The sequence below is a fragment of the Enhydra lutris genome, unplaced genomic scaffold (genome assembly GCF_002288905.1).
Source record: "Enhydra lutris kenyoni isolate GAN:26980312 unplaced genomic scaffold, ASM228890v2 scaffoldscaffold3, whole genome shotgun sequence".
NCBI lineage: Eukaryota > Metazoa > Chordata > Mammalia > Carnivora > Mustelidae > Enhydra > Enhydra lutris.
In genome coordinates, this window is record NW_019154087.1 from 61,676,073 (window position 1) to 61,820,251 (window position 144,179).

At 37.7% G+C, this 144,179-nt stretch overlaps 2 protein-coding genes across 6 annotated transcripts; one reads left to right on the top strand and one right to left on the bottom strand.

Moving 5' to 3' along the window:
• Positions 1 to 5,484: 5,484 nt before the first annotated feature.
• Positions 5,485 to 111,642, bottom strand: LOC111154349 (ADP ribosylation factor interacting protein 1). Of its 3 annotated transcripts, XM_022513908.1 has the most exons (9): positions 111,434 to 111,642; positions 80,548 to 80,648; positions 60,732 to 60,840; positions 55,803 to 55,898; positions 54,114 to 54,226; positions 49,564 to 49,785; positions 40,523 to 40,680; positions 33,795 to 33,969; positions 5,485 to 7,395 (listed from the first exon to the last, which is right to left on the bottom strand). In XM_022513908.1, exons 2-9 carry the CDS (start codon positions 80,638 to 80,640, stop codon positions 7,240 to 7,242), a joined length of 1,122 nt encoding a protein of 373 aa, XP_022369616.1. In that variant the 5' UTR covers positions 80,641 to 80,648; positions 111,434 to 111,642; the 3' UTR covers positions 5,485 to 7,239. The 3 variants fall into 3 exon arrangements, with proteins under 3 accessions (XP_022369616.1, XP_022369622.1, XP_022369620.1); XM_022513914.1 differs by lacking the exon at positions 80,548 to 80,648; XM_022513912.1 differs by lacking the exon at positions 55,803 to 55,898.
• A 278-nt stretch (positions 111,643 to 111,920) lies between these two features.
• LOC111157503 (tigger transposable element derived 4) lies at positions 111,921 to 121,220 on the top strand. Of its 3 annotated transcripts, none has more exons than XM_022518977.1 (2): positions 111,921 to 112,083; positions 118,823 to 121,220. In XM_022518977.1, the coding sequence occupies exon 2, from the start codon at positions 119,282 to 119,284 to the stop codon at positions 120,815 to 120,817; it is 1,536 nt and encodes a 511-aa protein (XP_022374685.1). In that variant the 5' UTR covers positions 111,921 to 112,083; positions 118,823 to 119,281; the 3' UTR covers positions 120,818 to 121,220. The 3 variants fall into 3 exon arrangements, with proteins under 3 accessions (XP_022374685.1, XP_022374666.1, XP_022374676.1); XM_022518958.1 differs by lacking the exon at positions 111,921 to 112,083 and adding an exon at positions 116,764 to 118,498 and having other exon boundaries at positions 118,825 to 121,220; XM_022518968.1 differs by lacking the exon at positions 111,921 to 112,083 and adding an exon at positions 116,764 to 118,498 and having other exon boundaries at positions 118,829 to 121,220.
• The last annotated feature ends 22,959 nt before the right edge of the window (positions 121,221 to 144,179 follow it).

The window sequence follows — 144,179 nt, forward strand, 5'->3', positions numbered from 1 at the left end:
TCCCAGGACCCTGGGATCGTGACCTGAGCTGAAGGCAGATGCTTAACGACTGAGCCACCCAAGCACCCTGCCACCTCACCTTTAAATACTTAAGGCATGCAACTCCTATAAGGTCATTTGCTTATGTTCCCACAATAGAATAACATACCTAAGAAAACTAACAAACACACATTCGAATTGTTCAGTGGTTCCTTGAATGTTTTCTACAGTTATTTTTTGAACCCGTGATCTAAAGTCTCATATTTTATAACAGTATTTCTAAAATTTCATCAGTCACAAAATATGTATATATACATATACATATACATACATATATATATATATATATATATTTTTTTTTTTGTGGCTGATGTTTTGGAGAAACCAAGCTAATTATCTTGTAGACTGTCTCAGATTCTGGATTTGTCCAGTTGATTTCTCATAGTGTCATTTAAACTTGTATTTAACCCCTGTATTTTCTATATGCTGGAAATAAAGGCAAAAGTCTTGAGTAGATTCAGGATAAACAGGAGTATTCCAGCAGGAGTATCTCTGGAGTGATGTTGTGTAATTTATATTGCCTTGTATCTGGAGGCACACGATTGTCAGGTTATTAGTGACCCTAACTTTGATCACTTGAGTTGGATGGTAAGCACAAATCTTGGATATTTTTTTTTAAAGATTTTATTTATTTATTTGACAGACAGAGATCACAAGTAGGCAGAGAGGCAGGCAGAGAGAGGAGGAAGCAGGCTCCCTGCTGAGCAGAGAGCCCGATGCAGGGCTCAATCCCAGGACCCTGGGATCATGACCTGAGCAGAAGGCAGAGGCTTTAACCCACTGAGCCACCCAGGCGCCCCACATCTTGGATATTTTTTAAAAAGATTTCATTTTTAAGTAATCTCTACACCTGACGTGGGGCTTGAGCTTATGACCCCAAGAGCAAGAGTTGTATGCTCTACAGACTGAGCCAGCCAGGTGGCCCAGCACAAATCTTTTATTAATGGTACATTTTCCCTTTTCAAATTGAGTAATATGTGTATTATGACATAATCTGTTTTTTCTTCAATCTCTAATGATTTTAGCTTTCATTGGTGATCCCTGTGTGCATCAATATTTCAGTGGGGGCTGCAAAATGATAATTTTTCTAATTTTGCCAATCTTTTTACATTTTTTTAACTCACTATTGTTCTATAAATATCCTAGTATCTGAAGTAACACCTTGACATTGATTTAGAAAAAGTTATAAGTGTACGGCCTTTGTTACTCATTCACATGAAATGACTGTGCAACCACCAAATGTTTTTCTGCATTTGAATTTTGTATAAAAAAAAAAAAACTGAACACATTTTTATCACATGGCTCCTCTCAAGAATTATGCATGGAGGGGCACCTGGGTGGCTCTGTCAGTTAAGCATCTGCCTTCAGCTCAGGTCATGATCTCAGAGTCCTGGGATCAAGCCCCACATAGGGCTCCCTACTCAGCACGGAGCCTGCTTCTCCCTCTGCCTGCTGTTCCCCCTGTTTGTGCGCTCACTCTCTCTGTGTGAAGTAAATAAAATCTTTTTAAAAGAAGAATTATGCATGGAGTTGGGGATACAGGGTGAATAAGAAAGCAAGCACTGTGTCTTCCTTAAGAGCTTAGAGTCTAGCCATAGTAAGTATACACTTCTCAAAGGAAAGAATTGTAATTATCTTCCTAAAACTTTAGGTAGTTTTTCATAAAGAGCTTCCTAATACAGAATCAGAAATCGTTTAGGGGAAAGACAAAAGTAAAGTCACATTCTATAAATAATCTGAGCATGTTGTTATACTGAAATTTTCATGTTTTAAAACCAAGGCCAGCAGGGTTAAAGTTACCTATCCTCTCCTTAACACATAAAAGCTTCTGCTCATTGAAAAATATTTTTTTTTTCTTTTTACGGTGAAAGCTTGCATTTCCCTTAGAACTTCTGTAATTAAAGCTCCACAATAAAGACCAATACGGTTTACATTTTTCTTCCATATGTGTCCCCGTGCCAGCACTGTACACATTCCATCCCTACAGTAAAAACACATACACCTTTGCTTTGCAGAAGCAAAGTGATATGAAAGTCCAAGTAACACAAAGTTACTTTTGTCTAAGATCAACAGAATGGTATCTTGTCCCTTTCACCGTCCTTATGAATCATCAATTCATGATAAACCGCAGTTGCAGAAACCTCACATTCTTTGACAGAGAATGCTTGTGGCAAAGCCTACATTGGGCCCAGACAAAAATAAAAAAAAATTTTTATGGAAGTTTCATTGGTAAAAATGTCACTGAGATTCCTAGCTCTGATAAGATATTAACCCAATTAACTGCAATGATACAGAGTCCCAGTTCTCAGACTCGGTTTAATTTCCTGTCCTCATATCAATAGTCTCCTCTTCCCATATCAGAGTTACCACCAGAATAACGAATGGTTCTCACTTAATTTACATAAACTTCCAAGAGTTAACTTTTATTATTTCACAACACAAAGCCAAGCTTCATAGTTCTCTGTACATTGGGACAACCACTTGGCAATTTATTATAAAGGCCCATTTATACCAGGAAACCTGTTAAGCAGGAAACCTTCAAGTGGGAACACAGAATTTAATGCAAGTCCTCAGAAGAGTTGTTTGCACCACCCTTCTATTTTCATAGGTCTTGCTATTTTCTAACTATAGTAAAGGACTTGGGGCTCTTGGAAAAGCTTTTCTTCTTTTTTTTTTTAAGTTTTTATTTATTTATTTGAAAGACCAGAGTGAGTGAGGGAGAGAGCATAGGAGCAGGGGCAGAGGTAAAGGGGGAGGGAAAAGCAGGCCTCCCTGCTGGGCAGGGAGCCCAACAATGCAGGGCTCCATCTCAGGACCTTGGGATCATGACCTGAGCAGAAGGCATATGCTTAACCGACTGAGCTACGCAGGCACCCCTATTTTCTTTCTCCCTTTCTTTCTTCCTTCCTTTTCTCTTTCTCTTCTTTCTTCTTCCGTCCTTTCTTTCCTTCCTTCCTTCCTCCCTCCCTTCCTAGATTTTATTCATTTGAAAGAGAAAGAGCACGTGCTCCTAGTGTGGATGGATGCAGGAGGGAGGCTTGATGATCATGACCTGAGTGGAAACCAAGAGTTGGATGCTTAACCAACCAAATCCTCCAGGTGGCTCCCCCGCCCCCTTTTTTAAATTTAAATTTTAGTTAACATATACTGCAATATTGGTTTCTGAAGTAGAATTCAATGTCTTGGAAAAGCTTGGAAAATGCAAAATATAACTGGCCTTTTGATCGGAAAAGTTATTTACAGCTGGATCATTGTCTGAGCCTATATAAAAGTTTGCAACATTAGACGGGGAGTCAGATTTCTTAAATGCCTACATTTGATTAGAGTTGAGTGGTGAAGGATCTTACAGGGTCTCAAGTCTTTCCGGCAACCGAAAGTTTCAAAAAAGAGCTACCCAGCAAAAGATAATTTTGAAATATTATTACAAAGTATAGGCATTCTTGGTGTTTCACAAAAATTAGTACAAATTATATACAAATGTTACACTGAACTATTAATTTAGATAATTTGCTTTTATTTTTCACATCCAGTGAAGGAAGGAGGAGACTGGGGCACATTTTGAGGTAGATACATTTTTCTTCACATTAACAGTTGCATGATTAAAAGACACTTATCTTTAGCCTTTCCCATATGCTAATTTTACTTTATATAGCACTTTCCAGGTTCACATTTCTTTTTCAGAATATTTTAAGATCAGTGGATTGAAATGTATCATATATATTTGAAATATACCTACTATGAATCCATTTAGGGGTGGATGGATTATTTTTTCAACTGAAGAGACATTTAATACACATTGTACTTTAGAAGAAATGACACTTTTGACACATTGATTTAATTGTACAGTTGAAACAGCAGGATTTAAAGGGGGAACCATATATTTAGTTGCAAATAACTTACCTGGCATTACATTTGGTAAGAGAGGTTGGCTAAGCCAGTTTAATAAATTTTTGGGCCTTCATGTCTTTACCTGTAAAAAAGGACCTTGAACAGATCATCTCTAAGGAAGCTTCTACTTTCACACTCTTTTGGGATAAGCTTTGGTTACACCATCAGTGCACTGTACTTTGAATAGGGAAAACATGATTCTTGAAGTCTAGTAGATTTCAGCTAAATTGCTTCTGCAAGCCCAGGTCCTTCCTGGGCCCTAAGATTTGGAAGCTTTGGGGGTTATTAATTAAACAAGGGGACCATTAGATTGAGGTGGCTTTAAAGACTCAGTAGCCTACACAAACAAACCAAAATATAAGCCTGAAATACCTCAAGGTTAAATTAAAACCCAAGGACGACCAATCACAAACAGCCAGTAAGTCCTTCCCAAAATAAGTCAATGGTTTAAGCTATAGGTAATCAAGTAATTTCCTCACTTAGCTTCTATGTCTATAAATATCTCTCCCCAGCTCCTGTTGGTGGAGGGAATCTTAATCATTTTTAACTTGGCGTTGCATGATTTGAGTCCATTTTTTTTTTTTTTTTAAATAAACTTATTTTTCTTTTTAGTAGGCTCTGTGCCTGATGTGGGGCCTGAACTCAAGACCCTGAGATCAGATATCACCCACTCTGAGCCAGCCTCACCCCTGGAAAATCTTTCTTGAAAGCCACCAAGCTCTACTTCACAAAGTCTTAAAAGTATATATCTACTTTGAAGGCTCATTTTCATTTCTAAGAATCTAATCTAAGGAAATAACTAGGTAAGAGTACAAAGATGAATGTGTGCATGTTAAAGGATATTCAAACTAGACCTTATGATATAAATAATTGGTAACTAAAATCTTTAAATTCAGGAGTTAGGCGGTTCCATGCAGTACTTACTGATGTGGGAAATTTTATCTTCAACTTTTTGCAATTATCTTCTAATTTTTTTCTACAATGAATATAAATTACTTTAACAAAATAACTATACTACTGGCTAATATGTTCTTTCTTTTGCACATGTACCCACTACTCAGAATCAGGTACTTTTAGTTTCTCCTAAAAAATCATCAGTCCCTGAAACTGTTTAATTCCTTAGCTGCTAAAACTGTTACTGATAGGTGATAAGAGTGGACATGTTCTCTTCTCAAAGGAGACTCCTAAAGAGAAAAAAGAAAAACTTACTGAGAAAAAGGAGTCATAAATCACAGAAGTACCATTTTTTTTGTTACTGTTCTTTTTTTTTTTTTTAAAGATTTTATTTTTTATTTGACAGAGAGAATGAGAGCAGGAACACAAGCAGGGCAGGGGGAGCGGGACAGGGAGAAGCAGGCTTCCCGCCAGGCAGGGAGCCCGATGCGTGGCTCAATCTCAGGACCCCAGGATCATGACCTGAGTTGAAGGCCGATGCTTAACCGACTGAGCCACACAGGCGCCCCTGTTTTATTCTTAAAGTCAGGAAAAGACAAATCATATGTCTTCAGAATTTCCAGATAGTTGCTTCTTAAATTATGAAGAGCCAGAGAAAGAAGGTAGTGCAGCAAATACTTTTAATAAGAATACAAAATTCACACCAGAGGCACATTCTGGGGAATGTACAGGAACTATCACAAGTAGTAATTCTGCTGGAAGAATAAAATAAGGCTCTGTCAGAGTACAAATATACAGGAAGGAATGATTTAAAATAGGTTTATGATTTACAATCACATTACATTGTACATATTAAGCACTGAAAACAGGCATATTAATTAAAAAGCCAGCTAAAAGGCATTTGAACATATATAACAAATCTTACAGTCCACAAAATTAATGTATAACAGTAATTTTTTTTTAGTACTTCATTTCAACACAAAAGAAATGAAGACATATTAATTTATGTCTATGACAAAAATCGAGAGAACTTATACATAAAAAAGGCTTACATGACTGATAGAACCACACAACGGACAGATCAGAGACGTAACACAAACCCAACAGTGCTGAGCAACTGAAACAGTACTGGCCTTTCCAATCCCCTTTCTTCTTATTACCACCGCACTGTCCCAGGTTACCTTTCCGTTACTTAAATGAAAAAAAAATTCCTCCGTCTTCTCATTCCATGCAAGGAATGAAGCAAAACCAAATAGCAAATTCAAAAGTTGCTTTTACCATAAACCTGAAATGCGGTTTAAGGAATACAAAGAAACCCAACACTGATACACAGTGTTCCTTTCCAAGGAAGGAACAGACACGCCGAACATTATCCAAAAGGGGTTTCTTTATGGATTATGTACATTGGTTGAATGAGAATTACTGTCTCTGAGAAGGCACATATCTGTGATTTAAGGCTTAACCGGTATTGTTACGTATGGAAGTCAATAAAAGCTGTCTAGGAACTCACTTCTGTCAAAATGGAATTTACCCGAAATCTTGCTTTCCAAACACAGATTTCGACTCTAGAAACCATCAAGAGTTTCTATTCCCAAGTCCACCTGCCCCAAATAATTCTCTTAAGCAGGTTTCATTACGAATCCAAATTGCTAACATAACCGCCCAGTGACTTTGGGTGATGCAAACTCTTAAGCTCAAAGGCCTCACAGAAATGACAGTGTGATTCCTGCGTCTTAAAAAAAAAAAAAAGAAAGAAAGAAAGGAAGGAAGAAAGAAAAAGTTTAAACAAAATTACAATAGTACAGAATCATTTTTAAAAAGGTATTTGCCACAACTCCACAAGCCAATCAGTCATCCATTAGAGCTGCCGCCTGTGTGTGGACGCTGCAGGAACACCATATAATTTTACTCTGCAAAATAGTTTCTTTTTTCTTTAAGATGATACATGAAGATGAATCTCTTAAAGATGTTTAATATATTCATATATAAAATATCTGATGTTGATACAAATCATGTAAACCTCCCTTTGGAAAAGTTACAACTGGCCCCCATTTCCAGGACCAAAAACCTTGAATTTTTATCTGGTCAGTGCAAATCTATATTAGATGTTTTCAAACTATAGAAATAGCCATCAACCCTCACGATACGAAAAGATTTCTCAGAAAGGAAAATTGTGTTCAGATTATAGAAATTATGTTTACATTAAAATCACCCACCTTCCCATCAAATTTAACAGTTCAGTTGTTAAAGTATGAAAAAGGGAAAAAATTAAAGCTGTTTGTGCAAGAATCACTACAATGGTTGTGGTCACCACTTCCCTAATCTTAACCCAACTCTGCTTAATTCTTATTAGGTTTGTTTAGAAATATAATGACGTGACTTTTCTTTTTCTTTCTTTCTTTTTTCCGGGTGTGATTTTTACTGTTCTTCAAGCCAAGATGGGGCGTCCACTCCAGGGGTTTTCAATTTGATATGGAACTGTTTAAGCGTCTGTTCAAGCTGCTTCTGATTCCCGGCAAAGTAAGCAGCAATGGCGTTGTGGAAAAGGACCAGCTGATTGTGCAGCACCTTCACCTGTGAACGAAGAATCACAAGACCAAGCATTAACACCAACGGCAATGAAATAGAAGGTGACTTATCACATGTCCTCATTCAATGGCATAGGTCTCATCAGGAAAAGCTGTTTTAACCTTGACCAAGTATTACACACACACACACACACACACACACACACACACACCCCACCCCGTACATCACTTTGCAGGGTCACTGAGCCCTTTGATGACTTCTTAATTTCCCTAAAGGGAATAGGTCAGTTTAAGAAGCTGTGTATTCTGTTAACCATATTCGAACGCTACTGAGGGCATTAATTAAAAATATTACTAAATCCTGTCTGTCAAATAAATAAATACAATCCTAAAAGAAAAAAATTACTAAATCCCACCTCAAACTAAGTATATTCAAAATCAAATACTGAAGAAGGAAATTTATATAGAAATATATATATATTTATATATATACAATATATGCTATATAAATTTATATATAAATATATCTATTTATATATATATATAATATATGCTATATACCAGAAATGGACATCATTAAGGCTAAGCTTTATGTAAAACAGAGTATGCCAGATATTTTGAAATACTGAGGTTCTCAAGGAATCAAGCCAAAGGGCAGCAAGTGCCGCCCAGAAAGCCAATGTACTTAAAGTTCACAAGACTCTCTGTTAGTTTCAAGTGTTCAAGTACTTCTAAGGATAAGAACAGTATGTTTTAACCAAGTTAAACCAAGCTACTTCTGTAAATCTTTATTAAAGAAACCAGCAAAGCATTACAAAGATTTATGAATAAAATTGTTTCCTAAGCCCTCATTTATAACTGTGAAAGTTCAATGATAAAGTATAAAATATACTGACTTATCCATCCAGTGCAATATTTATTAAAATTGAGCTTTACGCCCCTAAAGCCTGGGTGGTTCAGTCAGTGAAGTGTCTGCCTCCAGCTCTGGTCACGATCTCAGGGTCCTGGGATGGGCCCTGCATCGGGCTCCCTGCTGGACGGGGAGTCTGTTTCTCCTTCTGCCCCTCCCCACCCGCTTGTGTTCTCTCACTCGAAAACAAGTAAAATCTTTAAAAAAAAATGAGCTTTAATAACTTTTAGTGATGTAAAAACATCTGATATACAATGCTAAGGGAAAAACAGGACATGGCATTTTACACAGGTATGAGCTTTACATTCATTTTATTATAGCACACGAACACACACTAATAGTCTCTCTAGACTTTTCTCTATCCATCTACCTCTACAAAGGAAATAACACAAACCTTCATATTGGATATTTTTTATTTGTAAAGTCTTTATTTTAAAATATAAAGTATTCTGAAAATAACACACACTCCAGATTATAAAATAAAACTTCCCAATCCATACTTTTTGCACCTATCTACTTCCCGCCACCCGAAAAATCACTATTAATGTTTTATCGTGTTTCCTTTGAGAATTTTTCTAGGCACATAGATAGTATTTAAAAATACAAAGGGCTTGCACCATGCACACTTTTAGTAATGCTGTTTCCTCAAAATATCTCAGATATTTTTTATTCCATTCACTTATTCATTCAACCAGTATTAATTAAATATCTTCCATGTGCTGTACACTGTTCCTAGGATAACAGAAAAAAAAACCCCTTCCCTCATGAGCTTCTATCCTTAGTGGGTGGGGAAAGAGTGAAGGGAGGCCAGAAACAATAAGTACTGGCATCCCAGAAATGAGTATCTCAAGCCTTGAGGTCAGACCAACTCTCAGAACTTTGGGGAACTGGGCATCGCTGATTTACTTGAAAGCTGTCTAAAACAAAAAAAGTTTTTTCTCTTCTGATAAAGAGAAAAAAATTCTAGCACGGATAGCTTAAGAGGACCACATAGCAATAAATAATGAAAACTAAAAAATGTCTGTATGAAATAAAAGGGGCATATCTTGAATTTACCTGGTCAGACATTTAAGGCCTGCAACCTTTATCATGAGAACCTTTGGGAACACATACAAGGCCAACCATGAGACACTGAACACCAAGTATCAGGCACTATACTAGGGATTTAAGAATACAAGGCACATACAGCAGCAGAAAATTAGTATGATAAATGGGTAGTAAAAGTACATTGGGTTAACTTTAAAAAAGTGGGGGGGGGCACTTGTGGGCAAAATAAGGTTTTTCAAGAAGGGTTGGAGGGGAACACTGGGACAGCAGAACTCTAAGTCCCCTGTCCTCTGCTTCTGAGAAATGGGGGATATTTCAAAGGATAATGAGCCACAACCCAAGGGCAATTATTAAGGAAACAGGATGATCATAGGGAAAGCAGGTTTCTAAATGGCAATTTAGGAAGTGAGCAAAGTATTTGATTATACTGGACTGCCTCGATAATGGCCCCAAAGAATCACTCTTCTCAGTATTGTCTAACACCCTTGGAAAGTCTTCTGCAATGAGCTTGGCCATGTAATACTAGAAAATGAGCCCTGATAAGCAAGCGCTTGCCCTCTTGGACTACTGCCGCCAACCTTGCGAGGACACGCAGTCTAGCCTTCCTCTGAGAAGCCTACAGGGAGGGAGAGCCTCGGTCCCAGCTATGCCCAGGGCTCAGGAAGCCTTCCAGTTGAGAGTGAAACCAGAACCCATCTACCCAACCCACACAATTGAGCTAAATAATACATCATTACTATTCTAGGCCACCAAGTTTAGGGTACTTCGTTATGCAACAAAACATAAGTGGTATGTCTATGAAAAAGGTTAAGAATGCAGTTTCCTAGCAATGAATAAGGGTTTTGGAAAGCACAGCGAAATGGAGGAAAATCGAAAGGGAGAAGATAGGCTTGGAAAGAGGAAAGGCTAAGCTGGGTGGTAAGTAAAGGAACTGAAGAAAGTACCTGGGGAGGTCAGGAGTCAGGGGTGGTTTTGAGATGAGAGAACGGAGAGAGAGAGCAGCTAGGAAACAGAGATTCCTACAAGAGAGGTTCAAACAAGAGAGGCATATATGCTACTAACCCATCCCAAGATCTAACTGCATTTTTGGAGTAAATGTAATATAGTATCCTTGAAGACTTCTACTTCCAATGTTCTAGGAAGGCCTGACAACTGCATTAGGCATAGTTCGATACTGCTCGTAGCCTCCCCAAATTTGTATGTGTCATTCATTTAGGTCATCAGGAAAGTATCCCTGTTACTAGTATTGTATCGTTCCTTTACAGCAAGAGTGAGCTCTGGAATCAGGAGGCATGCTATACCGCTTCCCAGTTTTCTTTGTGAAATCTGGTACAGGTTGCTTCTAACTTCACTGGCCAAGGTCTTTATCCATTTATCACAGATCCCATTACCAAACTGCATATGTAGTGTCATTGCAAGGGTTAAGTGAAATGAGGTACCACCTAGCACACTGTCTGACACAGACAGAGTAAGCCCTCATTCAGTTTCAGTGGAACCTACATTTACCTACTAGATAGTCAAACCACATTGACTTTTCTTGGTAAAATAAAAATTCATTTATTTAGAAACTGATTTGGAACTTGTAAGAAAACTGTGATAATGTGATTCAGAATAACAAATACATACTTGGGTCTTTGTCCTCATTTCTGGCACAAAGCACCTAAAACCCTTGTTATTTCCTAAGTGATTAAGAGGGAAGGGAGCATCTTTTGTTATATTATTTAGTGTCTTGTCCTGTTCCTGAAATAGCCCCAGTGCTATAAAGGTGAAAGGAATGACTTTTATTCATAAACAACCACACCTGACTTTATGTTAATGAGAAAAAAAATTTTTCTGGAAAACTCTAGAAAACCAGGATAATAGCTGGTTGTCAGGGGAACTAAATTGTGATTAGAGGATGGGAATTTCGGCTCCACCTGCCTACTTCTGTGGAGGAGACAGTGGCTACTGGTTGAATAATCCACCAAGGGTCAATGATTTTATCAATGATGCCTGTGTAATGAAGCCACTATAAAAACCCCTGAAGTATGAGATCTGGAGAGTTTCTGGGTGGTGAATGCATCCACAGGCTAGGAAAGTGGTACACCCCCAGATCCATGGGGACAGAGGATCTTGTGCTTAGGACCTTTACAGACTTTGACCTCTGTGCACTTCATCTGGTTATTCATCTGTATCCTTCAATCGTCCTTGTAGTAAACTGGTAACCTAGTAAGTAAACGGTTTTCTTGGGTTCTGTGAGACAGTCTAGCATACAATCCTAGTTGAGGAGGAGGTTGTAGAAACCTTCCATGTATGGTTAGAAGCACAGGCGACAACCTGACTTGCGACTGGTGTCAGAAGGTGGAGGGGTGAGGGCGGCGTCAGAACAGAACTGACCTGTACAATACCCAGCCGGTGAACTGGATGGAGAATTAGATGGTGTGGGAAAAACCCCACACACCTGGTGTCAGGAGTGTTTGAAAAGTGCTAGGAGTGTAAAGAAGAAAGAGTTTTCTCCTTTCCAAAGGCAGAAATTGATGTGAAGTTTACGTTAGCACAATGGAAATAAAAAAAAAAAAAAAAGAGGTGTGCGCTAAGCAAATAAATGTTGTTGAGAAGATGCAGGGGCACAGGTGGCTACCAACACTGACTGCCTTGACCCAGCCTTCTGTCCAAGGGCAGAAAACAGCCTGGGATGCTGCAGAAGGAATTCCTCTGCCCGACAGATCACCTTAGAAGAATTTTTTTTTTCTTTTCAAGATTTAATTTTTAAGTCATCTCTATACCGGCCATGAGGCTTGAACTTACAACCCTGAGCTCAAGAGTCACCTGCTCCAACTCAGCCAGTCAGGTGCCCCAACTAAGAAAAAAAAAAAATTTTTTTTAAGATTTTATTTATTTATTTGACAGAGATCACAAGTAGGCAGAGAGGCAGGCAGAGAGAGAGAGGGGGAAGCAGGCTCCCTGCTGAGCAGAGAGCCCGATGCAGGGCTCGATCCCAGGACCTGGGATCAGGACCTGAGCCGAAGGCAGAGGCTTTAGCCTTAGCCCACTGAGCCACCCAGGCGCCCCCCAACTAAGAAATTTTAAGGGTCAATTTATAAGTCCACAATTCTCTGCTTCTAAAATAAACACATTTTTTGGGCACCACAGAGGCACTTTTTCCAAATTAATAGTATTACACACTCAAATTAATAGTATTACATAAAAAATTAGTTTAAAACATTCTTAATACAGACTTCTACTAATTCTACTAATTCATATTGACCTTTCTCTATGTACAGGCAGAAAAATTTCACATTGCAATCACTTTTAAAACAGCTTTAAAATGGTACATTGGCACTCTGCGTAAGACTAGGAAAAGGTCAGATTATTCTAATTAAGGTTATAACCAGGGTTTACCTTACATGAGTGGAGTCTGATTTCAGGACCAAATCTATTTATCTATCTACCCTCCTTCCTTCCTTCCTCCTTTCCTTTCTTTCTTCTTCTTTTTTTAAGTTTTATTTATTTCAGTAATCTCTACACCCATGTGGGGCTCAAACTCACAACCCTGAGATCAAGAGTCCTATGCTATTATGACTGACCCAGCCAGGTGCCCCCCAAAATCTCTTTCTTGTAAGGCACTGGTCAACCAAAATTATAACTAGTGAAAAATAAGTAAAATGAAACATTGCAGGCTAGCTCTTATTTGATTCCTATTTACATAAAAATGTTTTCTGAAACTGAGCTCTTCTCAGTCACCTGTGCCTGTGTGGCTGAGTTTCAGAGCTTCTGGAGAATAGGCTGTCAGGGACTGGTCAAAGGAGGGGTCCAGGAGCAGTACGTTTTGACAGAGGATGGAAAAGTTCCCAGATGACCTTAGAAATGATGAGGGAGCAGAAGGCTAGCTGAAGACAGAGCATAAGCTGAGACCCTACAAGCTTCCCCCACTCTACCCCTCCTCGATGGGACCTGTGTGACATCCTTCCAGGAATCCCCCAACTATCTTAAAGTTAATGCCTTGCTAGAGGGGAACACAACCTTAACTTGACAAGGGCAAGGCCTGTGGTATCTTGTGGGTCAGTCCTCTTTAGCATATGAAAGTTCTTTTGAAAGCTCCCTTTTCCTAACTTTCCCCCAAACCCGAGTATATAATCACCACTCCTCAAGACCCCTATGCAGCAGCTCTTTCTACCCACCAGTCCTGTCCCTGTGCTTTAATAAAACCAACCTTTTGCCCCAAAGGTGTCTCAAGAATTCTTTCTTGGTCATGGGCTCTGGACTCCACCCACCGAACCTCACCTATATTCCCAAACCACATCAGATTGGAAACAACTTTTCAAAGATAAAAACCCATAAGGGAAAAGACTGAGAAATTAAATTCATTAAAATTTAGAGCTTCTGGGACGCCTGGGTGGCTCAGTTGTTTAAGCAGCTGCCTTCGGCTCAGGTCATGATCCCAGCATCCTGGGATCGAGTCTCACATCGGGCTCCTTGTTCTGTGGGGAGCCTGCTTCTCCCTCTGCCTGCCACTCTGTCTGCCTGTGCTCGCTTGCTCGCTCTCTCTCTCTGACAAATAAATAAATAAAATCTTTAAAAAAAAATTTAGAGCTTCTACTCATCCAAAGATAGTAAAAAGACAAGTTACAAACTGAGGGAATGTATCTCCACATTACACTGACAAAGGATATGTATTCAGAAAATGTGAAGAACTCTGACAAAAGCCATCCAACTAAAGAGCAAATAACACAGATGGGTATTTCACAGAGGAGAAAACAGGATTGGCCAATTAAGGCTGAAAAGATATGCTGCTTCATTAGAAAACAGGAAAGTACAAATTAAAACTAAGTTGATGAAAGGGGCTTCAACTGCCTCCATGGTGACCTCAAAATTTCTAATTAATTAAGTTCTTCCTAGCTTATCTCTTAAGTCAGGCAAGATACCTTGCAGGCAAAACATCCCGTGATAGGAACCGAAACTACCCCTCAAGCAAGAAGGACTGCTGTAAGCCAGCAGGACCACACGTGACTGACCCCATTGCGACTACTGACTTGACCTTTACTGCCCATCTGCACGTATCCATCCACCTCCGTCCCACATTCTCCTTATATAAAACCAGAAGCAGTTTCAGCACTTCGGAGAGTCTTTGAGATGTTGTCTCCTGCTGTTGGCCACACTGAAATAAATTCTTCTCTCCTTTCACCACCACTTGTCTCTTAGTGTCAGTGGGGGTGGCTGAACCTGGTCTGTTTGGGACCCCTGGAGCCAGTTGCTCTCGCATCCCTGTGCCCCGGCTACACTGGGGTGCCACCTTATATCCTCTATAAGGACACTGAGAAAACTTAAAACAATTAATACTCTGGTGCACTGTTGATTGTTGTATAAATTTGTACAACTATTTTTTTTAAAGATTTTATTTATTTGACAGAGATCACAAGTAGGCAGAGAGACAGGCAGAGAAAGAGGGGGAAGCAGGCTCCCCGTTGAGCAGAGAGCAAGATGCGGGGCTCGATCCCAGGACCCCGGGATCATGACCTGAGCTAAAGGCTGAGGCTTTAACACACTGAGCCACCCAGGTGCCCCTGTACAACTATGTTTGAAAACAGTTTGGCATTAATCCATGAAATGAAGGATGCATATACTCCACTGAGCAGCAACTGGACTCCTAAGAATACACCGTAACTCACACGTGTGTCTTATGAGACAGGCACGATTATGATCATAGCTGCACTGTGTTTGCTATTAAAAAACAAGGAAACACTCCCAAACTTGTATTTACAGGAGAATGCATAAATAAGGGGCATTCTCTTCGTGCAATGGGGATACTATATAGGAGCAAGAATAAAGGAACAGCAGCCGAATGCATCAATATGGATGAACGTCAGAACATCAGAGCGAAATGTCAAGCTGTAGAAAGACACGCTTGGTAGGATTCCATTTATCTAAAACTCAAAAATATGCCCAACTGAACAATACGTTCACATGTGGCAAAACTATAAAGAAAATCAATAGGAACAATACACAAATTCAGATCAGGGGTTCTGCAGGGAGAAGAGGGACAATGAGGTAAGGAGAGCCCAGAGTAGGCTTCAAAAATACTGAGGGTTTTGTTTCTTAACCCGGGTGGTGGGAACATGGCTGCTATATTTTGTTGTCATTACTCTTTATATTTTGCCTCTATGTCAAATATTCTTTGAATATACTTAATAGTTTTATGTTATTAGAAAAGGGCAAGGTTATGAAAGTTAAAGTCCATCTATATCATAACTTTGTTGAGGATCTGCACTGTTCAGTGTTCTAATGAACTATAGTCATTCCCACTTTACATTCAGAGAAAGAAAAACACACCTAAAATGTTACTTACATTCATTCAATAAATATTACCAAGGGTCTGCTCATATCAGGCACTAGTCTAGGGGCTGCAATGCAAGCAATCAACAAAAAGACAACTCTGCTCTCAAGAAGCTTATATTCTAGTGAGAGAAGAAAGAGAAACAAGGTAAGTAAAATATACAGTATGTTAGATGATGGCATATGTTATGCAGAAAAATTAAGCAGCTATGGGGAATATGAGATCTGTTTTTTGGAGAGGGTGTGGCAACATAAATAGGAAAGTTAGACTTGGTCTGAGGTGACACGTGAATAAAGACCCAAAGGAAGGGAGGCAATGAGCTTTAAAATACTTGCAGTTTTCCAATGAGGCTGGAAGAACATTCCAGTCAGAGGAAATAGCAAGTACAAGGATCCTGAGGCGGGTGCTGGGCTTGGTGTGTTTGAGAAACAGCAAGGAGGCCCGTGTGGCTGGGGCAGAGTCATAGGGTCTGGCAGGAGATGTGATCAGACAGGTAATGAGGGGCTAAGAGGATGTAGGACCTCAGAGGTCATCGTAGAGACTGTGGCTACATTTCTGTGTGAGATGAGAAGACACGGGAAGATCCTGAGCAGAAAAATGACAATATCTGACTTACTTTACTAAACATGCAAGGGAAGAAGTAGGGATACCTATGAGAATACCACAGCAATGACCCAGTGAGATAATGGTGGCCTGGACAAGGGTGGTAAGAGAAGCAGCAGCATTCTCAACAGACTGTGAAGGTGGAACCTACAGATGGAGCTGTGGGGTGTGAGAGGTCAAGTACAAAGACGCCAAGACTTTGGCCCTAAGCAACTGAAAGCATAAATGTACCACAGGCTGATATAGCAAAGGCTGTGAGAGGGCTGAGTGCAGAGGAGGCGAGCTGGCTCTCCAGAGCTCAGTCTGGGGCAGGTGTGGCATGGCTTTCAGGCAGACACATGGAAATGCTGAGCAAGTGACTACGTTTGAGATGGGCAGAGTTCAGGGTAGCAGTATAGTGAAGAACGACGGTAAGATAATTTTTATAGTTCCTCCCTATTAAAATTTTTTGAAAACATGCTTTCTAAACAGAGGCGTGTGTGTGTATGTGTGTGTGTGTATTCCAAATATATACATTTGGAAACTCAAATGGCTCTCAAAAAGCCTTTCAGTTGAAAGGCTCTTTTAATAGAAAGACATTATTTCTATTTTTTATTTATTTTTTAAAATTTTTATTTCATTTAGTTATTTGACAGAGATCACAAGTAGGCAGAGAGGCAGGCAGAGAGAGAGGAGGAAGCAGGCTCCCTGCCGAGCAGAGAGCCCGATGAGGGGCTCCATCCCAGGACCCCAGGATCATGACCCGAGCAGAAGGCAGAGGCTTCAACCCACTGAGCCACCCAGGCACCCCTCTATTTATTTATTTATTTATTTATTTATTTATTATTTAAAGATTTTATTTATTTATTTGACAGACACAGATCACAGGTAGACAGAGAGGCAGCCAGAGAGAGAGGAAGGGAAGCAGGCTCCCCACTGAGCAGAGAGCCCGACGTGGGGCTTGAACACAGGACCCTGGGATCATGACCTGAACTGAAGGCAGAGGCTTTAACCCACTGAGCCACCCAGGCGCCGGCCCCCCCAATTTATTTTTAAGGACAAAAACTAGATTCTCTTTTTAGAGATTTATGAAATTCAACTGAAAGTTTACTTACAAGTTTATGAACCAGCCCATTAATTAAATACTCTTCCCTATTTAGAGGTATTTTTTTTAAAGGCTTATGTACTAGTAACCTACCTGGGTCACAAAGTAATTTTCCACTTTGCCCTACTAAGCATGATTGAGCCTTTCTGTTTTGTTGTTGTTTTGTTTTTAGTTTTGGATGATCCTTGGTTCCTGGAGCTACAGAGCAACTACGGGGTTTCTGTACTTTTAGTGTGAAATTCTAATTTTCAAAAATAGGTTCCAGCCAATTACTTTATTGCTCTTTGGGTCACAAGAATTTTTGACTTGAATCTTAATCCTCACTGTTTTACAGTTACAGGAGACAATGAGAGTGGAGCACAGGGTCTGGTTCACGTATCACACCTGGAGAAAGCTGTTACAACAGTCTGAAAGTTACAGTCTGAAAGAAAGTAGAAAGAGCAACACACAGTTTTTATCTGACCCTACAAATGTCAACACGAAAGTCACATATGGCAACTGAAGAGTCAGTTTCCATACCACCTTGAGGTAGCTGAAACACACAACACAGAGACCACATCTTCTTGTAGCTAAGGAAGGCTGGCAGCCCACTGAACAAAGCCTCAAACTCAGTGCATTACCTGTATGCAAAATGTTCCCGCTGAAATTTAATCCATGGGAAATCAAGGGAAGAGGGTGCTTTTTAAGACTGAATTCTAGTTTTCACAACAAATGATACAATACCCATTTCCACAAAAACATTCTCCCAGTAATTGTGAGAAGGTTGATGTGTAAGCCTTTAAAAATATATACACACTTCAGAGCAGTTCCCTGGTATAGAGAGCGCCTTTGGGCATTCACAGCTTTTCAATTATAATTATGGAAACAGAGTATACAATTTCATTGTTACTTTAATCTCAGAAGCCTTTTTTATGCCAAAACAGATAACTTACCTCATTTTTCTATTAGCACTGATCATGTAAGGGGTGTCCGAGTACAAGTTTTAGTTTTGGTAGTATGTCTTACAAATCAGATGCAAATTTATTTTATTTATTTATTTTTTTTTAAAGATTTTATTTATTTGTTAGAGAGAGAGAGTACACACAAGCAGGCAGAGAGGCAGGCAGAGAGAGAGGAGGAAGCAGGCTCCCCGCCGAGCAAGGAGCCCGATGCGGGACTCGATCCCAGGACCCCAGGATCATGACCTGAGCCGAAGGCAGAGGCTCAACCCACTGAGCCACCCAGGCGTCCCTCAGATGCAAATTTAAATAGGAATGGTAAACTGATACTCTTTTACCAATCAAACCATTACTAAACCAAAAGTAAATGGAAATAAAAATAAATCAATTATCAATATGAATATGTTTTCTACACTAAATGAATTAAAAACGTTTGCTTTTCTACCATTTTTGCTTAATTTTCTTTAAATTTTTCCTGAACTAATTTGCACTAAAATATGTATTCATATAACATCAATGTGGTTCTGACTGATGCCACAAAGAGTCCTCAGGATGTTTAAGAACAAATAATATTAGAAAAATAGTTGCAGGGGCGCCTGGGTGGCTCAGTGGGTTAAAGCCTCTGCCTTCGGCTCAGGTCATGATCCCAGAGTCCTGGGATCAAGCCCCGCATCAGGCTCTCTGCTCAGCAGGGAGCCTGCTTCCCCTTCTCTCTTTGCCTGCCTCTCTGCCTACTTGTGATCTCTGTCAGATAAATAAACAAAATCTTGAAAAAAAAAAAAAAAAAAAAAAAAAAAAGAAAAACAGTTGCAAATACAATTTGGTTTTCTATTTTTTACTCAAATAAAATTTTAAAGATGACTAGTTTTTGCAATCTTAGTAGTGACTGTGCTGTTGTCACTATACACAAGTAGTTTTAATGAGACTTAAAAGTGTTATTTTAAGTCACGTGGTTTATTTATCAGGTTTACTTTTCTAGGTTACTTGGACTTGGGAAGGTCAATCTAGGAGAGATTGTGGTTTCTCAAACGGAATTGGTTTAGGAAGAGAGATGAAGAAAGTAAGGTGGGGGAAAGGTCAGACTGTACTTTTACGAGAAGGTACAAAAAGCCAAAAGTGTCTGAGGTAATGTTTTAGGGTCATTACACTTTTTCAACTTCACATTTGTTTATATTTATGCTATCAGATCATGAGAAGCGATGAGCACACAGAATCAAAAAAAGAGCCAAGTATTTTTGGTAGATTATATTTTGATATGGTGGGTATCACTTTTATGAAGCACTTTTTTTTTTTTTTTAGATTTTTATTTATTTGAGAGAGAGAGTGAGAGAGACTGCAAGCAGGAGCAGAGGGAGAGGGACAAGCAGACTCTTTGCTGAGTAGGGAGCCTGACTCAGGACTCAATCCCAGGACCAGGGATCACGACCTGAGCCAAGGCAGAGGCTTAACTGACTGAGCCACTGAGGCGCCCTATGAAGCATGTGACAGAGGATATGTGACCCTCCCATCTACTCTGCACAGGCTTCTGTCCTCTCCATGTTACAGTTAATAAAACACTCAGAAAGTTAAGTAATTTGCCTAAGGTTAGACAGTTAGGAAGCAGATATGCTGGGATGTGGTGTGTCTTCTCCCAAGACAGGTCCATGTTCTTCCACCTATTCCAACCTGACTCTCTATTCATAAGGCAATACACAATTTGGAAAGCTTTTAAACAAAGTTTGAAACAGACCAAAAAGGGTATGGCAGAGCACTTAAAGGAAGGGTAGAAATGTATGGAAGATAAGCTTTAACCTCCTTCCAAATTTTGTTGTTGGCTCTAAAGTTACATTTAAATAACCTTGGGACAAGGATCTAACACAATGATTGGAGCAGAAGAAGGAAAGAAAAGTTAATTCATTCTAAAATTATGAATAATAATACAGTATTAAACTTTAATATACCCTTTCCATACTTACAGAGCAGGAAAAAAACACTATATTGAATTTACTTATGCATGTCCTAACTTAGAAATTATTTAAAGTGGTTATAAGGATAAATGAAATACAACAGAAAAGCAGAGATTTTTAAAAGGAGCAAAAAAGAGGTAACAATTCCAGGGAGAATCAGGATGATGACAAAATTGACAAATTTTCAAAACCCAACATCAGCAACAATTACAGTAATTTAGAAATGCACTAAATCTTTGTGAACTCAATCACAAAGAACTTTCATAAAGATCTGCCAAACAATGAGCAACCCAGCTCAGACACAAGCAAAACCACTACAGCAACATCTGGTGAATGACCTAAAATATGCCATACAATACTTTAATTGTTAAAGGGCAAAACAAACTTCAACACTGACTACTAAGGCAGAGACAAGCTGAGATTTTAAATAGAAACTGGGTAAGAGAAATTTAAGAGCAGGACTGAGAGTTGATGCCAAGTGGATTACACTGAAAACTTTTTCCTGCCTACACAGCATATACCAATAGAAGATAAATACCATTTACAAAGTTTACTGACTAAAAAATTAAAAGTCTTACTTCACAGGCATCAAAACCATAAAAAGGCACTGTATTTCTACCAAATGAATTTCTCTTTCAAATCAAATTTAGATTAATTACATACCTTCTTTTAAGGAAAAAAAAAAAGATTTATTTATTTTGGCAGGGGAGGGGCAAAGGGAGAGAATTTCAAGAAGACTCCCTGCTGAGTGTAGAGCCTGACTTAGGGTTCAATCCCAGAAACATGAGGGATGAGCATGACCTGAGCCAAAACAAGAGTCGGATGCTCAACCGACTGAGCTACCCAGGCACCCTAGATTAATTACACACGTTCTTATCAGAGACACTGAAATAATTAAAAAAAGAGGCAATTTCTAGTTCAAATAAAAGTTACTAGTTTTTTTTTTTTTAATTCTATTTTTATTTGAGAGAGAGAATGCACGCGTACAAGTTGGAGGGAGGGGCAGAGGGAGAGCTGAGCAGGGATCCTGACTTGGGGCTCAATCCCAGGAGCCCTGGATCATGACCTGGGTTGAAGGCAGATGCTTAACCAACTGAGCCATCCAGATGCCCTGAAGAGTTACTGGTTTATATATATATATATATATATATATATATATATATATATGTGTGTGTGTGTGTGTGTGTGTGTGTATTTAAAGATTTTATTTATTTATTTGATGGACAGAGATCACAAGTAGGCAGAGAGGCAGGCAGAGAGAGAGGAGGAAGCAGGCTCTCTACTGAGCAGAGAGCCCGATGCGGGGCTCAATCCCAGGACCCTGGGATCATGACCTGAACCGAAGGCAGAGGCTTAACCCACTGAGCCATCCAGGCACCCCTAGTTTTAATATATTTATAACTGTTAAGTTTCTTCAAAGCAATTATTGGCTCTCCCATAATTCTATAAAGTAAGGGTTTATATTAAATGAACAATATTGGGGTAGCATCTTGGCTTAAACATGTGAGGAAAAGCTGAAACAAAATCATTCTTTTTAAAAAAATTATTTTTAAGTAATCTTCACCCAACATGGGGTCTGAACTTATAACCTCAAGATCAACAGTCACATGCTCCACCAACTGAGCCAGCCAGGCACCCGTAAAATTGTTCTTTAGTAAGAAGTCTCCAACCACTAACATGTAAAGAATTAACTCTCTTCTTTACTGGCATTATTTAAAAATGTGTAATTATATGCTTTCTCTGCCCATCACTGATCTTTTTTTAGTAAGTAAGAAACCAGAAAAATAAACAGAAAAGGTTATATCTGTCTTGGCCTTTTATTAGGTTTGTGAAGTATAATTTTATTACTTTGCAATAGCTTTGGAAATGCTTCTCATGTCAAAGCAACTACCAGCTGAGAAAAAGGCACTATCAAAAACATGGGTGTGGGCATTAGGAAGGGAGTAAGAGAAGGAAAGACAAATATCAACGACAAGTGGAGATGGAAGAACAGATTTTATTTTTCTGACTCATTGGGATAGGTTTCAACAAATCACGGACAAGCAGGTTAAAAAAAAAGCACCTTAGGAGGGAAAAAAGGGCAGTCCTCTATTTTGAAAAGCAGGTAACTGATGAAACACAAGCTCCAGTAATGACAGGTCTCAGAACAGTGCTAAGGTCTTGTAATTCTTTATCTAATGGTACATTAAAATTCTCAATGCACAGATTTTTCTCTCCCTTTAGCAAAAACATCTATTGCCCTTTTGTTCTACATAGCATTAGCTCCCTCCCCTTCCTCCCTTCCTTCCAATAGCTCCAGGTTTCGATATGACCAATATGGCTTCTGTTTTCTGTCATCTACCATCTTCTCCCTCTGCTATTTTAAGAACCTTACTTGGAGCAGCATTATAGCATCATAGTCAATTAAAAGCAGGGCTGTAGAGTCAAAGAGATCTAGATTTGAATCCTGATCTGGTTTTGAGACTGGGTAAATTATTCAACTTCTCTGAACATCAGTGTCATCATCTGTACACTGGTATATGATCATCTAGACCACAGATCAGATAGATATACATACAGATAGACAAAATACTTATAGAGAACTCCTCCATGTGCAGATTACTCAAAGATCAGATTTCACCAATTCACTGGCTGCAGAAAGGAAATGCTCTGCAGGTGCACCAATGCAGCTTACATCTAGGGAAAGAAACACACTAACATTCACTCACAGCATAGTATGGTATGTGCTTTACTGGAGAAAGCCATGGTAGCACAGTAACCAAAAGGGGAAGAAAGAAACTTAAACTTTCAAGTTGCTAGAGGAAATACTAAGTACCACAAATCATTCAAAATAGCATTTGAGCACCTAGATAAAAATTAGTTAAGGTACAGGGGTGCCTGGGATGGCTCAGTGGGTTAAGTGTCTGACTCTTGGTTTTGGCTCAGGTCGGGATCTCAGCATCCTGAGATCAAGCCCCAAGACAGGCTCTGTGCTCAGCACAGAGTCTGTTTAAGACTCTTTATCCTTCTCGCGCCTCCTCTCCCACCATGCTTGTTCTCAAATAAATAAAATATTTAAAAAAAATTAACTTAGGTACAGAAGAATAGTTAAGGAACTGAATATTTCCTTTCATCTATTAGGTGACCTTGTTCTCATTGGCCTTTGGACACTAGGCAACAAAAACCTACAGTTAAACCAACGGCCTGTTCACACTCACCTTTACATTCATAAAATAGTTTGCGATCATAAGTATGGTTCTCTATCACTCGGAAAACTTCTTTTCTTAAGATTAAGAATTCAATCTCTTACACAATTTATAAAAATTCTGATCCTATGTACCTAAGAACAGTTTATAAACTTAACAGAAAAGCTTCATCAAAATTTGTTATGATAGAACAATTATTTTTCTTTAAAAAATCCATATGCAGGGGCGCCTGGGTGGCTCAGTGGGTTAAGCCTCTGCCTCTGGCTCAGGACATGATCTCAGGGTCCTGGGATTGAGCCCTGCATCGGGCTCTCTGCTCAGCAGGGAGCCTGCTTCCCCCTCTCTCTGCCTGCCTCCCTACCTACTTGTGATTTCTCTCTCTTTTTGGCCAACTCTTAATTTCTGCTCAGGTCATGATCTCAGGGTTGTGAGACTGAGCCCCAAGTCGGGCTCCTTCACTAGACATGGAGCCTGCTTAAGAACTTCTTCCTCTCCCTTCAACTCCATATTCTATTCCTTCCATTTAAAATCTGCTTCTTCCACACACCTTTAGTCAGCTCCTTTACATCCTTCTGGAGCTCAGCCCAATGTCACTTACTCTAGGCTTCCACAATACCCCATGCCAAGCCAAGTCCCCTTTGTATACTCACATGACTCCTCAATTTCTCCTTTACAACACTTGTCATGGTTCGTATTTATGCAATTATTTGGTTAATGCCTATTTCTCTTACTTGACCATAAGCTCTATAATGGCAAGACCATTATATTTCTACTATTTAACCCTGGCACCTAAAAAACAACCAATGAATATTTGATGAGTAAAGGAATAAAACGTTAAAGCTGCTAATTATATATCAATTTGCTCCTAGTATTTTATATATGTATTTTTGTTTTACCGTTTAAGTATCTCTCAACACCTTCAGTTCACTCCATTTCCATTATCACCACCCTAAACAAGCTCTCATCATCTCTTGTCTAAACTACTATATTTACTCTTAGGTTCTAAGATCTATGGGCCATACTTCAGACTTAACATTTACCAAGAATATTTTCAATGGGTTCCTATCGATACTAAAGTAACTTTTCCTTCAGGTAGTCTATAAGGCCTGCATGGTCTGGCCTTTGCTTGCCTCCCAGTCATCTCTCTATGCTCTAGTTGCACTGGTTCTAGTCATATTTGTTCTTTGAGCACACCACACCCTTTTCTGTCACAGGGCTGTTACACATGCTGTTTCTTTTGAATATTCTTTGCTTTTCACTTTGCCTAGTTAATGCTCAACATCACTCTCTCATGGAAGCCTGCCCTAGCCACTGTTAATGAACCATGTACCTCTCCTTGAGAGCACTGGTCACATCCTAGATTTTATATACAGGGTTTGGTGTGATTTGATCACAGTTGTTACTTTTGTTAGGCTACAAACTCTATGAGGGTAGAATTTGTTTTTACTTTTGTTCATTGGGTATCACCAATATCCAGAACTCTTCCTGGTACACATATAGATCTGACAAAAGTTTGTTACTTGAATGAAAAAAAGAATAACAACCTGAAATTATATGATGAAATATACTCAGGAATTAAGTCTGGAAGTAAAGGTGCATGAATAAGGGAATGTTTCACAAAATCCAAATGTAGGTAATCATATTTGGCATAGTGTTGAGGTTGCTTATTATACATACTTCCACATTTCAGTCCATAAATGTTAATTTTTTATTTAGAATCAGTAGGGTCCTTTTACCTGTGGAACGTAATTTCACTTGACCTATGAGCAAATACCAAGAGAACTGTTTGTACCTCCAGTTATAGAAATAAAGATGATAGTAAATGATTGGTATGAATATTTAAAAAGTATCAAGAGTAGGTCCTTTTCCTTTGACAATGGAGAAAAAGATTTTAAGAATGTATGGGCTTGTACGTATTAAGTAATGATTAACATGCTTCTTAAAATTTGGCAAGAAATATCCATTTTTAAAATTCAGAGGTTTACTTTTTTCCCTCTCAAAGAGAAGCTTTAGCAAACAAAGAATACCTTTGCCTTCCAAGTTTTTCCAAACATTTATAGCCTATTTTTAAAAGAATGTACTGGGTTTCAAGTATTTCCTATTACAGTATTTGTTTGCAGTCACTGAATCATCACAACTACATATATAGCTGGTTCATATTACATGAGAACGTTTACTTTGTTCTAGGTGTTTTAGTGTCTGTGTATTCTCTCTTTCTCCTGCTTCCCATTTTAGTTCATAGACTGCTCTCTGAAAAATTTAATTCTTTATAAGATACACATGAAATACTTTTTAATATATTAGAAAAAATACTGTATTAATAATATAGTAAAAAAGAAGTCCTAATATACAGGAATACTATTATATTATGATTATATATGAAACACAGTGTTAAGTGAAAACAAGTCTTTTCATCAACCTAATTAAGAATGACTGTGATTTTTTTAAAAGATATTTAAATTAAGTATACTAATCAAACATGTGTCCAGGAAAGAGTCCAACCATATTAATCAAGTATGTGTCCAGGATCATTCCCAAGTCTGGCTCATCTTTTCCTGTCCCCACTATCATCCTCAAGTCACTGAAATATAAGAGAGAAAAAAGAACCCTTCATTTATGGTTATAGCTGCTTAGCTGACATTACCTTAATTTTTTTTTTAAGATTTTATTTATTTATTTGAGACAGACAGAGAAAAAGAGAGCACAAGGAAGGGCAGAGGGACAAGTGGACTCCCTGCTGAGCAGGGAGCTGGATGTGGGGCTCAATCCCAGGATCCTGGAATCAAGACCTGAGACACTTAACTGACTGAGCCACCCAGTCGCCCCTGACATTACCTTAAAATAAGAGTATATTTCACCTTTCTTAAAATAAGAATATAATAAAGTTAGCAAGATTCTTGCTTTTTATTTATACCCTAAGCTGTTTTGTTGAATCTTTTTTTTTTTTTTTTTAAAGATTTTATTTATTTATTTTGACAGAGAGTGAGAGAGATCACAAATAGAGAGGCGGGGCGGGGAGCTGGGGAAGCAGCAGGGGAAGCCCCCTGCTTAGCAGAGAGACTGATGCGGGGCTCAATCCCAGGACCCTGAGATCATGATCTGAGCCGAAGGCAGAGCCACCCATGCTTTGTTGAATCTTTTGATACATTCAGGTTTTTCTCCTCTAATGCCATTTATAGCCCTGAAATGAGATTTATACTCCCAAGTTGAATTATAGTTATCTTACAGGAAATACTAATCTTAAATTATTTTTTCATATTTTATGTGATTCTAAGCCATATAAAAAGTTGTTTTTAAAAAATAAACATGAATTGTTCACACTGATGTGCATATTTTTTCTCTAATTTTTTGCTTCCTCTTTCCATGCAACAGTATACACTGCAGATAATAGCAGCATTTCTTTTCTTTTTTTTTTTTTAAGATTCTATTTATTTATTTGACAGAGAGAGAGAGAGAGATCACCAGTAGGCAGAGAGGCAGGCGGAGAGAAGAGGGAGAAGCAGGCTCCCCACTGAGCAGAGAGCCCTATGTGGGGCTTGATCCCAGGACCCTGAGATCATGACCTGAGCCAAAGGCAGAAGCTTAACCCACTGAGCCACCCAGGCACTGAAAAAGCAACATTTCTGAGAGAGTATATTTTGCCCTCACTAAAGCAAAGAATGCAGTAATCAGGATTTGCCCTTCTATCCTGTCATGGCTGACTCTCATTTTCTTGCATCTCTTTCTCTTCCCTGCAGTGTGCCTCTAATTCTGGGAAGAAATGCAAACACACATTTGTTAAAATAACTACTATATATTGAAAATCATTGCTAGGCATCACGAGGGCCATAAAAGGAGGCATGGTACCTTTCTCACAAAGTCTACAAAACACCAGAAATGTCTATTTTCTTCTCTTTACTAAAATAGTCTCTATTTTGTTTTGAACCATGAAAGGAACAATAAAAGGTAAATAAACTGCCTTAAGTCACAAAATAGCTCATGTTACATTACTCAAAGGTGTGGAAAAGGAGAAAGAATGACGAAAAGAGAAACATTAGAAGAGCCTAATTAACTTTGTTTTTACTGCCATGCAACTCAAATGTCGTTTAGTAAAACAAGGAAGAGAATAGCAGAGATTAATAAGAGTTGTTTAGGTTAAAGGTAAACATAATGTATCTTAGCAGTGGGTGGATAAAGTACGGATTTCACATAATAGAAGAATTCAAGTTTCTCCATTAAGAGTAAGTTACACATAAGAGATATGTGCACTATCAGCACAAACACAGGAATATATGTATTTTATACACCTATTTCCTCTGTTTTGCCAGAGATAAGGAAGTTTAGACTAAGGACATATAACAGCTCGATTTTCTAAAATATAGTTAAGATTTGACCTTTCAATTCCTCTCAAAAAAAAAAATCTTTTTTAAAGTTCTAAGAATGAAACAAACAAAACATTCTCACAATGTTTGGCTATGAAAATTTATTACAACAGTCACTGGAATAGTTCTTAGTCCTTTACTCAGTGATTATTTGCTTTTACTTTATGCACCATTTTAGCTGTTTGGTTCTCTGGCCTCTCATTTTAGAAAAGAAGTGTTGCTATGGGAAGACACTCCAAAAGCCATGAAATAAGAACCCAAAGAAAGTCTCCTCCCCCCAAAAGCTGTAAAAACAGCTTAAAAAAAAAAAAAAAAAAGCAGTATCCTTCAGGACATTATCAAATTACAAACTAGCACACTCAATGAAGTTTCAAATAACTGATGTTCTTAAAAATTCAATACACAATATTTAAGAAATAGGAAGAGTATATTATGTTAAAATCCAAATGCTAAGTAGGTTATCTGACAACTATGTATAAAGGAGATATTAAGGTACAAATTCAGTTATAGTTCAACAAAAGAAGAGAAAAACAAGATTTGAGGCATTTAACACTGCCAAGAAAGCAAACAGGGATGACAGACAGTTTCTAGGCCTAAAGGCTTGCTTTTTCCTCCCTTTGTTAGAGCTATTAAAAATAAAAGGGTAAAAAGGCTGCTTAACAATAAAAAAAAAAAGTTTTCTTATGAATCTAAGTCTTCATCCAAATTAGAGCTACTGATTGCTTAAAGTGACAGAGATCAATATTATCTCTACAGTTTTGAAGAGTTAAATAAGATAAAAAGAACAGGGTTTCTTTGATTGTATTTTAGACACTGCTGAATACAGGGTTCAAAGTGAAACTCAGGTTATTGACAACTGTGGAAAGCTGAAAACAAAGACTATCTCTAGACTCTCTAAGAACATAAATCCTTGAGAATAAAGGCAGATTTAAAACATTCTTATAGTAAAAAACGTCAAAAGAAGATATGACGGGGCACCTGGGTGGCTCAGTGGGTTAAAGCCTCTGCCTTCGGCTCAGGTCATGATCCCAGGGTCCTGGGATCGAGCCCCTCTTCGGGCTCTCTGCTCAGCGGGGAGCCTGCTTCCTCCTCTCTCTCTCTCTCTGCCTACTTGTGGTCTCTGTCTGTTAAATAAATAAATAAAATCTTAAAAAAAAAAAAAAAAGATATGACAACGTTATTCTCAAAAAGCAATGATTTCCAAACCTTTATCTCTGAGGCCTTGACCCTGCGCATCCAAACTCCACTCACATCATTAACTTCCTACCAACTATTTCCATGTGCATATTTTGTCATCGTCTCAAACTAAACACCAGGTTAAATGGAACAAATACCCGTTCATCCCTCACAACCTTCCAGCCAAACTAGCTTCCTCTGTTGATTTCCAACCCCTGCCACTTAGCCTCAAAATCACTGCATTCTTTCCTTTCTGCTGCTACTGCAATAACCATAGGTCAGACTCTTCAACATTTCATTTGGCTAAGAAATTCTTCCCTGGTTTGCTTCTACTATCTTTCTGCCTTTAAGCTATAGCGCCCGAAGAATGTTAAGTCCTATATTTTTTCTGTTACTCCTAACTTTACAAATTCTTTCTTTTTTTAAAGATTTTATTTATTTATTTGACAGAGAGAAAGCAAGCGAGCGCACAAGCAGAGGGAGCAGGAGAGGGACAGAGAGAAGCAGGCTCCCCGAGCAAAGAACCTGACGCGGGGGCTCAAGCCCAGGACCAGGGATCATGACCTGAACCGAAGGCAGATACTTAATCAACTGAGTCATCCAGACGCCCCCTAACTTTACAAATTCTCTAATGCCAACTAGATAGAGTTCATTATGAGAGGCATCTGACAGACACTACAACTTTATAAACCTGGCTGGTCCCTCATTGCTCAGTATGCATCCTTTTTGAGGCTATAATTCAATCTTTATGGGATCAAGGCTCAATATAATGTGGCTTTCAATTACCTTTCTGATTCTCTCTTCCTTTAAAGCATGTCAAGGTTATGTCCCATAATGGTAGTCTACTTCTCTGCTAAACACGAACGTTCCTCTATTTGCACATGGGGGCCACTGCCCTTGCCAAGCAAGTTTCCTCCCACTTCTCTTAGGCCTGTCCTCCTGATCTTTCAAGGCTAGGCTGAATCCTGTCTCTTAAAGATTTCCTTGAAGATTTGAACCTTTATGGTTAATTCATTACTTTTACTACTGAGAAACTATTGCTTAACTAATGCCAAATGATATATATTTAGCATTTTAAATTAATATGCTGAAATAAATACAGTTCATGTCTCCTGCCACATCTTTTCTTATGTTAATTTCTGCTCATATCAGCAAACATGACACAAAGTAGGCAGGATACAGGTTAAGTTTAAAAGCCACCAGGGGAAGGTGCGAAGGTGATAACTTCTAGAAAACAATCCCATCCTATGCTTTTGTAACTCCCTAGATCATGAATTTTATCTTCCTTCTTCTTTATCCCTTCACCTAGCAAAGAGCCTGGCACACAGTAGGAATCCTACAAATAATGGTGAATGGTACTTTACACTTTACAGAGGACAGTCTGTCTTTTCACTCACCTAACACAAGGCATGATTTACGTTCATTTTCCAGAGGAAAATACAGAGGCTTGGAGACTCGTCCAAGATCATGAAGTAAGCAGGAGGCAAGAGTGGGTCTGGAACTCAGGTTTTCACATTATTAATCTGGAATTTTTTACAAAGGACACAGTCCACCTTGCCTATTCATTAGCCTACGCTGCTCCACTCTAGGGCACAGCAGAGCCCAGCACAGCATAAAACAAGTGAGGCCAAGCAAGGGCAGAGAAGTACACAATTTCTTTTCTATCCGTCGCCTCTGTACCTCCTTTCTATTTCTCACATTAGCACGATAGCTGTTTTCCAGATACAACACACGGCTACTTTAGACAGTAATGCACTAGATGGAGATAGGCCCCAAATCATTTCTTCAGTCTATTTTCCACAGCTCAAATACTAACTTTGATGTTCCCAGAATCTAGAACTTCTCGTAGAGCCTAGGTATGTCAAGTCTTCCCAATAAATGAGAAATGACTCTAGAGTGGACAGATCAGGGAGACCAAGGTTCAAAAGATCAGAAGTGAAGGGCATATATGAACACAGAAGGTGATGTAAAACGAATTCACTCATCTGAGAGATATGGATGACAAGCACATCTGATTCATAAAAATGTAAACCTCAAAAGGACAGAGATTTTGTCTTTTTTGTTCACTGACATATTCCCAGTATACAAAGTATTCACTACTATTTACTGGAAGAATTAAAGTAGGAAGATTGTTAAAAGGATTAGGTGAAAGAATATATGTAAAATGCATAGTAACTGACAAATAAGAAGTGCCTTCCCTGATTCATGTCTACATCTGGGTGTCTGGGTGTCTCCTAAGTCTCAAAAGTAGTTATAGTAAGTAAGACAAGTAGCAATCACATGGCCATTGTTTATTTATCCTAGTGTAATTTTCCTATTTTTATTTATGCTGGCAAGGACTAATAAAGCATTGTTTGCTTTAGGATACTGATTCTTTCAACATTACTTTCTCTTTTTTTGGCGGGGAGCGGGCAGAGGGTGAGTGAGAAAGAATTTAAGCAGACTCCACACTCAGTGTGGAGCGTGACCTGGAGCTCAATCTCATGAGATCTCATGACCTGAACTGAAATCAAGAGCCGGACACTTAACCAACTAAGCTACCCAGGCACCCCAATTTCTTTCCCTTTTTATAAAGGCAACACAACCATCTAAAATGTAGAAATAAATACAAAAAACAAAAATTACCCATAATCTTATTATCCTCAGAATAGTACACAATACCATTAGATTCCAAAAGAACACAATTACCATTTTATAGATTTCCTAAAATCAATTTCTCTATTTTTTTTTTTTTAAGATTTTATTTATTTGTGAGAGAGAGAGAGTGAGAGAGCGAGCACAGGCAGGCAAAGGCAGAGGGAGGAGCAGGCTCCCTTGCTGAGCAAGGAGCCCGATGTGGGACTCGATCCCAGGACGCTGGAATCATGACCTGAGCCCAAGGCAGCTGCTTAACCAACTGAGCCACCCAGGCGTCCCTCAATTTCTCTATTTGAAGAGGTTCTGAATGCCCAAATTAGATGAATTCCTTTGTTTCCTTTCAAATTAGCTTTGGATAAAGCCTCTCAAATGCTAGTTAGCATACTTCACTTAGCCCTATCCTGTATAGTGCTGATTATAGGGGAATATATAAAAAATATTTTTATATTTAAAATATATATCTACATCTAAGTATTGATATATTCCTATCTATTAAAATGTTAAGCCATGTAACTGATCTCTTTTTCTCTACATATGTATCTATAGAGAGAAACATCTACACAGATATATATGAATGGACTAAAAAGAATGTTACATTATATGCTCAGCTACTGCATGCTGGAAGACTGCATTCTTATAGGAATAATGCCGGGCAATTTGTCTGATCTGCTAAGGTTTCTTTTACTGCCATGGTAATGGTTTTTGGGAAATACTTTTTACCCATTGTAGCGAAAAAAAGTAAGTGGTAGTGCAGGACTTGGTAGATCCTGAGGAAATGTAGTACTCTGCAGCTTTTATGGTAACCAGAAGAGTTTCTAAAAAAAAATGTTAAGGAAAACAAGAGGATATCAACAGACAATAACAAGTGAAGAATAATTTTAAGAGGGTACCTAAAGGAAGTAGATCTGAAGACCTACTGTGACTTCAGAGGATATGAAAAGCACGAAAATATCACCAATATGCAGTAGAAAGATCCCATCTCCACAGGACTAAACCACTCTACCTACTCTTGTGCTATGCCACTATTGGGTCTCCTGTTTCCAGAATTGTAACCCCCGTCACAGAACTCAGTATGTATGTTATGTTAAAAACATTAAACACAGGGGCATCTGGGTGGCTCAGTTGGTTTGGCGTCAGACTCTTGATTTCAAAGATCTCAGGGTTCTGAGATCGAGCCTTGGTTCAGGCTCCACACTCAGTGGGGAGTCTGCCTGAGATTCTCTCTCTTGTTCTCTCCTTCCCCACTGGGCTCCAGAGCATGCGTACTCTCTCTCTCAAAAAAATAAATCTTAAAAAAAATGTTAAACACAGGAAGCTGTCCTTTACTTAAACTAAAACTCAGGAGCCTGTTATTGTATGAATTTCTCCAGGTGAAGCCTACAGCAGGTCCATCTCAGTATTTACTGTTCTAGTTCTTAGATGGGTTCATGTCATACAAAAATAATGTGGAAAATTGATTTCTTGGCTTGTTTCTTCTAGGTTATGCTAACTATAGCTCATAGCTGGACCCTTTAGTCATTCCTCATTTACCAGTTACTAGGAAGAATGTTCTTTCCTTTCTGAAACCTCTACCTATAATTAATAAAAAGGTCTCAAAATATTCAAGCAGAATTTATCACTATGTAACTTTTTATTATTTATTTTTTAATTTTCAGATTTTACTTTTTTTTAAAGATTTTATTTATTTATTTGACAGAGAGAGAGAGCACACAAGTAGACAGAACAGCAGGCAGAGGGAGAGAGAAGTAAGCTCCTCGCCAAGCAAGGAGCCTGATGTGGGACTCAATCCCAGAACCCTGGGATCATGACCTGAGCTGAAGGCAGCCGCTTAGCCGACTGAGCCACCCAGGCGTCCCCAGATTTTACTTTTTTAAAGTAATCTCTACAACCAGCACAGGCTCAAACTCAACAGCCCTGAGATCAAGAGTCTGATACCACCAACTGAACCAACTGAACCATCCAGGTGCCCCAAAACAACTCCAATCTGAAGGTCAATTGTTGAACATCAAATTTTTGCCAACTGTTACATGTGAAAGACTGGAACAGTAGGGCTGATGATGATTTCTATGACAGAAAGGTAAATATATTTTTTGTTCTTCTAAAAACTCAAACACTGGAATTCCATTGTGCAACTGTAATGAAAGAGAGCTAACAGAAACAAAAAACTTTCTATTTATCTCTCTTTGGGGTGACATTATTTTAAAGTCCATAAAAATTTATCTCAGAAGGTAAAGACTGAATTTACCTTATTTTCTTCTAGAAATTTCAACTTGATAGAAACATCATTACGCATTTTATCATATTTTTCCTTATGTGCTTGGAACAGATGTTGTGACTGCTCAATCTTTGGCAGAGTGTTGGCATCACGTGGTCCAAGATTCAGTTCTTCCAAATCAGTGCGATATGCATCATATTCAATCCTGGAAAGAACAGAGTAAGTGAAGCATATTACAAAAATGGAGTGAAATAAGTTTAGGAGGTAAGCTGGATGTATATGACAGTCTCATATGCTAAATTAATAGATAATTCTTATACGTTACATCTTATACTTTTAAAATCATGTATTTCTTTAATACAAAGAGCTATTAATACAAGCATGGGGGAGCTCCTTACTAATCTCATTAACTATTCTTCCCAAAGTACAGTATTAATTGACAAATAGAATTTTCAAAATTTAAAAACCAGTTTAAAAAAACAGATGTCAAAACCTAATGCTAACAAGATCAAGTGACCTATCTCACATGGGAACTGGTTAATACCAATAAGGCAAAGCATATGAAGATAGCAGACTTTAGGATGACATACTTGAACTGGTAAAAAGGAAGTTACACTGAGGGTCAGCAGCCCTGACAGTAGAGTCTAGCCAGCAAGGCACAACAGAAATACAATGCAAGTCACATCTGTAACTTAAAATTTTCTAGCAGTCACATTAAAATAACAAAAACTATTTCACCTTTTATTTATTTATTTATTTGACAGAAGAGAGAAAGTACAAGCAGGGAGACTGACACAGGACTCCATCACAGGGCACTGAGATCATGACCTGAGCCGAAGTCGGACTCTTAATGGACTGAGCCTTTTAAAGAATATTTTATTTTATTCAGGGTATCTACAGTATTATCATTGCAACATGTAATCAATGTAAAAAGGTTGTTAATGAACTATTTTACTTTTGGGGGGAGTAGTAATGAAGTCTCTGACGTCCACCGCATATAATACACACATCTATCACATGTCAATTTAGGCTAACTGCATTTTAAGGGCTCAACACACATGTGGCTAGTGGCTACCATACAGGACAGAGCTACTCTGGATGGATTTCCATAACATTAGTATTTAGAACCTAACAATGACATCTATAACAGAGCACTTAACACCTTGTGCTCCTTTTTTTTTTTTTTTTTTTTAATATGGTATTTATTTATTTGACAGAGAGACACAGCGAGAGAGGGAACACAAGCAGGGGGAGTGAGAGAGGGAGAAGCAGGCTTCCCACCAAGCCGGGAGCCTGATGCGGGGCTCGATCCCAGAATCCTGGGATCATGACCTGAGCCGAAGGTAGACGCTTAACGACTGAGCCACCCAGGTGCCCCCCTTGTGCTCCTTTTGATGCTTACTCCCTAATATTCTCCTGCCACTAAAACAGGTACCTCCCACCACCACTCTGAGATCACACTGCACTTCATATTGTCTCTATCACAGCACCTATGTAAGCACACTACTACCTTGTTTATTAAACAGTGACTTATCTGGGAGTCTCTACTATTCAGTTCTCAATTAAGATCAATGTGACCTCTGATTTAGTAAAAATCAGCATCACAAAGCTTATGCCCTAGCACCAGAGCCCTTTATTCAATATCTAGAGTATAATCTATATCTCTTAATCTGGCAATTAAGAATATTTTAAAGATGTATTTATTTATTTTAGAGAGAGAGAGAACATGTGCACATGAGGTGGGGGGGAAAAGCAGAAGGAGAGAAATGCGAGTAAACTCTTGGCTGGGTATGGAGCCCAATGCAGGGCTAGATCTCACAAACCTGAGGAACATGGCCTAAGCTGAAAAAAGAGTCGGACACTCAACTGACTGAACCATCCAGGGGCCATTTAAGGATATTTTATTTTATTTTTTAAAGAGTATTTATTTATTTATTTGAGAGAAAGGGAGAGTAAGAGAGCACAAGCAGGGGGAAAAGCAGACTCCCTGCTGAGCAGGGAGCCCGATGCGGGGCTCGAACCCAGGACCTGGAGATCATGACCTGAGTGGAAGGCGGACCTTTAAACTGACCGAGCCATCCAGGTATCCCCTTTAAAAATATTTTAAACAACATAAACTATATTTCAATATGACTTGAGAATTTATTTTTACCTGTACTGGATTTAACAAACTTGATCTTTTAGGGCCAAAAGAGAATCATTCATTCACCAATACATTGATTCATTCAACAAGTATTAAGTGAGCCCCTTCTATGTTCCAGGCACTGTTAGAAACCAGAGCTATAAAGATGAACAGATAAAGTTTATCTCCAAGAAACTTGGAGTCTAGAGGGAGAGAAGCTCTTAAACAACTACAACAAAATGAGATAATGATAACTGCCATGAGTGAGGGAGAATAAGGTACAGTGAAAATCAAGAGGAAGAACTCCTTACTTAGGTATCTCAGAACAGAATTAAAACACTAAAATCAAATTTTAAAGGATGGTAAAAGCTTCTGAGGTAGACTGTAGCAGGGAAACAGAGCAATCCAGGAAGAGAAAAGCATGAAAAAAGCAAAGATTTGTAAGATACCATGATACATCTGGGAAGTAATCCTGTATGTCATAACCTGAAGTTGGAACATGATAGTGGAAGCATTAAAAGCAGACAAGTAGGCAAGACGGGATCGGATTTAATCTGGTAAGTCAAGTGATGTGATGGGAAGCCATTTAAGAACTCTGATCTAGAAAGTGACATGTTCTACTTGTTCAGAATGGAAAGCCGGCTCTACAGTAAGAAATGGAGGATGGACTGAAGTAGATTAAGAAGCAGAAACAAGGAAACCAATTAGAAGACCATGGGCAAAGAGAATGAGTCACAGAATCAAGACAATGACAGTGGGGCTAAGAAGGAGAGATAGATATTGAGGATTCAGGAGGCAAGACTGACTTGGTAATGATAACAAGTAAGTTAAACTCCATGAGTTCTCCAGCCAAACTGAATGACCACTCTGACCTTTGCTGGTTCTAATGTCTTGAGCTAGAAATAATTCTTTCTGCTTCAGTTTTTCATCTATAAATGAGAATAACAATCTCCACAAAAAATATAGAGCACTTAGGATTCCTGGTAATAACTAGGTTTTTTAGAGTGCTTATTGTAATGGCCAAATTAGAAGAGGGCTAGCCAGACGTAAATATACTAAAAACAATAAAAAATAAAAGAAAAAAAGTAGGCCAAATATAAATGGTGATATATGGTGATTTAATGTGAAGACAAATATCCTTCATCAGCCCTAGAGCACATTTCTAAATAATAAGATTAATATATACATAATCAAAGTTATAATACTGACCTGATATCCCTTAATTTTTACATCCAGAGTTTGTAGATGGTAGCAAAGAAAAACTTCCCATAAGAGCTTCTCTAACAGTGCTCACTGCCACCAGGAAGAGAAGCACACTAAATTTTCAAAATGCAACTCTTCAAGGTTGCCAGTCTGAATTGAATCCATATCAATAAAGTTATCAATAAAGTTAATGAGGGTTGGTTACTTTATGGCTTATGTAAAACTTCTAGAGAAACAGGTGTCCACATCTGAAAAGTCTTGACCACAATTGACTCACTTGTTGGTGCTGCTGTGGAGAAGTGTTGAATGGGCTGTTACAAGATTTTCTAAACATGGAGCACCAGAGGGCTAGAAACTACTTGTACACAATGCATAATAGGGAGCCTTAAAAGGCCACCTGGACATCTGCCTAAATTGCCACTTTCTATGCTGATCAAATAGCTGACCCATACCCTAAAGTCAGTAAATTCTGGTTCTGACAGAAAAGAAAATTCAGCTACTGAGAAACTTTTAATCTGGGGTTCTTTTTAAATGTTATCCCTCTGCAGGCAATATTTTAGTATTACAACTAGTGAATTCCTCAGTTACTTCAATAAACAGTACAGGAAAGTCAAACCCAAGCTAAGATTAATGAATAAAATCACAATGTAATTTCAATTAAAAAAAATGAATTATGGGGTGAAGTCATTATTGTTGTTAGTTTTTAAACTACACACAGAGGTTGTTAAAGATTTCCTGATAACCAGCTACCAAGGACATATAACCTGATTTATAGCTCTGTTCAAAAGTCTCACATAAACCTATATATTAGACAGATTAAAATTTTTAAAAAATATTTTGTTTATTTATTTGTGAGAGAGGAAGAGAATAAGAGAGGGAATCTTAAGCAGACTCGCCCTGAGAACGGAGCTTGATATGGGGCTCAATCTCACAACCCCCAGATCATGACGTGAGCCCAAATCAAGATCAGGCTCTGAGCCCCTAGATTGAGATCTTTTATCACACCGTACTTTAAGTCAGGTATCTCAATATAAGATGTGATAATTATTATTATTAAAGATTTTATTTTTAAGTAATGTCTATACCCAGTGTAGGGCTTGAACTCACAACCCTGAGAACCCGAGTCACATGACTGAGCCAGCCAGGTGTATCATAATTTTTTAAGTAGATACGAAAATTTGAGATAAATCCAGTTCAAGTTTGAGACTGAATGATCAAAAGTAAAAGGTAGAAAGCCAATGGGCTCTCATTTTGGCTTTGAAATTGGCTCCAAATGAGCAAACCTTTTAACCTCCAGAGGCTTATTTTTCTTCTCTACAAATGAAAAAATGACTCATACTGTTGACTTATCTAATGAATTTGTCTTTCTTTATTATGGGTTAATATTCGGAAAGCAATTTTTTTAAGGTAAACTATACGCCCGACACAGGGCTTGAACTCACAACCCCAAGATCAAGAGTCACATACTCTACCAACTAAGCCAGCCAGTCAGTTGCCCAGTAATATGGGTTAATATTTTTAAAAGCACCTTAGAAATGATGGCCAAAAAGAAAGATATTATATGCTAAAATAAAACGTTCTTTAAAACATACTAATCAAAAATATATTTTAGGTACTAGAAATATTTTCAGAATAGGTGGACAATTACAAAGTATAGAAACAGAAACTAAATTCAAGTAATTCTTGACTAGGAGGTGGTGGGGGTAGTTTGGGAACAAAAGAATTTTCATCTTCAAAACCCATAAATATGAAAACAATCTGAAAGACTGGAAAATAATAATGCTTAAAAGAAAGAGATAAAAGGAAAGGAGTACTTATTATTGTACAAATTAGGATGTCACGAATAAGGAACAGATTTGGAAAAGAACCAAATAAAATTTATAAAAATAAAAGATACACAGATTATTCTTTTGAAAAATACAGACAATGTCCATGAAGAGATTTTAAATAGAGATGAGAACCAATTACTAAGAGTGTTAGTAAAGGGATTCCTACTAAAGGGTATCTTCCTGAGAAATTCCTTCAGGGTTACTGAGGGAAAGCCTACTTTGATGGATTCCTTCTGTTTATTTTTTTCCACCTTCTGATTTTAGTACTGTGTTGGTAAATAATTCAAACAATACAGAAAAGTAAAAAACCAAGTCTAAAACCTAAACAGTGCACACAGCCCCATCTCCACACCATTCTCCTATCAAGTAGCCACAGCTATTTATCTTGATCTTCATTTCCAAGTCATTAAGAACTACATGTGAATGCTAAAATTACAAACACAGGATAACAGAGAACCATCCCTTCTTGTGAAAAGATTAAAAGTTAACTTTCCAAGGGTTTTTGGGCTTTTACTTATGTGAAGCTTAAGGTAATACATACTTAAGAAGAAGCACTCAAAAACTAGATGAGTTTAGAGTTTTCATAGCCATTTTCTCATATCATTACACTAGGTTAAGGGGCCAAAACATAAAGTTATACTTCTAAAAGGTATAGTCTGTACTTATCTTTAAACTATGCTATAAAAAATATAACAGAAATAAGGATTTCAAGTACTGAGAGGAAAAAAAAGTAAATCAGAATAGAATGAATGGGAGAAAAATTGGGCCTGGAATCAAAAGTTGGAAATGATATTGCTGATCTGCTGAAATGTACTAGCTTACCTAACAGGATGGTTATGAGATAGAGAAATTAATGATGAGTGTGTGTGTGTGTGTGTGTGTGTGTGTGTGTGTGTGTATAAAATGTATGAAAACACTGCATTATAAACAGTTATGAGTATATACAAAAGGTAAACTATGAAAGAGTTTGAAGCTGATTATAACCTAGATAAGTGGAAGGCTAGGATGTTGGCATCCACAACATAAACAAAACCATGGAAGCAGAAATGAGCTTGTGTACTGAAGAGAGTGAAACTGTAAGTCTGGCTATTGCAGTGCTTCTGCTGGGAAGCAGCAGTAATAAGACTGAAGAGAGGCTTAAGGCCAGATTATAGAGGGCATCTAGTAACTAGTAGAACACAAGGCCTTATCCTTTTCTAATGAAGCTGGAACTAGGAGATCCTCTACCTCCCTATTCTCTAACAGGCAGGGGTGGGCCCATGACCAGGGATCAGTGAGACACTCTCTAGGCAATAAAGCAAAATATTCAGGGGTCTTTTGGAAATGACTTATGGTAGCTGTGGCAACATCAAGTACCAGAGGTACCCAGCTTTGGGGTCCTAATTAGATTCTTCTGATGCATTATCTTGATTTTGATTCCTGCTTATTTCTAGAATCTGTTTGCCTGCCTTTCTCTTTAGTTCTATGGGCTATCCTACAACCTTCTACTGTATTCTTTTTCTGCCCATATTAGCCAGAGTTGATTCCTAGCATATGCGACTTAAAACCTTAACCGAATTATGTACCATCTGCAAAGAGACAATATAATGAAAATTTATACCTACCTGGCACTTTCATATTGTTTCACAGTCATTAATGTATCTTCAATTGTTTTATTCACCAAAGTGTTCACACTGGCAATGAAAAAATTAATGGCTCCAAGAAGAGTCTCTCCATTTTTAGCCAGTAGCTTCTGGGTATCTGCGTTATAGCCAAATTCTTCCTAAAACAAAAAAATCACCTTAACATATCCACTTATTAGTGAATGTGACAAAAAAAAAATCTCAAATATATCATTAATGGGAAAATATTTGATTTAGAAAATATTTAAAATATTAGAAGTTTTCTTCTAACTTCTAACTTCTATAGAAGTTTTCTTCTTTTAATGTTTAAATAAGCAAATCTAAATCACACTAGCTATATAATTACCAAAAAAGCTCAGTAAACCAAAATTGTCATCAGCTCAGATGTATAGCTAGAATTAAATAATTTTAAAAAGTTAAACTACTTTGTACTAGAAAGAATATTTTCATTTCCATGTTTTGTTTTTACTATACTGTAAGCACAGATGTTAAGAAGAAAAATATAGCAGATTATTAATCAGAGAAACTATAACTTGCACAACCAAATTAGGTTAACAATTGACTAAAACTTTCAGACATAAGACAGACTGCAATTTTGGTGTTTTGACATAATCTCCTTGGTGTATAAATATTAACAATGCACATTTCTTTGTGAACTCAGTGACTAGTTGACTCCCAAGCTCAGGTCTATGTAAGTGCACAGCTGGGGAAGGATCACTCAACACCAGTTCAAGTTCATTTGCTCTGAATAAACTGAGTCTTGGCCTAGAAAATGTTACATGTGACTCTTTCAGAAATGGTAAGTACTAACTCTAAACTTCCAGTAGTGAAAGACTGGAAAGCTTTAACATTATCAGGATGCATCTGAACAAATAAAAGATTTGATCATAGCTTATTGTAGAATGTATCATTCAATTTGACAATTCTGAAGTTTGTTATGAAATACTTCTTAATTTCAGATGGTAAAAATGTAACATGAAATGAAATCTTAGGAAATGCAAGTTTAATGCTAGTGCTATAGATATAATTTCTAGGTGATAAAATATCCAATATAAATAAATAGCAGGAAAGTAAAATTATCTTTATTGTGTTAAAAGCATTTTCCATTTAAGAGATGTCCACGTAACTCTCTCTTTTTTTAAAGATTTATGTATTTGAGGGGTGCCTGGGTGGCTCAGTCAGTTGAGTGTCTGCCTTCAGCTCGGGTCATGATTCCAAATCCTGGGATCAGGCTCCCTGCATCAGGCTCCCTGCTCAGCAGGAGTCTGCTTCTCCTTCTCCCTCTGCCCATCCTCCCTACTCACACTCTCTTTTGCTCGTTCTCTCTCAAATAAATATACAATCTTTAAAAAAAACAAAGGTTTATGTATTTGAGAGAGAGTGTGCACGCGTGCACAAGTCAGGTGAGGGGCAGAGGGAGAAGGGGAGAGAGAATTTCAAGTCGACTGCGTGCTGAGCACGGAGCCTGACCTGAGGCTTCATCCCAGGACCCTGATCATGAACTGAGCTAGTATCAAGAGCTGGTCGCTCAACCAACTGAGTAACCCAGGTGCCCCAACACTGTTCACTTCTAAAAATTTTAAATATCCACAATTTCACATTATTAACACTGAAAATGCCGCAAGTCCTAATTAGCCATAGGGAGAATGCAACCTAGAAGGCTAATCTTTTGATAAAAAACAACAACAAAAAAACCCCCTGTAACATAGTAAGATGAAATAGCAGCAGACTGAAAAGCTATGTAGCAGAATTTGGAATACTATATTTACAATGAAAAAAGCAAACAGGAAGATTAAACTGCCACTGTTCTGTTTCATGGATGTAAATCCCACTTGTACTTCTGTGAAAAAAATATAAAACTTAAGATTTTAATGTATTAATTTAAACTTAACTGGCTAGAATAAAAAAGCTTTTATTTTTTATAGTAAGGTACAAGAGATATATTAAGTAAGAGATATAAAACAACTGGGACACTAGAAAGAAATGAATATACATATGTAAATGCATTATAAGAAACAAATAAATATGCTTTTTTGGCACTGAAAATAAATAAAACATGATTCATAAACTTCATTTAGTTGATAAGTTGTTTCAGTATTTTCGGTTGGACAGGGACATTTTATACATTATAAACTGCCTTAGCAATTACAAATAAACTAAATACAAAGTAATTAAAGGGTTTATACATTAAGTGTAGGGCTTTGGTTCTAATCTGCCACTAAACAGGGAAGGCCAATACAATTCCTTAATCTTAATACTTGCTTGATTTATATATAGAGAGAAAAGTCTCAAAACATTTGAATTTTTTTTCTCTTTAGCTGCTCCTACCTCATTTACAACATTTACCAGATGTAAATGACCACTATTTCCCCTTAAATGTATACAGTAGGAGCAAATAACAGAAACATCTAACTAGATCTAAAACATCCAGTTTTAGTACTATAAATTATTACTTAATTAATAACAAGTGGGTTAATTTAAATACAGAGCAAAAACTGATAATTGACAATAATATGGGCTATGTGAACTTTTCTTATCTTGATGTAGATGTTACTTTCTAGATTGAGAAAAGACAATTTTTTTTTTTTAAATGGAGAGTTGGTTTTAGTTATTTATTTAAGTTAACTTAAAGTTAAGTTCTGTAGACAAAGAACCAACAGGATATGTAGATATACATATGTAGAGATTGGTTCATAGGATTTTAGAGTCTTGGTATATGTAAAACCTGTGGAATAGGTTGGCAGACTGGAGAGACTCAAGGAAGAGTTGCGGCTTAAGTGCAAAGGCAGTCAGTTAGCAGAATGCCTTGTTGCTCCAGGGAATTCAGTCTTTGTTCTGTTAAGGTCTTCAGTTGATTGGATGAAGCCCATTGCTATTGTGGAGGGCAGTCTGCTTTACTCACACTCCGATTTAAATATTAATCTCCTTCAAAAAAAAAAAAAAAACACACCGGCACTGAAATATCCAGAATAACGTTTGACCAAAATCTGGACATCATGGCCTAGTCAAGTTGGCATGTAAAATTAATCATCACAGGTATTTTTATCTAGTTAGTCATAGCTCATGTCTATCTAGTAGACATGAGCCCATCATGCAACATTTTTCTTTTTTTTTTTTTTTAAGATTCTGTGTAATCATTTATTAGAGAGCACACATGAGAGTACACACATGCACACATGAGTGGAGGGAGGGACGGAGGGAGAGAAACAAGCAGACTCCATATTCACTGCAGAGCCTGACTCGGGGTTTGATCCCATGACCCTGAGATCATGACCTGAGCCAAAATCAAGAGTCAGACACTTAACCAACTGAGCCACCCAGGTGCCCCCATGCAACATTTTCCACTAAGAATTTAAACTATCCTATTTTGCTAAAAAGACATACTATATTCTTTTATGATGACTTATGTACCAAAATACACTTCATGTAATTTGTTAGTGAATAAATGCTAAAGGCAAATGTGTATGCAGATGTGATTTGAAGGAAATAAATAATGTAAGAAATAGAAAATTTATTGGATTGGACATTCTCATCAGTGTTTATAAATATAAAAATAATAAGCTAGAACCTGTTGGAGACTGTTTGAAATTTGGAATCAGTATTTATAGGATGGATATTTTTTAATCAGGATATTCCAGAGAATCAAAACCAATATGAGATATGTACATAATACACACACACTTATTTTAAGGAATTGACTCCCACGGTTGTGGGACTTGGCAAACCTGAACTATGAATGGTAGGTCAGTATTCTAGAAACCGAGGCCAGATTTCTAATGTTCCAGTGTTAAGGAAGAATTCTTCTCTAAGAAACCTCAGCCTTTTTGCTCTGAAGGTCTTCAGCTGATTGAATGAAGTCCATCCACATTCTGGAGGATAATCTCTTTAAAGTCAACTTCAAATCATACATTCTGGAGGTTAATCTCTTTAAAGTCAACTTTAAGTCATATCTGTAATGTTTGTTATTGCAAATTTTAATCATATCTACAAAATCTGTATCTTTATAGCAACATCTAGATTGGTATTTGACCAAACAACTGGCCACGTTAGTCTAATCAAGTTGACATATAAAATTAACCATCACAGTCTACTCTTTTTAGCAGCACTTATACACATATCCTTTTTTTTTTTTTAAAGATTTTATTTATTTATTTGACAGAGAGAGATCACAAGCAGGCAGAGAGGGAGGTAGAGAGAGAGGAGGAAGCAGGCTCCCTGCTGAGCAGAGAGCCCGATGCGGGGCTCGATCCCAGGACCCTGAGATCATGACCTGAGCCGAAGGCAGCGGCTTAACCCACTGAGCCACCCAGGCGCCCCCTATACACATATCCTTAAACCATACTTAATCTCCATCCAAATAAAGGCAATAGTGAAGTCTTAGGTTCACCTAACATGACATGACTGTCCTGCATGCTACCAAAGACAGACTAGCCATTTCCCCAGAAACAGGTGCAGAGTCCTTGAGTGACATTTACTTTTTCCCTTTGTATCCTATACTTTTTCCCTTGGTCGCCTGTAAGTTAAGTACTATGATGTAAAGTTAATAGTATATCTTATGTTGTATGCTAAGGGGATAAGAGAGGGAAGAAAACAAAGTTATTTGCTTTATACATACACATATTGATAACAAAATAAATATTCGTAACAATTATAGTCTTCATTTCTACAGATGGTCACAGAATCTTAGCTTCTTCTACTACCCATTCCATATTGTATTGGCTCTCAGCTAACACCACAGCCTGTCAGTTCGTTGCCTCGTAGGGTGACACAAACCTTTATTCCTGAAGCATCCAGGCAATTAGTAGTCCTGGCTGAAATGGGTTGTTGTCATTTTTCACTGACATTAATCACAGGGCATGGTAAAGGTAGGAGTACTAGGAGATGCCCTAAGAGGTTGCCTACATTCTAGGTATATTCTTGTAGCAGTCCAGTTTCCTTTCTGTTGGTCATCAGGCTCAATCACACAAGCCAGCAAAGTAACTCTTCCTTGCCTATTGATTTCTTTTTGAGAAAAAGTTGATAGCGCAGTGATGAAGACCTGGTGTCCACTTTCTCCTACCTTATGACATACTAACAGGCTCACTGACAATACTTAGCACAGGTATGGCACATAGAGGCACTGAATAAAATATGGTTATGATAGCTCTTTTGGGATTGTGGCATTGGGAGTAAAAAAAAATTTAAACATTAGTTCAGTTCTTTCATTTTCTAGAGAAAAAAACAGTATCCAGCAGAAGAAAAAGCAAATCTCCTGAACCTTTCTTGAATGCCTATAATCTGTCAGAAACTTTAAGCAAGTTATCTCAATACACTTTCTGTCAAACTTGTAAGAGAATTATCTTCATATTATTACTAAGAAATTGACATACGAAGAATTTAACAAAACTGGTAAATCCAGTCAGTAGCAGAATCAAAATGTGAACTGCCAAACTCTTTGAATACTCAAATTTTTACCATTTTATCACATGCCTCTGACTCCCAGTTCTGTTAAAGCATGGCACTTTGCCTCATTAAATTGTCTTTTCTCGGGGCACCTGGGTGGCTCAGTGGGTTAAAACCTCTGCCTTCAGCTCAGGTCATGATCCCAGGGTCCTGGGATCGAGCCCAACATCAGGCTCTCTCCTCAGCGGGGAGCCTACTTCCCCCCACCCCTCTCTGCCTGCCTTTCTTAATATAGCACCATATTTCTTTTTTGTCCTTAAAAATTCACTGACTCTTGAATTTAAGAAAATTCATCTAGGATATTGTCATCAGAAGACTCAGACTGGGATTTCACTTGTATTATCTATTTTGCCATCATTGTTGAGTCAACGCTGCTGTCTCTCTGCAGTCATCTTCTGATTTTGTCTAATAACTATGAAATATCTTCCTCTGGTATTGTCTTCTCTTTGCCATTATATGGGCAAAAAAATGAAAACTTCTGAATTTTCAACTATGTTGCATAAACATTAAAAAAAAAGACGACAAAGATATTTATCCATTACATTACTTTTTAAGGCAATGCCATCATTCTTTTGTTTTCCTATCATCTTAGTAACTTTTAACATGGTTGGAAATAACAGATAAGTAATGATGAAATAATTCCCAAGATGATGAAATAGCAAACTGTTTTAAGATCATTAAGATCTCATACTGTGTCCTTGATTTCCAATGGACCCATATGACAGTTGCAAGATAAAAACTTGTATTCTGGGGCACCTGGGTGGCTCAGTCAGTTAAGTGTCTGCCATCGGCTCAGGTCATGATCTGGGGTCCTGGGATCAAACCCTGTGTCCGGCTCCTTGCTCAGAGGGGGAGCCTGCTTCTCCCTCTCCCTCTGCCCCTTCCCACTCATGTTCTCTCTCACTCACTCTGCTCTCTCTCTCAAATAAATAAAATGCCTTCTAAAAAAAGTTTTATTCTGTTAAAACAATAATTTTTTCATTGTAATAAAACTCATGAACTATCAATCCTTACAAAGGATTAGAGATGATCAAATAAGAAACTCAAAAATTAAAACTGGGTCTAACAGACTTGAATACTGAGGCTTAACCACCAGTTCTGTTAAAAAAAAAAAAAGGATTTGACATCTAGAAAAGCTAACAAAAGTACCTATTAGCTAATACTGAGCAATAAATGAGCTAATACATATACAAACCACTTAGAATAGTATCTGGCATATAGTAAATCCCCAATGTGTATTAACTATTATAATTAACAGGGTCGACTGAGTGCAGCATCACTGATAACACTGCTCTAACACTTCCCCAGACCCTATACTCTGGCTACCTCTTTCCATACTGTGGGGATATTTCTTTCTAAAGATTCCACTAAAAGGGGTGCCTGGGTGGCTCAGTGGGTTAAGCCTCTGCCTTCAGCTCAGGTCATGATCTCAGGGTCCTGGGATTGAGTCCCGCTTCTGGCTCTCTGCTCAGCAGGGAGCCTGCTTCCCTTCCTCTCTCTCTCTCTGCCTGCCTCTCTGCCAACTTGTGTTCTCTCTGTCAAATGAATAAATAAAATCTTAAAAAAAAAAAAAAAAGATTCCACTTAAAGAGATAAGAAGAGATCATGGAGAAATATAGACAGGCCTGCTGTAGCTCCACCCCGTGCACACACACAGGCAAGCCCCACCTGGAGCCGCCCTCTCCTGGCCTCGCTGTCTGTATATGTCCTCGGCTATGAAAACAAAACAAATATGTGTATGTTTATATATATAAAACATAAATTGTACATATATATGACTTTCAGCTCTACCTTTTTTTCTTCATTTTTTTTTCAAGATTTTATTATTTGTCAAAGAGACAGAGAGCCAGAGTAAGCACAAGCAGGGGGAGCAGCAGGCAGAAGGAGAAGCAGGCTCCCAGTTGAGCAAGGAGTCTGATGCAGGATTTGATCCCAGGACATGATCTGAGCTGGAAGGCATATGCTTAACCAACTGAGCCACCCAGGCATCTTGCTCTACCTTTTTAAAAAAAAAGATTTTATGTATTTATTTATTTGAGAGAGAGAGAGAATACATACAGGCACATGCATGAGCAGGGAGAGGACCAGTGCGGGAGGATGAGGGACAAGCAGTCTCCCAGCTGAGAGTGCGGAGGACACCAGCTCAATACCAGGACTCTGATCAGGATCATGACCTGAGCCGAAAGCAAGAGTCATAGGCTCAACCGACTGAGCTACCTAGGTGCTCCACAGCTCTACCTTTTATTTGTTTTGTGATCTTACGAATACTACCTAACCTTTCTTGGTTTCAGTTTCCTCATCTATAAAATAGTGTTAATATTTCTTGCAGTATTATTAGGTAAATTACATGATACAATGACTATAAAGCACCCAGCTCGTTACACTGAAATTGTGGACAGCTGTTAAACTAATCAGCTTCCCAAATATTAGATTAATTCTTTTTGTCTATTTAGTGACTCAGTTAGAATTGAATCTAAGTATTCCTCACTATTATGAGATAGATTGCCATCTCTAGCCAAACTTTCTTTTCCAAGATTGTAGATATTATCAAATAATTTAATGCTCTAAATTATCTAACTCTACAAGTTAGAAAGTCTGTAGGCAAGGGATTTAACCTTTTTGGCTCCAGGGTAGGGGGGAAAAAAAAGTGATCAAAGAAGTCACTTAAGGTAACATAAGAAATTCTTAGGAATGCTTTGCTGAATACTTTAGAGATATATGCAAAAAAAATTAATAATTATTCTATAATTCTTAATTTTTATTTTTTAATTTTTAAAAGATTTTATTTATTTATTTGACAGAAATCACAAGTAGGCAGAGAGGCAGGCAGAGAGAGGTGGGGGGAAGCAGGCTCCCTGTCGAGCAGAGAGCCCGATGTGGGGCTCAATCCCAGGACCCTGAGATCATGACCTGAGCCGAAGGCAGAGGCTTAACCCATTGAGCCACCCAGGTGCCCCTAAAATTCTTAATTTTTAAAAACTCACAATTTATATTAATGATTTCAGTAAAAGATCATGAATCCAGTCAAGCAAGTTACTATTTGCTCAAGACACTTTGAGGGGCGCCTGGGTGGCTCAGTGGGTTAAAGCCTCTGCCTTCAGCTCAAGTCATGGTCTCAAGGTCCTGGGATCGAGCCCTGCATCGGGCTCCCCGCTCAGCGGGGAGCCTGTTTCCCCCTCTCTCTCTGCCTGCCTCTCCGCCTACTTGTGATCTCTGTCAAATAAATAAATAAAATCTTAAAAAAAAAAAAAAAAAGACACTTTGAGAATAGATAAGAGATTTCCAATAGGTACCTAAATTTGCTTTTTACCCAAACTCACATACTCATAGCTATGATTTTTCCTAGACTAAGGCAGGCTGAGTATTTTCCTTTTCTTTCCTCTAAGTTCCCTTCCCCTGAAACCTCTAGCTGACATCTCTAGACATTTGGGCCTTCTTAAAAATTACATGAAATATTTTAAAAGAATACCAATTCCAAATTTATTAAGAGTTAAGCAAATCAGAAATGTAACAAATTATATCCTAGAATACTATTGCCATTCTCCTCCACACTTTCCAAAAGTTATTTAAAATAATCTTACATGGAGTTCTAGTGACTTCAAACTCAGGTCAGCAAACGCATCTCCAAGTTGCCTTTGGGTATGCACCATCTGGAAAAGCTGGGTTGACAATGTCTGCGCCAGTCTTAAAATATTTTCATATTTTTTCTTGTTATCTCTTAATATATCAATCTGGGCTTCAAGTTCAAGGTCCACAGTTCTTGATCCACGGCCTAGCTTCTCAGAAATAATTTGTCGAGTGCACTAAAAGTGGAAAGATGCACTTTGTTTAGGAAGAAAAAAAAAAGAACAAAAGAGAAAGGAATAATATAGCAATCCAAAGTACAAATGCTACAGCATTTGGCATATACCATTTTTGGCTTCAAACAAGTTACTCTTAAAAAACTGAAAACTGTCTGCCCACTAAGAAGTTCGCCAAGATTCAAAATAAACTTACCAGACATACCCAATAACTATTATTAATCAGAGGACGTTTTAAGACTTAGCTAATTTATATCTATTGGTTGAGCTCCCTCACATAATCATATTTCAGGTTTATACTTGCGTAGATTATTTACAACAACTGAAATACTTAGCATTGATTTAAGAACACAAGTGGGATGTTAATATAGGAATAATAAACATATCAAAATTCTACTCTCCTGTTGTTTTCAAATGCTTTTTTTCCTTCTATCTTCCTCTTAAATAGCTGTGTGTATGTGTGTGAGTAGGAGGAATGAAAGGAAGAAAGGAAGGAGAAAGAGGCAAGAGGAGGAGGTAGGAAGGGTGGGGAGAGAGAAAAGGGAAGAAAGGAAGAGATAGAGGGAGGGAAGGAGGAAAGAAGAGAAAGAGGTAGAGGTAAGAGACTCCTGAATTCTTTTACTTCTATCCAGAAAGAATAGTACTAAATTATGTTATTCTGTCTTGCCCCAGAAATGATACAGGAAATTTTTGTCAGCAATAAAAAATTATAAGCAACTTCACTACTCAACAATATATTTTTAGAGTAATCATATAGGGCATTAATATACTCATCACCATTTAAAGTTAACAAAAATATTCTAAAGAAGTGAAAAATATTGCAATTTTTTAAATTTGCAAATTTGCTCTTTTATCTTGTCTTTCATAGTTTTGGTTACAGAACTGATATCTATTCCAAAAATTAAAATAAGAATGAAATAAAAGGAGAATTTCCTCTTCCTTCCTTTAATCCCACTAAATAAAACAAAACTACTATTAACAGTTTGATGGATAGTCTACACTCTTCCTTAAACCTCTACACTCACATATATATTTTTCAAGTAAAAATGAGACTGTGGTATGCTATACATACATCCCATAGGTCATTTTCCTATGACCAAATACCTTGAGATTTTTTTTCTTGTCAATACATATAAATCTATTTTTTTTAAATTTTTTTATTATTTTTTTGAAGATTTTTATTTATTTATTTGACAGACAGAGATCACAAGTAGGCAGAGAGGCAGGCAGAGAGAGAGAGGAGGAAGCAGGCTCCCTGCCGAGCAGAGAGCCCGATATGGGGCTCGATCCCAGGACCCTGGGATCATGACCTGAGCTGAAGGCAGAGGCTTTAACCCACTGAGCCACCCAGGAGCCCCATATAAATCTATTTTTTAAATTAATCTCTATGCCCAACGTGGGGCTCAAACTTACAACCCAGAGATCAAGAGTTGCATGATCCACTGATGGAGCCAGCCAGATGCCCCTACTCTACTCTTCTCAAAAAAATTTTTAAGTGGCACCTGGGTGGCTCAGTTGGTTAAAACCTCTGCCTCCAGCTTGGGTCATGATCCCAGGATCCTGGGGGATTGAGCGCTGCATCAGGCTCTCTCCTGGCAGGAAGCCCGCTTCCCCCTCTCTCTGTCTCCGCCTGCCTCTCTGTCCACTTATGATCTCTGTCTGCCAAATAAATAAATAAAATCTTAAGAAAAAAATGATTCAACTCAGATTACTGTAGAAGTAGCCAAAAAACAGGGAGCAGATAATAAGTATATAGGAAAAAAGGAGGGAACAAGGGAAACATGAACTAAGGGACACAAGAGGAAGGCTCAAATGAACAAAATCTTAAATTCTGTAATTTGTAATAGTAAGACTTGGTTCAGAAATAAGACTGTATTTTTTTTAAGGTGGTAGTTATTTTTATTAATTAATTAATTATTTTTTAAAAAGATTTTATTTATATGAGAGAGAGAAAAAATGAGAGGGGGAAGAGGTAGAGAGAAAGGGAGAAGCAGACTCCCCACTGAGCAGGGAGTCTGACATGGGGCTCAATCCTTCAAGCCTGACCTGAGCTGAAGCAGACACTTAACTTGACTGAGCCACCCAGGAGTCCCTAATTAATTATTTATTTTTATTTATCTATTTTTAAGATTTTTATTTATTTATTTGACAGAGATAAAGAGACATCCAGAGAGGAGATCAGACAGGGGGAGTAGGAGGGAGAGAAGCAGGCCTCCTGCAGAGCAGGGAGCCGGATGCAGGACTCGATCCCAGGACCCTGAGATCATAACCTGAGCTGAAGGCAGACACTTAATGACTGAGCCACCCAGGCACCCCACTAATTAATTTTTTTAAAAAGTAGTATCTACAGCCAACGTGGGGCTCGAACTCACAATCCCAAGATTAAGAGTCATATGCTCTATCAACTGAGACAGCAAAGGACTGCATTCTTTAGATTTCAATGTGTGATCACAGAATGTTACTAGTTAGAAGCAAATTTCATGAGTAAATGAACAAAGGAATGGTTGAATAAATACATTTAATAAATAAATGAATGAAGCTCAGTTTGGTATGAAAGACAAATATGTGAAATGAAAGGGAGCAAAAAGAAATTCCAAATAGTAGGCAAATATAGTCACACGAACAAAGTTATAGATGTACGAGATACCATAGTTTGTTTAGGATATCTCTGGATAATTTGGTATGGATCACTGGTGGGAAAGAGGCGCAATAGGGGAAAATGTTGGGAAGGTAGATGGGTCAGATCCATGCCATTCTAAGACAACAGAGATCAAATGAACAATTTCAAGCAAGGGTGAACCATGTTAGGCAGTGCAGAATATGAAGTCTAAGAGATTTTGTCAGGAAGCTCTTTCAGTAATGTGAGAGTAACAAAGACATAGACAATGGCTGTGAAAGAGGATGGAGAAAAAGGGATAAAATAAAATATTAAGGAGCCAGAGTCCACTTAATGATAATAGATACGTGGCATCAATGAGAAGATGAAGTAGAAATCTGGATATATGGGTGAACTGCTGTGATATGAGGGAATACAAAGGGAGAGACAATACATGGAATGAAAGAATCCAGATCCTTGATAACAAAAGGAGCAATAATTAAATACAACATCCTGAATGAGAACAGTCTACACTGGCACCATTTTTTGACGACTACCATTGGCATTTCTCAGGCCTACAGTGGCATTAGAAAATAATTTTGGGTAAGATTCATGAGCATGTTTCAGGGCACTTTTATCATTTAAGAAAAACCTGTACTTTTGTTGATGATTTCAGATATTCTGAAAGTATTAACTGAAAGAATAAATTTACTTCTGTATTACTCTTGAGAAGACACAGACATGTGCTCTGTATAAAAATATAGACCATTGCTGCGTTATAAACCACTAATCCACAAACAGTTCACCAATGTAGACTGTTATGGCCAATGCCCTAACTTGAGTAGCTAGGGTTTTCACCCACTTCACTGTTCTTTAAACTATTTTTTTCAAAGATTATTTATTTATCTGAGAGAGAGAGAGGATGATTGTGACCGGGGGAGGGGCAGAGGGAGAAGGAGAGAGAGAATCTCAAGCAGACTGTGCATAGAGCTCAGAGCCTGACGTGAGACTCTATCTCACCACCCCAAGATCATGACCTGAGCTGAAATCAAGAGATGGACACTTAACTGACTGAGCCACCGAGGCGCCCCTAACTGTTATTTAAATTCTGTTTTGTCCCTGTTAGGATTCAAAGGTCCTAAGTGGCTCTGTGGCTTGAGCTATTTGTAATACATCAAAAATACTATGGCTTAAATAATTTGCTTATTTGTTTTACAGAGGCCATACAAAAGAATAGTTACCAGTTACTCTGAAGCAATGCAACTAACAACATCAATACATTGTTGAAGTTTCTCTTTGCAATGTGGTGCTGTCTGTACAGTTAATGCTTAATTATTACAATAAGATCAGAGAATTCCAACTCTGAAAAATGACTATAACTCTGACATTCAATTGCTATAAGGTATCAAGAAGAGGAGGTAGGGATAGACAAGTCTATAGCAGTTCTACAGGTAAACATATTCCAAGGTAATATATTACTTTTTCAATTATGTTCTATGAATTAATAAGCATTTCTGTAGCTTTTTTACACTTTTGTTACTGACTTTTGAAACTACATTTATTCAAAGATCAATAAAACAAAATACTTCACTTTGTAATTGTATTTTTATAGTTAGATGGCATTATTCTCTCCTATATTTTCATATAATTGCAAATAATTTGCATAACATACAATTTGCATAAGAATGAAAATTCTTAGAGCTAGTCAGGGCAGAAACATTAAAAAAATACAAACCTTATAGGTGTTTAGACTCCATTTTCTAACAAGCTCTAACTTTTCCATTGCAGGATTTTTTATTTCATCTGCTAGAATAACTGGTCCACTTTTGGTTTGTGTTCTCTGGCCACCTGCATGATCATAACAGAAGACAAAACACAAACTAGATAAAGAGGAGTAGGGAAAAAAACCCAAACCATTGATGCTATTCAAATTAAACTACTTATGCACTTAAAAAGGTTTCCACAAAGTGAAGGAGTAGAACTTTCTGGAATAATTGAGGACAATTTTCAAACACTTAAAAATATTTCTGCCAATTAAACACAAATGCTTTGTGGTTTGTCTATCATCTTAAAAAAAAAAATGCTACAACCAGCCTTCTCTTCTAGATAAGCTCTTTACTTCTAGAAAACAAAATTTCCACAATTAATCTTACAACCTAATGACCCTAAAAAAAACTGTGTCAGTAAAAATCTGGAAAGGTTATGTACTCTTCACAGTGATCTCCTTTCATCATATGATGCAGAACAGAGCAAAAAGAGGTTACTATAATTTTGGAGGATTTAAAAATATAATTCAAATTTCAAATAGTCATTAAAAATACCTTACCACCAGTATGAAAGGCTAGGCTAAAACAAGACCTACATTGTACCTCCTGTTTTTTTTTTTCCAAGACCACCCACCCTCCTGCAAAAAGCCATAATTAATAAAGGCAGTATAAAGCCCTGACAACGTATTGTTCCAATAATTAAGAAATTATGACATAAAAGCAACTTTATACCTATATTGTTTCTATAGGAAAATATTTTTCATAGAAGAAAATAGTTAAATGCTTATGATACTAACGACTTAGAGCAAAAACTTCATAATAATTTGAAAACAACAATGAAATAAGGAGAAGAGAAAAAGTCCTAAAAAATGGCTTTTAAAGTTAGAGCAAAAATTTTCTCTTCTCACTTACTCCTACAGTCAGACCAGCCTTTGCCACAACTTTACCACAAGCCTAAGATCAAGAATGGTATATTAAAATCAAATACATTTAAGATTTATAAAATTGTCATAGAAACAAAATACAGAATGTTAACATTTCATACGTGAAAAAGAAATCTGTTGTTCAAATTTTTCCTATTTTTATAGTTCGGCAATATTAAAGCATAGAGCAAATTCAATGCAAAGAAATACATTTTCCCCAGGTACTTTTCACTGGGCCTAATTGGTAAATTATATATAATTTTGTTGCAATCTGCAAGCTATCTGTAAACTGTAGTTGAAAATAGGAAGATACAACATTTTCCACTTGACCCATTCCAAATAATGAACAAGCCAACTGTTGAAGGCTCCTTTTTTGTTTAACTGAAAACAAGAGAACAGAGATGCAAAGCTGAGAGGATCAAATAAGTTACTCTACATTTTTCCAGAGTTGAGAAAGCGTGATGTAAAATGAATCCAATTTTACAATGTTTTTAAATCTCAAAGTGAATTAAACATCATGTTTAAGATACATAGCTAATAACACTGAAAAGCCAGAAAAAGAGGTATGCCTAGAAAGATTATTTCCGTTATTGTTAAAAAAAGAAAGCAGCAGCCACCAAGAAAAGGCAGAATTACACACACCTATGAATATAAAGCAAGGGATTACGAAACTGAGTGAATTAGTTTAGTTTCAGAAGTAGCAAGAGGGTTTTATCCAATGAGTGCAGTGAATACCTGCAGGAACAATTAAATCACTTCCTTGTTGAGCTGGCCGACTAGCTGCAACCCTGCTAGGAGACATAACAGATGGCAGTGGTGGTGCCGGGGAACCTGGAAAGGGTAGACATTTAACTGTGAAAATCCTCTTTCTTCTCTACATACCACACATTTTGAATCTCGGTTTACTGACACTGCCCTTAAAAATATTTAAAAAATTGGGTTAAAAACTGGAATTAATATATTTGCTTTCTTGCAGGAAGGAACTAAAAATAAATGGATGCGACCAGGCAGAATTCTTGCATAAACTTTTCACGGAACTGTTGAAACCAAACAATACATGTGTAACTATAAGAAGAAACTTGGCAAGGTCACGTCTAAACATGACTTTACCTGGACTCTGTTATTTCCAAATGGATTAACAGAATGTGATTAAAGTTCCATAGCTGAACGATTTAAAGTTTAAGTAAATATTTTATAACCTGCTACTCCTACATTCAAAGGAAAGCTCTTTAAGTAGATAAACAAAGGTATGTAATAATGCATCAAACTTAGAATTCACAAATTGTGAACTAGTCACAATGTTCACAGGAATTGAGGAGTCCAAAACTTCTCATCATAAAGGCAACAGCACAAAGTGTAGATCACTGCTACTCCTAATGTGGATGCAGGGGACCTATAACAGGAATTTCCTGAGAGCTCATTAAAAATGCAAAAACTCAGGTCTGGTCCTAGACCTATTGAATTAGAATCTGCATTTTCACAAGATGCTTAGGTGATTTGTATGTATTCTGAAGTTTGAGAATTGATGATGTAGAGTGCAACAGCATATTCTACTTAATCGTATGAATGAAGCTTTTAAAACATAGCTGGGACGCTGCATAAGATCTACTGATCATCCAGGGGTATCTGTAGGTTTTTGTTTATATTTTTTACAGTTTTACCTTTTTTATTCAACTGTTTTTATTTATTAAACAAAAAAATCTGTATACATTTCAGGTGCACAGTGGGATGTGTTCATGTATGTATACAAACTAATATATCCATCACTTCTTTTGGTTATTTTTCCGTGGATACTTGAGATCTATTCTATTAGCAAATTTCAAGTATACAATACAGTATTTATTAACTATAGACACCATGCAGTACATTAGGCATTTGTGGTTTTAAAAAGGCCACTTAAGATTATTCTAAAACTCAACTAAGTTTGAGAATCATAGGAAAAAACAATTTTTGAATGAAACACAATTGAATTTTAAATTCTTAACTCTGCATTTGAAATTCTGGCTCTATGTGCCACATAGTATCAGGAATATCCTAGCAAATTAATTAACATCCCCGAGGCTTAGTTATCTACAAAGTGAGAACACTGACTATCCAACATTGTTCTAATGTCTGGCATTAAACCAAAGAAAGCCATATAACTTCAACTGCTTTCTTTATTTTAAATTCTGAAGTCTGTACATCTTTAAGGGAGTGATAATTAAAAGTTGAAAAACTTAATATCCTTCCACATTTAGCTGAGAATATTTTCAAGTCTGTAAGATACTTTTATTTCAACTACACTCTCTCCCAGTTCCCTAGAAATCATATAATCAATCAAATTCATAATTTAAATGTTCTAGTAGTATAGAAATCAAGATCAAATATCTTTATTTAGAATTCGTAATAATTGGTTATATCCCAGATATACTCAGTTCTGATGGAGAAATAGTCATCAGTTTTAGTAATATGAAAACCTTAACTTGAACTAGACCTAACATTAAAATCCAAACATACAATAGACCTAAATAGACTGGCACTACCTTTCAAAGTAAGAGATATTTATCTCTTTAAATCTGTTGAATTTAAAACTAGAAGGGATGACAGAAATCAACTAAGTCTGACTTAAACTATAAGAGAAATAAAACCCAGAGGGGTTAAAATAGCTTATCAGAGACTCAGATGCTCTGAATTCACACCCTAAAATCTCCATTATTAAATTCAACACAGAAAATAGTTACTTATTGCGTTAGAAGGCATTTTAATAGGTTATCCAATCTAATCACCATTTTAAACAAAGATTATCACTACTATCCAAGGCACAAGGGTTTCTGTCACATAGGTAAATGTTAAAAAAAAAATACTATAATTCTACTTTTTGATGATCCCAGGAACAAAGTTCTGTTGTTCTAGTTATTACTGTTTATTAATCCTACATAAGGAGTAATCCCATGACACAGAAGGAGATGTGTACAATATATGTAACAAATGATACAGAATCTTCCAAACTAAAAACAGCAAAAGACATGGTGCCCTGGTAACTCGGTACTTCAGCATTTTCCTTTTCCTTTCATGGTAATTACCCTTTATCTGTGTCTTTATCCCTTTAAACCACTAATGTAGGCTTAATTAGTTACTAAAATCATTCACTAATATTCAATAAAAAATAATTCTTAAAAATCTAAAATCTTGCTTATTGACTAAATTTGAGGAATTAGCTCCATTTCACCTTAATAATTTAGGAATATGAATATACGCAGGTAATGATCAATATCCCACTAAAATAAAACTCAGATATCAAGTATACTTCACTCTAACGAGCTTTGATTTATTCATAATTTCCACTATATGGAAGTAGTAGATTCCAGTATATGGAATTAGTAGATTTCGATACTTGTTGCTGGCAGGCCAAACTTAAGTATAAGTTCTCCTAAATATGTTCTAGAGATGGAAAAGTAAATGGTTAGTATTTTTTGAAGCAACTGTTTAAGTAATAAAATCATTATTAAGTTATTATTCAGTCATTTTTCCAGAGACCTAAAACAGCCCCAACTCCTTTAACTTTTTTTTCATAAGACCAACTTCAAAATTTTAATCATATGCTTTTTCTCATGTTCATTCCAATTTATCTGCAAATGCTTTAAAACAAAGACACTTAAAACAAGTACAACTTTCTGAAAAACAAAAACAAAAACTATACCTTTCTAATAAATAATTAATCTGCATAAGGCAGAATGATTCTTTTTAATATACTGATCAACAGCTTATGTTAAAAAATTATATAAAGCCAATTCAAAGAGACATAAATTGCTCATGAAACATATTTTTTATTCCACTTTGAAGGACTAGGCTATATCAGTAAGCAAGTGAAACTGATCAGCATTTCCATGCTTATACAAAACAGTTTAAATGGTCAGTTGATTTCAATCATTGTATACTACTACTCTACTTAAGGGGAAAAAGATTAAACCAAATGTCAGTTAAATAATCATTGAGAATACTTAACATATCTTAATAGTAAAAGCATTTTTTACATTCTCTATTGACATTTAAATTTGGAAATTGGTGACTGATCCAAAAATGGTGTCATATTATGCATGCCTTTTATCCTTTAAGCACTCATAATTTAAGGCACTTTCAAAATCAAAGTTACCCCCAAGAGAAGATATGCTATCCAGACTGCTACAAAATGATTAGTGAGATATTGACATGTAAGCTACCTTTCTGTGGTTTTATTTTTCTGAACCTAAGAATGAAAAGGGGGAAAAAATGATGTCACTAGATAGCCCATTCATTTTACAGCCTAAAGCAGAGGTTGTTATCCTGGATTATCTTAAACGCTTACTTGTAGGGCCAATTTAGGAAAAAATATATTTCAAAATATAAGTTGTTCTGAATCAAGTATTGACTATTAGTACAATAAAAATAAAGACTACTATTATCTACAAGAGGGCTAAGGATTGCAAAGGCACAGAGATTTTTTTTTTATTTTATGAAATTATAATGAAGTGTTAATATACTTCATCGAACATCAAATATAACTACTATTTTAACTATAGCTAAAGAAAGAAAACAATTCATTTTTTATATCCAAATGTTTACATGGTTTTACTTCCACTCACATGAAAATGAAAAAACACTTGAAAAAGGTTATTATATGCAAGAGTATTAAAAAGGACACAACTTTTCCTTACATTAAAGATAGAACTATATATGAAATGTGTGCAGAAAAGAGTTAACTTAGCAGGTCTGTTTATTTTTAAAGAGACCGTCTTACACAATTGACCCTTGGTTGGCATCTGGAAACTTAAATTTTGGGAAGATTCCCTCCATTCCTATAGTGGTAAGACTGGTTCAATCCTCCTAAACTGTTTATACAAACAATGTGGTTTATGCTAAATGCCTGTTTTCCTTTGGGGAGTCTGGAATGTTGGTACATGCTAGGCAGAGGGTGCCTACACAAGCAATCTCCAATAACGACCCTGGGCACTGAGGCTCCAACAAGCTTCCCTGGTTCACAATAGTTCATGGCATGTTGTCACAGTCTGTTGGGGGAATTAAGCATAATCAATGACTGCTTTCTAATATACTATGGGAGAAGACCCTTGCAAGTTATGCCTAGTTTTGCCAGACGGCCTCAGGCATCCTTGGCCCTTGCTAATTGTGTTTGCTATACTTTCCCTGTAATAATCATCATCATAAATATGACTATATACTGAGTCCTGTGAGTACTCTCAGCAAATTACTGAATCTGAGGGTGGTTTTGGGAGGCCTCTTACATGGAATGTCTAACAGGAAAAATAAAAGTTATTTTTCTTTTGCTTTGAAATAGGAAATATGTATTTATATAAAATAATACTGACTTAACAGTTATAAATTTTGTAGTTAAAAGCTAAAATAATTTAAATCTGCATTTTTGATGTAATTTTTCAGTTTTTACTTTAGTATTTTAAAACCAATTCTTTAATAGTCAGTGAAATAATGCACATTGATCTATTTATATAAAGAAGACTCCTAAAACGATTCTTAAATTATTTAAATTGAAGAGAAAAAAATTATGCTTATAAAATCAGTGTTTTATCACAGAATCAAAGGACTTTATTATGTTTTATTAATAAAGGTAGCTTTTGATGTACTTCTCCCATCCACCACCCCAGCCATCTTTAAAAATGTGTGGGCTCTTACCTTGAAATGCTCCTGCTTCAATAACCCCCTCTTTGGTACTGTCAAAGCCATGAGATGTAATTTGGGTTTCTGAGAGACCAAGTCCAGCTGGTAATGAACGCTTCAAATCCTTGGCAACATTTGAATAAAAGAGAAAATCTTCATAAAAAATCTCACACCACAGGGCAGTCAGCATAAGGGTGTCCTTTAACTCACATCTTAAACTATTTTTTCTCTACTATGTAGAGAATGCTGTTGTGGCATTCTATAATGATGTATAACCAGCAGCAAACTCAGCAAGATTTGCTGTCAGATACAAAATACTTCCATTATTCTAGAACTAAGCAGCAGGCAGATACCAAAATTCAATTTTCAAATTCTTAAGCTACTGATACATCAGAAAAATAATTTTAAAGAACAGAATTAAGATGACTAAAAAGTCTGTCTATTATGTAAAAACTGATGTCTAATACAATCATGATGAGCCTGGCTAATGGTCAGTATAAATGAATCATTCACTTGCAGTATTAATTTTCCTTTCATTTCAAGGTTAGTTAGGTAAGCAAGGCTCTTGGATTTCAATCAGGGTGAGGTAAAGGAAATTTTCTGCTACTTAAATTTATGTTAAACACTGATATTAGTCGACCCAAATGCAAATTAGCTTCTAACTGGAACTTAGCTGTAATAGATATAAATATAAAAAATAAATAATAAAATAAATATCCACATTCTGTTTTAACAGTTAAAAAAATAGAATGCTAAGAAACACTTCCAAAAGTCCTTTTTTCCTCTGGCTTGGATATGAGGAATTACCTAATTTTCATAATCAGAGTCTGAATGGATTCCACTGGTTTCCCACAATACTGATAAATGATGCACTAAAACAAAAATATGTCTTTGAAATCCTTTCTTAATATGGTAATATTAAAGAATATTAAGAACTATACATAATGTACAGTTATAATATGAAAACTCAGGACTAACATTTTAAATTTTCTAATTGGCAGAGTCTAAATTTTTAAAAAGATTTTATTTATTATTTATTTATTTGAGAGAGAAAAAGAGAAAGGGAGGAGAGGGAGAGAGAGAGAGAGAATCTCAAGCAGACTCTGTGTGGAGCTGGACAGAGGATTCAATCTCACCACGGTGAGATCATGACCTGAGCTGAAAACAAGAGTTGGACACTTAACTGACTCAGCCACCCAGACTCCCTAGCAAAGTCTAAATTTAGCAGATACATAACTGGCAAGTGCTGGGAAGGGTTTTTCTTGAGAAACTCATTTTGCCTAGGCAATTATTTGATTGGTATGATAGGCCCTGATTTAGTAACTAATGAAGTCAATTCTCATCAAACAGCGTTTGACTTACCAAATTTATCACTTATCAAACAGTATTTGACATAGGTAATTAACTGTTCTCTCCATGTTGTACTTTCAACCCCCCAGCTAACTTCAGACATTCCTGACTTTCCTTTTACAGTATCTGTTATGTTCCACTGTCTCCTTTGCTGATTCCTCCTCATCTCCCCAACCTCCAAATTCTGAAGTGCCCCAGGGTTCAGTCAGAGGACTTTTTCTCCTATAGCCACTTCTTGGGTGATCGAATTGATTCTTCTGGCTTTAAAGACCATCTATACCTTGACAACTTCCAAATTTAGGTGTCTTACCTGGCCCTCTCTTTAACTCCAATATATCCGATTACATACTTGCTATTTCGACTTGGATATTAAATATGCATCTCAAACTTAATGTGTCCAAACTGACTGATTCCACAGTAAATCCCCAACCCCCAACAGACAAAACAAAATAATATCACCTACATTTTCACTCCTTTCAGTTAACAGCATCTCTACTACCAAAATCTTAGCCCAAATCTTTGATTCTCTCTTAAGTCCACATCTAAACCATTAGCAAATACTATCAGATCTACTCCCAAAATAAATCCAGGATCAAACAAATTCTTACCACTTCCACTGCTACCACTCTCGTCTAAGCAAGCATCATATTTCAACTGGATTACTTCAACGGCCTTTTAATTGGTCTCCCTGCTTCTATCCAAGACACACACCACTAAATCCATACATCAACCAAAATTACCCCACATGCAAAAACTCTCCAATAGCCTCGCGTCTCATTTGAAGAAAACCCAGACTGTTAAATGCTCTCTAGGCATTACATGATTTGACTTCATCTCCTACCAGAATCAGCCTTAGCTGCCGCACAGTTACATCAAAAACAATAAACCTATCTTTGTTTCAGAGCCTTGTACTTCCTCTTCCACACCCCCTCACCCTGAATGCTTTCTTACCAGACATCTACAGGGCTTGCTTCTCTAGTGAGAGAAGCTTTCCCCCAACAACATATAAAATAGCTCTCAGGGAACCTGGGTGGCTCAGTTGGTTAAGCGGCCAACTCTTGATTTCGGCTCAGGTCATGGTTGCAGGGTCATGGGCTTGGCCCTGTGTTGGGTTCCACGCTCAGCAGAGAGTCTGCTTGAAATTCTCTCCATCTGCTCTCCCCTCTAAAATAAATAAATCTTTAAAAAAAAAAAAAAGAATAGTAAATAAAATAAAATAAAATAGCAACTGTCACAACCTTACACTGGAACTCCCTATTCTGCTCACTATGGGAAGTTTTACACTCCCATAGTAGGCGTCACTCAGTAGTTGTATTTATTTTTATCTCTTCTCTCCATATACTGTAAGCTTCATGAAAGCAGGGATGTTGCTTATTTTGTTTACTGCTATATGTTTAGCACCTGAAATAGTGCCTGAGATACAGATATTCACTAAATATTTGTTGAATGAATAAATGAATTTGTTGAAAGGACTTGTGATTCAAAACCATATAGATTAAGAAGCTGCTACAGCAATAGGTTTATTTTTAAATTTAATGAGTATTTGCTGACTCCAGCTGTATGCTAGACCTTCTAGGCAAAGAAAAAGGTTAAGGTACAGTCCTTGCCTCATCAGAGAGACAAGATACACAAATATTAATATAAAAGTTAAACTTGTTGCCAAAGTAAAGACAAGAGGTATCAGAGGAATTCAGAAGAGGGACTAATCTATGAGGGCCAAATAGGAAAAGAAAAAGTACTGCTTGAGCTCTGGAACATAAAGGATTTATTTATTTATTTATTTTAAAAAATGTATTCATTGTCCCAACATTTAATGAACACCAATAACAGCCCCTGCTCTAGCTAGAGATAGAGCAGTGTAGAAACAGTCTCTGCCCAAATTAGACTCACATGGGGGAAGGAAGGGGAAGGAGCCTGATAAACAAATAAATGTATGTCAATAAGAAGTGCTTTAAGTAACAAGTAGTAAGTTAAGTTTGTTTTTTTTAAGGCAGGGTAAAAGAGATACAGAATGAAGGGCAACAAATGCTACTTTGGGTGAAGAGATTCCTGGAAGCAGTGTTTGGGAGTGAGCCATGTGAGCTTTAAGACACAATTCCCTTATCAAATGTATGATCTGCAAATATTTTTTTCCCATTCTGTTAGTTGCCTTTTAATTTTCTTCATGGTGTTCTTTGAAGCACAAAAGTTTTAAATTTTGATTAAGTCCAATTTATCTATTTTTTCTTTTGTTGCTTATGTTTTTGGTGTTGTATCTAAGAAACTCAAGTGCTTAATCCAAAGTCATAAAGATTTACATCTATTTTTATTCTAAGAATTTTATAGCTGTAGTTCTTATATTTAAATCTTTGATTCATCTTAAAATTTTTTAAGAGTTTATTTTTAAGTTATCTCTTCACCCAACTTCACCCAACGTGGGGTTCAAACTCACAATCCTAAGATTAAGAGTTGCATGATCCACTGACCAAGCCAGCGAGACGCCCGTTCAGTTAATTTTTGAGTATGGCGTGAGGTCTGCATTCAACTTCATTATTTGCATACGGATATCCAGTTGTCCCAGCACCATTTCTTAAAGACTATCCTTTCCTCATTGAAAACTTTTGCCACCCTTGGTGAAATTCAACTGAACACAAATGTAAGGGTCTATTTCTGAACTCTCAATTCTGCTCCACTGGCCTGTATCTTCCTTATGTGAGTACCATACTGTTTGATTAATGTAGCTTTGTACTAAGTTCTAAAATCAGTGGGCCCTAAGACTTTATCTTTTTCAAGACTTTTTCTGGATCTCTTGATTTTACATATGACCAGTTTGTCAATTTCTACAAAAAAATAGGATTTGATAGAAATTATGTTGAATACGATCAATTTGGTGAGCACTGGCACTTTAATGAGTTAAGTCTTCTGATCCATAAACATGAGATGTCTTTCCACTTAACTTAGATCTTTAGCTTTTTTCAACAGTGTTCTACAGCTTTCAGTATACAAGTCTTGCACATATTCCTGAGTACTGAAATTTTTTTCTTAATTTTGTTTTTGCATTATTTATTCCTTAAAAATAAATTGGGTTTTGCAATAATGCTCTTGTATCTCACAACTTTGCTGAACTTACTGGTTCTAATAATTTGTGTGTGAGTATATGTGTGTGTATTCCTTAGGAGTTTCTATATACAAGACCACATTGTTTGTAAACAGAAATAGTTTGATCTCTTCCTTCCCAATCTTGATGCCTTTCATTTCTATTGTTATTCTCTGTATCTTATACATTTTGTGTCAATACTCTTTTATATCTAATATTTAATAAAAACATTAAGAAATAGTGGTTAAAAATTATGCATACTCAGCATCCAGAGTTTTTCATTAGCAAAACCAAAAGAAACTGCTATAAACCAATGCAGGTGACAGGTATACCCCAAAATAGAAAACCAATTAACATTAACTTTACCAAGGACATCTCTTTGAATTGGCCTTAAAAAGGGTATCTATTCCAATATATTATCTAAGCAAAGCTATAACAATTTTTCTTTTTTTTTTAAAGATTTTATTTATTTATTTGACAGACAGAGATCACAAGTAGGCAGAGAAGCAGACAGATAGAGAGAGGTGGAAGCAGGCTCCCTGCAGAGCACAGAGCCCGATGTGGGGCTCGATCCCAGGACACTAGGACCATGACCTGAGCCGAAGGCGGAGGCTTTAACCCACTGAGCCACCCAGGTGCCCCAACAATTTTTTTCTTAATTTTAAAAGTCTTATCGCTAATCATTATGGGGACAAACAAAAAAACCCATAAAATAATAGCACAAAAACACAATAATAAATACAAGTCAGCTGCAAACATTTATTATTGCTTTCTTCATCCTAATTAGAATTCCCTATGCAATTATCTTTTGAATTTATTATGGCATATTTTAAAGATGTTTATCAATAGCAAAGACTCTTAAATCACTTTTTAAAGACTGTCATAGTCTCATCAAGAACCAACCATTGCTAGAAACATGAAAAATCTGGAAAGATAATTCAGACAGACTTTATTGGAATACCAGCTTTCCTAGTTAGTGGCTATGTGAATCCTAGACAAGTACTTAAAAACTTTCTTAGTCCCTGTTTGCTCAGCTGTAAAAAGAGTCTAAAAGTTACCTCAGAGTTCTATGAAACCTGTGAAAATCAGGTGAGATAATTAATATAGATAAAGCACCCCACAATTAATGTTAGGCATCCCTCTCCCTTACTACAATCATCATTACAACCAATTAATGTTATTGCTAATAATTACAGTGAAAAACATTTCTTGAACACTTACAATGTGCTAGGAATTGTTCTAAGTACTTTAATGTACAGGGAGTCCTCACTTTGCATTACAGTGTAGGACTGTAAAAATGATCCAGCAAGCTGAAACTGTGCAAAGTGATTTATGGAAAATACTGATTATTCCACAGCCTTCAAAAATTCGTCACAATGTTAAAGCTCCTTCCTTGTTTATGTTAATCAGTGAGTATTCACTAAGTTCTTCAGGATCAAATCTAGAGTCTCTCCAGCAATGGCAGTGTCAATCAACATCCCTACAGTCAGCTATTTCTTCCAAAACTCCATCTAGATTTGACTGATTTTCACTTTTTTCAGTGTTATCATTTTTCATTTCTTTGATGCACTTCCATCTTTATTCACCCATTCCCTTCTGATCATCCACATCTGGAAAATGTCACATGGATTTATGATGAGACAAGAAGGTAAGACTACCACATGGTTTGCTGTTTGTATGAACCGAGTAACAGATACGCAGCGACCAATCACCAAGACTTTGAAAGAAGTGACATGATTAGTCGATAATCATGATTCACCTCTGTTATTCACATAATGATTTATGGACTCTAGTGCTAGCAATGCAGAGTGTCCTTTATCTAATTATAGTTAATATACCAGGAGACTTAAATCTGAGCTGTGTTGTTGGGAGACTGGCATCATTTAATTAAAATGTGGTAAATGAAAATCTATATAAAAAAAGAACTGCTTATACAGTCTCTGTTTCATCTTGATAATAATGCTAAGTGGTACTATCACTACTGTTCTACAGATGAAAAAACTGGGACACAAAAATGTGTCATTTAGTCACTAACTAGTAATATAGTTAGGCTAGGCTTTAAGAAACAATATTAACTGTAATGTATAGTAAATGTAAATAACTACAAGCAGTTTACTGGAGACTTAGAATTTATTTTAGCTCCTATGTTTTCTAAAAGATTTAAAGAAATGCCTTTTAAAAATCATTATTTCAGAATCTGCTGAAGTTTAAACACTAAAGCATATATACTCTCAACTTATAATTTCCTAAGAGTACAAAAGAAATTAACTGTTTCATTCCTTTTTATTTCCTAATGTCACTTAAAACCTCTTGTCACAGGACAAAATCCTTTTCATCTAAATTTGGAATTGAAAAGAAAAATCATTACACTCAGATTTATTTAATTCCTATTTTTAAACCAAATCTCTGAGTCTGTTCATTTCATGGAATAAATGATCTTTACCTTTCCAGTTTATTTTTTAATATACTAAATCAGTAGTTTCTAGTTTTAAATATTAATGATCCTTTTATTCATATTTACATTAAAACCAGACAATCTTGGGGCACCTGGGTGGCTCAGTCGTTAAGCGTCTGCCTTCGGCTCAGGTCATGATCCCAGGATTCTGGGATCGAGCCCCGCATCAGGATCCCGGCTTAGTGGGAAGCCTGCTTCTCCCTCTCTCACTCCCCCTGCTTGTGTTCCCTCTCTCGCTGTGTCTGTCAAATAAATAAATACAATATTAAAAAAAAAAACAAAAACAAAAAAACCAGACAATCTTTTCTGTCTGAAAGACAAATATACCACTTACAAAATAAATACTATCAAACTACTAAGACATTTTTTATACTTTCCAAGTTTGGTCATTAAGGTCAACCTATTTTTGGAATGGTTTCCTTGAATGCTGCCTTGCTCACAGTCTTGATAACTTTTTGGCTCTAAGAAAATAAGTATCAAAAACACTCTTCAAAATCTGAAGAATAAAAAAGCACATGGTGGGGGTGGGGGTGGCTTGGTTGGCTCAGTTGGTTAAGCATCTGCCTTCGGGTCCTGGGATCAAGTCCCACATCAGGCTCCTATCTCAGCAGGAAGGCTGCTTCTCCCACTCCCTCTGCCTACTGCTCTCCCTACTTGTGCTCTGTCAAATAAATAAATAAATTCATTAAAAAAAAAAAAAAGCACATGAAAACAAAATAAAAATGGCATACAGGTTCAGGGCAGTTGTGTTTGCTATGTTCTTGGAACTTCTCTGGAAAGAACATTACTCATTTGAATCATCTGTCCAGTCACAAAGCATGGTGTAAATTCCCAGAAAAGAGATACAGCAGTAGTAGTTGATAAGAAGTTACACAGTAAACATGATATCTCTGATTATCTAAGTTTTCAAGAAGTTACAGGGATGCCTTCCGTCTTCTCATGCACGGCCTCTGGAAGACACAACTAGTTTTCCGAGGATATTACATCTCACTCAGACCCCTCCCAATTATCTCTTAGGCATCTTTTACTCAACAAACAAAAGTTCTTCCAGAAAAAAACCTTTATTGGAAACAGCTGTGAAATCTGACAAGCACTAAGGCCTTTCTGTGCCTAAACCATCACTAACAGAAGGAACCTAACCACAAGTGGTACAAATGGGTCCTTTCAGATTCTGAACAGAATTATCAATTTGATAGTTATCTAGCAGTTGAATGTAACACAAAGTGATATGGGGTTATGTGAGAGGAAGGTAGGACTTGTGAGGTTAACACTCTGTACTTTATGAGCTTATTGACTATTTTTTTGTAAAATACATACTAAGTAATATAATTTAGCCTCATAACTCACAAAAACCTAAAATGTGCTTTTACATGATCCTTAATTTCTTTTTTAAAGTGACTCAGTTATGAAGCTGTACCTTGCTTAGTAACTTTTAAAGTATCTGCTACTGCATTTACCCTTATGGTTTCCAGAGTGGATTTCAGCAACAATGAGCCCACTATACCCAACAACATAAAATCCCTAATTTGCATTTTTATGTCACTGACATTCAAGCCAAAGTTTAGGACTTAGCAAAATCATGGTTAATTATACAATAAAATGGAATAAATATAAAGTTAACTTTCTATTAAAGCATTAGGTTAATATGCAGCATTTAATATTTTAAAAACAAATTTTCAAACAATTAAGCTGAAACAATAAATATAATGCTTTTGGTAAAAACATTCTATTTGGTAAAAAAGTTTCATGTACATCTTTTGAGGATACAAAATAATATTTGTAGTGACAGATTCCATACAACGGGAAGGGGTGCTAATTTTCTTTTCTTTTTTTTTTTTTTTAAAGATTTTATTTATTTATTTGACAGACAGAGATCACAAGTAGGCAGAGAGGCAGGCAGAGAGAGAGGAGGAAGCAGGCTCCCTGCCGAGCAGAAAGCCATATGGGGGGCTTGATCCCAGGACCCTGAGATCATGACCTGAGCCGAAGGGAGAGGCTTAACCCGCTGAGCCACCCAGGCGCCCCAGGGATGCTAATTTTCAACCAAATGCCTTCATTTTGCAGATTTTCATGGAGGTAAGAACAGGAATGAAGCTAAAAAACATAACTTTAGAATTTATAATTTCGCAGAGTAATCTACTTTTGAACTAGTTAGTGTAAAACCAACAAATAAAGAACACAAACTGTTTAGCCAATTTGCTTTAAAATACACATCTTCAATAGATGCACACTATAATACTGATAAGCAGAACTAGAGATTTATTAATTAGTGCTCCTCTTTATACAGTATGAAAGGAGAAATTTAAATAAAGGAGTAATTCTCAAAGTGTGTCCTGTAACCAGCAATAATCTGTGAGGATTCTCTACGTACTCTATAAATTATAAGAATTATCTTGTCCCTTAGTTCCCTTACACTATGTTCTCGCTGTTTTCCTCTTATCTGCATCTTTTAAAATGGTCTGTTACTCTTTACTGGTTCTAGGTTCTCTACAAGAGAAAAAGCTTAAGTCTCACTTCCCCACTTCCTTTGGAAATCTAACTGATCCATCTCCCTCCCAGGTCTCTAGTCTTGTCACCCCTGAAATTCATTCTTCAAACTGTAGGCAAAGAAAACTTTGACTTTCTTTCTTTTTTAAAGATTTTATTTATTTGACACAGAAAGAGAGAGCACAGGCAGGTGGAACAGCAAAGGGAAAGGGAGAAGCAGATTCCCCGCTGAGCAGGGAGCCTGATGTGGGGCTCAGTGTGGGGTTTGGATCCCAGAATCCTGTGATCCAAATGCTTAACCAACTGAGCCACCTAGCCGCCCCAAAGAGAGAGCTTTCTAAAATGTGAATCTGACTGAGACGCTTCCATTTTTACATCATTTAGCGTCCCTCACTCCCTTTGACTTTTAGGTAAAAACCCCAACTCCTCAACATGATTTTAAAGTTTTGCTGGCTCTGGTCCCTACTTACTTCTCTAGCTTCATTTCTCACACATCTGCCCTCACATTTTCCACTCCAACAGTAGCAAATTTTCAATTCTATAGTCTTACACCTTTTCAGCTCTTTAGAGTTGCCTCTGATGGGAACATAGCTCACCCTTCTTCATTTGGCCAGCTCACCCTTGAGATTCAGCTTGCTTAGCAATGCCTCAGGTAATCTTTCCATATTCTTCCCACCAGTCCTCAGACCATGCTATACTTGGCCTAGCATATTACTTTTCAGATTATATTAAAATTAATTTGTAAATTAATTAATTTCTATATTCTCTCTTCCTGCATACTGTAAAAGCTACAACCAGGTTGCGTATCTTATTCCCCTTTAGTTTTTATTCCTAGTGTCTAGTAGATATAATATTAATACTTCATTTACTAGCAATTTTCTCAAATTAAACATTCCTCAAAATGGATAACACCTTCCAAAACATTTAAATAATTTTTAAAGAAACAAACTGAAAAGTTTCTGTTAAGTATTCCTTGAATTTTGGTAATTTAAAAATCTACTTTGTTGGGGCACCTGTGTGACTCAGTGGGTTAAGTGTTTGCCTTCCACACAGGTCAGGATCCCAGGGTCTGGGATCAAGACCCGCATTGGGCTCGTGCTCAGCAGGGAGTCTGCTTCCTCCCCTCACCCCTCCTGCCCCCCCCATGATCTCTTTCAAATAAATGAATACAATCTTTAAAAAAAATCCCCTTTGTTATTTAACAGTTAGCTGCCTATAAGGAATATCTGCCAGAAGCAAAGCTATTATTCAGATCTCCACATCCCCAATCCTATTGTAAACTATCACAATGCCCTAACCTTCTCATAGTGGCCTCTCTACCTCTCCACAATTACCTCAATTCAAAGATGATTATTCTCCAACAATCTACTTATCAAGCGAATAGAAGTCAAGGTCAGCATTTTCTTAGCTCTCCACTGATACTTCTAAACTACCAGTTCTCAAACTTTAGTTTGGGTAAGAACCACCTGAGAACGTATTAAAATTCAGCTTCTTCTCAGCTGTCCACTATGATCTCATTAAATTGGAGTATGAAGCCAAGGAGCCAGAATTTCAAATAAGCCAGGTGACGCTGACACAGCTAATCCTTTGTCTACATTTTAGGAGCTCTGCTGTAGAGAACTGTTTTTGCATATTTGTACATTACTGACGCCCATCCCACATTTCCTTGTGGGCCGCATTACCTCACGGCCCTCTTTCCCACCTTAACATGGCCATCTACTTTCTTTTTAGCCAACCCCAAATACTTATTATGGGCTTCGGCACATCCAGGTTTTCTGCTCTATCCCCAACTCTTCCATTATTCTGGATGTTCCCAATCTTTTGCATGCACTTGGGCACTTTCAGAGAATGCAATGATTCTATGTTTAGTTTGCAATTCTTTCCAAACTGATATATACGGTCCAAGTTGAGTTTTCATAGCTCATCAAAAACATAGCCTATAATGACACGGTATGTAGTCTGTTGCCCCCCTTTTTTTTTTTTTAAATACAAACTGTGAAATATTTAAAATGAAATAAAATCTATTGCATGAGCTTGCCTACCTCTGTTGATACTGAAAGATGGGTGGTATAATAACAGTCTGTTACTGTGTGTATGATTTTTTTTCTCCTTGGTATACTTGTAGGAAGCCCAAATTTGGTAGTTTGACATAGGTTTGGTAATTTGTAGTTGGACAATGGGTCAAAAAAAAGTGTGAGGGCAGATAAAAGATAGACTAGATTAATGAAGTACAATCCAACCTATACTTTCATCTCAGATTTCATTAACCTCTTCATCTTGAATTCCTTTCATCTTTCATCCCCCATTCTTCTTAAGCCACTGGAATTCCCATGGCCACTCTTTGGGACCTTGTCATTACTCAGGAAGCAATAATTCTGGAATTTTTAAGTCTAATAACTCACTTTTTGGTCACAAATTACTGTATCTGTTATTCTACTTGATCAAGTTAGCAAATCTCCCGACTCATCTATTTTCTCCATTTTATCAATACACACACACAAACACACAAAATCTGTCTCCTCTCTATCTCTCTCCTACTTCCCCTCTCACTCAGTCAACAAGCGTTTAACAAGAACTTACAGAATCACTGTTATTAATCACTATTAAAAACTATTTTAATAGTTTTCTGTCTACCCTCTTGGCCTCACCCACTCCCCCTTATACCCCCCTAAACTAGATTTTAAATAGTACTGAAATTTGATAAGAATGATATCACGTACCAACCTCCATCAAAGGAATGCTGAATTCAAAGACTTATCACTGTGGGAACATTTGTATGTATCTACATTCAAAACAACTGCTATTAGAAATAAAAACTTACTCAAGATAGAGTTTGCTTATAAATAAAGACAGAATCTACTATCTATTTTATAGGCACAATATCTTATAATTAGGATAGATAAGGCTTCCGCCCCTCATTAAAAATTATATTTATTCACACTTTTCTTTTTTTAAAAATTTTGTTTATTTATTTGACAGACAGAGATCACAAGTAGGCAGAGAGGCAGGCAGAGAGAGAGGAGGAAGCAGGCTCCCTGCTGAGCAGAGAACCCAATGTGGGGCTCGATCCCAGGACCCTGGGATTATGACCTGAGCTGAAGGCAGAGGCTTTAACTCACTGAGCCACCCAGGCGCCCCTTATTCACACTTTTCAATAGAAATTCCAATTGGGCGTTAACACATAAAAGATGTAGATATAATAAACACATATTTAAAAACTTAATTTGTGGTCATAGTACTAAGAATATATTCTCTATTTGAAAAGTAAGTATTTACATGGGTTAAACAATCCTTGAAAAAACATCTGCCATACCTCTGAAAGGGTCCATGGCACGCATTTGGTAAAAACTGGCCTTTGAAAAAGTCGCCATCAAATCAGTATTGCCACTGATGGAGCTACTAAATTTTTCAGATGTGCGTAATGCAGATATGTGATACTGAATAATATATAAAATATGGAGACAAACTGTCATCATATGCTATTCAAACTCTAGGATAGGATGGTTGAAGTAGAAAACATGATAAATTTTTAAAGTCCTCATACTGGAATTCATTCCTTTATTGAGCAACTACTACGAAATCATAAACTGTGCTGTGTGCACACTGCTTCCGCCCTAAAGTTAATTTCAATCTCTTGGGAAAAGCAGATCAGTAAATGGGCAGTTACACATGAGGGGAGGAAATGTGTCCAAAACAAGTGTTCTGACCATTTTTATTCTTATGTTCCTTCCCAAATCTTCTCCAGACTGCTAGAGTTTATTATTCAGACTGATAAGTACAGGAGAATGGAGAAACTACTTAGTTCAATAAAAACCTTAGAATAACAACAAAGACCACGTAAACAAAATTTCAAGAGCAATGATGATGATGCATGCTGGGAAATTAAGGACACAAGATGGATGTATCAAGTCTAACAGTATAGTACATCTTCCTGTTGCACAGAAGTCTAGAAACATGTTTCTAGTTCTGGCTTTAACATATGTTTTCATTCACTCATTTATTCACTGAACATTTAATGAAAGCCTTGCTTATCTCTTACGTGGCAGCACTGCAGATAAGGTAATGAATGAATGGAAACATTTTTGCCCTCACTTTACTTATAATTAAGTCACAAAAGCCTTTGTGGTACAGCCAGTTTAATGGTAATTTCATCACAACCTCAAGGGTCCTTTTCCTCAACTGTAAAGTAGTGGGATTCAAGGATCTGCAAAGAACTCCTACTAAACTAAAATCCTGTGATTTAATTCAAAACTTGTAGACTAGAAGTTTTTAAGACCCAGGAAACTAAGGATCCATAGGCAGGGTTCAGGGAGTCCTAAACTCTCTAAAACTGAATGCAAAATTTGGCAGTTTTGTGTATATGTATATTTTTTCCAGAGAAAAGGTCCACAGGTGGAAAAAACTAAATTATGGGTTTTAGTTTTGGGCCTACCACAGAAAAAGTTTTTGTTTTAACTCTATCTACTAGGATAATTTCTCTGAATTTGGCAAGTATAACTTAACAAGAAGTTTCAACTTTGTGGAGCTGATATTTGCTTCTTCTCTTTAATTCATGTCATGAATTGCTTGTTTTTAATCTAATATTTTGACCAGCACTTTAACAGAATAAATTTAAAATATATGGTTTACAAGTCAAAGAATAATTTATATTCTTCTAAGATTAAATTTGCCTGATCTTTAAAAAACAAGAATTTTTATTTAGAAAAAAAAAATTTTCCTGTAAAAAACTGTTATAAATAAGACTATTATTCTATCATCTCTCTATATAGTTGCTGCCCCTTATCTTGAAAAAGAGTAACACGCCTCAAAACATTAACATACGTTAAGCTGTTACTAGGGGATTTCTAGGACAAGCTCTTTCCTTACAATCTCTATTAGAATGTAAATGTTGAGTTAGCTTCCAAACAGGGCCTCTTGCAGGACGGACTAAGAGGGGAAACCAAATAAAGAATGAAACGTCTGCAATGAGACAAAAACCAGGACAGAAACATTCACTGCCTATGCCACAGTGACACCACCTGGCCAGTCAAGATAGGACAACTTAATAAACTAACATCTTAATTTTATAGGACTTTGTTTTTTGAAGGGTATTAGGTAGTATGCTATAAATAAATAAATCAACAAACTTTTAAATAAAAGTCATTATATGATTTTAAACAACAAACAGGTATAGAAGGAAGATGTATATAAGATAAATACCTCAAAACTCTGGTTTATGATCCAGTTTTACATGAGACATCTTTACTAGTCCTATAGTCTAATGATAAGTAATATATTTTCACACTTATTTTCCATATGAAACTTTATCAATATTAAAATATGAACATGGACCTGAAGTTAAAAGCAAATTTTCCTTTTATTGCTCAGAAAAATAAAGGACGGAAAGTATGACAAAATTGAGGTAAATAATATACCTATGAGGTCTTGAGGATAATTTATTCAAAATGGTTGAAAGATGCTTTTAAGATATTGTTTTCACTCATGGTAAAAGGGATCACACAGCCAATGTTATTTTAATTCAAGGATATTAAATATGTAAGAGACTCTCATGATGAATATCTTTTTAATAAGAGCAGGTACAACCAGAAACAAGTTTTATGATGTTCAGTTTCTTCAGGAAGGTGAAGTGTGGTGTACTACTTGAAGTAGATTACTGCTTCTTAAGGAACCTTGCCCACAGGTAAAGTTCACATCCAATAAAAGAGACCTCCAGGAGAATATCTTTTTTCCTTCTCTTACCACCCAAAAGTGAAGTAACACTGCAGGGGAATGACCAAAAAGAGAATGTGACATTAACAAGTAAGTAAACTTACAAAGCAGTAAGTTAGCTGGCTTTGACTGGATAAGCAAAGAGCTTAATACAGATATGTTACGGTTTAATTCACTTCACTGTAATAAGACTCGACTCTAAGGTTAAAATTTGAGAGGATAAAAACTTTCTTCAGTGCCACTCAAAGGCAAATAAAGGTTCCTTTTTTTTTTTTTCCCCCTTTTTTAGATTTTGAGAGAGACAGGGTGTAAGAGAGCAAGAGGGGGACAAATAGACTCCTTGCTCAGCCTAAAGCCTGAGGCAGGTCTCTATCCCATGAATCTGAGATCTTGACCTAAATTGAAATAGAGAGTTGGACACTTAACCAACTGTACCTCCCCAGTTATCCCCCCACTTTTAAAAGAATTTTATTTATTTGACAGGGAGAGAGGGGGAGAGAATCTCAAGTAGACTCTACTCAGTGCAGAACCCTTTGCAAGGTTGATCTCAGAACTCTGAGATCATCACCTGAGCTAAAACCAAGAACTGGACGCTTAATTGACTGAGCCACCCAAAAGCAAATAAAGGTTCTTAAGTGAAGAGTCATGAATAAGTTTAAGTATAAGGTAAACCAGAAAAGAAAGAGCTAGAGGAATTAACCACTAGTTGCTAGGGTTAAAGATAATATTTGTTCCAGACTTAATTACTGTAGTCATTAACTTACAGTGTGGTATTATTACAAGGATAATATAAGGATAAAAGACCAAGAAATAAAACAGTCCAGAAATAGAATAAAACATATATGATTACCTGATTAACAGCAAAAGCTTCAGTGCAGAAAGGACAGTGCAGAAAGGATGTTTTCAATGAACAGTGAATAGCAATTAGATATTCATATGAGGGGTAAAAAAAAAAAAATTAGATATTCATATGAGGGGTAAAAAAAAAAAAGAAAAAAGAACCTTGACCCCTACGTTACACAAAAACTAATTCAAGATGAATCACAGAGCAAAGGGTGAGAAGCAAAACAACAAACATTCAGAAGAAAAGAGTATCTTCATAATACTGGGATGGGCAAAGATTTCCCAAAAGGGTCATAAAAGTCACTAAAAGGAAACAATGATAATTGGACTTCATTAAAAATTATCAACTTTTGTTCATCAAAAGATACCATTAACAGAGTGCAAAAGTAAGTCACAGACTGAAAGAAAATATCTGAAATATATATATATCCAAACAAATGACTTAGAATATATAAAGAACTCCTACCAATTATTAGAAAAAGGCACACACCCAACAGAAAAATGGACAAAAAACTTGAGAAAGGGCTTCATAAAAGATAAATGGTTTTTGAGAATATGGTCAATGAGAATATGAAAGTATGCTCAACATTAGTCATTAGGGAAATGCATATGAAAACCAGAGTGAGATACCATCAGAATGGCTAAAATTAAAAAGTATGAAAATACTAAGATTTGGTAAGGATGTTTAACATCTAGAACTTTTATCCATTGCTGGTAGGATTGTCAACTGGTCCAACCACTTTGGAAAATTAGTTAACAATATCTACCAAAGCCAAACATCATGTATCTGGCAATTCCATTCTAGAGTATACACCCAATGGAAGCAGGTGATCATGTACACCAAAAGACCTGTACCAGAATAGTCATAACAGCTTTATTCATATTAGTCATGGACTGGAAACAACCTAGGTATCCATCAATTGCATAATGGATACACAAATTGTGGTATATTAACACTATGGAAAACTACATTACAATGAAAAAGAATTAAGCCAGTCAAAAAAGAGTACATAATGTATGATTCCATTTAGTTGTAGTCAGGAACAGTTAAAAGTATCTACGATATAAAGTTAGATTAGCAGTGATTACCCTGGGAGGAAGGGAAGTATACTGCCTAGAAGAGGGCAAGAGGGCCACTTAAAGTCCTGGAAGTGTTCTGTATCTTTTTTTTTTTTTTTTTAAAGATTTTATTTATTTATTTGAGAGAGAGCATGAGCAAGGAAAAGGTCAGAGGGAGAAGCAGACTCCCCATGGAGCTGGGAGCCCGATGCGGGACTCGATCCCGGGACTCCGGGATCATGACCTGAGCCGAAGGCAGTCGTCCAACCAACTGAGCCACCCAGGCGTCCCAAATGTTCTGTATCTTGATGTAGGTGGTGGTTCCACTTAAGTTGTACACAGAACATTTGCGCTTTTTTAAAAAAAATCTATGATCTTGAGGGTTTTTTAAAAGACTGGTTTGAGAGAGAGAGAGAGAAGCACGCATGAAGACACGTGCACAGGGGGAGGAGCAGAGAGAGAGAAAGGGAGAAGCAGACTCCCCACTGAACATGGAGCCTGATGGGGTATAACCTCACAACCCTGTGATCGTGATCTGAGCCGAAATCAAGAATCAGACACTTAACAGACTAAACCGCCCATGTGCCCCATTAACATCTGTGCTTTTTGCTGTGTATAAGCTATAGCTCAAAACAAAATAAAACAAAAACAAGAAAAAGAAGAGGCTTAAGGTGGCAGGTGCATCTCCAGAACAATGCAACATTTTGCATGTATGGCATTTTTCTTGGACAAAAGTCATTAGACTGCCTATTAGAATATCAACTCCAGGCTGGCAGGTATTGTTGTGATTTTTATTCACTACTATATCTCTGTACCTGGTACACAGCAGAAACCTGATAAATATTTGCAAAATAAGGGGCGCCTGGGTGGCTCAGTTGGTTCAGTGTCTGCCTCCAGCTCAGGTCATGATCTCAGAGTCTTGATCGCTCTCTGTTCAGTGGGGAATCTACTTCTCCCTCTCCCTTTGTGTCTCCCACACCCATTCTTGCTCTCTCTAATAAAATCTTAAAAAATATATACTTGCAGAATAAGTTTGCAAAAGGAGCCGTTACCAAAAGTAAAATGCAGCAATCATTAACTAAAATCTTGGTATAATGAGTTATTTGAATTAACAGAAGTTTATAAAGTAATTGCTAGAGTCTAATGACGGTAACTTGAATTAGCTTATTATGCAGATTTGTCTTAGTACTTTGAAACACAAGAAAGACTAAACCTGACGTGAAAACTTCCTTTTTATGTTCAGAACTTAAGGTCTCTTCCTTCTGTGAGTCACTCTATATTAGGTCATAGGGGCTCAGAAACCAAGTTAAAACACTTGCAATTAAAATAAACCTGAAGTCTGAAGACACAATCATTGCTTCCAAAAAATTGCTAAGGCAAAAATAAGTGAAATTCAGTGGGACTTACTAAAATCAGTTATAACAATCTATCTAAAACTGGTTTCTCCTCAATTCTAGGGGTCATTTGGCAATGTCTGGAGACATTTTTGTTTGTCACAACTGGGGGGTGCTATTGGAATCTAGAAGAACAGGTCAGGGATGCTCTTAACCATCCTATATGCAGAGGTCAGCCCTCTACAACAAGGAGTTTATCCAGCCCAAAATGTCCATAGTGCTGAGATTAAGAAATCCTGATCTAAAATATTGCCTTTTATTAAAATAAAGGATTTTAAAAAATAAAAGATTTTATTCTCAAGCTTATGAACTAAAGCTCTTATTTGAATTATAAAATAAGTTTCTTTCAACTATTACTTTTTCAAAAATATAAACACTATATATGTATATATATTTTTTAAAGATTTTATTTATTTATTTGACAGACAGAGATCACAAGTAGGCAGAGAGGCAGGCAGAGAAAGAGGGAAGCAGGCTCCCTGCTGAGCAGAGAGCCTGATGCAGGGCTTGATCCCAGAACCCTGGGACCATGACCTGAGCCGAAAGCAGAGGCTTTAACCCACTGAGCCACCCAGCCATCCCTAAACACTATATTTTTAAAGTTAAAGTTGTGCAGGTGCACCTGGATGGTCCTGAGTTCAAGTCCCATGGTGGGAAAAAAAAAAAAAAAAGTAAAGTTGTACACATGTATCAACTGTCATAAAAAGATATTTAGTATAAATCTCTCCAGAGATAATAATCATCACCATCATTTCTAGGACTATCCTAGGCATATTACTCACTTTACCTTATTTAATATCAATATCCCCATGAAAGTAAGATTCTCATTTATAGTGATTAGAAACAAGAATTAGAAGAGATTAAATAAATACTTGCCTAAGATTATACAGCTAGAAATGGCATAGTGGAAATTTGCACCCACATTATCTCCAAACCCATGGTGTTTCCATTAAAATGTATTAAATTTCAATTTCAAATGAGAGTCAAATCAAAATTAAAAGCTCCTCAAGTTTCATTTTCCACAGAGTCAATATGCCACTTTAGAAACTGAATAGCAAAGTCAGGAGAAGCCTCCTTAGGAATTATGTACTAAGGACACAAAGAAAAGAAATCAGTGCCAATTTTTGAAAGGATAACCTAGAGTTAATATTTTTTCTTATCACAAATAAAATTAAATAGTTTTATAAAGTTATATGCCAAGGTCATCAGATGTACTCTTGTTCTGGTCATACAACAGAATTACTGATGATAACATCAAAGCCTAAATGCTTACTGGCTGGGAGCTTAATCCTGACAACTCACTAACATGACCCACGTAGTCATCCCTACATGGTAACAGATTCCTAACACTTCAGCCAGTCTAAGAAAATATTCCTATATTAAACTCTATTACTTTCATCTCAACATTTAAGGGCTTATCATGATTCTCCGTATTAAGAGAAAGAAAAGTATTCTTACCCTATTAAAGCCATGTTCACGAGAATCATCAACTTCTCCATTACTAGTTACTGGAATTTCTGCTGCTGAATTTTTGGGAGATTCTTGAGCCATGCTAGACTCTTTAAAAAAAAAAAAAAAAAAAAAAAAAATGTTGTAAATAACACCAAATCATAAAAGGCAAATACTGAGAAGACTATTCATGTTTATAGCACTTAAAAGCCATTATTATAGCATCTTAAAAAATAATTACAACCTACCTAACACGTATAAACATGATAGCAATCTAATAAAATATGCATCTGGCATTTGAAACTGCACTCAACTTCAATTTCTTGTTTTAAAAAAAATATTACTTGTAAATCCCAGTGGGCAATATCCTTGCCTCACAGTGTAATAACAGACTAGCAGTTACAACTGAAAAAAATATCACAGAAAGCCAAGAATGATTATTAATTCCACTACAGCAGCTCTAGTTTTTCTGTTGTATATAATGGGCTTCTAGGTCAGCTCTTGTCTTAAGGGTTTTCCTAATATAACAACTTTTATTTTATTTTTCTTTTAAAGATTTATTTATTTATTTGAGAGAGACAGAACAGAGAGCGCGTGCAAGGGAGAAGCAGACTCCCTGCTGAGCAAAGAGCTTGACTCCAGGGCTCTCTGGAGCTTGTTCCTAGGACCTGAGCTGAAAGCAGATGCTTAACCGACTGAGCCACCCAGGCACCCCGTAACAAAATCTTTTATTTTATTATTATTTTTTTAATGGTCTTGAGTTCAGCTCACTATTTTTTTTTTAAGTTTTTTTTTTTTTTTTAAATTTATTTGACAGAGCACAAAGTAGTCAGAGAGGCAGGCAGGGGCCGGGGGCAGGGGGAAGCAGGCTCCCTGATGAGCAGAGAGCCCGATGTAGGGCTCGATCCCAGGACCCTGATGTCATGACCTGAGCCAAAGGCAGAGGTTTAACCAACTGAGTCACCAAGGCACCCCTAAAGTAGTATCTATTTTAAAAGAACTTGAAATGTCTTGTTTGGAGGATATCTGACTATTTTATGCATAAATTAACAGAAATTCAGTGACCTCTATTAAGAAAAACTCTTTCACAGTCCCTAATTAAGGAGTGGCCACTAACTGAGTTAAAGAAGATAATAGGCTGGCTGATCCACAGTTGTAAAAAACACTTAACATAAAATTTACCATCTTAACGATTTCTAAGTGTACAGTTCAGTAGTATTAAGTATGTTCACACTGTTGTATAATCAATCTCCAGAACTTTTTCACCTTATAAAACTGAAACTCCACACACATTAAACAGCAACTCTCCATTTCCCCCTCACCCCTAAGCCTTGGCAAGCATCATTCTACTTTCTGTTTCTATAAATGTGACTATTCTGGATACCTCATCAATGGAATTATATAGTATTTGACTTTGTGACTGGCTTATTTCACTTGGCATAATGTCCTCAATATTCAACTATGTTGTTAAAATGTATCAGAACTTTTCCTTTTTAAGGCTAAATAATATTCCATTGTATGTATATACCACATTTTATCTATCCATTCATCCAATAATGGACACTTGGATTGCTTCTGTCTATTGTAAATAATGCTTCTATAAACACAGGTATGCAGATATCGCTTCAAGATTATGTTTTTAATTCTTCTGGAAATAAACCAGAAGAGGGATTGCTAGATCATATGGCAACTGTATTTTTAAATTTTGGAAGAAATAGCATGCTGTTTTCCATAATGGTTGTACCATTTTATAGTCCCACCAAGAGTGCACAAAGGATCCAATTTCTTCATATACTTCCCAACAATATTTATTATTTTTTGGTAGTAACTATTGTACCAGGTAAGAAGTAATACCTCCTTATGGTTTTGACTTATATTTCCCTGATGATTAGTAATACTGAACACCTTTTTATATGCCTATTGGCCATTTGTATATCACCTTTGGAGAAATGTCTATTTAAGTCCTTAGCCCATTTTCTAAATTGGGTTGTGTTTTTATTACTGAATTACAGGAGTTCTTCCTTATTCTGGATATAACCACATCAGAAGTATGGTTTGCCAATATCGTCTCCCATTCCATAGGCTGCCCTTCTACTCTGTTGATTTTGTCCTTTGATGCACAGAAGTTTTCAGTTTTAATGTAGTTCAATTTGTCTATTTTTACTTTTGTTTCCAGTGTTTCTGGTATAATATTCAAGAATTCTTTGCCAAATGAATGTCATGATGGTTTTTCCCTGTTTTTTTCTTCTAAGAGCTTTATAGTTGTTGTTGTTGTTGTTTTTTTCTTTTCAAGATTTTATTTATTTATTTGACACAGAGAGAGAGAGAGAGAGAGATCACAAGAGGCAGAGAGGCAGGCAGAGAGAAAGGAGGAAGCAGGCTCCCTGCTGAACAGACAGCTTGATGCAGGGCTCAATCCCAGGACTCTGAGACCATGACCTGAACTGAAGGCAGAGGCTTAACCCACTTAGCCACCCAGGCGCCCCGAGTTTTATAGTTTTAGGTCTCATATTTAGATCTCTGATCCAATCTGAGCTGATTTTGTATATAAGAGTCCAACTTCCTTCTTTTGCATGTGGGTAACACAGCTTTCCCAGCACCATCTATTGAAAAGATTTTCCTTTTTCCATTGAATGTTCTTGGTATCTTGGATTCTTTTGAGATTCCTATTTTCCTCACTGCTACTGCATCCTTACAATACACCTAGATTTCCTGTGGCTGTTGGAGTTAGGTATCTGCCTCTTGCAAATAAGAGACACTAGTTATTTGGTCTCCAGTTCAGCCTGGAAGACTAAGATATAGCTATCTAAAATAATCACCACTCTTCCCAATTGTAAGATAAGTTCTTACTTTCTTTTTCCTAAAAGCAGCTGGTGATTCAACAGGTATTTACTATCTTCTAGTAATGTACATGGGATAAAGCAAAAACAGAAATGAGGTCTTAGGCTGACATAAACCTAAAGTGTAATACAGACCAAAAAAATGAATAAGTAACTATAATACAGTGGGGTGAACACCAGAGGGAAGCACTCAACAATGTAGTGGTGAGCATTAAGAGGGAAAACTTAATCAGCAATGGTATTTACGCTGAATCTTGCAGGATAACAAATTGGGATACAGTAAAGGAAAGATTCTAAATATAAGGAATAATAGGAGCACAGTGGAAAAGAGTCTGGTATATTCTAGAAATTGCAAGTAAAGCAACTTGATTACAATGGTAATTCCTCATTCATATACTCACTGGTTCAACTGATCTATTGAGCACTTTATAATGTACAGGCACAATTTCAGACACACAAGACAGAGTGGTGAACAAAACAGACAAGACTCTCTATCCTCATCAAGCTTACATTTTAGTTGGGGGGAAAAGCAGATAAATATGCATGTCACAGTCGTAAGTGCTAACGGGCATGTATATGTGCACATGTGCTGTTCTAAACAGAGTGGTCAGAGAAAATCTCAGAAGAGGTTAGTAAGTCATAAGAATATTGGGGAGTACAGCATTCTAAGCAGAGGGAATAGTAAGTACAAAGACAAGAAAAGAAGGTGAGAAGAAGCTCAGCTTTTCAAGCAAAAACAAAAAGGCCATGTGCCTTGAGGGAAGAACAAAGAAAGAAGAGAGAGGAAATGTCAAAAGACAGCCAGGGGCAAGAACCTGTGTGGCTTTAAAGACCTTCATAAGAACTCTGGATTTTATTTTCAGTGAAGTAAGAAGTCACTTGAAGGTTCTGAACGTAAGAATGAAATGACCTGACTTATGTTTTTAAAAGATTACTCTTTTCCTGCTGGGTTGAATTAAACTATAAATGAACAATGGCAGCAGCAAGGAGAACAATTAGAAGGCTAACAAAATAATCTAAGCAAGAGATGATGGTGACTTAGAGAGTCAATGCAGCTTTATTAGTATCTGCTTTAGAGCTTCATTAGGAGAGCTAAGAGGGACATTTCATAATGATAAGAGGATCAATTAATCAGGAGTATGTACTAATTATAAATGTGTATGTTGGTCCCAATAATAGTGTTTCAAAATAAATGAAACAAACATTGACAGAATTAAAGGGAGAAACACACAAGTCCATAGTCACAGAGAGCTTACCACGAAACTCATAGCAATTGAAAGAACAACTAGATAAAGAAAATCTGTATAGATACAGAAGATCTAAACACTGAGTTTACTGATAGAGAATAGCAAACTCAGTAATGGCAGGATATACATCACTTTCACACGAACATGACATGTTTAGCAAAACATCATATTTGGGGGCATAAAATAAGCTTCGATAAATTTTAAAATATTAAAATGATATAAAGTATGCACTCTGACTGCAGTAGAATTAAATTACAATCAACTGCAAGCACCTGGGTGGCTCAACTGGTTAAAGTATCTGCCTTTGGCTTGGGTTGTGATCCCAGAGTACTGGGATCAAGTCCCATATCGGGACTCAATCAGAGTCTGCTTCTCCCTCTGACCCTCCCCTCTCTCATACTCTCTCTCTCTCTCTCTCTCTCTGTAATAAATAAATAAAATCTTTAAAAAAATTACCATCAATTGCAATAAGATATCCATGACCCCATCACCAAAATTTGGAAATTAAATAGTACATCTAAACAATTAATGGGACAAAAAAGAAATCACGAGGGAAAAAAAATATGCTGAACTGAATGATAACAAAAACAATGTTTGTGGGATGCACCTAAGAGAGCAATTTATAGCTTTTAAATGCTTACATTTGAATAGAAGATCTTAAGCCAATGATCTAAGGATGCACCTTAAGAAAATTAAAAAAAGAGCAAATTAAACTCACAGTAAACAGTAGGAAGGAAATAAAAATAAACACTAAAAATTAAGGAAACAGTAAAAAAAACTAGCCTGTATACTTCAACAAGCTTAAGCTCATGAGAAACAAAGAGATGAAATGTTGCATGAAAGAGGAGACTTCAAAGACAGCTAAGTACAATGTACAATACGGACTGGTTCACAAACAAGGAGAAAGACAGTTGCAGAGGACATTATTAGAACAACTGTGGGTTAAACAACAGCACTGTATCAATTTTCTAATTATATATTCTAATTTTGATAAACATACTGAGATTCTATAAGAGAAAGTCCTTGTTCTTAGAAATAAAGGGACATGATGTTTGTGAATCACTCTCAATTGGATCAAAAAGGAAGTTGTATATACACAGAGAGAAAATGTTCAAGTAAATGGGACAAAACAATAGTTGGTGAATCTGGGTAAAGAGTTTAAGTTTTCAGTATGAAATCTTATCAAAATTAAGTTTTTAAAAATAAAATAACAAGGCGGCTAGAAAAGTATGCAGCAGCCTATCATGATGGGCTTCAAAATGCCAGACAAAGCGTGGACTTCATTCTTGAAAGGGGTAACAAGAAAGTAGCAGGAGAGCCTGATCAATTTATTTTAGAGAGCAGTCTTGTGGGAGATTAGATTGAAGGGAAAGAAAAAACTCCACACACAAAAACTATTTAAGACACCATTTTACTGTTCAAGAAATAATAATGATCAATTTAAGGTTGTGGGAATAGAAAAAGGTGGATTCAAGAGTTATTTATAAGGCAGAAGAGGGGCGCTTGGGTGGCTTAGTCAGTTGAGCGTCCGACTCTTGATTTTGGCTCAAGTCATGATCTCAGGGTCATTAGATCATGAGCCTCAAGTTGGGATCCACACTCAGCATGGAGTCTGCTTGAGATTCTTTCTCTCTCTGCCCCTCCTGCTTGTGCTCGCTCTCTAATAAATAAATCTTTAAAAAAAAAAAAGGCAGAAAAGACTATTATAGAGTGATTGGATTGTGGAAGACGAAAAAGGAAGAAACATCTAGGATGACCTATGCCTCCTCCTGCCCCATACCTACTTTGTGGTTTGGAAAATCACAAAGACAAACATGTCACTCACCAAAGTGGGGAAAGTAGAGGTTTATTTGGCTTTGGGAAGGTCAGAAAATGAGTTGTGTTGTAGACATTCTGAATTTGAGAATGTGGGGTATTCCAAGTCCACCAGTACATGAGGGATTTCAAAATGCAGGTCTAGAGCCTCAGACAGAACACATAAATCTGGGAGTTATCAATATAGGGATGTTGATGGCATGAACTGGTAAGAGGGAAAGAGAAACTGAAGAGAAGCATCCAATGGAAAATTAAAGGGCAGAAAACACTGCAAAAGAGATAGGGAAAGGAACAAATAGTTCATGATGCAGACACAGCAGAGAAAATTGTAACAGTAAAACTATGTGTTGTTTTAGTTTATAACAAATGTCCTGAAAATGAAAAGTATAATAAATACAACTTTATGCCATAAAGTGGTAATAGGAATATTCATTTGCCAAAAGATATACAAATATTCCAGCTATTATCTGCTCACTCTCTTACCCACAAAGAATGACCTACTTTTAGGAACATCACTTACTAATTAATTACAGAACTGAAAATTAATAGCCAATATGAAAATTGGCAGAATAGGGCTCAAAACCAAAAACTCCATGTCATTTCCCTGGATAAAAACCATTCATAGTACTTCACTCATGCTTTAAACTGAAATTGAATTTGAATTTAAATTTAAATTAAACACTCAAAATAATTATACGAAAGGCTTTGGGGAATAATTACATCCTTTAGAAATAAAATGAGAATCTCTTCTAAGATTCATGTTATTTAAGGTTTGCTATGGTCTGAATGTTTGTAGCCCCCACTCCCCAAGTTCACATGTTAAAATCCTAATGCCCAATGTGAAGGTATTAGGAGGTGGGTCCTTTAGGAGGTGCTTAGGTCATGAGGGTACAGCCCTCATGAATGGGATTAGTGTTTTTTTTTTTAAAGATTGTATTTATTAATTTGACAGAGAGAGACGCAGTGAGAGAGGGAATACAAGCAGGGCAAGTAGGAGAGGGAGTAGCAGGTTCCCCGCAGAACAGGGAGCGTGAGGTAGGGCTCGATGCGGTCTCAATCCCAACACCATGGGATCCTGATCTGAGCGGAAGGCAGATGCTTAACCGACTGAGCCACCCAGGCACCCCACTACTCTGTTCTTCTTAACAAGGCCTAGCCTCAGGCAAAAACCAGAACCTAACCTGCTTGGATACAATCAGCCCCTAACTGACCTCAGGAAGGAAGTAACCAAATCCAGCACACTCTAGTTACCTTGTCCCACCTAAGCAAGGGAGAGAAAAACTGAGAAGCACTTGTGAAGTTCACATTCTGGAGGCACAGGCTCACTCAAAGATTGAGTCCTATCATAGGACTATATAATGCTTCCTTTCTCCCATACTCTACAACATAGCTAAAGATCTATTTACAGCAACTCCTTTTACATCCTATCAAGAAAAAAATTATAAGGCCTACCCAAGGCAAAAAACAATTTGAAGAAATGGAACAAGCATCACAACCAGATATGGCAGGGATGTTGGAATTATCAGACTGGGAACTTAAAACAACTATGATGAATATGCTAAGGGCTATAATGGACAAAGTAGACAGCATACATGAACAGATGGGCAATGTAAGCAGAGACACAGAAATTGTAGGAAGAACGAAGTAGGCAAATATTTCTTAGGACAAAAAAGTATAAAACAATAAAAGAGAAATGCTGATAACCTGGGATTCATCAAAATTTTGTCTTAAAAAAATTTTTTTTGTCTTCAAAGGGTACCATTAAAAAAAAAATGAAAAGGCATGCCACAGACTGGAAGAGAATAAATGTAATATATGTTTCTGACAAATGATTGGTATTCAAAATATGTAAATATGTACATAATAATATGATGAGTCTTACAATTTAGTAATAAGATGACCAATAACTCAAACTCAAACTCTGGTTAAAATTTTAATAGGCACTTTAAAAAAGAAAATATATGAAAGGCGAGTAAGTACATGAAAAGATATTCAACATCACTAATTATCAAGAAAATGAAATTTAAACCCAAATTAAGATACAACTATATACCCACAATAATGGGCTGAAGTTTAAAAAGACTGACAAGTGTTGGTAAAGAACACCTGGAATTTGCATAATTTACATGTTGGAGGGAATGTAAAAAAGTACTTCACTTGGAGAAACGTTTAGCAAATCCTTATGAAAGTAAATATACACTTGACCATACTAATATACACTCAGCCATTCTATACCTAATCATTCACCACATAAATTAAAATCTCCAAGAGACTTTTATGAGCATATTCATAGCAGCTTTATTCATAAGAGCCCCAAACTAGAAAAAAAGTGTCCATCAATAGGTAAATGGAAAAACAAACTGTGGCATGTATACATAACATAATATTCCTTGGCAACAGAAAGGAATGGATCCCTTATGTACGAGGTAACTGTTAATTAATCTCCAAACATTATGCTGAGCCAAAAAAGCCTGACACAAAAGAAGAAATACTAAGTGATCCCATTTATATAGAATTCTAGCACATACAAAATCTCAGCTGTTGCCTTGAGACAGGGGGAGAGAGGGATTGACTACTAAGGGACACAGAAACTTTAGGATGATGGAAACATTCTCTATCTTGATTATGATTATGGTTTCCCAAGTTCATACATTCGTTAAAACTCAATGGACTATGTATTTAAGTGGGTGCATTTTATCATACGAAAATTTTATCTCAAACTGTTTTCTTTTTTAAAGGAAGGGTAAAATTCCATTCTATCATCTCTAATGGTAGAGGATCCATTTCTCCTGTTAGCCCCAAATCTACCCAGAGAGCCCAGTCTGGTGGTGGGTAGGTTTATGTCCTGATCATAGTACCTGTGTTTAAGGAAGGACTGACTTGCAGCTCTACAACCTAGTAGCAAATGAAGTTTGTCGTTTTCCAAAGTATGTTTCCATGACAAAAATATATTAGACCAATATCTTCTCACTATAAAAATCACTACACAGTCCTAAGTGTCATTTACAGATTATATATTTATAGATATATATTTACAGATTTATATTTACATTTGCAGATTATATATTTACAGATATATTCCCTGCTTAAGCCAGTCTAAAAATCATAAGCACTTGCATTCTAAGAGAGTATATAAAAAAATGGAAGAGCACTGAAAAAAAAAATCCCTGTTTATCAGATCCAGTGACACTTCTAGATCTTTTAAATTAGCAGTCGAGGCAATAACTTGTTTGCCCAATCAGACTTCAGCCAAGTATTGTGTGTGTGCGTGCACGTGCGTGTGCGTGAGTACTACTACTTCTGGCTGCCCAGCCACAGCCCCCTTCTAATGTTAGGGAAATCCTCCAAATTGTAAAGCCAGGGAAAGGCAGAACCTGTGTCCCACTATATAAAAGCTCAAAACACCAGAAATCAAGCAACTGCCTGGAGCCAGATTATTTGGGTTCCACGTACTAGCTATATAACCTTAAGCAAGTTTCTGAAGTCCTCTTTCCTCATCTGTAAAATGATAATAGTACCTACCTTGCAGAATTGTTGTGAGAATAAAACATATATATATGAAGTACTTAGAAAAGTGCCTGACTTATAAGAAGTACTAAGTTATTATTCTTTGTTTTCCCAGCTCTGGGGGCACTACCATATGACCTAGGTCCTGTCAAATAAAAGGCACTTGCCCCAGACTTAGAGTCAGAAACTAGTGATAAGGAGGGATGACAGGAATGCCCTCCGGAGCAGCCGTAAGTTTCAGCAAGCTCAAATTCTGGGTCAGCAGTGGCCAGAGTGCTGGCGGCGGCATCTAGGCACCACAGCTCGGAGGGCTGGCAGTACGAGCTGCTGCATGTGGTGCTAGGCAATGGCAGCACTGGAACCCTCACTGAAACAATGCTGAGTCATGATTTGGGGCAGAGTCCTAGGCATGAAGCCTGATTCTGGCTTTCCAATCTTTCTGACAATTCTGTAAGCTACCTCCTATCCTCTTAGCGAATGTCTGTTCCATGTAAATGAGCTGGAGTTGGTTTCATTGCCTGCATTGTAAGACGCTGACATCAGAGCTACAAGAACGGAGTAAGTAGAAACGGTCTTATGAATGTTTCGGGGTATCAATTGAAAACTACAAAAGGGTTTAGAAATTTTCAGAACGTTAGAATGTTATGAAACTTGTTTGATAACTTCATGGTTGCCTAATCTAACACAATAACTGAAAACCTGATCTTCATCGACTGCTTTCTACATGCCAGGCACTGCGCTAAGCACATCACATTAATTATTTCATTTAACCCTCACAGATGCCCTGTGAAGTAGATGAGATTTTCCCAATTTTACAGATGAAGAGAACAAGGACTAGGAAGGTTAAGGAACTTAAATAATTTAAATAATGTACCCTCTGCAAATGGAGCCCTATAAGAATTTTAAGAGCTAACACTTACTGAGTACTTCCATGTGTCAGGCACTATTTTCTTTTTCATATATTAACTGATTTAGTTCTAATCGTTCTATGTGCATTATCTCATTCAACTCCACAACCTTCTAATGTACATAGCACTGTTATTCCTGTTTTACAGGTAAGAAAACAGAAAGATTAAGAAATTTGCTTAAAATCATACAGCTAGCAAGTGATGAACTGGGATTTCAATGTGCCAGTCTGGCTTCAGAGACCTGATTTTTAACCTCTACATTATACTACCTTTCCAAAGGTGACTGAAATACATCATTGGGCCATACCAACCAAATATATGCATTCAGATATTTATGTGAGTCAACCTACTACTTTCTTAATGTCGACAACTTGTACTGTTGTTTCTTCTATTTCCATATCATCATGCACAGTTAAAGAGTAGTACTGTCTTTATCTGATCCTCATTTCCAACAACCGAGAATGAAGCATCAGCCTCCAATTACATCATTAGTGCTGTCTTTTGCTAACACCACTGTCCTAGAGACAGCTGTATCCTGGAACTTCCCACTCCGCACTGTGGGCAAATGCAGAATTAACCTAGGACATGTGTGAATCAGGAGCTTCAGGACACTAAGTCTGTTACTGCAAAATGGCATCAACTGCCAGAAAATATGTATGTGCTATCAATGATCCTAATAACTCAGTGGTTTTCAACCAAGGCCGATTTTGCACACCCCTTTCCCCAAACATTTATCAATGTCTGGAGACATCCCCCACATTCTAATGGTGGAGATGGCGTGTTACTGGCACCCTGAAGGGACAGGACAGAGATGTTACCAGACATCCTGCAATGCACAGGATAATCCCCCACAATAAAAAAATCATCTAGCTAAATGTCACAGTGTCAAGGCTGGAAGACTCTGTAAAGAGCCTGATGCTATAAATTGCTTCTTACACTAGTAGGTCCCATGAGTCTTAATTCTTACTTTTAATGTAATAAAAATAACAATAACCCATTACAAAGCATGGACCAACTGCATTGGCAGGGGGGAGGATTACTCCCCTACCCCCCTATTCCTCCACCTATTCCTCCAGCTGCTTCTCATACCATTCTCTCCTCCAACTCTCTCCAACTTGGCCAGTTAGGCAACCAAATACCTACTAACTTCATCTTCACCTTCAGGATGCACAGCAACACTTCTCCCTGTCTATACAGTTTCTAGTCTACAGCCTTTTCTGTAGTTACCAAAGACCTAGCCTAAAAGAAAAAAAGCTCCTGTAATTTTTTTCTGGCACAACTGGTGTTTTTCAAATTTTTATTCAAAATATATCTTGACATTAACATTTATAAAGGCTTTACATATGACAGTCAGCATTTACAGGTGAACACCGTATGGAAAATAAGATACCACATTAACAAAAATTTACCCAGACTAAAAACCTATCTTAAAAATGAAAGAGAAGGCATACTTGAAATGTATTTCTTGCTGTTATCAATTTATTACATTATTAATGGTAAAACCTAATTTCTACAATGCTTAGAAACAAGGTAGAAACTTTCTAAAAAAGATATAAAAGAACTTGTCATAGCTCTGGACTTCTGCAACTACACAAGGTACTATATCTCCCAAAACACACACATTTAACATTGTTCTCTACTCCTATTTACCACTGAGCAAGCAAAAATAAAGCAATATAATATTAAGCTTGAAGTTTTTCCAATTCTTTCTTAAATCTACTATTTACAAAAAGGTACTTGAAAAATCATTAAAAAGTACTGTGAAATATTTCCAGTGCTCAGTTCACTGGTGCATATATTCAGCATGTACACTGTTCCAACAGGTAGCTGTATTTTCTGCTAATTTAAAGGACTAAATTGTTAATTCCAGTCTCTGAGACAAAAGAGAAATGAAGAAAGGAAACAGTGTGAAAGGAGAAGAGAAAGCAGCCACAAATATTTAACTCTAACTGTTCTAGTTATGGCTTCAAACAATGAAGGTTGCAGTGTTTAGTGGACTAATTATGCATGTCAACAGAGACCACACTTTGTTCCAATACCAAAAAGCACAAATGCCTTCTGTGTCAGATGAAATTATTTACATTTTTGTTTGCCTACAAAAAGAGAAAGCAATTACATTAAACTCATAATTCAAATAGCCTTTGAAAATTCCTTCTGCATTAGTAAAACTATGAACTTCTTTAAAAAGTAGTTAATGTATTTATTATAAAGTGTTAATTCAGCATGGTTCAAAAGTATTAGGTGAATAAGCCTCCTGTGTGAAGTCTATGGAGAACTAATCAACATATCAGGAAACACGGATTTAAGGAACAGCCTTGTCCCTTTTCATAAGTTTATAAGTCACTTTATTTTCCTAAATTTCAATTTCCTCCTTATAAAATGAGATTATTAATCTCACCTATATATCATAAGAATCAAATGGAAATTGCTTGGAAAACTGAAAATGCCCTATTACATAAAAATGTCATAATTAGGGGCACCTGGGTGGCTCAGCGGGTTAAGCCTCTGCCTTCAGCTCAGGTCATGATCTCAGAGTCCTGGGATCGAGCCCCACACTGGGCTTTCTGCTCGGCGGGGAGCCTGCTTCTCCCTTCCTCTCTGCCTGCCTCTCTGCCTACTTGTGATCTCTCTCTGTGTCAAATAAATAAATAAAATCTTTTAAAAAAAAAGTCATAATTATAGCACACTGGTTTCAGCTAGGCTCCAAAAGGACAAATACTGGAATAGGTCTGTCAACACTAATACTTACCAGCACAGCTACCCTTGCTAACTTTTTCACTATGGATATTCTCCCTATGCTTTTCTAAAACAGACCAGTATCAAGACAGGGTTGAAAATGAATCCAAATGTTATTGTTTGTAGCTTTGTTCTTTTATATTTTAGTCTATCTATCTTGGTAATTTCATGATTTTAAAAGGAAGATGACGGAGCATCTGGGTGGCTCAGTCAGTTAAGCATTTGCCTCTGACTCAGGTCATAATCTCAGGGTCCTGGGATGGAGCCCCGGGTCAGGCTCCCTGCTTGACGGTGTTTCTCCCTCTCCCTCTGCTGCTCCCCATTTGTGCTCTCTCTCAAATAAATAAATAAAATCTTTTTTTTTTCTTTAAAGATTTTATTTATCTATTTGACACAGAAAGAGATAGGGAGAAGAGTGGGAAAAGGGAGAAGCAGGCTTCCCGCCAAGCAGGGAACCCGATGCGGAACTCGATCCCAGGACCCTGGGGTCATGACCTGAGCTTAAGGCAGACGCTGAACAAGTGAGCCACCCAAGTGCCCCCAAATACATAAATAAATTCTTAAAAAAAAAAAAAAAAAGGAAAGATGACTCTCAAACCTATGATAAAGAAATGGCTAAAGCAAATGAGGTAAAATTCAGATAATTATTGAATCTGGATGATAAGTATATGAGAATTCATTTACTACTTAACCTTTATTTCACATACTGCAAATTTCCCTTAAAAATGTTTTAATATATTAGTATCAACACCTAATTTGTCTTGTATTTTCAACTAGGTGCTACCTGACCACTGCATTTCAAATCTTCCCCCAACTTACTCATCCTCTGTCATTCCTGTTTCTGTATGAAGCCAATCTCAGCTGCCAGCTACCACGGGAACCACATTTCCTCCCACTCTTTCCTCATTGACACTCAGTTCCAGCCACAGAGCCCTCACCACTGCCCCTCAAAATTGTGTTTGAGACACCAATCTTATTTTTGCTCTTGTGTCCTCTTTCTGGGAAGTTCATACTCCCAGATTTTCATGTGACTCTCTCCCTCATCTCACTTGGGTTTTTGCTAAAACATCATCTAAGAAGGGCCTTCCCTGACCAATCAATGGAAATCAGCAATTTTCATCATTCTTTAGCCCCTTAACCTGTTTTATAGCAGTAAAGACTACATTAATTATAAAATTATTTATGTATAAATGTTTTTAAAGATTTTTTTTGAGACAGAAAGTGTGTGTGTGCGTGTGTGTATGCGCGCACACACGAGCGGGGGAGGGGCAAAAGGAGAGGGAGAAGGAGGCTTCCCACTGAGCAGGAAGCCCCTCCTGAGCTGGATCCCAGGACCCGGGGATCATGACCTGAGCTGAAGGCAGATGCTTAACAAACTAAGCCACCCAGGCACCCCTATTTATGTATATGTCTAACATCTGTCTCCCTTCTCAGTATGTTTATAACATAAAAGCAAAGTCCTCTTGACATTCAAAATCTTTCCATGACCTGGACTATCTTCTTTCCATCAACTATGCTTCTTCAGATACCCTATTAAATCAAACTTAATTATTCCCACTTTCCCATATATGCCTCTGAATTTCCTTTCTCTATGTCTTTGTTCAAGCAGTGACCATCATCACTCATATGCTAAAATTCTAATCACACTCTAAGACTCAGTTTAAAATGCAACCCCTGCAGTGACGTCCCTGGCCGATATTCCTCTGAACTGCCACAAGTCTTCATTTGTATCACTCTGAAGACATAATTACTCTACATTTTATTTATTTTAAAATTTCCTCTATTAATCAACATGTATCTTGAATGCAGGATCTGCATTCCCTTTGTAGCATCACAAAAGAAAAATGCAAATATTTGTATATATTTTTTTGGATATTTGAAATTGGTGTATGTATTAGTGTTACTATACTGAAGAAAAGAAGAATTGAGTTAAAACCCTAGAACATGCTAATACCTAACACACTTACATTTCTTTTTCCTTTTTTCTTGTTAAAAGTATACCTTATTTGCTTTTTTCCCAATATCCTTCCTTTTACCTTTAAATAACTTTTTCCCTATTTAGTTTCTTAAATTTACTCATATTTTCCACTTTTATTTGGGTTTAAAATCACAGCTCTGTTCCTCATTAGCTATGTTAGCCTTTTCAGGTCTTTGTTGCTTAATCTGTAAAATGAGGGAGAACACCTCAAATGCAAACAGGGGTATTACAGTATTAAATGAGATAATACGTATATAAAACTCAGTACAGTGTCTGGCATCTAACAGACTCTCTGTGAATGGTGCCTATTAAACCATTATTTCTTCTACAGATACAGAATCAGCAGTTTAAAAACGTTTCAAGGTATAAAGTTTAAATATTAAAAACACAAAGAACACAAGCCACCTTCATCTGTTGTAATCAAGACTGGACTAGAGTACAAAGCAAGCCAAGCTCATGCTTTCTTTCTTTCTTTTTTTTTTTTAATTTAAAAAGAAAAAACACTGATGTCATTAAAAACATACACACATAAAAGAAGAAAGCATTTTTATGGTCACTAATGAGACGGATATTTTAACAGATAGATCATTTCTTTGAGAGCTAGAAAATTACCCTAGGTTCTACAATTAACAAGGTGAATGACTGTGAGCAAGGCAATTCACCTTACAGAACCTAAATGAACTTTAAGTCTCTTCTTGTTCAGGGTTGACAATGTTTTGGGCTCAGTTCAAAAAGCTAGAGTCTTTGCTGTTGTTTTTAAGGATTTTATTTATTTGTGTGAGAGAGAGCGCGCACAAGTGGGAAGAAGGAGAGGGGGAAGAAGAAAGAATCTGAAGCAGGCTCCGAACCGAGCACGCAGCTGGATGCAGGGTTCAACCCCAGGACAGCAAGATCATGACCTGAGCCAAAACCAAGAGTCAGCCACTTAACTCACTAAGCCACCCAAAACCCCTTGTTGTTTTGTTTTGCTTTTAAAGAAATCAAAACTATCACCCATGTCCTCAATATTCTATTCCTAAGAAACCAACATCCATATATCCTTTATAATAGTAGAGTGAGAATTCATTCATTCATCAAACTGACCCCAATGATGCACCAAGCTTGAAGATTAGTCTGAATTACTGAAAAGTCTGATGCATAAAACATTTAAGATGTTAATGGCCACAATACACACAGAGATATATTCAAAGAAAAATTCTTGTAAGGAAATCTGACCCTCCGAAAAACTTTTCATCTGGATTTTGAAAAACAGCAGATTCAAGTTAGTAGAATACTAATAAACGGGGAATTTTATTTATTTTTTAATGTAAATTCAACTAATTAACACATAATGTATTATGTATTTCAGAGGTAAAGATCAACAATTCATCAGTCTTATATAATACCCAGTATAAAACAGGGATTTTATTTTTTTCCTTAAGATTTCATTTATTGATTTGACAGAGAGAAAGCAAGAGAAGGAACACAAGCAGGGGGAGTGGGAGAGGGAGAAGCAGGCTTCCTGCAGGGCAGGGAGCCAGATGCGAGGCTTGTTCCCAGGACCCCGGGACCATGACCTGAGCCAAAGGCAGAAGCTTAACAACTGAGCCACCCAGGGCCCCCGTAAATGGGGAATTTTGAAGATTTATTTATTTATTTGAGAGAAAGCAAGTGTGCAGGGGGCAGGGGCAGAGGGGAGAGAAGAGAGGCAGAGAGAAGAGAGTCCTAAGTGGACTCCAGGCTGAGCATGGAGCTTAATGCAGGGCTCTATCTCAGAAGCCTGAGATCATAATCTGAGATGTAACCAAGAGTCGGACACCTAACCAACTGTGCCATCCATGTACACCATAAACAAGGAATTTTAAAGTAAAAAATATCCTTAAATCCTTGTTTAACTGTAAACTCACATCGTACTTTTTAAAATTTGGACATAAATTCAGACTATACTCACACACCCGATTTTTTTTTTTTTTAAATCACCTGTGAACACCGCACATTGGGCATGGTGAAAAATGCAGGGAATATGTAACATGGATTTTAATGTTAATATACATACAAATTTTCACAATTACTTGGCAGTGGTTTTCTTCAGATCATCATCATTCAGGTTTAACTATTAAAATAGCTAGTTTAGCATCTATGTGAGTGACATCTATGTGAGTTTCTCACAGCCGAAACTCACAATGGTAAACCACGAACACAATACTTTCATTTATTATGAATCATATCATTGGCTGGGCTGCCAATCCTTCCTGAAATTCACAGCATCAAACTTCCTCTGATCACCTCTCAACAGCACAGATTCAGAGATCTGATCATAAAGAATCAAATCCATCAGTTAAGATAAATACAATATACACACTTCCCTAGTTTCTCTGAACTAAATATAATTAAAACTTTGTTTTGACAAACAGTAAATAACCAAAGTATTTTAAATCACAAAGAATCCCGAATCCTCCACAGGTAATACTTATTTTGCCAACCAGAACTCATGTTTGTCTTTAGGACTAGAATTATCTAGCTCTAAATCCCACATTAAAGCTTTCACACAGACTCACAGTGTCTTGGCTTACTTGAGGAAATACTGCACCTGGCACTGTGCATGTATACTGATGGCAACCTGGTTCAGAAACACTGCCTCTGGAGTCAGAAGACCCCACGTGGTGCTCCAGCTTTGCCAGTTCCTCTAAGTCAGTCACTATCTCTGAAAGTATGTTCAACAAGTAAGTGGGGAAAATAACAGTTGTTCTAGTGCCTAACTGAATGATACCAAATTGTTCTAAGGTTCAAAATGGGACAACATGAAAGCGCTACTCTGTAAATCGTTAAGCATTATAACATGAGAAGTTTTACTAGTATTAGGTATTCAAAAACATCTGATAACTTGAATTTAATACAAAATATACTTTTTTCATATTTTTCCTCTTTAATCTAATGAACTAGTGGTTCATTGAACCATCAAAGTGGTCAGAATCAATTGTAGAACTTCTGAAAAGAAAAAAGAAAAAAAAAAAAAACAAAACCCACATGGCCTGATGCCTAGCACTGTAGCTTCCGATTCAGTGAGTCAAAAGTAAAGTCCAGAACTCAGGTGGTTGTTGTTGTAGGTGGTTGTTGTTGTTGTCGTTGTTGTTTTAAAGAATTCTATACTTGGACTGTGATCTATACCTAACTAAAGAGATAGGAGTAGACAAGTTCAAATATGAACCTATTACTACATTATTTCAACAGAAGAAACCTCATTTCATACTTAAAAGTTGTACTTTTTTTTTTTTTTTTTGTAAAGATTTTATTTATTTGACAGAGAGAGACACAGCAAGAGAGGGAACACAAGTAGGGGGAGTGGGAGAGGGAGAAGCAGGCTTCCTGCTGAGGAGGGAGCCCCATGCGGGACTTGATCCCAGCATCCTGGGATCATGACCTGGGCTGAAAGCAGATGCTTAATGACTGAGTCACCCAGGTGCCCCTAAAAGCTATACTTTGACCCCAACTTTTACATTCATCTTTATGTGACAAGTATATTCTAGAATTTCAGATGCCCAAAGTAAATAGTAACTTACTTCCCGTTATTGAAGAAATCTCTCTTCCCACTCCCTATGTCTATGTGTGTAAAAGAGTTTATTCACAAAGGCTTATGTTTAGATCAACTGAGTCAATCTGAACAGTCTAAAACTTTGACTGAGATGGGCTGATTTCAAAAAACATAGGAATACTATCCAATCACCTCAGAATTAGACTTGACTACTTCTGTGCCTGGTTTAGATGCCCCAAGAGTTATAGTATCATTGCTGCAGTCAGACATACCTAAAAGTAAAATGTGTTAAGCACACATTAAATAATTTAGTTTAAAAAGTTGTATAATCTCACCAATATTCTTAACAAATATTCTGTAACACGACTAATTTATCTGCCGTCAGAATGTGCTCCAGAAGATGATCTATAATCACGTTGAGTATCTATTGATTATAACAGGTAAGCAATTCAAAAAAAAGTATGCAGAATATAGAAATACAGACCTCAATGATTAAGAAATAAATTCATACAATTATTTTAGATATGAAACAAAATTTAAAAGATCGGAGGATCAGCTTAATTTGACAGATGAAAAAACTCACATCCAAAGATATCTGAAGCCAAAATATTAGTTATTAATGGCCCACATAAACCCAAAGTTTTAGATCAGAACTCAGACTACTTCTACTTCCCTGACCAGTGCTCTTTTGAATTGATTATGACTGTTCATTCTCTAAGTGAAACACTATACCCAGATTTCATTAAAAAAAGTTTAATAAAAAAAAAGTTTAATAGACTACTTCAGCTTCTAACTTATTCAACAACATTTACAGAAAGCCAACTATAAATGAAGAACTCTGCTAGGCACTAAGGGGAAAGAAGAGTAAAATAGAATTCACATTCTACCAGTACTCTGAATTAAGGAGACAGATAAAAAATTACAAGGCACCATGTCAGGTACTATAATACAAAGAAACAAATTTTTACTTTTGAAATACACTGGAGGGAAAAATTTTACAATTTCAGTTTGTAAACTGAACCCAATACCACATTAGAAAAATACAATATGAACAGGTAGGATTGGGCGCCTGGGTGGCTCAGTGGGTTAAGCCTCTGCTTTCGGCTCAGGTCATGATCTCAGGGTCCTGGGATCGAGCCCTCCATCGGGCTCTCTGCTCAGCAGTGAGCCTGCTTCCCCCTCTCTCTGCCTGCCTCTCTGCCTACTTGTGATCTCTCTCTCTCTGTCAAATGAATGAATAAAATCTTAAAAAAAAAAAATGAACAGGTAGGATTTTCCCAGGAATAAAAGACTAGTTCAATTTCCTGATTTGTATATTAATATATACTGTATTCATAAATCTAAGGGAAAAATATAGTTTTCTTCACGGATTTTGAGATCTTCTGACAAAATTCAACATCCATTTAAAATGCAACATTCAAGGAGAAAGGAATCAAGGGAGACTTTCTCAACATCATTTCTCATCAGGTCCTTGGGCAACAAACCAGAGAAAGTGAAACCTTAGCTAAGGGGGGACTACTGTATATTTTAGGGATATTATTGTTTCAGCTGTGGTTGTAAGCAAATGATCCTCCTTCTGACATACCATCAGATCAATAGCAACCTAACACTACATCACAACATCTATGTCACTCACATCAACTTCATCTCATCACATGGGCATTTTATCATCTCACATCACCACAGGAAGAAGGCTGAGTACAGTACAGTATAATAAGATATTTGGAGAAAGAAAGAGACCACATTCACATGACTTTTATTACAGTATATTGTTATAATTGTTCTACTTTACTACTGTTGGTTTAATCTTTTTTAAAGATTATTTATCTAGGGGCGCCTGGGTGGCTCAGTGGGTTAAAGCCTCTGCCTTTGTCTCAGGTGATGATCCTAGGGTCCTGGGATCGAGGCCCGCATCGGGCTCTCTGCTCAGCGGGGAGCTTGCTTCCCTCCCTCTCTCTGCCTGCCTCTCTGCCTATGTGTCAAATAAATAAATAAAATCTTAAAAAAAATTATTTGTCTGAGAGAGAGAGAGAGAGCACATGTGCACAAGCAAGGGGAGCTGCAGGCAGAGGGAGAAGCAGACTCCCCACTGAGCAGGGAGCCCAATGTGGGACTTGATCCCAGGGTTGTGGGATCATGACCTGAGCCGAAGGCAGACACTTAACCGACTGAGCCACCTAGGCATCCCTGTTATTAACCTCTTAATATGCCTAATTGATAAATTAAACTTTATCACAGAAAATTCACACACAAAAAAATGGTATTAAAATGGCCCTCCAAAATATTAAAGTGTTCAAATTCACTCACAATTAGAGAAGTGCAAGTTAAAACAACACCAAGATACCATTTCTCACCTATTAGATTGGCAAAAAATTTTTTAAAATAACAATAAACATTCTGTTAGTGAGGATATAAGGGAAAAAGTCACTTTCATACTTTGCTGATGGGAATACATATTGGTACAACCATTCTGGAGGGAATATTGGTGATGCCTAAGAATATCACATATGGATTTACTGCTGGACCCAACAATCTCAATTCTAGGACTCTATCTTGGGGAATACACCTCCAACAATACAAAAATACATAGACATGGCAGTATTCTTCATAAATATAAAATATTAGAAACAGCCTAAATGTCTGTACATAGGAAAATGACTGAATAAACTATGGCAGATCCAAAGAATGGCATACTATGCAACTACAAAAAAAAAAAAAAAAAATGAGGAAGATCTCTATGAGATGGAGTGATTTCCAGCACATATATAAAGTGAAAAAAGCAAAATAGGAGTTATCATGTGCTCCCCTGTATTCCTCAGCAGCACTGTTAGGAAAATATATAATTATTATCCAGCTCAAGAAAAGGCCGAAAAATCCTAGGCATATAGGGAAACAAATCAAATTTCTGAGAATTACAGAGGTAAGTACTAAACCTGTGTTTTATTTATATTCTTTAAATGCTGTAACCTTCATATTTATTTTTTAGAAGTCTGTTCACAACTTTGATAACTAATATACATGGGAACAAAAAGATTTAAAAAGTTAATAACTTGTAACCTGTACTGTTTAACTTATGTGTTTTTTGATCTTGACATAAATTCAGTTATCTTTAAAAACTGTTTTCAAAATAGAGGCACCTGGTTGGCTCGGTCAGTTAAGCATCTGCCTTCAGCTCAGGTCATGATCCCACAGTTCTGGTACAGAACCCACATCAGGCTTCCTGTTCAGTGGGGAGCCTACTTCTCCCTCTCCCTCTGCCCCTACCCCTGCTTATGTGCATGCATGCTCTATCAAATGAATAAATACAATTGAAAAAAACTGTTTTCAAAATAGAATGATAAACTGCTATTACAAAACTACCATTGGGGCGCCTGGGTGGCTCAGTGGGTTAAGCCTCTGCCTTCGGTTCAGGTCATGGTCTCAGGGTCCTGGGATTGAGCCCACATCGGGCTCTCTGCTCAATAGGGAGCCTGCTTCCCCCTCTCTCTCTTTGCCTGCCTCTCTGCCTACTTGTGATCTCTGTCAAATAAATAAATAAACATCTTTTAAAAATTTTTAAAAATTTTTTAAAAATTAAAAAAAAAATAAATTTCAAACAACCATTAATGCTCAGGCTTCATAGGCCAGTTTGTACTGCAGGCCAAAAATGCCTCAGGTCATCTTTGGGGCTCTATTTCTATAAATCAGCCAGAGGTATTCATTAAATAATGAAGTGTAAGAACAAATGACCTATAAAGTGAATTAATAATTAGCATTTATAAAAAGTGCATAAATAATATCCCCTGAAGTTTATAATTCATCCAACTGTTTGGGACTGTTTTTAATTCTGCTATTAAAATCACATTTTAATTTCCATAAACTGAATGAACTAGATGTATGCAGAGGGAAATTATATAAGGACTTTAACCGGAATTTAATGAGGTGGAATTCTATGCCCTACAATACTTAAATGGATTTAGATTTTTCCTAGGACCCAAGAAAGAGAAGCCAGGAGGTACTAGATCTGCCGGGATACTGGAAGAGGAAACAAAAGATTCCATGGATACCAGAAAAGAAAAACTGCATTTACAGTCTCCATGATGCCAATGAGTGAAAGACTGGAAGTCTAACACTAACTATGTATGGGAAAAGTGTTGTTGAACAGAAACCAGGAGTTTTTCAAATTAAGGTACTGACATACCACGCAGAGTCTGAAATGGTGTGATCAAGGCACAGGAAGACAGATATAAATAGAGCAGACATAAACAGGATAAACAGAGCACATCATACTAGAATGAGAATTTACATTCTTTTTATTAAAATAAGTACTGTAGTATGGGATGTAAAGCAAAATTCACTTGAATAAAACAATACATATAGGACTTCTAAGAAATTTCTTGAATTTTTAAAATAAAATAGGAGTCTCCAAAGAAACATCTGGGAAAAAAAAAAAAGAAAATCTGAAAAGGGACACATCTTTCTAGGGGTACTTTAGTAAAAAGAAGTTGGAGAAACAGTATAAATAATTATAATATATGGGACCAAAGAGTTCTGACTGGTGAGTCAAAGACAATGGTAAGGAAGTAAATATGGAAAACTAAAAGCAAAAAGTAGCAAAATCGCTTAATTAATCTAAACTTGCTTAGTTTCTTTAGACTACTGTATTGCTGCCATTCCAGAAACTGATTACCAGGCTAAATAAAGAAAAGTGACTCTCTTTCTTTCATCTTGGAAGAATCTATTAGATTCTATTCGGTGTGTATTTTTTAGAAGCAACCACAGCAAGAATGAGCACACAAAGCTGCCAGGTGTGGATTTCTAATACCATTCTTCCATAAAGGGAACCAGCACTCCTTGGAGAAATGGCTGATTTCTAGGACTTGGGCAGGAAATATACAAGATGAGCCTGGAACATCTAGTAGTGCCAGAAAGTACAGATGTGCTAAAAAAACAAACAAAAAAACCCATCACTAACAAACCAAACAACAAAATTCTCACAATGATGGGGATATGTCAAAGGAATATAAAAATCAACTGAAAGAGCTCTCAACAGCCAAAGCTGAAGCAATCTGAGCTTGTACTGGATTATAAATCAAAGCATAAAATAAATACCTGTAAGTCAATATTCATATAAATAAATGATTGAATAAATTAATAAATGAGGACAAGGAGATGAATTTCCCTTGCAGAAGAATTCCAAAAAATTCACACATATACTCCACTATTAAGCAGATGGAACATAACTTCCTACTTCTTCAGCTTGTACTCCATCTAACAGTGACTTTCTTCTAAAAAGTACAATATGCAAAGTGGGGGGGAGCAGTAACCTTACAGAGGATGAACCTAATAAACCCTATCTCAAGCTGGGTGGTGACCAAGGTTAACAACAGTGGTAGGGCACATTGATAGTATTTATTCTTGATACGATGGCGATGTCACTTTACCTCTAGGGGTCTTCCTTGCCAAAACACAGTATCCAGTCTAATCCTAAGAATAGCATCAGACAAATCTCAATTAAGGGTTAGTGTACAAAATACCTGACCAGTAATTCTCAAAACTATCAACTTGTAATCAAAATCGAGGAGTCTAAGAACCAGTCAAAACCCTAAGCCACCCAGGGCAGGGGCGCCTGGGTGGCTCAGTGGGTTAAAGCCTCTGCCTTCAGCTCAGGTCATGATCCCAGGGTCCTGGGATCGAGCTCCGCATTGGGCTCTCTGCTTGGCAGGAAGCCTGCTTCCTCCTCTCTCTGCCTGCCTCTCTGCCTACTTGTGATCTCTATCTGTCAAATAAATACAAATCTTTATTTAAAAAAAAACAAAACCAAAACCAAAACCAAGAGGGCATATGACAACTAAATGTAATGTGATATCCTGGTGTAGAAGAAGGACATTAGGAGAAAACTGATGCAATTTGAACACAGGTTAGTGCATATGAATACTGGTTCATGAATTGTGACAAATGTACCATACTAATGCAGTATGTTAATAATAGGAGAAACTGGGCATGGGGTAAGAGGAATCTCTACACTATCTGCAATAAATCTATAAATCTAAAACTGTTCTAAAATAAGAGTTTATTATAATATAAGAATACTACGCTATATTTTATAATAATTAGTTTTCAATATTCATATCAGGTACTGAGCTAGGTACGTCATAGGGATTTAAGAATGAGCCAAAAAAGAAAGTAAAATGTGGTCCCTATCTTCAAGGAGTTTGGAGGCAATGGAAGAGAAAGACAATCATACGATCACACATAATATGTAAATTTTAACTGTGGTAAATGTGTGTTCTGGGAGGTTAGAGTATTACCTAAGGAAACAAAACTTCTGTTGAAGCGTGAAGGATAGCTAGGAGCTAACAAGAGAAGTGAAATGAAAAAAGTGATCCAGACAGGGATAAAAGCATTTGCCAAAGGCTCTGTAATGGCAAAGGGCAAGACAAGTACAAAGGACTAAAAAGTGGCCAGCATAGTTGAAGTGGAGAGTTAAGCAGAAGACGGTAAAAGATGAGGCTGGAGGGTGAGGATGAGTTAAGCATGGTTCAAGGGTTTTACTTTTATCCTCGAAGCAATGGGAAGCCATAGAAAGATTGGGGAGGTGGAGAGAAGAGTGACAAGCAGATGTGTGTTTCAAAATAAACCACTATGCCTTCAGGATGGTTAATGGCTTAGAGAGGGCCCAAAACAGAAGTGGGCACACAAGAATGGAGGCTATTGTAGAAATTCAGGCAAGACAACGGTAACAAACTAAAGTGGTGGTAGTGGAAATGGGAAGAAGTAAACAGATTCAAGAGATTTTCAGAAAGTAAGATTAATAAAACTTGTTGATAGACTGGATGTATACAGGAAAGGGAGTTAATGAGAACCACTCCTAGTTTTCTGGATTTTACAACAGGAAAGATAATGGAGTTGCTCACTGAAATAAGGAACAAAAAAAGAGGATGAATATCTGAGGTTTTGTTTTTGTTTTTGTTTTGTTTTGGGGGGGTGGCAGTGAAGGGTAATCAATTTAGTTTTAGACATGTTGTTATCTGAGATACCTTTATTATACTCGAAAGAGGGCGCTAACTAGAAAGCAAAATATACAGGTCTAGAGCTCAGAGGAGATAGAAAATACACCCTTAGAAAAGCTGTCATCTTTATCCTAGAAAAGCAGCTAACTATAATCCCCAAATATCCAAGAAAAACATTAGACTTTGACCATCTGGATTTAGTTAAAACAAAAAGCTGAGAGAGAATACGGCATAGCATTTCATCAACTAAAACAAAAACTGCTAGGCACCATGGGGAATACAGAGATTTTTAAAATCCTGGTTCAACAGTAGAGTAATTATGTCACTAATCATACAGTATTTTAAAGTTTTAGCAGAGCTGGCCCACGTTGTCAGGAATGTTTTATACCTGTGCTACCCAGTAAAGTAGCAACTTAGCCACATGTGGCTGCCGAGCACCTGAAATGTGACTGGTGGGATCGAGGAACTGAATTTCTACTCCTATTTTATTTTAACCAATTTAAATAGCCACATGTAGCTAGTGCTACAGTATTAGAGCTAGTTTAGAAATTCCTCATCTATTTCATCTAATCCCCAGCAATTACCCTGCAAATTAACTGACAGTGGGTGTGGGTGACAGAGGGATTAGAACCCTAGAAACTTCCATTCCATCTGCTTATGATATTATTTGAATTTGAAGAATATATGTTGCTTGTATAACTAAAATGTTTTTAAAAGTCACTAATATGCCACATAGAAAAATTAGTAAATATAGAAAGTTCAAATAAAAATAATCTGGAAACCTACCTTTAAGAAATAACCTATAATTAATATTTAGTCATATACGAAGAGGATCTATATTTTTAACCCTTTTAGTAGAAGAACCAGAGCACCAATGGCCCAAGTCGCTGAGTTGTAGCACATTACTTTTCTATCCCATCCCCAACTCAAAATACCTAGGAAATCTTTTTAAAAAGACAGCCACCATCTCTAGAACTCAACCTCAAAACCGCCAAAAATAAACACTTAATAGTCCACTTGCCTAGCTCCCTTTACCACCGTCATCTTTTGCCACCAATGTCACACACTTTAAATGGAAGCCAATCTCTACCCTAAAATGTCATGAAATCAGTCACTATAGTGAAAAGAGTACAAACTTTGGAGCTAGCAACTTTGGTTATGAGTCTGTGGTTTTCCTTTACAGCTTGGATGACCTTGGACTAATTACTTCTGCTGGTTTCCATACCTGTTTCTTCTTTTGTTAATAAAAACGAGAATACCTAACATACAGCATCTGTAAAACATAATGTCTAGCCAAAGTGGCACTTAGTAAATGACAGCTATTATGGACTTCTATGTACCTAGCACTGCACTAATGCCCTGAAGGTAGCACTTAAACAAAACAGGTAGGGTCCTGGCCATCCTGGAGGTTACAGGCCACTGATTTAACCCTCAAGGACTCTTTCCACCTGGGATTTGAATTCCTGAACCCACCCCTTATTACATGTGTGACCTCATACAAAGCACTTTATCTAAAAGCTCAGTTTCTTCATTTCTAACATGGTAATATTACCTACTTGATATGACTGGAGTAAAACTAAGAGTAAAATGGAGTATAAAAAAACTGGTGTAAAATGAAAGTATGAAAGTGCTTTGTAAATTATTAGATGCTAAATAAACAAAAGGTATTAAACAACGAGTAACATATTCCTCTTCTCCAAAGCAAAGCTTTCCAACCGGTGTGCCAAGAATGAATTATAGATGTGCTGTAATACTGACCCCTCCCTCAGCCTTCAGGGAGCCAGGAGAGCCAGGCTATAATCTGCCCTATAAGTAAATCATTTCCACCATGATGTAGGAAAGTCTGGAAACCTTGTTCTAAAATACTATCTCATGCTAGAAGAAATGAGTGGGTCAACTGACTCCTCTGGATATTTAGGCCTCATCACCAATTCCACTGTTTTCATGATCCTGCTTCAAAAACTGCATCACAGTTCCCTAAAAGATCAAAGATCAAGCCTGAATATCAAGGAGATATTAGCCCAAGCTATCAGAGATATACAAAAATTAAAAAAAAATTAAAAAAAAATAAAAACTTAGATGAGAATATGGCAAAGATGTTGCCATATTGTCACAAAAGATATGAGCTACTTCCAGCAACACCCTAAGACAAAGGTTTAGAAATCACGAAGAAGAGAAGAATAAAAAACATAAGAAAGAGAAAAGGAATAAAGGAAAGAGAAAAAGAAAATATATACTTCTGTAGACAATAGCTGAGAATCCGCAATAGCTATTCATTGGTTTCCATGGCTGACTAAAGCTAGTAGACCAAAGATAACAAGATTATTTTCAGATTCTTTTGTTTTATAGTCTTTTTCATATACCCTAGAACTAATGCTGGTGCACATCTGACTTTCAGACTGTCATGGTCCCTAAGTCATCATCTTTCATATTATGTGGAATAGCTCTTTCCACTCTGTATATACATAGTTAGTTCTTTCATCCATAGCCATATTTTAGCTTAAATTCCCTGTTGAGGGGCAGCCGGGTGGCTCAGTCAGATAAGCATCTGACTCTTGGTTTCTGCTCCGGTCCTGATCTCAGGATCGTGAGATGGAGCCCAGAGCTGGACTCCACGTTCATCCTGGAGTCTGCTTGGGATTTTCTCTCCCTCTGATTCTCTCCCTCTCTAAAAATAAACAAATGAATCTTAAAAAAAAAAAAAAAAAATTCCCTGCTGAATTTATTTCTTCCTTCATCCTGAGTTTATTCCCTACTCCATCCCAAATTTATCATTCTTGGATGTATTTATACCTCCAGACTCTTACAAAGCCAAGTTTATTAGTTAAAATCTTTTTCTCACTTTCCACTCCTCGTGGCATAATACACCACACACTCAACATACCCACAGATTTATATCCATCCCCATGGGAAAACTCTATCAAATAAACATTCCATAGGCTTTTGCCGAGTTCATTTCTTTCTGTCACAACTTTTAGTTATGACATTCAAAAAGGTGTTCATCTCCTGAAGATTAATAAGGGAAAAGATGTTCTTTTCTTAACAGCTGATAGGAAGTAAGGTGAGATACCCCCAAGTCATGCCAAAAATGATATAAAGAAAATAAAGTAGAAGCAGTCTAGAGTAGTACTTAAGAGCTCAGTGTGAAGCAAACAACCTACGTTCAATCCTGGATCCACCAGTGTGCTCCTGAGCAGATTACTTTGGCTTCAGTTAATCACTTAGTTTTAGTTTCTTCATCTATAAAATGGAGATTTTAGCCATCTTACAAAGTTGCTGTGAGGATTAGATGAAATAGTCACATAAAAGATTTAGCATAATGCCTGGTACACAGTAAGCAAACAAATGTTATTTGTTGGTATAGTGTCAGATATAACCTATCTGTTGACTTTGTCATAAGCTTAGGAAGAAACTAATTCAGCATAATCTACTCTTTATAAAGTTATGTTTTCTGCTCCCTCAACTGATACTAGATTGCAGGAAAATAATTTTTGAGTAGAAGAATCTGGTTACTCTTCATAAACTATGATAACCTGCATAGGTCTCTTCAAGTTCTAACATTCTATGAAACTAGTATCAAACATTTAGAACTTCAACCCTCAACCAGTAAACATTTCCCAACCAAATTAGTAAGTTAAGTTTGGAGGGATACTAACTTATTCACATGAAAGAACAATCATTAAAACACCTAATACAGAGAAGGAAAGGAGATGACAAGCAGCAACATACCAAAAATTTAAGAACTACACTACTGAAACATATTTGCCATTCCTAGCAAAGCCAAAGACTCAAAGGAAAAACAAGAAAATGAAAGCAAAGGACAACTGAAATTTAAATTTTTTATTCTGAACTGTACCTAGTAGGTTGGTGGTATCTAATATGTATTAAATAATAATATAAACACATTAGTTTATAAATCCATTGGATCTCCACAGCATCAGCCACAGCCACAAATAGCTATCCCTAAAAAGAAACCTCAAAACCACAAATCAGGAACTAAATAAGTGGGCAGTCTTGCTTCCTTCTCTAGGTCTAGGAAAAAATTTAGAAACACTGACATTTTGAAGCAGTTAAGAGATTTCAGCATAAAGTTAGAATCTCTGCATTCTACTCTCCCAATACAAGCTATTTAGTTTGTAAAAATAAAAGCTCCACAAAAAAAGCTGTCATTAACTTGAACAAGACACTAAGGTATGGTTTTTAATCTATCTGGAGGATTTGTATCTCCTTTGAGGATCTGATTTTTGTTAATGGACATTCTCCCCCAACTTCCCCTGCCCATGCACTCAAACAAAATTCTGCACATTATTTCAGGGATGGGAATGAGGAGACCACTGAAAGTTATGGACTCCTAGACTATGGACCTCAAAGGCATAAACCAGGATTAAGGCAAACGCATTTATTAATTTGAAAAGGAATGAAAGTAACTGACGCAGAGATTTTCAGTCAAAAAATAAAATTAGAAATATTTTCTATTTTCTCAGATAAGGAGTGTTAGAGTAGTCAGGAGAGGGTGTTGGTCATGTTGAGCAAGGAAAACAAAAAAGTAAGAACCGAGTTAGAGAAATTCAGTACTTTGATCTAGGAAAAAACAAAGGGGAAGAGACAGAAATCCTAAAAGGGGATGGCTTGAGGATCTGTAGGAAGTGTAAACTATGAACTTTTTGAGATCAAAGGGTTCAAGAGGGAGATAAAAACAAAACAAAGGAAGCAATAAAGTAAAAGGGAAAAGCGTCTAGAAACTGTTCTTTACAAAAGCAAACAAACAAAAAAACCGCTTTCCTTTTCCTAGACACGTAAACAGTAACTTGGCAAAAAGGAACCGACTAGAAGACGACAGCACGACTTCCTTCCCAAACTCCAGAATTCCTTGGCCGTCCTCAGGCTTGGGACGTTTCTTAGGAAGGCTCCTCCCTGCACCAGTGCCCCGTGAACCTCTTGGAGGGACTATCACCATCTCCATTCCTCCCACTGCGGGAGAGAGGAAGTAGGGGATGCAGAGGGCGCAGGAGGGGGGGCGGGGGGGAGAAAGACTGGACATCAAACCTGAAGGTGGCCCACTCGGAGACTTAGTGGAGAAAGACCTGGATCCCGCCACCCCTTTTCCCATCCAATGCATGCAAGGAGATAGAGTGCAACCTTGCAAGGGCCAGTCCTCCCTCTTCACCGGCTGCTTCGGGACACAGAGGGTTGGGGCAGAAACGAAAGGCCGAATACTTGGGCAGATTCGGGACAGCCTAGGGACAGAAGTGTCTAGTGAAAGTCCGGAATGGGAAGCTCCAGAAGCAACGTGTCCGCCCCCGCCAACTACCTCGAACTAGCTCGCCCCGTCCCTTCCCTGCGGACCGGCTCCGCCCTCACCTGTCTGTGGGGAACTTGGCAGCTCTCGCGTCGAGGATTATCCCTGCCGCAGCTCTCGGGAATCGCCTCAAACCTGGCACCAAGCGAGCGGAAACGCAACCTGGGCCTTTCCTTCTTCCCCTCCCCCCACGCACCTCGGATCCTCGGGGGCGGGAAGCAACTGCAGCTGTCACAGCCCCACACTGACCAACCGCCGAGGACACTCAGGCTGCCTCTCAAGCCGGCCTGCGGCACCAACACTGAGAGCAGCGGAGCCGGAAGTGAGGAGACCGGAAGTAGCGTGTCCTTGGTCCTGGACGGCCCCTCTCTCCCTCAATCTGGCCTGGCCCAGCCGCATCTCGATGGTGCCAGCGCGCCTCCCTTGAGGCCTCCTCCGCCCCTCTCCTGGAGGCTGGCCCCGCCCCTCCCGCTGCGGCCCTAGCAACCACATCCGGGGCTCCGCGGGTGCTGTTGCCCGGGTAATTTTCTGGCTGCGGCCGATCACAGAGGGGTGTGCACCCGAGTCCCGGTGCGCCTGCCAGAGCCGGGAGCTTGCAGAAGGGCGAGCTGGCCTGGTCTTGAGTGGTCGGAGGTCTCCTGGAGCCCTCAGCATCCCTTCTTTCTCACTCATACACCCCAGCTTCACGCGTTAGGCGTCCCCCCAGCAGACGGTGAGCCGGTGGCGGGAGGGTGGAGGTGGACGTAACTCGCCGCCACGCATATCACAGGAGAGCCGAAGCTTTTTCAGCTGCGGGAGAGCACGTAGAAGGTTGTTTCAGCCCCGCCGGGAATGGAGGGTGGCGGGAATGCGGGATTAAGGAACAGACGCGATGCGGGCGCCTCACCCTCCCTTCCCCCGGTGTCTGGAGCGCCCCACTCCGGCCACGTCACTCACGCCCACCCCCTTCAGGAAGACCAGACCTCCAAGCCTGGCGTCCCTGACTTCTTGACTTGCTGTCTTTGTAATCACTCTGCCCTGCTCGCTTGCCGACGGTGGACCCCTTATACTTTTCTTTCCTGCTCCTGTTTCTTTATCCAGATGACTGAGTTCTGCTTTATTTGATCGCCCTATTCCTTCTTAGGTAGATCACTGCCCTGTCTACAGAAACCGCCGAGCAATCCTTTCTCTCTGAGCCCTTTGTAGTTTACTAAGTTGAGACCCAGCCTGTGCTGTGGATAGTCTCCTTACTCCCGGCGCTGAATGGAGGGAATGTACGGCTGCGCAGTGGTAATAGGCATACCTTAAACTCATTTGCATAGAGTACCTACAGTTGTCCATCCACATCTCTCATCAAGGTTCTGAGCTGTTTTTCCTTTGAAAGCCTTGCATGCTCATTTTTCACTTGTAGAAATGCGAAGGATAACAGTGCATTCCGTGGGATTTACTCTTCTTTAGACTGTACTTCTCACCTGCTTTTGTCGTATTAGCTGATGAGACATTTTTAAAGGCTCAGTGCCCAAAGACAGACCTTTGCCTTTACAAATTCTAGGAAGTTTCAGAATAGTGAATCATATATCCCTGTGCAAATATCTTCCCCATATCCGTGAATAGGAAATACCCGTGCCGACACAAATGTTTCAAAAGTAAATAACATTATTTATCGGCTGAGATCTCCAGGAGACTTCCTCTGTCAAAAACAGTATTGAAGTCTCAAAACATGAATCTGTGTACAAAGGACCCTCATCTTAAGTGTCTCTGTCCTTAACAAAAAGAGAAGAGCAAATGTATATCACTCAAACTGTAAATGTATATCACTCAAACTGTAACTTCAGTTCTAAAGCCTCCTGTGGACTTTTCTGTTCAAAGCCATCCTGTTAGTCTTCTCAATTACAAGAAAAGGATCCCAATCTAGAGTAATTACTGCTCTTACTGCATAGGAATAGAATGGAATTTAATAGCTAAGTACAAGTATTCTTAGTTTCAGAAGGGTAATTAGGAAGAGGAGCATGGCAGTGCTCAGTGGTGCCTGAATGATCTGTACTTAACTGTTTGAGTTGGCTGGCACCTTAAGGATTCCTGCCAAGCGTCTTTTGAGTTTGGGAATGCTTAGCTTCATTAGAGTTAGTCTAACTATTAAATTGTTAGACTCAGAGGTGTTTCTTAAATTGAAAAGGTGGACACTTGCTTTCATTATTTGTCCTTAGCTGGATAGTTTCCTTGGCAGGTGCCGATGTTTTTGATAGAGATTCAGATGGATTCCAAACTGTTTGGAACTCATGTTAATTTCTGTTTGGTGAAGGCGCCGTTAATCATGTTAGGTACTCCAGTCCAGTGTGATTCCGGTACTGCACGTGATTGCTCTTCCTACATAGTGCAAGGCTCCACACAGGATTAGCCTTCCCATAATTTCTGCTGCCCCAGGGGAAATTAGAATGTAAGTTGTCTCGAAGAAAACACTGAAAGCTACTTCAGCTGGTGATGGAAGACTGTGAAATTCTACGTAATTTATTTTGGAAAAAGGAAACAGTAGCTGGTATTTTTTTTTTTTTTAATTTGGAAGAAATTTTTGATGCTGACAGAAAGACCTTATTTTAAATCTAACCCTACTTAGATGGAGATCTTTCTTTCTTTCTTTCTTTCCCCTCTCTCTTTTTTTCTTTGCCCTAGAGTTTGGTGAATTCTGCCTGCTCATTCTCTTTAGGAAGAATAGAAGATTACTTCTTTTCTCTAAATTGGCATCTATGTTTGGAGAGGTAAGGAAAAAGGTAATAGTTGTCTGCTCTGTATGTTTATGATATGGGGATTATCTACTAATTTACCTTTGTACTGTTATTGGCTATTATTCAGCTTTTGAAAAATCAGATGCTATTTATTCTCTTGGCTTGTAGGAAGCCTGTATTTCATTTATTGACCACAAGTGAAGGGGGGCAACAGGTTAGAGCATATTATTCCTTTCTGAATGAATTAAATGTGCACATAACCTTTTTTCTTCACTTTAAATGTTGAATACTGTATGCTGCATATAAATATTATTTCCTCAAGAGAAAAAAAAGGTGCTACCTTCAGATCTTTTCTAGGGGAATTCTGGTAATGTTACAATAATTTTATCACTCTCTATCATCAGGTCCCTTTTCATGGAAACATATTTAATTAATGATTGCACGGTGTAATTCTCTGGAAACAGAGGATTAGAGGATAGCGATAAATGGAACATCTAAAGAAGCCTATGAATAGTAGTCTGAGTGGAGCATAAGAGTAGAAATTACTTTAACTACAAAGAGAAAAAAACTGAAGTATTTCATAATTCCATTATCTAGAATTAATATTCAACATTTTATCAGGTTTTTTTATATGCATTTATATTTTTTCTACATTTATTTAAGAAATTGTTACTTCGAACCGACTGTCTGCTGGACACGAAGCACTGTAGGAATAGCCGTGAGCCTCTACACTCTTGTAACTTATAGTATACGCTAGTTTTGTTGGCATACAGTTTCACATTTTGCTTTTTTCACTTAAAATATTATGGAATTTCCTTCATATCATTAAATATTCTCCTTCAGTGGCTCAGTAGTATTTTAACTTATATATTAATTTATTTACTTAGTCCTTTTTATACATTTCGGTTCTTTCCTGTTTGGTCTGTAATTATAAAACAACAATGTGAGGAATATTGTTGTATGGTAAAATTCTAAGATGACTTCGAATGATTCTCACTTTGTATAATTCCCTCCCATATGAACATGATAGGACATCATTCTCATCATGTTATATTACATGCACAAGGGATTTTTGCAGGTGTAATCAGTTGACTTTAAATTAATCAAAAGGGAGATGATGGGGATGGGCCTAAACTGATACGGGAGCCTTTTAAAAGCAGGAAGTTTTCTCCTGCTGTGGTTGCCGCAATGAAGGCAGAGAGATTCAAAACATAAGAGAGATTTGACAGGAGGAAAGTTCTCTATTGCCGAAATGCAAAGGGCCAGAGTCAAGGACCCGAACCAGGAGCTGAGAGCAGTCTCTGCTGACGGCCAGCAAAAAACTCAGGGACCTCAGTTCTCCAGCCACAAGAAGCTGAATTCTGCAAATAACCTGAATGAACTTGCAAGCAGATTCTTCCCCAGAGCCTCCAGATAAGAGTCCCATTTGACAAACATCTCGATTTCTGCCTGGCGAGATCCTAAGCAGAGGATCCGGTTGAGCTCACCTGGACTTCTGGCCTGCAGAACTGTGAGATAATAAATGGGTATTGTTTTAAGCTACTAAATGCAGCGATAGATCATGAATACATATGTAAGCCAGGTTCTTTTTATATTTATAATTATTTGTTGGGGATAAAATCCTAGGTCTGAACATGTTCAGTGAAAGTTACCCATATTGTTAAGGTTTTTGTATCATATTACCAATTTGCCCTTCATAAGCTTTGTACCAATTTATATACCTCCTCACAAACTATGTTATGACATTCTGGCAAATGCTAGATACTGCCATTCTGATAGGCAAAAACAAAACAAAACAAAAATAACGAAAAAGTATCTCCTGTTTTGAAAAAAGATTTACATTTCTCTTGTTACCAGTAGAATTGACTATTGTTTTCTTGGTGTTCACTTGGTAGGTCTTTTTTAGTGACTTCCCTTTTCTTATTCTTTAGTTGGCTTTACCATTGACATAGAGAAAATAGCATCTAAAGTGTAGTCCAGTGTTTCTCTTTTGTAACATTTTCAAGGAGTAGAATGATTAATGATCTTAATTGAGAGAGTGGGTACTTCTGAGAAATATCACCTCCTGCCATTACTCCCTGCAAGAAATATCCCAGACATTATACTGTGGTTAGCATCATTGATTAAACAGTATTGATGCCTTGTTCTTTTTTAGGGAAAAAGTCTGGCTTGTCTGGTTTTTCATTAGGCATGTGGTTGTTTTGGGAATAAAGACGTATTTTATATTACCATGGGAAATTGTAGGTTTCATTACTGTTTTGGAAGGAAATATATGCTGTTAACTCTCAGAAAACAACTAATATCTTCCTAAATAAACATATCATTATTTTCAGTTTGATCAAGATAATCACTAATCTCTGTGTATATTATATTGCTTTATTTGGGAGGGGATATGGGAGGAAATTCAAGTGACTTTTTCTGTTATCCTCGTTATTTGAGGTGATAGGGTTTATTTCTGAGAAATGATGAAATAAAGCAGAAGGCAAAAAAGAAGGAAGGAAGAAAAGAAGAAGGGAAAGAACAGAAGACAAAAGGAAGAGAGAAGTTGGGAGAGTCCCTTTTTCCCTTAGAGCATAGTTTTGCATGGTTTTCTCTTAAAAAATTTGTTCTTGCTACCTCAATTTCTGAAGGTTGGTATCTTCCTAATAAGAGTGAGATATTTTAAAATGTTTATTTGAAGTAATTGTAGACTTATAGAAAATTACAGAAAAATGTGCAGAGAGGTCCCATACATGAGAAAGGGTTTTTTTTGTTTATTTTTTAGTTGAATGATCAAAGCTTATTTATTTAGAAAGGTCAGCCCACTTAGCATTTGGATACGGTTGCTATTTGTGTTCACAGAATTCATAAAGGCCTATTCTTCCATTCTTTTGTAGAGGCTTGATATTGTTTCTGTTTTGTTTTGGGTTTTGTTGTTGTTGTTTGGTTTTGTTTCATTAGGTTCAGATAGGCGTTGAAATGCTGCCTCGGTTTGAGTTGGTGCTGGGGACATAGAGTGTGTAACTATTATCAGAGGAGGCCACACCAGTGTGATTCAGAGATACTCCAATACAGTGAAAAGAATGGTAGAGTTTACATTACAAAGCCTGGATTCTGGGCTGCACTCAACCACATTATAACTATATGAGCTTTGAAATTCAGTTTTATCTTCTTCCTGAGTTGTTTGGAATACAGGAAATAAAGGTGTTTAGAAACTAAAGCCCTGGGCTATTGTAATTATTATTAGCACTTTTTTACGGTAACAGCAGGAAACTCCTTTACCAGTTGTAATTCCTATGATAAAAATTACTTTTTTTAGACAACAAAGGCAGAGGAATTTTGACAAAAAGTCTTGTCCAAAAATTTTGTACAAAAAATGCACATGACATCTTGAAACCTGGCAGCACAGAGCAAAAAAACCTAAGGGACATTGTGCTCACACTATTTCACACAGTAGTAACACATGCTCATCAAATTAGCTTGTTACTTTGGCCTGCGGTAGGCTCCGAGCCTGTAGACTCTTGTAGGGTAGGTGCCACCTGGGAAGGTAGGGGCAAGCCTATCTAGGTCCGTGACTGTGACTGTTCTCACGGTACTGTTTGATTTATGAGAATCCCTGCTTTCAGTATATATTTCAGTGAGGATTCTTGCTTCTGTTTGCAAGTAGGATTTTGAAAAATCTTTGAATTAAAAGGATCAACACAGCCAAGGGGGCATTAGAGAGAGAGTAATGACGGTATCATCACCAAACATTCATTGAACACTTTGTAAGGGGCCAAGTGCTGTGCTGAGTGCTTTCCACTCGCTTGTTGAATCTCCTTGAGTGTCCGATAACCCTGTGAAGTAGGGACTGTAGTTACACCTGTTTTACAAATAAGGAAGCTGAAGCCTCATATGGTTAAGTAAACCACCCAGGATCACGTAAGTTTAGATGGCAGAATCACTTGTCAACTCAGGTGTGTCTGACACCAAAGCCCATACCCTTCCAGTATAATAAGCCCTTTATTTTACAAATAGGGAAGGAGAGGTCCTGAGAGGTTAAGATCTGTGGTCACTTTCCTTCTTACTCCGGTCTGGGTCTTTTTCTGCATTATAGTCTCTTAATCATTTGCTTGTTCCTCTACATGTTGTTGATTTTTTCTGGCCTCTGTGCATCTGGCTAATGTGTCAAGCTGGTCCAAAGTTACGAGGTTTGTAAGCGTTTAGATGAAACAATATTTAGATTTTTAAAATTTGTAATGGAATCACTTGATTGGATTTTTAGTGAAAGCTTTTCTACCCGACTCCTATAAAGGGGACGCTCTCTCCCATGTGCTATTAAAAGTTGAACCTTGTGACTACTGTCTGTGTTTTTCTTTTAGAGAAGTCAGAGGGGGCAGTTGTGACTTCATGTGAAAAATAGCCACCAAAGATCTATCCAGCATCATTTTTAGTTCTTTAATTTTGGTAAGTGCCCATTTTTAAAACAGATTAAATTTGCCTAAATTATTTCAGAAGTATATATCACAAAGCACTTGAAAGCAAGCGAGAATTCAAAAGCACAGAGCAGAGCTAGAGGGCTTTTTACAGAGACCTTTAGGAGGTAAGCATTTCTCATGAAAGCTTTGGTTATTAGATTCTCAGAAACATGTTCTGATTCTTTTCATTATTATTAAAAGCATAACTAGTTAGTATAAATATTTTTTTGATATTCAATGGGCACATCGTTCCTAAAATAGCTTTCTCTTTTCTTCTTTTCTTTTCTTTCTTTTTTTTTTTTCTATTTTCGAGAGGCAGAAGATATACCCTCCAGTCCTAGAAGGATTCTACCACTTTCTTCTCCACCCTGAAGAGACTTGGAAATTAATGGGTAACAGTTTGCATGAAAATTACTGAATGCGTTTGCTTCTTATCTCAGAGGCCTTCTGCGGAGAATTAATAGGAGGTTGAATGCGTGCGTGGATAAAATGGATCATCTTAAAGGATTGAAGTTCCAAAAATATATCAGCAGGACTGGACAGGTTTGACATAATGAGATTTCTATTTTAGCTTGACTTCTGGAGCACTGAATAAACTATAAACTGAGCCGCACAGGTCCTGGGAAGGAAGTTTCTCTTTTAAAATACTCTAGCTGTGTGTAACGTTTTTCTTATTCAGGACCTTTGAAAATACATTTACTTACTGATTTTTAGAAATTTAAAGAAACAGCCACCAGCAAGACGAACGATCTCTGCATAAGCACTGGTGGAGATGGCAGAAGCTTCGGAGGATGCCTCAGCCCTGCCTGTGACAGTGAAGAAAAAGAAAAGTTTATCCATTGAAGAAAAGATCGACATCATAAATGCAGTAGAAAGTGGCAAGAAAAAGGCAGAAATTGCAGCTGAATATGGAATAAAGAAAAATTCATTGTCTTCTATTATGAAGAATAAAGACAAAGTTCTAGAAGCCTTTGAATCTCTGAGATTTGATCCAAAGAGAAAAAGACTGAGAACTGCTTTTTACACAGATCTGGAAGAGGCATTAATGAGGTGGTATCGAATTGCTCAGTGTCTAAATGTACCAGTTAATGGTCCAATGTTGCGTCTAAAAGCTAATGATTTTGCCCAGAAACTGGGACATAATGATTTTAAGTGCAGTAATGGATGGCTGGATCGCTTTAAATCTAGGTATGGTTTAGTATTCAGAGCTCAACCTGTAGAAGCTACGGGTGTACCAGTAGACCCTTCAACTGTCTGGCATCAAAATGTACTTCCTTATTATTTAAATGATTATCATCCTAAAAATGTTTTCAATATAAAAGAGACTGGGCTGCTTTATCGAATGTTGCCTACAAATACATTTGCATTTAAAGGAGAGACATGCTCCGTCGGAAAGTTATGCAAAGACAGAATAACTCTGGTGGTTGGGACAAACATGGATGGCTCAGAGAAACTTCCTTTGCTTATCATTGGAAAAAACAGAAATCCACATTGTTTCAAAGGTATAAAATCATTGCCTGTGTGTTATGAAGCTAACAAAATGGCATGGATGACCTCAGACTTATTTGAACAATGGATGCGGAAGCTTGATGAGAAATTTCAAGCCCAGCAACGAAGAGTGGTGATTTTTGTTGATTCTTTTCCTTCACATCCAGAGGTAAAGAACCTAAAGTCCATTGAGTTAGCATTCTTTCCATCATGTTTATCTTCCAAATTTATAGCAATGAAACAAGGTGTTATTAAAAGCCTTAAAATAAAATATCGACATTGTCTTATCAAGAAATTTTTAAGCTCTGTTGAAGGCAGCAAAGAATTTACATTTTCCCTACTAGATGCAGTTGATACTTTGCACCTTTGTTGGAGGGCTGTAACCCCACAGACTATTGTTAAGAGCTATGAAGAGGCAGGATTCAAATCTCAAAAGGGAGAAAGTGACAAGACCAATGCAGAGACAGACACTGGTCTTGATTTGGTTGCCCATGCTCAGGCAGCAGGCGTGGAATTTCCTGAAGGTTTATCTATAGAAGAGTATGCTGCCCTGGATGATGATTTGGAGACATGTGAAGCTGCACCAGAAACTGATTCGGTATGGACCGAAGAAAGTCCATCAGAGGAAACTGGATTTTATACTTCTGATGAAGAGGATGATGGTGGTTCTCTAGGAAGTGAACTCCCTTTGCCATCAAAAAATGAGGCATTAACTGCTTTAGATACTCTTAAAAATTTTCTTAGAAGTCAAGATATAAATGATGAGCTTCATAATTCTTTAGCAGACCTTGAAATTTTTATTAACTCATCATCTAAATAATTATTTGTGGTACAATATCTGAAGAGTAATAGTTTTTCCTGATGTATTTTACTCTATGAGGTATATAAAGGGAAAATACCACTTAAACATTAAAAAAAAGAAAAAGAAAACTTTGGTTTAATTGCATATGTCTTTGACCTGAATAGCAAAGTTCCCTAGGTAGATTAAATAATGAGTAAGTCAATGAAAAATATGAATTTCAATTTAGCAAGGTTTGGGGGAGTATAAAATGTATTTCAGAGGCCTTGTACTTGAAATACCTGATATAAATGTCAAAAATAAAAAACTCTTCAACTATTTGATTCATACAGGTTGAATTGGTGATTGCTATTTTCTTTAAGTGCAGATCATGTTCTAGAATATTTTAATTTATCTACCTCATCTTAGAAATAAAATATCTATTACTTAGATATTTATTTTTATAATGACATATATTCTAGCCTCGTATCAAATATTAATTTTAAATTATTTTTCTTGTAACTAGCTTATCTTACTAAGAAGAAATTATGAAAAAGTACTGAAAATAAAATCTGACCCAATTATACACCAAAGTGATTAAAAATATATGTCTCACTACTTTCCAGTTACTTCTGTAGAAGGTCAAATGAAAGACGATGACCTTATCAGATGCTTTTTGTCATCTATAACCAAATGATTTGGATTCTTCCTAAATATTTGTTTGTCTATGTGTGTGTTTAGTAGAATAATCTATTACTGAAACATTCGTGAACTCTTATAATATTTATATTTTAATAAGATTAGTCTTAAAAAGTATATATGAAGACATGTATGAAGTTACTAGAAAAGAAAGTGTTTTATGTGGTTCTTAGTTTTCTAATTTTAACAGATGAAACTTTTAATCTATCATTTTATTTTCTTGATTTTACTGAATTTTATTTTCAGGGAAAACAGTGTCTTTTCAGCATATTTTGATATATTTAATATTTTTTTCTTTCAAATTCAATGGCTAACATATTGAATTAAATTTCTGTCTGAGGAAGTTTTGTCTACAGAGTGTTTTAAAATATTGTGTGAAATTATTTACTCTCCGTCCATAAAGTAGCCTTTAAAAGTAGAAAAATATAACGTGTCAGACTTTTCTGTTGTGAAATTTTAAATGCCATACTTATTTAATGTATTACATATAATTTAGGGTACGCTTTGAAAAGTATTTTGAAAAAGTGTAAAATGTTATACGGATTATTTTTATTGTGAATTACTAGTCTGCCAAAAAATGACACATTTGGAAGGAAATACTTATAGAAAGTATTTTTATTTTCCATTGTTGATTTATTCAGCTTTTGAGGTTTAGTAATAGCAAGCCTTAAAAAATATTCAATTAAGAAAATTTCTTGTAGGGACGCCTGGGTGGCTCAGTTGGTTAAGCAGCTGCCTTTGGCTCAGGTCATGATCCCAGCGTCCTGGGATCGAGTCCCACATCGGGCTCCTTGCTCATCAGGGAGCCTGCTTCTCCCTCTGCCTCTGCCTGCCATTCTGTCTGCCTGTGCTTGCTCTCTCTCCCTCTCTCTCTCTGACGAATAAATAAAATCTTAAAAAAAAAAAAAAGAAAATTTCTTGTAGATCATCATATAGATTACTTAAGTTAATCAAAAGCATTTAAATTAATGATTTAATTTAAAGTTTTAGCGTGGTTGAACTGTGGACCTGAATCATGGATCTTAATCTCTCTGAAGAGCCCTAGCCGTAGCTAGAGCACCTGGCCTATGTTGAACCTTCAGTAATTCTTTTCTCTTTGTTTCTCTACTCCATACCGTTTTGATATCAAATATTTTTATTTAATCATTCCAGATATTCTATGACATAGGAATTATTACTTCTGCTTTTATAGATGAGGAAATTGAAACCTGAAAAAATAATTTGGTTAAAATCTCAGAACCAAAACCAAAATGCAGTAGTAGTTCCCTGTCACCTAGTCCTTGTGTTTCTATCACCACACTGCTTCTTTTCTATACTCCATTTAAAAAAATGCCGTTGTTTTTCCCCCTTGAGTTTAGAGGCCTGAGGGTGAAAAAGTTCAGAGAATTTGCTGAATCTATGTTGATAGCTCTGTTCCCAAGATCTCTCCTGAGAACACTGTTACTAATACAACACTTGGACTTTCTGGCTTGGTAATTCTGTACCACTGTAACACAGAGGTTCCAGTGGAGTTCTAAGGAAAATATTTGAAACAACATGAATATGCCCAAAGTGCTAAAAGTACCCACCGGTTTTTCTCCTATGTGACCTGATTCATTTTCCATTTCTGGGGTATAATAAATCTAAAGGGGATAAAATTAGACAATTCTCCTATAGAGAATAAGAAAAAGATGCCTGCAGGTTTAAATTTAAACTTTAAGTTGTTAATGTTGTATACTTTTCTTTAGAGGTTTTTTTTTTTTTATTTTTTACTATTTATTTGACAGACAGAGATCACAAGTAGGCAGAGAAGCAGGCAGAGAGAGAGGAGGGAGCAGACTCCCCACCAAGCAGAGAGCCCAATGCGTGGCTCAATTCCAGGACCCTAGAATCATGACCTGAGCCGAAGGCAGAGGATTCAACCCACTGAGCCACCCAGGCTCCCCGATGTTGTATACTTTTCTGTGTAGTTTACAAGCTATATAAATTTAAACAATTTTCAGAACAAAAAAAATTTAAGTGAATCTTTTTTTTTTTCCCAAGATTTTATTTATTTATTTGACACAGAGATCACAAGTAGGCAGAGAGAATGGCGGGGGGCGGGGGGGCAGAAACAGGCTCTGTGCTGATCAGAGAGCCCGATGCAGGGCTTGATCCCAGGACCCTGAGATCATGACCTGAGCCGAAGGCAGAGGCTTAACCCATTGAGCCACCCAGGCGCCCCAGAACAAAAATTTTTAAATTCACTTTTCCTAGAACAATCACGGCATACCTCAATCCTGATTTATCTTCTCCACACACAGTTAATACAAAGCTGGGACTAAATGTCACTTGTCTTTTCAGAAAAGAACTTCACTTAACAATTCACCTGCTTTTCAGTTAAATGTAGTATTATTTTCATTGTTCTTTTCTAAATTTCTATGGTTGCAACAATGTTTTCCCTTCTGTCTACTTCAACAAACAACAAATCTTATATTGAATTTGGGACGTTGGTTCGCCTCACTAGAGAAAGGTTTGATTCAGGATAGAGTAGGACAATGAGTAAACCAAGACCTGAGGGTTTCATTTTGCCTGCCTGACTTCTCATTTGTACCTAAGGTCGAATGTAAAACCTCCCACTTACAGTATACAAAGCAGAATAATTGGGAGGAGGAGAAAAATAGGGGAGGAGAACGGAAGAAGAGCTTTCCAAGTAAACACCTCAGATGTCGAGAGAAGCCCTTTTCAATCATTGACTCATTAGGGACCCAGTAGAGACTGACAGAGAATTTGTTCCTTAGGGGAGGTAGCACCCATATCTGCCAACAGATTCACAGTTCAATGGTGGTCTGGATCTTTGGGGGTACCTAGAGCTACCTAGCTAAGTACAGCATGGCTTAAGGCAGTCAAGAAGCTACACTAATTGCTGAGAATTCCTACTGCCAGAGGAAAGAACTAGGTTGGGGACCATGGTTTGCACACAGTAAGTTCTCAGAAAAAAATTCATTCAGTGGAATAAATTAAATCTAGCTCTAGTTATATGCTACCTTGCAAAAGACATTTCAATTCTCTAAATCTCAGTTTGTACTATCCATAAAACGAGACTGACACTTCATTTGAATTTATTTTGAGGATGAAAGAAAATTGTGCATGCAAATGCATTTAGCAAATTCTAAAATGTTCCCCAACTATAAAGAATGACTAGAAAGGCGCCTCCATGCTACTACTTCCGGATATGCCCTGGCATTATCTTTGTGGTCACTAAACATCAATGACAATTTTCTCATTGGCATTCTTCTATGCAATAAAATCGGGAAGTCAGCATTTCCAGGACTATGCAATTTATCTGTAGAACTAAAACATTTTCACTTTGAATGAAGGAATAAGGTGACTTAGAAACCTTTATTTTTCCTTTTGCAAAGCTTCAGCAAAATATTACAGAGAGTCATCTGCTCCACCATATGCTCACATGACCTCTTTATGCCATCACACCACAGGGGGTGGTGGAGACGTCTGGCATCTTTTCTTATAGGAGTGCTGATTCTATCGTGAGGAGTCCATCTTCATAATCTCATCTAACCATACTTACCTCCCCCCAGTCCCATCTTCAAGCAACATTACACTTAGGGCTTCCACATATGAATTTGGAGGGTGACAAACATTCAGTGCATAACAACTACCTAGTACCAATAAAGATATTCACATATGGGGTACCTGGGTGGCTCAGTCAGTTAGGCATCTGACTCCTGATTGTGGCTCAGGTCATGGTCTCAGCATTGTGAGATCCAGCTCCAGGTCCAGCTTTGCAAGCAGCATGGAGTCTGCTTAAGATTCTCTCTCTCCCGCTGTCCCTCCCCCTGTTTGAGCTCTCGTGTGTGCTCTCTCTCTCTCTCAAAAAAAGTATTCAGATATTAACCAATTTGTGACTTGCTGTATCAATTTCCAACTTGCTATAATCTAAAAGGGTATGTATATTTCAGAACTTGTTAATCGGCTATAGCTATTAGCAAGGCTCTCACGATTTACAAAACTTTAAGAAGACATGATATTTTTCATGGCTTTGAATAAATGGAAAAGCTCAATATTGAAATATATGTTCATTTCTTCTGAGTTAATCCTAATGCAAGTTAAAAATTTTGCAAAATAATTCAGATTTTTTTCTGTAAGAATAAATATGTATCAGTATCTCAGAAAATTTTGAAAAATAAAAATAGAGAGTATTTGACATACACTAGAGTTTTAAACAATATGGTGTGGGCAAAGAGAATAGATCAATCAAAAGAATAATATGTGATGTCTAGAAAAAATTTGCACATGATAAAAATGTGTTTTAATCGCTGGTGAAATAGATGGATTATTCAGTAACTGATATTAAATGGCTAACAATATAAGATTAAAAAAAGACATCAAAATGAATCCTAAAAGAAACTCTAAAGGAAATGAAGGAAGTCAAGAAAGAAAAAAAAATGAAGGAGGAAGAAAAGGAAGAAAGAAAGAAAAAGAGAAGGAAAACAGAAATTTGAAAATACTGGGAAAAATAAAGGTAAATGTAAATTTTAAATAGTATTTTAGTATTAGAAAACATACTAAAAGAAAAATCTTTTAAAAAAGGTATGACACTCAAAAATAGTTGAGTATAATATGCAAACAAGGAATCATGGAACACTACATCAAAAAGTAATGATGTACTGTATGATGACTAACATAACAAAAAATTATAAAAAAAAGAATAGTTGAGTATAAAAATACTAATAAAGTATGGAAATATTGTCAACATCACTAGGAATCAAACACAAGAAAAAAAATGGGACATCTTTTGGGGGAAGGGCCATCAATTAGACAAGATTATAAAGAATGTTAATACCAAATGTAGGCAAGAACATAGAGAAATGGGTGCACTGCTGTGAGAAAAATAAATTGGTACATTTAGTTATTATAGTTGGTGTATACTAAATACTAATTATCAAACTTCCAAGTGTTTTGTCTGTGTTAGTTAATACTCAGAATAATTCCAACTATTATCCTCCCCATTTTACTGCTAGGAAAATTTAAGTATAGCTATAGCTAATAAATCACAGAACTAGGATTCAAACCCAAAAAATCTGACTTAAAAATGTTTTGTACATGATATAAATTTATCCTAACAAAATAAAAATATTCAGGATATTTGTTGCAGTGTATACAGCCCCATCATCCCTTATCCCAAACCCTGGGGACATATGTTTCAGAGTTAAGAATTTATCAGACTTGAAAAAAATATATATGTGTATACTTTTTTTTTTAAGATTTTATTTATTTATTTGAGAGAGAGAGAGTGTGAGTGCACAAGCAGTGGGGAGAGGCAGAGGGAGAGGGAGAAGCAGACTCCCCGCTGAGCGGGGAGCCCAACATGGGGCTCCATCCCAGAACCCCGGGATCATGACCTGAGCGGAAGGCAGACCCTTAACCATCTGAGCCACCCGGTGCCCTATGTGTATACCTCATATTATGTAACATTCCGAGGAGATACTAAGGCAGCATCCCACAAACATTAATAACTCTGCAGTGAAGCATACTCATATGAAGTCAGATATATAAAGTTTATAAATATTTTAATAGCTTTGTCGTTTTTATTGACAAATTCGTATCAGGTCAGCTTTTATTATCAGATTACAAAACGGCTTTCAGAACAACTCTTCATATTTTAGAGTGCAGATAAAAGATTTGGTCCTATCGCAGCTTAAAACAAAAGACTGGGAACTATTTGAGGGGTGCCTGGGTGGCTCAGTCCATTAAACGACCGACTCTTGATTTCAACTTGGGTCATGATCTCAGGCTTGTGAGATAGAGCCCTGTGTAGGGCTCCACACTCAGCGAGGAGGCTGCTTGAGATTCTCGTTCTCCCTCACCCTCTGCCCCTCCCCACCCCTGTCTCTCTCAAATGAATAAACAAATGTTTAAAAAAAAAGACAGTTTTTTTAGTAGAAAATACGTGTAATATTGAGTGTAATGTCAAGGTCCAAACTTCTTTTAACTTCTTTTACTTGCACATATATGCAAATGTGCTTGCCTGAACTGGATATTTTCTAAATTTGACTTGCAAATTGTGGAACTAAAATCTCCTATTCTTTGGATTCTCCTTGTTGAACATCTTACCATTCACTGCCAGGCTAGAAATTTCTTTGCCAAGTGAAACAGGATCTGTCGCGTAGTATTGAATTGGCGAAAAACTAGATTTGCTGGTTTAATCTGCTGCAGAGTGCATGTTCATCTCCAAGCACTAGCCCGATTTAAGTTCAAAGAAGTCAGCTTCCTTGTTAAGAGAAGTCTTAGCCAATATGTCAGGGGGAAAAATGGAAAGGATAGGGCCCCACTTCAATCCACTTTTACTTATTTTTTTCTTAGTCATCAAATCCAACAAAATCATGTTTGTTTTTTTTAAAGGTGGGGCTGTTGTATTATGCCTTCATATATATCTCCCCAGCAGTGCCTCTTAAATACAAAGAGGCTGTCAATAAATATATGCTCAGTTGGAGAACTACATGCAAAGTTGCTGATAGTCTTGTTTCCTGTACTCGCAATAAAGACAGGGTTTTCGTTTTGTTTTGTTTTCCCCTAACTTCCTCTTTGTATGCCACTGAACTCTCTTTATTAATGCAAAGTCATTGCCTGTTTTATTGGCTGACACCACACCTTATTTTCTATGTTGCAAAATAGGTAACACGCATAGAGGTAAGAGCCCCTTTCCTGTCACTACCTGCCCAGTTGGGAAACCATTTCCCCAAAAAGATCCAGAATGGTATCTCTTAACTTGCAGAGATAATTCCCTCACTCGTATACCCAGAAGTGAATATTTAAGAGAATCTCATATTGTTCATGTGACCAACAATTAATTGCCAAATTAAATTAAACCAACAAATTAGTTACTGAAAAAGGAAACAAAACAAAGGAAATGATGACCAGACTCCGACTTACGCAGTGCTCCTACATTAATTTCTTAAATTATTGTAAAGTCAGCCAACAATAAACTTGGGAAAAAAACTCATGTATGATATCCAAGAGAGTAATCACTCATTTGACATACTCTAATCCTAAATTTTTAATTAAAACGTATAGGAAAGTATATATAATACATGTATCTACCAATATATGTAATTACTATTATGTGTACTTCAGATTACCGTATTTATGCTTTATTTTCTGAATTTATCCATAAGTATTTTATAGTTTAGTTGCTACTGCAAATGGAATATTTTCTTTTTTATTTTCTGATTTAAAAAAAGTGAATGATTTTTGACTGGTTTATACCTAGTTACATCACCAAAATTTCTTGTTAATTCAATCTGTTTTCTAGTCAGATCATTTCACTATCATTTATCAACAGAGATCATTGAATTTCTTTTTTTCTACTGATTACTATTTTTCTTTTTCCTCCATGAAGGCCATGAAATATTCCTTTGTATTTTCGCCTATTAGCTTAAAAGTTTTGTTTTCATATTAAAATTTATTTTGTGTGTGGTAGAGGCAAGAATCTTATTTTTCCCAAAGGGAAAGCCCCCTCCTACATATTGACTAGTTTAGCTTTTTGTAACACCTTTGTTATTCATAGCAATTTCCTGCACCTGTACCAAGAGGTAATTCTGGGGAAGAGTTTAAATCTTAAGATGTCTGAATAAAGTTTATGAAGAAATTAAGTCTTAAACCAAAAGACAATTATATTTATGTGGAAAGATTAAGTTTGTTTTTTGTTTGTTTGTTTTGTTTTTTGCTACTGAATGGAAATGGGGCTTATGGGCAAGTAAAGGTTTTTGTTTGTCTGGTTTTTTGGTTTTTTGGTGGTTTTTTTTGAGGGACAGAGAACACAGGTGTGAACATGCCTGGGCATGGGGAGGGTGGGTGAGGCAATGAGAGAGGAAGACAGAAAATACCACACAGGCTCCACGCTCAATGCAGAGCCCTACCCAGGGCTTGATCTCATGACCCTGAGATCATGACCTGAGCCAAAATCAGGAGTCGGTCATTCAACCCACTGAGACACCCAGGCACCCCAAAGCTTATTTTTTATTTATTTTTTTATAAAGATTTTATTTTAGAGAGAGAGAAAGAGAGCACGAGTGGGTTGAAGAGTAGAGGGAGAGGGACAAGCGGACTCTGCACTGAGTGTACAGCCCAACATGGGGCTTGATCCCATGACCCTGAGGTCGTAATGTGAGCCAAAATCAAGAGTTGGATACTCAACTGACTGAGCCACACAGTTGCCCCCCTGAACTGTAGTGTGTACAATACAAGTCTACTCCAAGGCTAACAACCTCTTACATCATCTACTTATACTTGGCTGCAGAACTTAAAATTTGAGACTTTTTCTTCCAAATCAGGCCATTACCTGTCACATTCATTTATTCTGTTAGAGAAATCATACAAAATCCTAAGAAAATCAGGTTAATTTTACCTAATTAATTTAGTTACTCCAGGAGTTTTCCAAATAGAAGCAATTCAGTACTAGCGACTCTAAAGATTGTAGTGAGGGAAAAAAATGACTGCTTATCCCACAAAAACCTATCATGCTCCTGAGGCTAGGCACTGAGGATTTAATGGTGAGACTGAAAAAACATCCCTTATGGAATCAGTGATCTTGTGGAGGAAGCAGACACTGCTAAATAATGACACAAACACATATAAAGTTACAAATTCAATAAATACTCCGAAGGAGCAGTACCTGCTTCTCTAAAATCATATAACATGGGAATTTGACATAGTCTTAAGGTCAGAGAGGAGTCACTGAAGAAGCGTCAGGAGCTGAGACTGGAGATTTGAATGATAAGCAGGAGTTCACTAGGCAAAGGGGATGAGAGGAGAAGACCATTCTGGGCAAAGGCTCTGAAAGGGAAGGAGCCTGAATGGGTTAAAGAATTGAAAGAATCTAGCATGAAGAAAATTGTGGTGAGGTGGGTAGAGACCAGGCCTTGGAGGGACTGGCCTGTAGTCAGGGCCGGGTAAGCACTTGTTCCCCCATTTATAGGAAAAAAATGTTCAAGGAAAAGAAGTCTTCCCATCTTGGTCTTCTAAAGCCTAGGCCAAAGCAAGATAATGGGACCTGGAAAATATTCAAAATGTCAGCAAGAAAATGGAATTTGAAGGAAGTGGAGTCTCCTCCCAAGAGAAAAAGCAGTTCCTACTGCAGTAGGGAGAAAAGAGACAAAGGCCTGAGGGCAGAGACATCAACATGGCCACATGATAATGAGGAATGTGACAGCCAAGGTAACTGAGAGGGGTGTCATTTGAAGGTCAAGAACCATGGGAGCTGAGTTGGCTGTACAGATGGTGCAGAACCCACTGGAGTGAGCACCAGACTGGGCAGCACCCACTGCCTGGGCCTCGGGCTCATGTCAACCGTCCTCCCCACACCTGCTCAGGGAAGTCTTCCTCTGACAGCAGCAGCCAGGATTTGGCTTGGTGATCACCTTGCAGAAATGATGCCAGTCTCAGCCCCTCTACAGATAGTGAAATAGTGACGCCATTTCCTTTATGCTAATAATACACATTACAACCTAGGAGGAAAGAACAAACAGGTAAGGTCATACTATAAGACATATATCTTTTTTTTTGATTTAAGATTTTCTTTATTTGTCAGAGAGAGAGAGAGAGAGAGAGAGAGAGCACAAGCAGGGGGAGCAGCAGACTCCTCGCTGAGCAGAGAGCCTGACATGGGACTCGATCCCAGGACCCTGGGTCCTGGGATCATGATCCGAGCCGAGGACAGATGCCTAACCAACTGAGCCACCCAGGCGTCCCAAGACATACGTCCTTACAAAAACAATAAAACAGGTTAGAACAATCTTCTCTTACGTTCTTGATTCCCTTTGTGCCCCTTTTCTAGAAGTATGGATGACATACTGAATGGAAGTAATGGGTAATAAGGAAGCACAGGTGGAATAATAGCCAGGTTCCTCCTAATTCTGTTCTGAGGTGTGATTTTTCGTGGGAAGGCTTGAGTAATGTTGGGCCAATGCTCTCAAATGACTTCACTGCAAATTAACTTCTTACTTAGAATAATATGTCTTAAGTGCTATTTAAGAAGAAACAAGTAATCCATCTAAAAGCTACTTTAAGGTGGAAGCCTCAAAAGGAGGATTTGAAAACACCTAAGGAGAAAAAAAAAATGACAAGAGGCAAAATAAATGTATATTTAAAAAAATGATTCTTGGGGCGCCTGGGTGGCTCAGTGGGTTAAGCCTCTGCCTTCGGCTTAGGTCATGATCTCAGGGTCCTGGGATCGAGCCCTGCATCGGGCTCTCTGCTCAGCGGTGAGCCTGCTTCCCCCCCTCTCTCTGCCTGCCTCTCTGCCTACTTGTGATCTCTCTCTCTCTGTCAAATAAATAAAATTTAAAAAAATTTAAAAAAATGATTCTCTAATAAATGATGTCCCCTCCTTTTTTCCCCTCTTACCTAATGTAGTAATAAGATATGCTATTCTATATGAAAGACTGGAGAATGGGAGTCAAGAAGGAATAGTAAAAGGATGCCTGGGCGGCTCAGTCGGTTAAGCGTCTGCCTTTAGCTCAGGTCATGATCCAGGGTCTTGGGATCAAGCACTGGGTCAGGGTCCCTACTCAGTGGGAGCCTGCTTCTCCCTTTCCCTCTGCCCCTCCCCCTGCTTGTGCTTGCTCTCTCTCTCTCTCTCTCTCTCTCTGTCAAATAAGTAAATAAGTAAATCTTAAAAAAAAAAAAAAGGAAGAGAAAAAAAGTGTTTTAGCACAGATAAGGCAAGTTTCTTTCCTCTAATTTTTTATTTTAGGTGTTTTCTTGGTATTTTAATCTTCAGCATTCCTTAGCCTAAAAATAGAAAAAATATTTTTAGAACTATTTGCTGTCTTCTCCAAATTCTGTTGTTGTCACTGGAGTGACCATAATCTCAGTTGGAGTGTCATTCACTGCTTTACCATGAACACATCACAGGAGTATGAGTCTTTAAAATCACTTCCACTGAGAACATATTTTTCTCCCATGGCTCCACTTCCCATATATGCAATTAACAAGAAACCAGACATCTTAAAAACTAACTGTATTCCACACAATGCCCCTGGATGGAGGATGGCTCTTTTTTTTTTTTTTTTTTTATTAATTTGACAGAGAGAGATCACAAGTAGACGGAGAGGCAGGCAGAGAGAGAGAGAGGAGGAAGCAGGCTTCTTGCTGAGCAGAGAGCCCGATGTGGGACTTGATCCCAGGACCCTGAGATCATGACCCGAGCCGAAGGCAGCGGCTTAACCCACTGAGCCACCCAGGCGCCCGAGGATGGCTCTTTTGATTTTTATTTTCTGTAAGAATTTTCCCCACAAGTTCAGGCAAAAAAAAAAAAATTTTTTTTTTAACTGTCAATAATGTGTGTAATAGACACACTGTGCTGAGCAGTTTGAGACCTTCTTTGAGCCTAGGAAAGGCACAGTTCCTAATTAACTGCTCAGAGAATGGTTTCACTGAGTGGGAATCTGTCATGCACTTCGAGTGATTTTTTTTGTGGGGCCTAGGGGCGATGACACTGCATTTTTAATCAGGCAAGCTAAGACGCCACCACCTTTTGGTGACTTAGCAGTCCCACTCCTACAGGGCTCCAGGTGTTCAAAGCTCTCAAGAACAACTCCAGAAATCCTTGTGGAGCTCGACAGGTGCGTGGAATCGTTACACACTTTAGCCTTTGAATAAATACCACCTGTGGATTTTTTTTCTTTTTCATTTGAGACTGTTAAAGGTAAAGGTTTTAAAATTTTACTTTGAAATAGTTGAGACTTGAGAGGTACTTGGAATAAAGGTAATTTGGAAGCATTTTCATCCCTCCTGTTAAGTTCAGAGTAGTGGATAGGAAGAACACCCTTTTTTTTTGTTGTTATTATTTCTTTTAAAGATTTTATTTGTTTATTTTTCAGAGAGAGAAACACAAGCAGGGGTAGTGGCAGACAGAGGGAGAAGCAAGCTTCCTGATGAGCAAGGAGCCAAAGACTGGGGACTCATGGTCCCATGATCATGACTTGAGCCGAAAGGCAGGCTCTTAACCAAATGAGCTACCCAGGCATCCCTACCCATGTTTTTAGATCTCTTCTGTTTAATAGCCTCCTTTGAGAATCCAAATAAAACTTCAGATTTTCTTCAGAAAAAGACATGTATATAAAACTTGCCTAAAATGCCAGAAGATTCACTATTTAGAAACCCTGCTTCATAGGGTGCCTGGGTGGCTCAGTTGGTTGAGCGACTGCCTTCGGTTCAGGTCATGATCTGGAGATCCCCGATCGAGTCCCGCATCGGGGTCCCAGCTCCACGGAGAGTCTGCTCCTCCCTCTGACCTTCTCCCCTCTCATGCTCTCTCTTTCTCTCTCTCAAATAAATAAATAAAATCTTAAAAAGAAAAAAAAAGAACCCCTGCTTCATCTTCCCACTATTTATAGTTGTCATCATTAAAAGCTATACAAAACTTTTTTTTTTTTTTAAGATTTTATTTATTCATTTGACAGACAGAGATCCCAAGCAGGCAGAGAGGCAGGCAAAGAGAGAGAGAGGAGGAAGCAGGCTCCCCACTGAGCAGAGAGCCCGACGCGGGGCTCAATCCCAGGACCCTGGAACCATGACCTGAGCCAAAGGCAGAGGCCCCAACCCACTGAGCCACCCAGGCGCCCCAAGCTATACAAAACTTTTTAAAAGGAAAAAAAACGCTGAGTCTCTGAGGAGATTGAGCTCATATCCCACATTTGACTCTTCTTTTTTAAACACTTCAATGTTTCCAAAAAATACCTAAAGAAATGTTAATAGAATTCTTTTTCTAAACTTGCATCTGAGTTAAGCAATTTACTCTTCTTTTGCATATTATTTTTAGCTGTCTTCTTTGAATGTTATTTTTAATCGCTTGCTGCTGTTTTATATATTTTTTTAAACAAGAAATTAACTCCTTTTGCCAAATCCAATTAATAAATAGAACGGTCTGAGGACTTGTGTTCTCTAGAAGCTGAACACGGAGTCCAGAATGAGTAGCAGCCTGAATCTCTGTAACCAGGACCTGCTCGTTGCGACACTCTCTGACAGTATCATCTACTCAAGCCTCAGAGACAGAAGGTTGAATCACTGAGACTTACGGACTCCAAGCCAACATCCCAGGAATGACATGTGTTCTATTTCTGGAGCAAAGAAAATAATGATTCAGTCATACACATATTATTAGCGGAGCTATTTCAGAACCGGGAGGAAGAATGTCACATAGGAGTAAAATATTATTTTGAGAGCCTTCTCTGCAGTGTCTTGGGTTAGGTTTTGGGAAGGGGACATAGAGTTAAAGACCTGGTCTCTGCCCTTGGATTTTGCCATCCATTTGGGAAGAAGGAATAAACACACGGGATGAGACAAGCCACGACATGCTAAGTTTCCAGTCCCTGTGACAACAGGATTGCCAGAACGCGGAGAAGAGTGTGGCGTGAACGACAGGCATCAGGAAGGCTTCAGCCCTGGACCGGTGAAGTGCAGGGTAATAAACGCAGGCTGCAAGAATCACAGAAGGTTTTTAGTTGGATATTTTCCATGTCAATATAAAGAATGTCCATTTACAATGTTTCCAAATGTGGATCGCAGGAGATGAGTCTTCTGATTTGCTAGGGCGTGTGCAGGCTGCAGATAAAGCCAACAACCTCCGCCCTTGACTATGCCAAGCTCCAAAGAGAAAAATCGAAAACCACCCTTCCATTCTAAATGTGCCCATAATCCTCACAGAGAAACTTTTACAGATCATTAAAATATCAAGTCCTGCCATAAACATCAAAGAAAAAGTCAGAGGGGCCTGAACTCGTGCTTTGGAATGTCGACTGTCTGGGGTAGCTAGCATGAAAAAGATCCAGGAGGGAACACCAGAGTCCAAGAGAACACGGAGGTCAAGGAAATTATTTTGGGAGCTAGAAGTTTATATCGAGCACATTAAGGAGTGGCTGGAAAGTAATCTGGCTCCTGTTACTGCTTGCTGGCTGCCCCACCCCAGCCACAAGGTGACCTCAAAGAAACACAGCTCTGCCTGCATTGAAGGGTGTGAACCAAGAACGAACGGCGTCTCCACTAAACTTACCATTTGGCTTACTTTCCAGCAATTCCGTTTCACGGTAACTTTAAAACATTAACCAGTTTGAGTTCAACCCTTATCCTAAGTAGTATACTCAAAATCACTTCCCACTCCCCAGACTCCAAATCCAAGCCACTAAAACTTGAGGTTCCACTTAAACCAGATTTGTGCTAAGCAAATAAGGTCTGATACAGGTGAAAAAAGTCACTAAGTGAATGATATATTCTGAGGCTCCAGGGGCTAGCTGAATTCTTGGATGGAATCAGCTAGTCTTCTCACTGTCTCACAAACTTCGATCTCTGCCCTTCTCTTTCTTCGATAATAATAATAATGATAGCTCTCTTGGATGCTTACCGTGTGCCTGGCACTGTGGTAGGCACTTTCTATGTCCATCATTTCAGATAACATCTGAATAGTAATTACCCTGGGCAAATAGTATCCTGATTTTACGGGCGAGGAAACTAGTGAATATGCGAGCTGGAATTTAAGCGTAACTTCAGAGCACGAGTCTAACCCCATCGCCGGCTATCTATCTCTTTCCTACCGGAATGCCCTGCCCCCTCTACTCTGCCCAATCAAATTTAGTGAAGGCCCAGTTAAATCCTGCATCCTCTCATAAATGCTCCTGCTGCCCATATTGATCTCATCACAGAACGTGTAAAGCATTTATTTATTGCACTCAGGAGAACAGCCCATTAGTAAAACATGGAGTATTTGGGATTTCACAACCTGATTGTGGTTAAAGCACCTTGAGTGCTTACCACATACATGGAGTTGTACTAGGAATTAACGTATGGCTTCACTGTTTTCATGATCACAGCAAAGCTGTGAGGTTGCAACTATTATTATTTCCATTATACAGATGTACAAACTGAGGCAGAGAGAAGTTCAGTAACTTTCCTCAGGGCACAGAGTTAATATGTATGAACACGTAGAGTCGTACCTGGTACACAGAGTAAGTGTTAGTTATTAATACTATTTCTCTCTTCTGCCCACCCCCACCCCCCAGACATTCTTGGTCTTTATCCAGTTGATTCAACTTCCCAGAAAGAAAATAAAGCATCTTCCATGAGCCAGATGCTGGGCTAGAAAGTATTATAATTGTCATTTCATTTCATTTCATTCCATTCATTCCACAAATACTTACTGAGCACCTGCTGTATGCCAGGTACTGCTGTGGGCATCAGGGATACGAGCTGAAAACAAGGGCCCCATCATAACAATTCTGTAAAGATGATTTATTAGCTCTATTATTACCGATGACAAAACTGGGGTTCACCTAGTTAGCCAGTGAAAGGTTTAAGGCCAAAACAGAATTCTCTCGAATTTAAAAGTTCCAGGTCTTTCTCTCCCAGGAAATGAGGTTACTTCTGTCTGCGATCCACCCGCGGGCACCTATTCTCTCCCATGGGACTTAATGCATTTGGAAGTTAGAAGCTGTTGTTTCTCTTGCTCATATTTGGGTTACAAATTCCCAATCGCATCCCCGTCAGCCTCAGAGAGTACTTATAGAATACAGGCAGACTGTATTCCTCGTGAGGTTGTTCCCTTCCTCCCCACAGGAAAGTCTTCAAGCAATGAACTATTCGGGGAACTATTCCGGTTGGGGGCATGGGGTAGGGTAGGATGGTTCTCAAGCCCCAGTTTCTCTGCCTTCTCCTGGAGTCCCTAAAGTGACCCCTAATAAGCCCCCAAAGAACTCTACTACGCCACAGGACACAAGAGAAGCCATTGTGATCAAGAGAAAAAGCTCTATTTTTGGAGTCGGAAAGCCTATTTTATTAACATTTTTCATGATTTCCTTAACCCCTGCCTGTGTATCACCTACTATGATCCAGATGTTTTACATTAAAATCCAGAGCATTTTACAAATATGTAAAATGCTCTTAGGTCCTGATTTGAGTCCCAGTTTTCCACTTACAAGCTGTGTGATTATGGTCATCTCAGTTAACTTCTCTGAGCCTTAGTTTCTTTACCTGTTAAGTGAGGGTAATAAATTGCAAGGATGCAATGAAATGAGTCCTACACCAGCTTAGAAACTATTATAGGTGTTCGCTCTTGGCGTTTTGCTAACTGCAGCTCTACAAAAGAGATGTTTCTCTGAGGAGCTCCTGGTCTATGATGCCAGGAGAGGATGTGGATGAGCCTGAGCTGTGGAGGCTGGGTGATAGGACCAGCAACTACATCTCAGGTTTTAGGAGATCATGGAATAGTAAGATGTCAATTATACTTAGAGAACTATGTGGGTACGTGTGTGTAAGCGAGTGATTACTGCAGTAACCCTAGCCAATGTTTAATCCCCCGGCAAGTTTCACGTGGTCCCCTCATGATCCCCTAATCTAAATCCTACTCACCCTTCAGGTCTCAGCTCTGATAGTGCTTCCTCCGAGAAGCTCTCCTAATTCCCTTCTTCTGTGCGCTCCCACAGCGTTCTGTACTTCCCATCCCCCTTCCTTAATAGTTTTCTCTCTCCAGCTCCTCCACCAGACTACAAGCTCTGAGAGGTGCCAAGGCAATTGCACCAAAGAAACATTAACCAGATCACCAGCCACACCTACCTTTTCAGCAATTGTATTCTCAATATTTAACAGCTACCTGGTCACTTAGTAGGGCTTCAATAAATAGTTGTGTGAAAAAGTGATTCTCTATCTGGAACTGAGGAGCTAGGGAGAACTTAGAACCCCCGTATATTTATAGAAGACCTCCAGAAAGTTGTTATGCTAAGAATATGGATCCCTTCTTATCATAAAGCCCATAGTAATCACGTGTTCCTAAGGGAGCTCTGAGACAAGCCCAGCATCTAAGGTCACACTGTGCATGCTTAGGAAATCTGTTGATTTCTCATTCCTAGATGACCTCTGCTCACTAGCCCATTAAGGACTTTCATGTGACCGCTGATCCTTGCAGGTGGGCTTCTGTAATGAAGGCTTAAGTCCAGTTTTAAAAGTCAAGCACAGGTGGGGCAGGTGATGCTTTTTAAGAACTCTGAAGTGTAGACTAGCTTGGGAGAACCTGGAAAGGAAGCCGAACAGTGTTGTATTACAAACTTATTTGGAGTGTGCATGTATCCTTGTCCCTTTCAGAAGGGTCAGCAAGTGTTCCGTTCACTGAAGAATTTCATACATTGCAAGGAGATGAAACAGTATTGAGAATGAAATGAAATGTCATCCACAGTGAAATGCAATGTCTGGGAAAGGGAAAAGAAGACAAGGATGATAGGGCTGACAGTCATGGGCAGACAGCTGTTTAGCATAAGTTAATTTACTGGCTAGCTCAATCCACAAGGATGCTTATATATCTGGCTTACGGTATGATATATTACACTCTGACACGATGATAGGAGGGGAGAGGGAAAAAGGACATTTCCAAGGACGTAATATATTTGGTGTGTGAAATGCAAAAGCACAAGAAAGACCAAGAAGAAACTGGTAAGTGTTCTCTTTTTTTTTAGACTCCTGCCATCCTTGTGTCTGTGCCAACTCCTTCTCTGGACTACAAGGCTCAGGCAGTATGATGCAAGATGTTAAACTATGTGTCCCTGTGGAGGCAGATAAAAAGTGTCATTGGGAATCAGCCAGAGATACGCATGTGCCTGTGCCCACATATGGAAGTGTGCCATTAACTTTCCATGAGAGTTGACTGGAAAGCAAGTTAGCCACATACATATTACTTAGAATATGACTTCGTACTGGGTTATTGGTAAACAAGGCCTCTGGTTGTAATTGGAAAACATTTTAAGTGAGTAAGACCTTGGTTTCTAAAAGCTCAAAATACTAACAACGATTAGAAGACAACTTGACATAATCCCTTTCTAATGATAAGCAGCCCACAAAACCAGTAAGGCACATGAGACTTGTCTTTTTTCCCTAAGTGTGCAGGGAAGGAAGCGCAGAAGCAAATTGCCTAAGAGAAACGTCAAGGACATAATGAAAATAAAACATAACTAGACCGTATGCCACTCCCCTTGGAGCACCTTGGAAAGAGACGGTACTCAAGACTTCCTTGAAGTGACAGGGGTGAGGGTTTCCATCTGGAGGAAGACAGGTCTTTTGACATTTGAAAGCCCTTGTAATAACAATCTATTGACCCTGCCTTTGCTATCAGCTTTTGTCACAGGGCTGTCAATCAGAGTAAAGGCCTAGGAAAAAGAAAGCCCAGTGTCCTGGGCAGAAGGACTTTGCCTAGTCTGTGTATGGCTCCCACCTCTGCACTCATTCTATCTGCCTGATCTTAAAGTGCCTTTGGAATATCTTGCCTACTGACAGCTGCCTCTGGAAAAAAAGAGGGGGTACAATTTGATTTGCAAAGTGTCTGCACTCTTGAAATTTTGGATTTAAGTGTAAAATGAAATCATGTTATAAATGCACTTTAGGAATTTGACCTCCAAACAGTAAAAAGGGCATAGCATCAAGGACAGTTGGTAGTCTGACAACAAACACAGAAGAAATACATTCTTACAGATATATACAACATTTTTGCATTCAGAAGAATTGCAACCTGAAGTTTTATTTTACAATATGACATTTTATATAATTGTTAGTTGGATGCTTGTGGTTACATACTCAATGGGATACCATAAAATGGAGCATGAATGTTCATTTTCATATTTCACCTTTTCATTTTCTAGTAAACTCCGTTTCTCATAAATTTGTTAACAAAACTGGAATAACCCCTCTTAATGACATTTCCCTCAAGTTGGAATATTTCCTGTAAACTAAAGCCTGCTCACTGACAGTTCTGAGGCTGCCTTTATTTCTGGGCCCTAAAGATTCTGGGGAGTGGAATCCTATACCTAAAAGAAGTTTCTACTCAGTGACTCCTCTTAGCAGAGGCTGGGCAGCTGGAGGCCCTAGGGTCAGGGGGTGTCTCAACTCAGAGCCTGCAGACTTTATGGGGAAAGATGCCTTGGCCTGTAAAAACTCCTTTGAGCAATGCTGTTCTGTGGTACTTCACCCGAGAACCACCATCCTACAGGATACAGATAAAGGTCAAGTTTGCTTTTGATTGTCAACCATCATTACAGAGTTAGCTGTAGTAAGAATAACAAGTTAATAAAAAATAAATAAATGTTCTGTCTTATAAATGGATAAGCTCCCCCTTTGCCCATATTCTGCTATGGGTCATACATTGTAGAGGGTTGAATCATCCCCCCCCCCCCACCAAAATTCACATTCACCCAAAACTGCAGAATGTGGATTTATTTAGAAATAGGGTCTTTGCAGATGTAATTAGATGTAATTAGTTAAAGATCTTAAGATGAAATCATCTGGATTTAGGGCAGCCCTAAATCTATTGGCCAGTGTTCTTATAAAAAGAAGCAAGGACACAAAGAGACACGGAGGGAAGCGGGCCACGTGAAGACAGAGGGAGAGATTGGAGCCATGCTGCCACAAGCCACAGAATGGCAGGAGCCACCAGAGGCCGGAAGAAACCAAGAAGCACCCTCCCTCACGGCCTTCAGAGGGAGCACGGCCCTGTCGGCACTTTGATTTTGAACTTCCAGCCTCCAGAACGTGGAGACATACATTTTTGTTGCTTTAAGTCACCCAGTGACAGGCCACCTGGGAAAGTAACACACACATCTTTTACCTTTTTATGACTCAATCCCCTTTCTTTGATAGCATTTGCGGGGAACAAGGTCATCACATTAAGCAAGAGATTCTGGGTGGCATCTCTTTGTTGACCATGGGACACGTCTTCGCAAACCCCTTGCTGGTTCTCGGGCTCTTTTCTGTGGGTCATGCTTCATCATCTTGACTCCTTACCCTGGGCCGTTCGTCCTGCTTTTTGCTTCTGCTCGCTTCCTTGTGCCCAGGGAACTAGCAGGAGTGTGTTTGTTGAGGAAGATGGGTGCCTCGTCTGCTGCTCTTTTCCACGTGTAATGCCCGTGAGGAGGCTCCGATCCAACTCAGTGGATTTCCGTTTGGAAGAATCAGTTACGTTCAGGTCTTTTTCTAAGACAGTCATGCTCTTCATCTTCTTACATTAGTCTACAGGCGTTTGCCCCTGGTATTTATAATTATTGGCCCATTTCAGAGATTCTCTCTCTCCTTTTTTTTTTTAATTTATTTTTTACTTTGTAAATATTTTATTTATTTATTTGGCAGTGAGCTAGTGCAAGCAGGCAGAGCAGCAGCAGAGGGAGAAGCAGGCTCCCCACAAGCAGGGAGCCCGATGTGGGACTTGACCCCAGGACCCTGGGATCATGACCTGAGCCAAAGGCAGACTCTTAAATGATCGAGCCATCCTCTTTTTAAAATTTTTAACCAAAAAAGTGTCTCCTTATTTGGTGACCCACCCTGGCCCCTGCATGTTTGATCTGGAGCTATAGTAAGCCCCCACTAAATTCAAGGCTGAAGGCAGACTCACACACACTCTTTTTAAAACAGCCCCCATTTTACCTTAATCAGTCAAGAAAGAACACAGATACTACCTGAGCACAGGGTAAGGCCCCAGCACTGGCACCGCACTGGAGGGGTTCATGAACATGAATCTTCACGTATCCACCAACAGAAAGGAGGGCAATCCCTTTGTCTTCCTTTCTAGCCCTCTGGCTCTCTCCACATGTTAGCCCTCTAAATACCTTGGGGAACTATCACACCTCATGGACAGGGCTGTTCCTTGCTCAGACACCTGGAGTTTCTCCAGCTAATGTATAAACAGAGGAGAAAATACGTTCTCTGCTGTTCCTGAACCCTATTTTTGTCTCTTGGATGCTAATTCAGAAGGAAAGTGAAACCGGTTATGCAGCAGACACACCTTAAAGCCTCCTGACACGAGCTGTCCTCTCTGGCCCTTAGCACGTCCTCCGCAGGCCACTCCCATCCCACACCAGTTCCCAAGGGCTGGGCTGCTGGGGCTGAGCAAAGCCCGCAGGGACCCTCCCACCCCCACCCCACCGAGTTGCTGGGTTATGGGTTATATGGAAGGCCCGCAGGGGCAGCTCCCCGGCAGCAGGGGTGGTGGGGATTCTTGGTGAGCTGCGGCAGCAGCCATTGCTAAGGTAGAGAAAAATTGATCATGGCTGCCAATGGATATGGGCCCTGCCCCACCGTGCAACAGACACTGAATAATTGAACCTCGCTGAGATTCAGATTCCTCATGGTCAAAGGTAGCGTATTTGTCTTGCCTCCCTACAGGGTTATTAGGGGTCATAGTCTGTAATGACAATTTACGACTTAATAGCAGAATATAGATGACTTTTACTTAACTTTACCTTTATATGTACCAGGGCCACCTGAATGACCTTGAGCAAATTATTTAATGTTTCTGTGTTTGTCTCCTCATCTGTGAAACGAGAGGTAAAATGGCCCCCCACCTCACAGGGTCCTGTGGGGATTACATGAGTTGGTACAGGTAGGGTGATCGAACCAGTGACTGGCACCATGATAATCATTAGGGGACACTTGGTTGGTGGCTACCAAAGTCCTAGAAATTGAAGAGGAGGCTCTGGGCTCCAGTTTGGAGATGAAAGCCCTGAGGATGACCAGATAGGGACGTGCTTAGGTTCCATCTGGTTTGGTGGATTTTTATATTACTACATGCTGATAGCTACCAAAATAAACAGAAAAGGCAAAGAGGATTCTTTTTCAACCCTTACATGCTTTCTAAAAATTTTCTGAGTCATCAGATAACAGGCACCATCTTTTCTTGACAACCTTGTTATTTTTTCCATTATCCCCTTAGGGGAACTTGGGCAAATCATTTCACTTTCTGGAGGCTCAACTTCTTTTCTGTTAAACAGGGACAGACAAGTGACAATCAAGCGAGAGAAGGTATATCGAAGTCCTCTGAAAATGAGAAACATTGTATAAATATTACGGAGGAAGACATTTTATGGTTTATTAAATACATATACACAAGCATGTCTTTAAGATTGGAAATGCTCCCATATGAGGCATGAGAGCCTCAAGATATAGACAAAACTTGTGGAGATAGTCAAAAGGATGGGGACTATGGTTATTGAAGGCAGATAGACGAGAAGGCTGGAGAGTGACTTAATAACAGTGCTTACCTATAGAAAGGGTTAGACAGGATTATGGTCAACTCTTTCCATCTTCACTGATGACAGAATAAAAGAAAATGGACATCAACACAAGGGATTTAGAGTAGACACCAAGGCTTTTTCTGCTAGTGAGGATTCTTAAACATTGAACGCATGGCTCAGTCTGCACAGAGTTTCTTCCCCAAAGGTCCATAGATGTGGTACTTAGTAAGGAAGGACATGAGAACCAGCACATGGGGGCCGATCAGGGGTTTGCTGGGACTGAGGAACTCTGGGTGGGAAAGGGAAGGGAATGTCCTCTTCCCCCGTGCCTAAAAAGATCCCTTATGTTCCCAAACTGCCATGTCTACATCCACACTTCTCTTGAACAAATTTACATTGTTAGCCTTTGCCAATTTACTGATTCATATGCATCCTATATCTAAATCAGCATTCTTATTTATTAAGGGGTTGTTGCATTTATAGGTTGGGAGCACAGACTTGGGGTGGAAAAGCCTAGGCTTCCATCTTGATTTTGCCCCCTTCCAGCTGTGTTGCCTTGGTTAATTAATGGATTGCTCTCCATTGGTTTCCTTATCTGTGAAATGGAGATAACAATGGCTCTTACCTTAGGGGTGGCTGTCAGCCTCCCTGGTACAAAGTACATTTCCCAAAGTAGTAGCCAATATTGTGCT

Excerpts from the sequence above, each read along its gene's own strand:
- LOC111154349 (XM_022513908.1), bottom strand. The coding sequence starts at position 80,640 with ATGGCTCAAGAATCTCCCAAAAATTCAGCAGCAGAAATTCCAGTAACT. Across the intron at positions 55,899-60,731 it reads TGAAGCAGGAGCATTTCAAG|GTTCCCCGGCACCACCACTG; the intron begins GTAAGAGCCCAC and ends TACCCTTTCCAG. Across the intron at positions 40,681-49,563 it reads TGAAGTCACTAGAACTCCAT|GAAGAATTTGGCTATAACGC; the intron begins GTAAGATTATTT and ends TTTTTGTTTTAG.
- LOC111157503 (XM_022518977.1), top strand. The coding sequence starts at position 119,282 with ATGGCAGAAGCTTCGGAGGATGCCTCAGCCCTGCCTGTGACAGTGAAG.